General features: G+C 41.8%; 4 protein-coding genes across 5 annotated transcripts; all 4 read right to left on the bottom strand.

The window, feature by feature from the left end:
- Positions 1 to 16445: 16445 nt before the first annotated feature.
- Positions 16446 to 36697, bottom strand: LOC122557498 (protein eva-1 homolog C). The gene is made up of 7 exons (XM_043705246.2): positions 36527 to 36697; positions 30881 to 31080; positions 26800 to 26923; positions 25963 to 26115; positions 24277 to 24420; positions 23773 to 23844; positions 16446 to 20448 (listed from the first exon to the last, which is right to left on the bottom strand). Exons 1-7 carry the CDS (start codon positions 36627 to 36629, stop codon positions 20075 to 20077), a joined length of 1170 nt encoding a protein of 389 aa, XP_043561181.1. The 5' UTR covers positions 36630 to 36697; the 3' UTR covers positions 16446 to 20074.
- A 13422-nt stretch (positions 36698 to 50119) lies between these two features.
- On the bottom strand, positions 50120 to 69521 carry rab33a (RAB33A, member RAS oncogene family). The gene is made up of 2 exons (XM_043705247.2): positions 66955 to 69521; positions 50120 to 51975 (listed from the first exon to the last, which is right to left on the bottom strand). The coding sequence occupies exons 1-2, from the start codon at positions 67207 to 67209 to the stop codon at positions 51535 to 51537; spliced, it is 696 nt and encodes a 231-aa protein (XP_043561182.1). The 5' UTR covers positions 67210 to 69521; the 3' UTR covers positions 50120 to 51534.
- A 12492-nt stretch (positions 69522 to 82013) lies between these two features.
- Positions 82014 to 87955, bottom strand: LOC122557226 (methionine--tRNA ligase, mitochondrial). The gene is made up of 3 exons (XM_043704680.2): positions 87609 to 87955; positions 83850 to 84184; positions 82014 to 83343 (listed from the first exon to the last, which is right to left on the bottom strand). Exons 1-3 carry the CDS (start codon positions 87922 to 87924, stop codon positions 82141 to 82143), a joined length of 1854 nt encoding a protein of 617 aa, XP_043560615.2. The 5' UTR covers positions 87925 to 87955; the 3' UTR covers positions 82014 to 82140.
- Positions 87956 to 93635: 5680 nt separating this feature from the next.
- Positions 93636 to 119416, bottom strand: ccnb3 (cyclin B3). 2 transcript variants are annotated; one of them, XM_043704681.2, is made up of 13 exons: positions 119239 to 119416; positions 118790 to 118926; positions 115826 to 115909; positions 115548 to 115666; positions 114649 to 114766; positions 113986 to 114057; positions 111880 to 111978; positions 111096 to 111188; positions 108722 to 108859; positions 103825 to 103980; positions 100457 to 100606; positions 99860 to 99990; positions 93636 to 95006 (listed from the first exon to the last, which is right to left on the bottom strand). In XM_043704681.2, exons 2-13 carry the CDS (start codon positions 118859 to 118861, stop codon positions 94931 to 94933), a joined length of 1308 nt encoding a protein of 435 aa, XP_043560616.1. In that variant the 5' UTR covers positions 118862 to 118926; positions 119239 to 119416; the 3' UTR covers positions 93636 to 94930. The 2 variants fall into 2 exon arrangements, with proteins under 2 accessions (XP_043560616.1, XP_043560618.1); XM_043704683.2 differs by lacking the exon at positions 113986 to 114057.
- Between the last annotated feature and the right edge of the window lie 18955 nt (positions 119417 to 138371).

Genomic DNA, 138371 nt, shown 5'->3' with positions numbered 1-138371 from the left:
CACAAATGTATATTTATGTAGGACTTTGAGCAAGAATTATACATTAATTCCAAGTTTAAAATAAAGATGTTCCATCGCATTATTATTCAGACTCTTCATACAAATTTTAAAAACTTCAATTTGATGACCAGAATTGCTCAAAACTGTATACTTATGTTCCACATTGCAACAGTATTATGAATCCTGGCCTATCATTATAGTTTCTCAATGAAAGAGCTACTAGGATATCCTTCTGAAATTTTTAGTTGTTTTATGCTGATGCTAGATGAATAAGTGTTGGGATGGTTGCATCTGAGTATCCATGGGCAATGAGTCTGTCTAAGGCTGCCACAACTGTATGGAATGTACTCCAGCTAAATGGTTTTGAGCAAGATGGCCTTTCTGCTGTTACAAGATAGAAACACTAAAAAATAAGGAAATGGAATTTAGTGTATCAATTATACCAGAGTGCAGTCACATATCAGGGGCAATATCTGTTTAATGGCATAGTGGGCTTGAGAGGAAAATGTTTGTGTCCAATGTACTTATTGTAGGTGAAGTGTAGGTGCTATATGGCAGTTTAGTAAGCTCTGTTTCTATCTGACAGCTATTGAGTAACTAAGAAAAAAGGGATATTATATCCAGAATTACTGATGAAGCTCTGGAGTAAGACTGTTCAAGGGGAAGAAACACCACAATATTCAAGAAGCTTGATGCAGTCAAGAACTAAGTTGTTTGCTTGACTGTCATTTCATCGATCACCTCAATCACTTCCACCAATAATGAATTGTGGCTCCAGTGAGTGACTTATGCGAATGCAGTGCAGTAACTCACCAAGGCTTATTTGACAGCACCTTTCAAATCTGCAACTTCTATTACCCAGAAGAAGAGTAATAGATGTGTGAAAAAAAACACCTTCTTGGTTCCTGAGAGTGTAGGTGCTATGTGGCAGTTTAGTACTCTCCTGACTTGGAAATACATAACCTATTCCTTAATTTTAGCTGCACAAAAGTTCTGGCACTTTCTGACTAACAGTATTGCGATGTATCCTTACAGTATGCACTTCTGCAGAAAGTGAGGACTGCAGATGCTGGAGATCTTGATGAAGGGCTTCTATCCGAAATATCGATTCTCCTGCTCCTCGAATGCTACCTGACCTGCTGTGCTTTTCCAGCATCGCATTCTCGACCCTGCATGCACTTTAGTCATTCAGAGAAACTAGATTACAGAAAGGTTCGCTGGCAACTAGGAATGAATAATAAATGCCTTTTGGTACATTCTGTCCATATAGATGGATAATTCTGCTGAAAATGACACCTTTACATTAATAGTAGTGGTTATAATTGCTCTCATTCAGTACTAGGTGCAAAGCACTGCAGGACAGTTATCACCTACAGTTATTTCAGTCTTCACTCTAGAAAGGTCTCGGAAATATGCATGTTTTGTAAATGTTCACCAAAACAAAACTTGAGAATTTTAGGAAAAGGCACTTTAGTAGTTCAGGTAACTCTGCTAATAAGTCAAACATACAGCATATTCTTTCAATTCCTCGCTGATCATAGTTCATCTTTAAACAAAAGGGAAGATAAGCAAAGGAAATGCACAACAATGCAGCAGTTGATGAAATACATGCACCTGGGAGACTGTATACTTAACATAATGAGCACAATTGTAATTGTACTTTTTGACTGATTAACAAAAATAACAAGGTTTTTTGCTGCGGAAATAATTTGCAGCATCTCAGTTCTGTGATGGATAGGAGGATTGTATTGTCTATATAAATAGATTTAAATGCATTTAGAGCCCAGCAAAGAAGGACTAAAAAAAATGAATGCAAGCTAGTGAGAAACATTAAAGGTAGTCCAAACGTTGCTTTATGTATGTGAAAAGGAATAGATTCCCAAAAACACGTGTGTCCATTAGAGATAAAAACAAGTGCATTTATAATGGAAAATAGGAAAAGTGAAAAAAAAATAAGTAATTGCTTTGTTTATGTCTCACAGAGGAAGGTAGAGAAAATCTTCCTGTAAAGTTATTCTTCAGCTGCTACATAACTAAGAAATGTAGTTAATTATTTGTAAGTATTTTTAAGATGATTGATAAGAAGCAGTAGTTTAAAATGATGCATTAGTCAAGTAAACAGGAAATATATACAATCCATGACAGATGAGGTTAGTTCACTGTTACCAGAGGACAGTTGGAACAGTGTGTGTTGATCTCAATAGCTTGGAAGACAGAATCCCACAGTCTAGCCATCAAAAAGCTCTTCCCTTGGAATTCCTCCATGCGTGCAGAACGAGAGAGCTTAGGTTTAGGGTTTGAGCAGAAAAAATTTAAGAGATCTAAAGGGCAAATTTATCCTGCAGAGTATGCTGTGTATATGGAATGAGTTGCCACAGGAAGTGATGGAGGCTCGTACAATTGCAACATTTAAAAAGTATCTGGATGTGTATATGAATTGGAAGGGTTTAGGGGGATATGGGCCAAGTACTGGCAAATGACACTAGATTAGGTTTGGGATATATGGTCAGTATGGATGAGTTGAACTGAAGGGTCTGTTTCCATGCTGTCCATCCCTATGACTCTATGACATCTTCCCTCAAGAGAAAGCAACTGTTCGATGCTGCCAATCCCACCTGCAAACATATAATCAAGCCCATGTGACCTCTGCCAAAGTAACTTAACTGGTCCCATCCACTGCTCATTCACCATAAGCACACAAATATTTTGACTACCAACTGACATTCAACATCATTGACGAATAGTCATTGGAGGAAGGCCAGTGGCCCTGGCAAGCACACCCAAATCCTTCCCGTTGCAATTCTATGGTGACAGGTTGAGCAAGCAGCTAGCTTCCAGGCTGCTGACATGAACTTCCTTGGCTAACCATCCTGATGATTTCATCCCTGTTGTTTCTCCTATGTTCCCCCGCTTTGGAAAACAACTGGTGTATTTGCCTCTGCAGGACTGTTTTCTTGTACTGAAGCAGCAATGCTTATGCTGTCTTCCAGAACAAAATCATTTATAAGACCATAAGACATAGGTACAGAATTTTGTCCATTTATCCCATCAAGTCTGCTCCGCCATTCAATCATGGCTGATAAGTTTCTCATCCCCATTCTCTTGCTATCTCCCAGTAACCCATGATCCCCTCACTACTCAAGAACATATCTATCTTAATCTTAAATATACACAATGACCTGACCTCCATGGCCTTCTGTGGCAAGGAATTCCATCGATTCATCACTCTCTGGCTGAAGAGGTTTCTCCTTATCTCTGTTCCAAATGGTCTTCCCTTTACTCGAAGATAGTCTCTCCTACCAATGGAAACATCTTCCCCACATCTACTATGTCCAGGCCATTCAGTGTTCTGTATGTTTCAATTGCATCCCCCTCATCCTTCTAAACTCCATCAATTATAGACCCAGAGTCCTCAAATATTCCTCAAATGTAAAGCTTTTCATTCCTGGTATCATCGCATGAACACACTCCAGGGCCACTCCTTCCTGAGATATGGGGTTTAAAACTGTGCACAATACTCCAAATGTGGTCTGACTAGAACCTCAGAGTACCTCTTTGCTTTTATATTCAAGTCCTCTCAAAATAAGTGCCATCATTGCATTTGCCTTCCTAACTAATGACTCAACCTGCAAGTTTATTTTGAGAGAATCCTAGACTAGGCGTCCCAAGTCCCTTTGCACTTCAGACTTATGAATTTTCTCCCATTTAGAAAATAGTCCATGCCTCAATTCTTCCTACCAGGTGCATGACCTCACACTTTCCCACATTGTACTTCATCTGCCACTTCTTTGACTCTCCCAACCTGTTCAAATCTTTCTGCAGCCTCCCCTTCTCCTCAATGCTACTTGTCCCTCTACCTATCTTTGTATCATCTGCAAACTTAGCCAGAATGCCCTTGGTTCCTTCATCTAGATCGTTAATGTATAAAGTGAAACGTTATGTTCCCAACACTGAGTCTTGCAGAACACCACTTGTCACTGGCTGTCATCCTGAGAAGACCCCTTTTATCCCCACTCTCTGCTTTCTGCCAGAATGCCAAGTTTCTATCCATGATAGCACCTTGCCTCAAACACTATAGACCCTTATCTTACTCAAGTAAAAACAAGGGCTGCAGATTCTGGAAACCAAATTCGAGATTAGAGTGGTGCTGGAAAAGCACAGCAGCTCAGGCAGCATCTGAGGAGCAGGAAAATCGATGTTTCGGGCAAAAGCCCTTCATCAGAAATAGAGGCAGAGTGCCTGCAGGGTGGAGAGATAAATGAGAGAAGGGTGGGGGTGGGGAGAAAGTGGCATAGAGTACAATAGGTGAATGGGGTGGGGAGGAGGTGATAGATCAGAGAGGAGGGTGGAGTGGATTGGTGGAAAGGAAGATAGGCAGGTAGGGCAAATCATGGGTACAGTGCTGACCTGGAAGTTTGGAGCTGGAGTGAGGTGGGGGAAGGGGAAATGAGGAAACTGGTGAAGTCCACATTGATGCCCTGGGGTTGAAGTGTTCTGAGGCGGAAGATGAGGCGTTCTTCCTCCAGATGTCAGGTGGTGAGGGAGCAGTGGTGAAGGAGGCCCAGGACCTCCATGTCCTCGGCAGAGTGGGAGGAGGAGTTGAAATGTTGGGCCACAGTGCGGTGTGGTTGATTGGTGCAGGTGTCCCAGAGATGTTCCCTAAATTGGTCTGTTAGGAGGCGTCCATTTTCACCAATGTAGAGGAGACCACATCGGGAGCAACGGATACAATAAATGATATTGGTGGATGTGCAGGTAAAACTTTGATGATGTGGAAGGCTCCTTTGGGGCCTTGGATGGAGGTGAGGGAGGAGGTGTGGGTGCAGGTTTTGCAATTCCTGCAGTGGCAGGGGAGGGTGCCAGGATGGGAGGGTGGGTTGTTGGTGGGGGGGGGGGGGGGGGGGGGGGGTGGGGGGGCGGTGTGGACCTGACCAGGTAGTCATGGAGGAAATGGTCTTTGCGGAAGGTGGAAAGAGGTGGGGAGGGAAATGTATATCTCTGGTGGTGAGGTCCGTTTGGAGGTGGCGGAAATGTCATCGACGATTTGGTTTATGCGAAGGTTGGTAGGGTGGAAGGTGAGCACCGGGGAGTTTTGTCCTTGTTATGGTTGGAGGGATGGGGTCTGAGGGCAGAGGTGCGGGATGTGGATGAGATGCGTTGGAGGGCATCTTTAACCAGGTGGGAAGGGAAATTGCGGTCTCTAAAGAAGGAGGCCATCTGGTGTGTTCTGTGGTGGAACTAGTCCTCCTGGGAGCAGATACTGCAGAGGCGGAGGAATTGGGAATACGGGATGGCATTTTTGCAGGAGGTAGGGTGGGAAGAGGTGTAATCCAGGTAGCTGTGGGAGTCGGTGGGTTTGTAAAAAATGCCGGTTCAAATTGGTCGTCATTAATGAAGATGGGGAGGTCCAGGAAGGGGAGGGAGGTGTCAGAGATGGTCCAGGTAAATCTAAGGTCAGGGTGGAATGTGTTGGTGAAGTTGATGAATTGCTCAACCTCCTCACGGGAGCACGAGGTGGCGCCAATGCTGTCATCAATGTAGCGGAGGAAGAGGTGGGGAGGGGTGCCAGTGTAATTACGGAAGATCAACTGTTCTACATAGCCATCAAAGAGACAGGCATAGCTGGGGCCCATACGTGTGCCCATGGCTACCCCTTTGGTCTGGAGGAAGTGGGAGGATTCAAAGGAGAAGTTGTTGAGGGTGAGAACCAGTTCAGCCAAACAAATGAGAGTGTCAGTGGAAGGATACTGTTGGGGACGTTGGGAGAGGAAGAAACGGAGAGCTTGGAGGCCCTGGTCATGGCGGATGGAGGTGTAGAGGGATTGGATATCATGGTGAAGATGAGGCGTTGGGGGCCGGGGAAACGGAAGTCTTGGAGGAGGTGGAGGGCATGGGTGGTGTTTGGAACGTATGTGGGGAGTTCCTGGACTAGGGGGGATAGGACAGTGTTGAGGTAGGTAGAGATGAGTTCAGTGGGGCAGGTGCATGCTGAGACAATGGGTCGGCCAGGGTGGTCAGGCTTGTGGATCTTGGGAAGGAGATAGAACCAGGCAGTGCAGGGTTCCTGGACTATGAGGTTAGAAGCTGTAGGTGGGAGATCTCCTGAGGTGATGAGGTTCTGTATAGTCTGGGAGATGATAGCTTGGTGATGGGGATGGGGTCATGGTCGAGGGGACAGTAGGAGGAGGTGTCTTCGAGTTGGCGTCTGGCTTCAGCGGTTTAGAGGTCAGTTCACTAGACCACCACTGCACCCCCTTTGTCCGCTGGCTTGATGGTGAGGTCGGGATTGGAGCAGAGGGAGTAGAGGGCTGTGCGTTGTGAGGGTGAGAGGTTGGAGTGGGGGAGGGGTGTAGACAGGTTGAGGCGGTTAATGTCCCGGCGGCAGTTGGAAATGAAGAGTTTGAGAGTGGGTAATAGGCCAGCACAGGGTGACCAGGTAGATGGAGTGTGTTGGAGGCGAGCAAGGGGTCCTCGGAAGCTGGGCGGGAGTCCTGATTGTAATGTGACATTGTAATGTGTAATATAAAGCCTCCTAGCAGAGTGCTTTAGGGAATATCTCTGGGACATCCGCACCAATTAACCACACTACCCTATGGCCCAACATTTCAACTCCTCCTCCCACTCAGCTGAGGACATGGAGGTCCTGGGCCTCCTTCACTGCCGCTCCCTCACCACCTGATGCCTGGAGGAAGAACGCTCATCTTCCGCCTCGGAACACTTCAACCCCAGGGCATCAATGTGGACTTCACCAGTTTCCTCATTTCCCCTTCCCCCAGCTCCAAATTTCCAGCTCAGCACTGTTCCCATGACTTGTCCTACCTGCCCATCTTCCTTTCCACCTATCCACTCCGCCCTCCTCTCTGACCTATCACCTTCATCCTCACCCCCATTCACCGATTGTACTCTTTGCTACTTTCTCCCCACCCCCACCCTCCTCTCATTTATCTCTCCAACCTGCAGGCACTCTGCCTCTATTCCCGATGAAGGGCTTTCGCCTAAATCATCGATTTTCCTGCTCCTCGGATGCTGCCTGAACTGCTGTGCTTTTCCAGCGCCACTCTAACCTTATCTTATTCAGTAACCTCCTGTGTGGTATCTTGTGAAAGACCTTCTTGAAGTCCAGGTAGATAACATCCATTGACTGTCCTTGATCTAACCTGCTTGTCACTTCCTCAAAGAATTCCAGCAGGTTTGTCAGGCGCCTTCCCTTGATGAAACCAGGCTGACTTTGAACTATTTTACCATACACTTCCAAGAATTCAGAAATTTCATCCTTCACATTGGATTCCTGGATCTTACCCATGACCAAGGTTAGGCTAATTGGTCTGTAATTTTCAATCTTTTGCCTTTCTCCTTTTTTAAATCAGGGTATTAGGTTAACGAATTTCCGGTTCTCTGGGACCCTCCCTGATTTTAGCAATTCCTGAAAGATCACCACTAACACCTTCACTATCTCTTTAGTTATCTCCCTTAGAGATCCCTTAGTCCGTCTGGTCCAGGTGACTTATCCGTCTTGACTTCTCCATCGCCAGACCATAGCAACATGATGGCTGGAGGAAGAGCACCTCATCTTCCGCCTAGGAACCCTCCAACCACAAGGGATGAACTCAGACTTCTCCAGTTTCCTCATTTCCCCTCCCCCCACCTTGTCTCAGTCCCAACCCCAGAACTCAGCACCACCTTCCTAACCTGCAATCTTCTTCCTGACCTCTCCGCACCCACCCCACTCCGGCCTATCACCCTCACCTTATCACCCTCACCTTAACCTCCTTCCACCTATCGCATTTCCAATGCCCCTCCCCCAAGTCCCTCCTCCCTACCTTTTATCTTAGCCTGCTTGGCACCCTTTCCTCATTCCTGAAGAAGGGCTCATGCCCGAAACGTCGATTCTCCTTCTTCTTGGATGCTGCCTGACCTGCTACGCTTTTCCAGCAACACATTTTCAGCTTATCCGTCTTGACGCCAGTTTATCACCTTCTCCTTGGTGGTGGTCACTTTACTCAGCTCTGCACTCTCATTCTTGAATTTTTGGGATATAACTCATGTCTTCTATTGTGAAGACTGATGCAAAGTAATTATTCAGTTTCTCAGCTATTTCCTTGTTCCCCACTACTACCTCTCCAGCATCATTTTCCAGTGATACCCAATGTCCATTTTTGCCTCTCCTTTGCCCTTTATATATCTAAAGAAACTTTGACAATCTTCCTTTATATTACTGGCTAGCTTACCCTCATATTTAATCTTCTCCCTCCTTATTTCTTTTTCTGTTGCCTTCTGTTGGTCTTTGTAAGCTTTGGAATTGTTTGTTTTTTTCACTGCCCTTTGCCACATTATATGCTTTCTATTTTGCTTTTACTATCCCTGACTTCCCTAGTCAGCCATGGGTTGTATCATCCTCCCTGTACCATGGTTCTTTTTCCTCAGGATGAATCTCTGTTGTGTCTCCTGTATTACTCCCAGAAACTCCTGCCATTGCTGTTCCACTGTCTTTCCTGCTCGGCTTCTCTCCCAGTCAATTCTACCCAGCTCCTCCCTTATGCGCCTGTAGTTGCCTTTATTCAGCTGTGACATCATTACCTCTGATTCTGCCTTCTCCCTCTCAAATGGCAGAGTAAAGTCAACCATTTTATGATCACTGCCTCCTAAGGGTTCCTTCACCTTAAGCTTCCTTATCAAGTCTGCTCATTGCACAACACTAAATCCAGCATTGCCTGTTCCCCTTGTGGGCTCCACCACCACAAGCTGCTCCAAAAAGCCATCTTATAGACATTCCACAAATTCTTTTTCTTGCAATCCACTACCAACATGATTTTCCCAGCCCACTTGCAAATTGAAATCCATCATGATCATTGTAACTTTGACTTTCCTACATACCTTTTCTATCTCCTGGTCTATCTTGTGCCCCAGCTCCTGACTACTATTTAGAGACCTGTACACAACTTCAAATATGTTTTTTTCACCTTTGCAGATCCTCAATTCTTAATAGATTCTACACCATTTGACCCTACTTCATTTCTTACTTTTGATTTAATTTCATTTCTTGCTAATAAGGCTGTCCCACTCCCTCTGCCCACCTGCCTATCTTTTTGATTGTGGTATTGAAGAATTCTACACATGTTTGCTATAACTAATGATTATGTACAGATATTACATTCCTCAGATACAGAAGTGTCTGGGCTAATATTAAGCTTTTCACTTACAACAGGGAAGCATATTTGCAGTAGCATGTCATGTTTCACATCATCCGAGGTAAGTTGGAGTATATGATATTTATGATACAGTGAAACCAAATGCATGTCTTTCTTAAACATACTGACTGTGAAACATTATACAGCATAACCTATACTCAAAAGTTAAAAATTATCCTGACAGATAGACATGTATTTTACACAGTCTTGTGCTGTCAATTTGCTAATTTTGCAAACAGATAAAACACAGTTTCCAAGACTAACATTTCAAACTTAAGTATAAAGCTTTAGAAGTTTTCCAGTTGATCATCTGGTGATCATTATCCATGTGGAGTGGTATGTGTTGTTATCTGCACTTTTTTACAACTCTGTTATCTTGCTATTGGTTGCTGTGCCTCACATTACCATACAATCGTCATTATTATTGGCGTATTCCCTCAATCTTTTGATACCTAATTTGGTGTACCATGCAATGCTTGACCGAGGTTGTATTCCTTTGCAATGTCGCACTATGGTCAGTAATGGTTTCATTTAATTTGGACTAGTTGCATATTCTAGAAACATTTGCTTGCATCCACATCCTAGTATTTGGGTTTCTCAAACACATTCTGCCTAGTGTGCAGTTTTGGTAATTGTTAACCTGCTTGCCCACCCTGTCTCTCTATATTCTCCTCTCTCTTTGAAGAAGAATGCCTCAGAATTGTTAAACAATTACATTGTTGGGTTCAGTTGTTCATACTTGCCTTCCAAGCATAAGCTGTCCTGGGGAGAGTAATCACTTCCCCATCGGTGTTGCAGGAAAATGTAGCAATGCAATGCAAAATTTCTATTGACGCTCTTATGTTCATTAATTTGATAGCGTGTACCATTCTTTCTGCTACGTCCTTTGAACATGGATAGTGGCTGATAATTTGGTCACTCCCCACTTAGTATAAATGTCTTAATATGATTTGATACTGTAATGCAATCATTGTCAGACACTATCTGATCCAGGACATCAAATAAACTGGTAATAGCTGTCATTACATCAGCAATGATTGTGCTGCTAAGAATTCAAACAATGGAAAATTTAGAGAAGTAATCAGTCACAAGGTTGTAATCTTCCCTGTGAACCGGCAATAAGTCTGTTGGCACATTCATCCAAGGAATGGAACATTGTGTAGGTGTGGGAGCTTCCTCCACTGCTGGGATTGATGTGTTTATCAGGCCTCACATGCATTCATGAATTATTGAACATTCTTATTATCCCTGGCACATTCACAGACTCACATTCTTGCTGTATTGTGTGATTAATACCCTGGCATCCCTTGTGTAGCATTCACATAAGTGCAATGCATTTAGTATTAGGATTTGTTTGCCCTTAAAAATGATTTATTATTGAAAAGATTTTTTTTCTAAATTCTCTATTTTGTGGAAATTTAAGGAGATATTTCAGAATATGTAGTCCTTATTATAACGAAAATTTTCAAGATAATGACTCAACATTATGGTATGACTAAAGAAATTAAGAAAAGCACTTACTTAAAGAAAGTGTATAAAATTGGACAAAGGTGAGTGGCAAACCAGATGATTTGTCATAATATAAAGAATGGCATCAAATGATGGAAGGGGTAATCAGGAGGAAGAAATTAGATCATGAAAGGATGCTGGTTAGAAATGTACAATTAGATAGCAAAGATTCTGGCAAGTATCTAAAAAGGAAAGTGTAAATAAATTGAATGTTGGTCCTCTAGAGACCAAAAATGGACATTAATGCAAGAGAATGGCCAAGGAAATGAACAAATAACTTAATTCAGTCTTCACTATACAAGACAAACAAAATCCCAGATATAGCAGTTATCAAGAGGTGGAAGGAAGAAAGGAACTTGATGAAATTGCAATTGTCAGGAATGCAGCACTAAGCAATCTGATGGAACTGGGGGGATGATAATCTCCCAGATTCTGATGGACTTCATCCTAAAGAGATAGCTGATGATACAGTATTGCATTAGTTCTCCAAAATGCTTTAAATTCTGGGAAAGTTGCACCAGACTGGAAAGTAGCAAATATGCCCCCTCTATTCTTAAAAAGCAGGTGGCAGAAGACAAACTATTGGCCCGTTAATTTGATGTCAGACATGGGAAAGATGTTAGATAATTATTCATCAAGGAGGTTAAAGCTGACCATTTAGAAAATTCTCAAGGTAATCAGGGAGAGCACAGTTTTGTGAAAGGGAAATCCAATTTAACCAGTTTATTAAAGTTCTTTTAAGGAGTAGCGTGTACTGCAGATAATGGGGTAGTAAATTAAAATTGTACTTGGGTTTCCAGAAAGCATTTGACAAGGTGCCAAATAAGAGGTTATTGCACAATATGCATATGGTGTAGAGGTAGCACACTCATATGGGTAGCTAATTAGCTGGCAGAAAAGTGTGTGCATATTTAGGTCCTGTCTATTGGCAAATTTTGAGGAGTGGTCTGCTTTATCAATAGGTGAAGGGAGAAAACATATGGTAATTAAATTTGCAGGTGGCACAAAGATAGGTACAAAAGTATGTTGTGTGAAAAACATAATGAGGTAGCATCTCAACGTAGACAGGTTGAACATATCGGCAAAATTCTGGCCAATTGAGTATAATGTGGGAAAATGTGAAATTGTTTTTTGTATTCTTCCTGCCAAAGAGAATGGTGTATTATAAAAACATGGAATGACTGTAGAATTTGAGGTGCAGAGGGAGCTAGGAGTTCTATTCCATGCAACACAAAGTTTGGTATGTAGGTACAGCAAGTAATTAAGAAAGCTATGGAATGCTAGTCTTTATTATGAGATCAAATTAAAAATCACACAACACCAGGTTATAGTCCAACAGGTCAACATAAATGGAATGAAGTTATGCATCAGGTATTCAGGATGTTCTTGAGATCACATCTCGAAAAAAGTGTGCCGGTTGGTCTCCTTATTTATGGAAGGATGTAAATGTGTTGGAGGCAGTTCAAAGAAGGTTTATCAGGTTGATACAAACGCAACATGCTGGAGAAACTCAGCAGGTGTGGCAGCATCTGTGGAGATAGAAACAGAGAAGAACATTTCTGAAAATGAATCATGTCAGACTCAACACACCAATTCTGTTTCCCACTCTACAGATGCTGCCACACCTGCTGAGTTTCTCTAGCATTCTCTGTGTTTGTTTCAGATTTCCAGCATCTGCAGTTTTTTATTTTTGCTTACTAGATTGGTACCTGGAATGAGTGGGTTGTCTTATGAAAATAAATTGGACAAACTGGGCTTGTTTTCATTGGAGGTTAGAGGAAAGGGAGGTGCTTTGATTGAAATGCATAAGATAGTGAGTTATTTAGATAATGTAGATGTCGAAAGGTTTCTTGTGAGTCATTCCAAAACTAGAGGGCACTGTTTAAAATTAGGAGCTACCCTTAAGAACACTGATGAAGCAGACATTTTCTTTAAAGTTTCTGTGACTTTGGAACTTTTGGCCTCAATATTTTTAAGGCAGAAGTAAATTTTTGTTAGGCAATCATATTAAACGTTTTTAGGAGTAGGTCAGAATATGGAATTCAGTACACAGAGATCAGCCTTAATCTTATTGATTGGCAGAGTTGATTTGAAAGGGTAAATAGCCTACTTAGAGTCATAGAGATGTACAGTACGCAAACAGATCCTTTGGTCCAACCCGTTCATCCCAACCAGATATCCTAGCCCAATCTAGTCTCACCTGTCAGCATCCAGCCCATATCCCTCCAAACCCTTCCTTTACATATACCCATTCAGATGCCTTTTAAATGTTGTAAGTATACTAGCCTCCATCACTTCCTTTGGCAGCTCATTCCATACATGTACCACCCACGACGTGAAGACGATGCCCCTTAGGTCTCTTTTATATCATTGCCCTCTCACTCTAAACATATGTCCTCTAGTTCTGGACTGTCACACCCCAGGGAAAAGACTTTGTCTATTTATCCTATCCATGCCCCTCATAGTTTTATAAACCTCTATAAGCTCACCCCTCAGCCTCCAGTGCTCCAGGGAAAACAGCCCCAGCCTATTCAACCTCCCCCTACAGCTCAAACCCTCCAATCCTGGCAACATCTTTGTCAATCTTTTCTGAACCCTTTCAGGTTTCACAACAGGGGCGGCACGGTGGCACAGTGGTTAGCACTGCTGCCTCACAGCGCAAGAGACCTGGTTCAATTCCCGCCTCAGGCGACTGACTGCGTGGAGTTTGCACGTTCTCCCCGTGTCTGCGTGGGTTTCCTCCGGGTGCTCCGGTTTCCTCCCATAGTCCAAAGACGTGCAGGTTAGGTGAATTGGCCATGCTAAATTGCCTGTAGTGTTAGGTAAGGGGTAAATGTAGGGGTATAGGTGGGTTGCACTTCGGCGGGTCGGTGTGGAATTGTTGGGCCGAAGGGCCTGTTTCCACACTGTAATGTAATCTAATCTAATCCTTCCGACAGGAAGGAGACCAGAATTGCATGCAATATTCCAAAAGTGACTGAGCCAATGTACTGTACAGCTGCAACATGACCTCCCAACTCCTGTACTCAATACTCTGACCAATAAAAGAAAGCGTACCAAATGCCTCCTTCACTATCCTATCTACCTACGACTCCACCTTCAAGGAGCTATGAACCTGCATTCCAAGGTCTCTTTGTTTAGCAACATTCCCTAGGATCTTACTATTAAGTGTATAAGTCCTGCTAAGATTTAATTTATCTAAATTTATCTAAATTAAACTTGCATTTATCTGAATGAAACTCCATCTGCCACTCCTCAGCCCATTGGCCCATCTGATCAAGATCCCATCGTAATCTGAGGTAACCTTCTTTGCTGTCCACTCACTAACTATACCTCTTATGCTCACACCCAAATCATTTATATGAATGATGAAAAGTAGTGGACCCAGCACTGATCCTTGTTGCACTCCACAGGTCACAAGCCTCCAGTCTGAAAAACAACCCTCCACCACCCTCTGTCTTCTACCTTTGAACCAGTTCTGTATCCAAATGGCTAGTTCTTCCTGTATTCTGTGAGATCTAACTTTGCAAACCAGTCTTCCATGGGGAACCTTGTTGAACGCCTTACTGAACTCCAGATCACGTCTGCCACTCTGCCCTCATCAATCCTCTTTGTTACTTCTTCAAAAAACTCAATCAAATTTGTGGGACCTGATTTCCCACGCACAAAACCATGTTGACTATCCCTAATCAGTCCTTGCCTTTCCAAATACATGTACATCCTGTATCCTCAGGATTTCCTCCAACAACATGCCCACCACTGACATTGGGCTCACTGGTCTATAGTTCTCTGACTTGTCCAAAACCTCAATTTCTATAGTCATCCAGCATTCCCTAAACCTCCCAGCCTTTCCTTTCATCCTAACAGGAATATACAGTTTATAGACTCTTGTTATCTCATTGCTGAAGATTTCCCATTTTCCAGCCGTCCCCTTACCTGAAAACATCTGCGCCCAATCAGCTTCTGAAAGTTCTTGCCTACTACCATCAAAGTTATCCCTCCTCCAATTTAGAACTTCAACTTTTAGATTTGATCTTCCTTTTGCATCACTATTTTAAAACAAATAGAATTATGGTCGCTGGCACCAAAGTGCTCCCCCACTGACACTTCAGTCACCTGCCCTGCCTTATTTCCTAAGAGTAGGTCAAGTTTTGCACCTTCTCTCCTAGGTACATCCACATACTGAATCAGAAAATTTTCTTGTACACGCTTAACAAATTCCTCTTCATCTAAATCCTTAACACAGTGGCTGTCCCAGTCTGTTTGGAAAGTTAAAATCCCCTGTCATAACCACCCTATTATTCTTACAGATAACTGAAATCTTCTTACAAATCTGTTTCTCAATTTCCCGCTGACTATTGGGGGGTCTACAATACAGACTCTATAAGGTGATCATTCCTTTCTTATTTTTAGTTTCACCCAAATAACTTCCCTGGATGTACTTCTGAAAATATCCTCCCCCAGTACAACCATGATGCTATCTCTTATCAAAAATGCCTCCCAACCACCCCCCCCCCCCCCCCCCCCCCCCCCCCACCCCACCTCTCTTGCTTCCCTTTCTGTCCTTCTCCCTTTCTGTCCTTCCTGTAGCATTTGTATCCTGGAACATTAAACTGCCGGTCCTGCCCATCCCTGAGCCATGTTTCTGTAATTGCTATAATATTGCAGTCCCATGTTCCTAACCATGCCCTGGGTTCATCTGCTTTCCCTGTTCTGCCTCTACTTCTGCTACCAATTCATATGTATATATGTTTGTTTGTCTGTTACCTCTCTAAAGCTTTCTCATTTTTCCTAAAATGTGGTAAATCAATGGACACAATGTGCCAGTGTATTATAACTTCCTTATTTTGTGCTCTATTTATAAAGCTAGGGATTATATTTGTCTTTTTAACCACCTTTTCAATCAGCCATATCATGATGATTTGTGCCTATCCACTATCAGGTCTCTTTGCTCTTACCCACCACCTCCTCCCCCTTGAGATTTGCACATATAGTTTATATTGGCTCCCTCATTTTTCCTGCTAACACTTATCACTCTGTACTTCTCTGTTACACTTCACATGTAACTTTCCTATCTCTAGCCTCCTAACAGTTCATTATGCTTCATTATGTGTCATTTGCTAAATTTTGAAGTTGTACCTTGTACTGTACATACAAAGTTAAGTCAATTACCAATATTAATAAAAACAGTTATCCTAATGCTGCTCCTGCCGCATCACTATCTACTTTCTTCGAGTTTACAAAACAATTGTTCATCACAACTCTATCACCTATCAGTCAGCTAATTTCATATCTTCGCTTATTCCATGGACTTCAAAACGCTTTGTGGAAATTTATGTCCACCACACCAACCGCATTATGTCTGTTGTTTCACTTTGTCAGCAGCAAACTCAGACAAGTTAAACACAGAAATCTAGCATCCAGATAACTTTATGTACCAGCTGCAGTATTGCATGCCTTTAACTTGAGCCTGTTTAAACAAAATCACGAGTTTCATAGTAATAATACAAAAAAGAGAAATTGCTCCATTCCACCAGGAGGAGCAAATATACTCATTCATTGATATATCTGGAAGCTTTTAACATTTAAGAAATTAGAACATTCATCTAAATTTTTCTTTTAAGAGGCAAAAATATGTTTATTTTAGCCAGGTTAGCAACACAATTAAATTGGCAGGGAGGTGTTCTTCAGACAAATGCATGAAATTGCACATTACTTTCCAATTATATTTATTCGATCCATACTCAGAATAGCACCTTTAAACTGATTTATGCCAATAATTGTTTTATTGTAATAACAAAGATCACATGGTTTCAGCTATTATTTCCTGTTACATTGCACACTTTGCTAAAATAGATTACAACTTTGCTGAATAGATAAAATCTGGCATTTTTACAAACAGTCTGCTTAATTACAATCAAGAATTCCTTGTTTTAATGTTGGACATTTTGTTTTGCTGCAAAGGATTTTAAAGCTGCATGGCACCACACAACCACACCTGCAGTGCTTTTCATTTTTCAGTCATTTAAAATTTTGCCCATTTGAAGAATGCAATATGAAAAATAGTAGCTTCTCGCACATTTGCGTAGTGTTACATGTATATGTTTGTTTTGTTATTAGTGATTGGATATTCAAATGTAAGAAGTGAAATGCAAGGCGTTATTCCTGTGAGAATATAACCTGAGTAACCTACGCATTTTAATTCAATTTATCACACATTCCTCCCAATTTCAAATTTCTGGGTTCCTACCTTCCTTCTCACAAAGTTGGACACCACTGACAAGCCAACTGTTTCTTCAGTGTCTGAGAATGAAGCTCTAAAGATTTACAGGAGAGGTGAATAGCAGGAAAGCTCAAGTTGATATTGGGATGCTATAGAGATTCTAATTTTGGAAGAAACTTCTATGAACTCTAATTATTTTGAGTATGAGGATGGTGGAATAAGTGTTATATAATGCAGATAACCTGAAGTTTTTTATTCTTTGATAAGATATGGATGTTGATGACGAGGTTAGCATTTATTGCCCATCCTTAATTGCTCATCAAGTGAGTGGTTTATTTAATCATCTCAGAGGGTAGTTAAGAATCAATTAAACTTTTGTGGGACTGGAGCCATAGACAGGAAAAGATGGCAGATTTCCTTCTCTAAAGGACATTAGTGAACTAGATGAGTTTTTAATGGCACTCTGCAATGATTTCAACATTACTGAAGGTAGCTTTGAATTCTAGATTTTATTAAATAAATTTAAATCCACCAGTTATTATGGTGGAATTTGAGTTCATGGCTCCAGGGAATGAGCCTGGGCTTCAGAATCACCTGCCCAGTGACACTGCCACTAAGCTGCCATCTCCCCTGACATTAGTCAAAGAAGTTGGTTTTAAGGAGCAACTTAAAAAAAAAGGAAGTCAGATAGAGGCGGATGAGGTTTATGGAGGGAATTGGGACCAAGGTAGCTGAATGTACAGCCATCAATTGTGAATGAATTAACATTTGAGGCTGTTCAAGAGGTCAGAATTAAATGAATGCCTGATCATTTCAGACAGTGGTGGGTATAGCGAGAGGCAATTTCAAAATGAGGATTAAATTTTAACCTTCAAGAAGTTGCTGAAACCAGAAACCAATGTAGAGCAGCAAGCACAGGGGTGAGTTAGCATGTGGGCACCAGCTTTTTGGCTGAGCTTCAGTTATTAAATAATGGAAAATGGGAGGACGTCAAAGAGGATCTTAGAAAACCAACTCCAGAGGCAACAAAGGCATGGCTGAAGGTTCCAGCAGCTGATGAGCTAAAACAGGGACGAGTTGAACCAATTTATGGGAGTAGATGTAGGCTGAGTGGATACTGATATATGGTGTGACGTTTATCTTGGACATTGGTTTTTAAAGCTTGGTTCAACTTCAGACAGGTGTCAGGGAGTTTTTATGCTCCATTTTCTTTAATAACAGAATTACCATGAATAGAATTAGAAGAAAATTTGCAATGGGGTAGACAGTTGGATTTGGGAGATTGTATAATATTACCTTTAAGGAAACATCTCACCAGTGTTGACAACTCTCACGCAAGAGGAGCAAGGTGAGAAATAGAGGCAAGCATGTAAATTAATCTACATCTACATTGCAGAATACTAAATAGTGGATGCATTCGTTGTCATCTTCCAAACTTTTGTACTTCTGGAACAGTTAAGGATGGTAAATCTAACTGTACTGTTTAAAAAAGGAGGGAGGGAGAAAAGCAGGGATTATATACTAGTTAGCCTATGTCAGTGTTAGATAAAGTGCTGGAGTTAATTATACAGGATGTAAAGTCAGGACACTTTTCAAAAACAAAATTCAAAGTATTACACAAAGTTAACATGAATTTATGAAAGGGAAATAGTGATTGGCAATTGGTATTGTTAAGGACATGATTAGCAGAAGAGATGAAGGTGAATCAGTGGATATGGTGTATTTAGATTTTCAGTATGTTTTTAATGAAAACTTAAGATGTTATTGTGCAGAAGTACAGGACATGAGATCAGTGTTAACATACTGGCATTTATTGAAAATTGGTTAGCAGGCAGGAAGCTGTAGGAATAAATGGGTCATGTTCAGAGGATGGTGATACGTGGGGAACTGCAGGGTTCAGTTCTTGGGGCCCCAGCTATTCACAATATGTAATCAATGATTTAGATCAGGGAATTGAGTGTAAACATTTCAAATTTTATAACAACAAAAAAACTAGGTAGGAGTATGAGTGATGAAGAGGATGTAAGGAGACTTCAGTGCCATTTAGACACATTGAGTGGGCAAATAGATGGCAGATGCAGTATAAAATGGTTAACTGTAAATGTGTTGTGAACTGGTAGAGTAAATTGGAAGTACAAAATGATTTAAATAGGGATAGATTGGAAAATGTTGACATTCAAAGGTACATGAGTGTCTTTTTACTCTGGTCATTGGAAGCAGGCATGCAGATAAAACAAGCAGTAAGGAAGGCAAATAGTATGTTAACCTTCATTGCAAACAGATTTGAGTACAGGAGCAAGGAAGTCTTAAATATAGATTTAAGGATCTTGATGAGACTGCAATTACAATATTGTGTGCAATTTTAGTCTCCTTACTGTAGAAAAGATATACTTTCCATTGAAGGAGTGCAGGAACGTTCACTAGTCTCATTCCTGGCACGGCAGATTTGTTGTTTCAGAAGTGATTGGGACAGTGTTCAGTGGAGTTTAGAAGAATGAGTGGGGATCACATTGAAATGTGTTAAAGTTCTGACAGACCTGGACAATCTGACGTCCAGAATGAGGAGTCAGCCTCAGGATAACAGTAGCCTTTTTCAACTGAGATGAGGAGAATTTTCTTTGTTCAGTGAATAGTGTTCTAGTGGACAGGGGTGAAATTCTCTGCTGCAGAAGGCTGTAGTGACAAACATTTTGAACATAAATAAGATATTAAAGATATATTTCCAAAAACTAAATATGTAAAGGAGTATGGGGAGAGAGAGAGGGATTATGATATAGAGAGAGAGGATGAGCAATGATCGTGTTGATTGGTGGAGTAAGCTCAGTGAACCAAATGGCCTATTGCTGCTCCTATTTTTGAAGGTCCTTTAACCACAGAATAAAGGATACAGTTTAAAGGAAAATAAGAAAATCATGAAAAAACATTCAAGTCAAGAAAGCAAAGGAAGTGATAAAACAGAAAAGAGTGACCCAGTGGTCAGTACTATGAAAGTTGTATCCTGGTTTCTATAATTTTTCTCGCACTAGATTCAAATATTTGTCTTCTTCAAATATCATCACTACTCAATCAAGTCTATTTCATAAAATTCTCAAACTTTAATCATCAAGTTTACATCATCTTTATCTTTCAGTATAATTCCTCCCAGCTCTTATTTTCAGCTTGGATGCTGATTCAGGTTCTGAATTGCATAGGGACTGGATTCTTTATTCAGCCACATTTCCTCATCCCGTTGTTCTTTCTGTTCAACTCTGTCTACCATTACAGCTGCTACCTCAGGGCTGAAGATATTGTCTGAGGTCCTGTACTGTCTGGTCAACCGTCTAAATGAGACATCAGAGGAAGCATCATCATCGTCGTCATCTGAAATCTTGGTGTGTCCATTTTCACACTCCTGGTTGTCTTCTGGCTCTCTGAGGAGTTTCCTAAGATCATGTCTCACCAACATATGAAATCCAATAGCACAGAGGATGAATACTAAGCCAGAACAAACGCCTGACACAAAGTATAGTGCTGCCTTCTCTGGGAGACCTGAGTTGAAACAGATTTGGCAAAAATCAAATCTTGTTATGCAGACTGTAAACTAAGTTATCAGCCATCTAGCTTTTGAAATGCCTTTCTGGGAATTCCTGAAATGTATACCAGAAATCAACGAGAGAATTTTAACCACACCCCCGGGTGGTGTTTTAAAATGTTAAAAATCTTAAACATGGACCCAACCTGCCTTGACCTTGGTCGTCTTCAATTTAAGTTGAGGCAATCAGGAAACAACTAAACTGTTTCATGAGGCAGGTTGGTCATTTAATATTTAATAAGGGTGCATATATCTCATTTTACATCCATTTTAAATTTAAACTGGTCTTCTGGGTTTCTTGGACCACAGGAAACCTGGCAATGGAATGGACACAACAATAGTTGGATCTGGGAGATTAGCATCTCTCCAGCACTGCTGGTGGGCCAGGAGAAATACTGGGACTTCTTCCTGACATACTAAGCTAACTTCCCGCAACCACTCTCTGCCTGATTATTCCCCAGCTCCCATTTCACACACTTCCACTAAATTCTAGTCTCAAATCTCTTTTCCCACCAGCCTTTCTTATCCCTTTCTTTCTCCACTCTATTCCCCAAATGTAGCCAGGTGCTGTAGACCTAAGACTCAGCAGCCAGCCAGCATCTCAAATTGACTAGCTGTGGCTGGGGAGCAAAGAGCAACTAAAATGTAACCTATACTAAGGTCCTGCATTAAATATTTTTTAAAATTCTGAGAGAGGATTCTTCTTCCAAGATCCTTGAATGTAAGATGAACACTCAACCCTTGCTTCCCTGTTAAAAATCAAGCCCAAAGGTCTGTAGATTTTCCCACATATAATGTAACGAGATTAGTTATTAATGTTTTCAATGAATTTACCTCCATGACAAGCAGCAAGAGTCAAGCCAGAATCTCATCAACTGTCCCACTTTATCCTGTTCTTGCTTTACATTGAATTGGTCAAACATGCACTGGACAGGGTGCCCATTTAAACTGTAAATTTCTGCCATTATTAACACACCTCTGAGTTGTTAGTGAGATCTTGGGAGTGGAAATTCAAATAATAGATTGTCTCGGATCTATGAAGGAAAAAGGCTGATCCATTCAAGTTTAGTCAAGTTAGTTGGTTCAACTATTTTCATTTATATAACTGGGAAGACAATAGCTCAAAATATGAGTGAAAGTAAAAGGAAGGTTAGCAAGTGAGCTGATAACAACCAATCTCAAATCACTAACACTGTAAATTATATTATTATCAAATGTATTTAGTCTTCTTAATTTTAAAGCGTTGTTAGTCACATCAGCCGCACAAAGAAACATACCCCTAAGGTGGGCAAAAGTGGCCAGAGAACTGCTAACAATCACGACATCTTTGGCATAAAGCATAGATATTCTTGGGCCTTTATACCAACCACCTGTAGTAAATAAGTACAAACTATCTGAGAGTGCTTTCATAACTGACTATCTGTACTGTGTAGAATTTTGCTGAAAAAGGATTCTGTGGCGAATGGGTCTCAACCAATACTAAGCTGAAAATGATAAAAATAATGTGCATGGATTTGGAATTATGCTATGCAAATGTCAAGTATCACATTTGTACCCAGTGTAAAATGTGTTAAAATAATTGTTATCTTTTCTCTTTAAAATAACAGATGCATTGCTTATGCATATTGGATGTGTGCCCGACTGTTCACACAGAATAATTTTGAAAGCAAAGGTTTTATAGAATTGAGTCATCATTTCCAATTTCTGCAGTTTGTCAATATATATTTCCATTTGTTGTAGCAAACACATTTTCATAATTTCCTCAGGAGTTGCACATATATTTATAACCAAGATTCTTTTTTTAATCTTTAATAGAATGTGGGCATCTCTGGAAAGGCCAGTATTTGTTGCTGATCTCTAATTGTCCTTGAATTGAGTGACTTGCCGCATCATTCCAGAGGGCAGTTAGTCAATCACATGCAGACCAGATTCAGTCAGGGTGACATAATTTCTTCCATAAAGGACGTCAGTGAACCAGGTGGGTTTCTACAACAACTGACAGTGGTCCCATTGTCATCATGACTGGGACAGGCTTTATTTTCCAGATTTGTTAAATGGATTTAAATTTCACTTGTTTCTGTTGATTACTAGATCAGTGAAATTTCCACACACCACTATTTATGTATTTTTTAGATTTGTTCTCATGGTTATTCTAACTCATAGAATGTCTATTTTGGTCATTTATGGTCTTTATTTTTATTCTCTCTGAAGTCTGCTGCTTCCCAAGATGCAACTTAATATTGCACCTGACGATCTCACCAAGTATGCATTCTTCAATAGATGTCAGCAGGCTCTGAGAATGCCATCGCTGAAATGATCTGTACATGAGTTTCTTGACATGATTTTTAAAAATTTGTTTCTAATTCTCTCCATTTCTCTTCTGAAGGCATTGGCTCCTCATGAAACACAAACAATAGCCTCCTTAAAATGCTTTGTTCAAGAATCCTATTTTGATCATCTCCTAGTCAGCGAGTACTCTAGACTGGGCAAAAGTGAGGACTACAGATGCTGGAGATCAGAGTCTAGATTAGAGTGGTACTGGAAAAGCACAGCAGGTCAGGCAGCCTCCGAGGAGTAGAAAATTCGTCATTTTGGGCAAAAGCCCTTCATCAGGAATGAGGCCATTCTAGAGTACTCTAGACTGTACAACTTTCAACAGAAGATATTATGGCTGATCTCACCCATTATCTATACATGCATACTTTGCAGTGATTCTCTCTGGGAGGCCTGACCAAACTTTCCTCTCCCAGGTACAGGCTTGCTTGCAGAGGTCAATTGTAGTACCTTATTTTTGACTTGACTGAGATCAATTAATTATGTAGTCTAATCTGGAACCTTTATTCTTGTTTTTGGAATATTTTGGAAAAGAAAAATTGAATCAGGTGTGAAAAGGATGGTCCATTTGCTATCGTACTGGCACAATAAGTTAAAATGACTTCCCTGTGTTTTTTAAAATTTATTCACTACAAGATGAAGGCATTGCTTGGAGGAGAACTGATTCAATCATACAGTATTCTGGTAGAAAACTGTATGGCTCAATTTTAAGTGTTTTTGGCAATTACCAGTTATATTTCTTAGTTTACTGTGCTTTGGAGGTGGCTAATATTTTACAAAAAGAGCCATTTGTTGTTGGTTCAAATAGTTCTTTAGTTTTCAAAGTGTAACAACACCACTGAAAAATAAATACGATAATGTAGAAGTGTTTTTTTCAGTAACTGGTTTACTTGCAAAGTATATCTTTTACTCAATTCCATGAAACAGACAAATATTTGAATTTGTACCATGAGTGTAATCCGATATTAGGAATGGCTTCACTGCTCCTTGACCAGTTTCTTCAAACAGCTTTTTTGGAACTGTAATTTGAAAATACAGATAATTAAAGTAATATTTTTAATTTATCTAGAATCATAGAGATGTACAGCATGGAAACAGACCCTTTGGTCCAACTCATCCACACCGACCAGATATCCTAAATTAATCTAGCCCCATTTGCTAATGTTTGACCCACATCCTCCAAACCCTTCCTATTCAGGGTTGCCCATCCATATTCCCATCCAGTTGCCTTTTAAGTGTTGCAATATTACCCGCCTCCACCATTTCATCAAGCAGCTTGTTCTAACATGCAAACCCTTGTGTGACCTTTAGGTCCCTTTTAAGTCTTTCGCATCTCACTTAAACCTCTGCACTCCAGTTTTAGACTCCCTTACCCTGGGAAAAAGACCCTATCTATGCCCTGCATAATATCTCTTGTATGAGTAATACATCTAAGTCTTTGATTTTCTTACCGCATGTGTATGATACTTGCAGTTGTTTGCGGACTCCAGGGAAACAGGGATCACCAAAACTCAGAACACTGGCAATGATGGAACAATTCGGTTTGCCATGACACCTTGATGACACTTGTTTCAGAGCTATAGGTGACAAGCACTCTAAAAAGAACAAAAATTATTCAAACAATTGTACCATCTAATTTTCTTCAAATACATGGCCCCCATTCGTGACAGGATTCAAGTACAGGAGTAAGGGTGTCTTACTGTGTAATTGTACAGGGCCATGATGAGGCTACACTTAGAGAATTGTGTGTAGTTTTGGGCTCCTTTAACTGAGGAAGGCTGTTGTGGCTATGGAGGGAGTGCAATGAAGGTTTACCAAACTGATCCTTGGGATGGCAGGACTCATATATGAAGGCATCAAAGGGTAGGGGGAGACTGCGGGAATAGGGTACAAAGTTGGATGGTGACCCATGATTGCATTGAAAGTGGAACAGGTCAACAGATGAATGGCTTACTCCTGCTGCTATTTTCTATGTTTCTGTGTTTGCATTTTAATTCCTATCTCTACAAGTGCTTATGTGTTTTCTGGATGGTTGGAGTGAATGGCCTCCTTTCTCTACTTTGATCTTAGGATCTAAAATTAACTATTGTACTGGCAATGCGAATTCAAAACGTTCTCTCATTTTCACCGAATATTCTCCTCTCTCACGTTTGCCAAGCCTTTATACTTCTAAAATGATAGCAACACTTAATTATTTGTCAATGAAAATACATCCATTTAATTTAACATTTATTTCCTCACCTCATTGATGAACAATGGCTGTGACAAAATAATAAGGAATAAAAAGCAGTGTAATTAATGTTACACTTAAAAACATTTTTTAAAATTCTTAAGTAGGATATGGAATTTGCCTGCAAGGCCAGCATTTGTTTGCTCGTCCCTAATTGCCCTTGAACAAATTGGCTTTGTAGGTTATTTCAGAGCTGTTAAGAGTCAACCCTAATCCAGTGGGTCTGGAGTCACATGTAGGCCAGGCCAGGCAAAGAGGGCAGTTTCCTTCCCTGAAGTATATTAGTGAACCAAATTATTTTTTTAAGAACAATTGATGATGGTTACATGTTTGCCATTAAACTAGTATTTTTATCTTAATTCCAGATGATAGTTAATAAATTAATAATGAGCTCTCAGATCATTAAATGATTAATGCTGTCACTTGGGTTATCATTAAATACAGAAACCAAAAGGATTTCAGATCTCAGTTCCCAGAATATGCTGAGTTAGCTGATCTGGGGACTAACAGGACTATGGAGATTGGGCTAATAAACATAGATGAACTCATGGTTCTTGCATTTGGTGGTCAGTTATATTTGCTGGAAAGTGTCTTGTGATAGCTGAACAAAAATAAGAACTAAAATGCTGCCGATACTGGAAATCTGAAACAAAAGCAGGAAGTTCCCTCCCACTGTCCAAGGATGTGCGGATTAGGTAAATTGGCCATCTCGATTGCCCGTAGTGATCAGAGATGTGTAGGCTAGGTGCATTAGTCAGGAGAAATGTAGGGTTATAGGGTAGGGGAAATACCCTTTGGGGGGTCGGTGTGGACTTGTTGGGCCAAGTGGCCTGTTTCCACACTATAGGGATTCTATGAAAGTGCTAGAAATATTCAACAAATTGGGAACACCTGCCAATGTGCTCACCAATATCTGGCGTTGTACTATTCACAGAGGGGCATTCCATATTCCCATGGAGGACTCGTCCAAAACTTGCAGCATATAGGACAAGGATGGTTTGGTTCTTACACTGGAGTTGTAATTCTTCGTTTTCACATGCAAGCTTGCTTTTGTGTCCATCTGTAACATAAAAGAAGAAAAACTGGATGAAGCTGGAAAACAGGGATGGGGTTTGGACCAAGTATTGAATCTGTGCCCATTTGTTGTGATCTAAACTCCATGCTGTGGCTAATTTAAATGAAGGACATTATGGCTCACCGAAGACTTCAAGTTAACCAAGCAGTGTGGTAGACAGAGAGAGGGTTGCAAGGATGGGGGACCAGTTAAAATGGGTATCACATGTGCCAATGGAAATTTGATCCTTGCCTCCAAATGCTGGGCTGAAGCATGCAGCTGGTGAAGAGGAAGAGATCAAAAGCAGGTCTGTGTGAGACTCTGGAAACATTTTTTACTGGATAAAAAAACACATTGAGGTAGAATTTCCATTGAAGTCATTTCTCCAGGGTTTCCAATGATTTTCTGCTGAAGTTATTGTGATTGGTAATTGGAATACACCTTGTGGAAATTTCAGGCTGATTTGTACGCAATTAAACTGTGAGGAATATCCCTAGGGAATAGGTATGGTCATGTTTGAAATCAGGTTTCTTTGATATTCATATTATGATTTTCTTATGTGTAAACCCCAAGCAATATGCTTGTTAATATTTCACAACAGTAGTGTTGTAAACATCCTTCTCCATCCGCACACTAATTGTGGTACCATTATGTGCCTTGCTAAAACACGTTATCTGGTTTTGTACTTACCAGGCTTACATTTATATGAAACAATCAGATATTTGTTGGTCCCAGGACAGGGATCAAGTCCAAAAACCCGACTGTTAACTGAAAACTGGCAGGAGCGTAGGTCTTGACACTCATCATACACTTTCTGCAAGAAGGACAAATACTGTTTACTCTCCGTGGTACATGGAGACACAAAGTGATCATGATGCAATGAACTGCCCACTGGATAAATAACATTTTCTCATCTTTTTTTCAAGGAAGATTCCACTTGAAGTGAGCCACAATAGAGAAACCCATGTTTCTATGTGTTTCCCAGTTACATTATGTGCCAGAATCCTCAGTAGCATTCTGCATATGTTGTGATTTCTCAGCAAGTTGATGCGGTTGAGCTAATTCATAACAAGTGTTTTAAATACGATACCCCTGACAGCAAAAACTCGCATTGCATCAGAAATATCATTTTTAAGTATTGTTTAAAGATTGCTGAAACAATATCATTAAAATTTCATTAATTCCTATAGTGAAGGGCACCATGCAAACTATCATGCATATTTTTATCCAAGTGCATAGATATGTGTGATCGCGTGGCCTTGATGGGAGGGCATTAATAATATATTTATTTATAATATAATAATTATTATATAAATAATATAAATATATACTATAAATAATATAATATACAATAATTAATAATATAATATAATTAATAATAAGATAAGGACTTAATAGAGAAAAGGACAAAAGTGATTTTGTGCACATATGTGGAAAGAGTGTGTTCTTTAAAAATGCTGTTGATTGGTTCCATCCCAGGCTGAACCTTCTCAGCTTCCATTGCCTTCCCTGCTGCTTCATTGCATCTCGTCACTACCACTGCATTTTCAGGAAGGCATCTGAATTTGTCAGGCAGTGAATCTCAGCCTAGTAGGTGTGGATGATCATTTCATTAGCTGCCACAAATTTTGGGCATAGCTCCTATCAACAAATAAATCTTATCCTTTCAAGAAAGGAATATTGCAAACTAAAATCTCCTCTACTGCATAAATAGCAACTTTACATTATTTCAGTTTAATTAATAGAAACTGTGAGAGTAAAATTGCACTTTGGTATTTTGTTTTGCATGGAATTATATAGGTTAAGTAAGATAGATGGCAAAGCAACATGTCATTCAACTATCATTGAAGCTGTCCAAGCCATTGTTTGTGGCCCACACAAGTCATAGAAACATACAGCACAGAAACAGGTCCTTTGTCCCAACTCATCCATGCTGAGCAGGTTTTCTAAACTGAACTAGAATCCCATTTGCCTGTGTTTGGCCCATATCCCTCTAAACCTTTCCTATCCTTGTAACTATTCAAATATCTTTCAAATGCTGTGCTCTCCATCTTTCCTCAACTAACTCTGTCACAAACTTTTAAATGCTTGTTGGCTACCATGGCAACACTGGCATGTAATCTGCTGACTCTGATACTGTGGATTTAGCTGTTGTGGCCTGGAACTCACTAAAATCCTTTGGACTTCCCCTGCCAGCACAAGAAAAAGAAATCCTTTCAGAACTCCGTTTGACCTGAAATGTTAACTCTGATTTCTCTCCAAAGATACTGCCAGATCTGCTGAGCTTTTCCAGAAACTTCGTTTTTTTGTTTCTGATTTACATGAATTCTTTCTGCCTTTGAAGGAATTCCTTTGTAATTTGTAACTATCTCTTCCAGCCATTTCCATGGCCTTGGCCACATCATTGGTTTTCTGCCGTGTCAGATTATTGACTTTTCTCAAAAGCATGGCCTAGTTTATTGTTCTTTATGACTCCAATGAACATGTCTGTAAGTTTGGTTTCTAACTCTGGACTATACCTGCCATTACGAGCAAATTTATTTAATTCAAGAGTGCAATTTACCTAAATCTGATTTAGCAAATGCCTCTTCTCTTGGAATTCAATTCTTAATGTAATCACATTCTTTCTGCCAGACTGACAGTCCAAAATTTCATCAATTTCAGCGTATTCCTTTGAACTGGGGTCTCACAACAACACTCATTATAAACTACATCAAAAACATCCAACACTATCATTGTGAAGAAAGTGTTTAGTTTTTCCTCATATCCTATTTTAATCATTTTCAGCCAAATGTGTTTTTTTTAATGACACCAATCTTCTTTGTTAAAGTTGAATTCCCACATTGTCCTGAAATATGTATTCAGTGCTATTTTCATCAATTAGGTAATATGTTGACTCACTGCATACCTGAATATGATGTACAAACATGAGAATATCAAATTGCTGAAAGCTCCTCAAACTCAACTTTTGAACTTTCAAAGAATGTGTCAGAAATCTTTTAGTCTTAATTTCTGAAATGCAGTGTAAACAAGAATTCTACTCTGTCCTAGTCATTCTTTTTGTATTGCACCGAGAAAAGATTAACAGGTCCATTCGTAGCAGATGGCCATTAATAAACTGACATTACTTACAGTTTCCCAATGGAGACAGCAATATCACAAAATGGTCAGATCTTAAATTTTATGACAAAACTCAAGTATTTGCCCAGGTATGTTTATTTAGTTTCCTCTTAACTTTATTATACTATTCACCTCAATTTTCACATTATCATCCGTCTCTAGCTAAAGATGTAACTTCTGAATTCCCCCTTTAATTTTTTTTTTGGTAACTATATTCTAGATCTTGTTTTGCTTTTTCCAGAAGAGGAAACATTCTCTCACTCCATCTACTAGATCAAGATCTTTCATGGTTTCAAAGTTATTTAATTAAGTCAATCCTCAGCTTCTACAAGAAGACCAAAACCATTGGTTGTTTTATGATAGTTATAACCTCATTCTCCTAAATCTTTTTTACACCTTCTTCAGTTCCTTTATATGTTTTCCACAAAATGACAAGCAGAATTGTACACAATACTGCAAGTATATTTAACCAAGGTTCATTACTTTGTTATGATCCCAGGGGATGCTACTGTTGGAGAAGTTAGATCTCAAAATAAAATCTGTGTGATATAGTTAACATGGTGCTCATTCACTGCTTTCATAAGTTTCTTTAATAGTTTATTACACATAAACAAAAAGAAACAACCTTTAGAACACAAAAGAATAATATCTGAAAACACCCTGCAGAACAACATCTCCATCTATCCCAATATTACCATTTAACAGCAATTCAAATTCAGAGAAATTGCACCTTTGTTTCAAATCTATAAGTTTGGATATGTGATTTTGCCCAGTTTCTTCCTGTGAGCTGTGAAGTCTTTTCCCATTAATGCTCTCACAGCTGTGAGCCCAGACTTTCTCAGCTTCATATGTCCTGTAAATTTCTAACCAAATGCTCCCAGTCTGGAAGCTTTACAAGCTAAATTTCTACACCGAAGTAACTAGAGTTACTTCTAACTCTAGTTGACTTTCCACTGAACTACCCAAAACATTTAATCTTGGGGTTTTATAGGCCAAAATCAATGCTTGGTTATCCTGAACCAAAAACAAGCCAATGGTCTTCAACGTTTAAACTCCCTGTCACAAGCCAGCACAGTAAAATAATCTTCCATTAACATTCCAAGTGTTCCTGTTCTCTGATACTTACTGGATTTAGTCACTGTTCCAGAAAGAATATCTGATCTTGTTTTTCTTTGGAATACTTATAAAAGTACCAATCCCCATATGCCACTATTCTAAGGTTCAAACTCTTTAAATTATTAAAGTCTATAGATAAAATGTAGACACTTTTCACCTCACATATGTATCACATCTTAGATAATTGTCAATTCCTTTCCTCTAGAAGTAAGCCCCAGTGTTTTGTTTGTTTTCTTCTATTTGCAGTGAGTTGCATGCTCGTATTCCTGTACTCCTGGATTTCTTTGCCCCATTTAGATTCTTACTTCCTAAATAAAATGTGATCTCCTTATTTATCTTGTCAAACCGCAATACCCCCTACACTTTGCTATGTTGAAATTCATTTGCCAATGTTATTCTCATTCTGCAAGAATTAACTTCCCCTTGTAAATTTGATTTTGAAAACCTCAAATTTGATGAGATCTGCAAATTTAGAAACAGTATTTATAAGTGATTAATTTGCATTTTCAACCTGGATTAAATTTACATAACCCACCGGTATAGCAGTGAGGGCAGCACAATTGGTGCTTTCAGCAGAAGAGTTCGTTTTACCGGGACACAGATATTCACTGGGAACACGGCGACCATAGAAAGCAGACAGAATGCTAATAGATGTCTGAGGTGGGCAGCTTACTGACAGGCGATCTCCATCACACGCATGAGCTGTGTGGTTCTGTAGAATTTTTAGAAGGTACCCTAGAGAATGAAAATTGATTACTGACAGACTGAGAGGTAGACCTATCATTAAAGTTGTGAATTACGCACGTCATTTAAACTAATATTTTATACAATCAGCCGGTATTTTAAATTACACATTCCTGTCACATTGTGCCTCTCCTACCACACCTGCTCTTGGGATCTTAGGTACATTGTTAAAACAATCTCTGCACCGTCATTTTGTAAATTGACATAACAAATATTTTCAATTTCACCAACATTCTATCTCCAATAAAAGGTTCACATTTTGGTTTTCAAATCCCAACATTAGTCTTACTCCAGCTCAGTGGAGGTGTTTTTTAAACTAAGCTTTCCAGATCACTCCCACTGTTGCTCTGAATCCAGGTTACTGTTTGATTCCTATCAGAGGCTCATGTTTCAGCCGCTACACTTGTTGCAGTTGAAATATTTTCCCTCCTTTAAAGGGGTTAACACTATTTTACTTCAGGAGGAGTGTGCACTTTCAGGATGGTGATCAGAAACCAGTAGAATACCACAAGGATCAGTGCTGGGACCACAATTCTTTACAGTAGATTTAAATGACTTGGTTGAAGAAAGTGAATGTACTATTGCAAGCTTTGCAATGTGACAAAAATATGTGGGAAGGCAAGTGGTGAGGATGACACAGAGTCTGCAGAGGGATGTAGACAGTAAAGCAAAATCTTGACAGATGGAATGTTGTGTGGGAAAATGTGAGTTTATGAATTTTGGCAGGAAAATAGAAGAACTGAATATTAGTTAGCAGTAGAGTAGCAGCTGGGTGAGAGGTAGGGTGAGAAGTAATGTGGCAAGTGATTGGTGGGTAGATTGCCAGATTGGTGAGGAAGTGAGTGGCAGGTAGATGAGGGTAAGAGCATAACACCTTAAGAAATAGGAACAGGAGTCAACCCCTCAAGCCTGCTCCACATTTCAAGAAAAGAATGACTGATCCAATATTCCTCACGTCTGCTTTCCTGTATTTTAGTCATAGCCCTTGATTCCCGTATTGATCAAGAATCTATCTATCTCAGCCTTAACCATACACAACGACTCTGCCCCCACAATTCTTTGTGGCAAAGACTTCCAGAGACACTCAATCCTTTGATAGAGGAAATTCCTCCTCATCTCAGATTTGAATTGGTATCCTTTTATTCTGAGACTATGTCATCTGGTCCTAAACTCTCCCATGAGGGGAGACATCATCTCAGCATTTACTTTGTCAAGACCCTAATGAATCTGATATATTACAAATTGATCATCTCTCATTTTTCTATCTTCTAAATTCCAGTGAGTAGAGTTTAGCCTTTGTTCATAAGGCAATCCCCCCCATAACAGGAATCATCCAAGTGAATCTTTTCTCAACTGCCTCCAAGGAAACAATATCTTCCCTTAAATAAGGGTAACAAAACTCTACATAGTACTCCAGATTCGTCTCACCAGCACATTGTACATTTGCACTAAGACTTCCCTAATCTCATACTCTAACTGATTTCAAATAAGGGACAACATACCATTAGCTTTCCTGATTATCTGCTGCACCTATGTGCTAACTTTCTGGGTTTCATGTACAAGTACACCCCCTCCCCCCTCTCCAAGTCCCTTTGTCTTACAGCTTTCTGGAGCTTTTCTTCATTTAAGTAATATTCTGTTCTCTTGTTCTCCCTTCCAAAGTGAACAACATTGCATTTTCCTACATTATACACCATTTGTCAACTTTTTGCCCATTTACTCAACCTATCAACATCTCTCTGTAAGCTGTTGGTATCCCTCTTGCAACCTGCCTTTCCACCCATTTTGTGTTGACCGCAAATTCGGCTACATTCACTTCCTTCCTCCAAGTCGTTAATATGCATTGTAAACAGTTGTGGTGCCAGCATTAATCCCTATGGAATTAGTGTACCAGGTGGAGGGCAGTATTTGATATTGGTGGATAGGATGAGTGAGGGGTAGAGAGGCAGGTGGGTGGCAAATTGGAGTGCCAGGGTGAGGGACTAGGATGGCAGATACTTGAGGTAGGGTGGCAGGTGGGTGATTAGTTAGAATGCCAGATGGGTGAAAGGGTAGATTTGCAAATGGGTGAGGAATAGATGTGCCATATGGGTGAGGAACTAGGTAGGTAGGGTTTAAGGTGTGTGGGATGCAGGGTGCCAGGCATGTGAGGGGTTTGGGTGGTGAATTGACGGTGTATAGGGTGGTCAACAGGGAAGGGGTAGGTGATTGGCCCTGATGTCCATACTGCTGTAATGACTATCTTCCTCTCAGATGATCTGGGGCACACAATGTGTACTTAACCAGTGTTGCATCTCAAATTTCCTCTCCCTCAACCCTGAATAATTTTGGTTACATGTAAAATAAAGTGGCGATATTTTTGTTTTAGCAGGGTGTGCAAATCTCAGATGGGTGCAAAATACATTCATCATGTTTCCATGGAAACTAGCAGTCCACTGGAGAACATTTTCATCATACTTCCCCACAACAACGGGTGTCTTTCATTTCCCCAGCAGCTGCAGCTGGCATGTGTTCCTCCCAAATAAACTCATACTGCTGTACCAGCCACCTGGATACAATGGACAGTTGTGCTCTGATCTGTCTCCTGACCATTCCCATGATGGGCAGGTAAGATCAATCTTGGACTTGCCCAGGCCATCTAGTTCCTTTCTGATTTCCACCTATCTTTTCCCTCTCTTGAGGAGAACATCCAACCAGCCCTTGTATCAGAGCTATCTACTGGCTCTTCCCTCTCATGCCTTCATATTTTTCATAAATATGATGATTAAATTAGTTTCACATGCAGTGATGTATTCTATGTTCTAATCATTGGTTGCATTAGAAATTCCTTCTTAACTTTTTATGCTCTACTTTTAATGGTAAGTTATGTTTTTAATCAGATATACCAGCCAAACTTTATTATTTACTGTTTCATCAATTCTGTTAAGTACCTTGAATGACTTCAGCTCCACTTGATGCAGCTCTAGTTTTATGTTAAATCAATCTGTTCAGAAATGTTATGACACACCCCTGGTGCAAGTCAGATTTGAACCACAGTGTTCTATCCCAGAGGTAAGGGCAGTAGTGTTGTATCAAAAGACCTTGTAGCATTTAATTATCCCATCATAACAATAACCTCTTCTATTCTCCTGCTAATACAGAACTTGATTATTGGTGAAAAAAGAAACATAATGTGAAGCTTTTATCCTTGCATCTACCAGGACAGACTCATGAATAACATATTGCAAAGAAAATAACAATTTATAACAGGTGAGAAATGAGTACTGATTAGTTGATGACAGGACTCTAATTGGTCAAGCTATTGCCTTGAGGCAGACATCAAGGAGTAATTACCGTCTGATTTTTATTTTGTATTGCAAAAAAGATAAGTAAACTCTGATTTTTCAAAGCATTGTGATGAGCCTACCAGTGAAAAGTTGCCCCAGTGCTTTTGTTCATTAAAAAAAGTATTCTCTCGACTTGCAGAGGACAAGACCCTATGTAATAATATACAGGTACATAGCTTCTATTGAGTGTGATGCGCCCTTGCATTGGAAGTCTAACTGATAATTTTAAATTGTCTTTCACTGTTTTACTTAGCACATCTAGGATTATACAATAAGGGCTATCCAATCACAGAATCAAATGTAATATTGGACTTTGTGTTCTGTGTTTTGCAAATATGGGCTAGTTGAATACAGTTATAACTTCACCTGTTGTGATTGTGTTTGTTTTGATTCACCAATCATTAGAATGTATAGCCTGTAGCACACCAACACAGAATTTCATATATCGCCTGATTAACTTATATAATAGACAGAACTTCTTTTTGGTTTGATAGTAGTGTCCTATTTATGTAGAGTGCCACACATGTTGCAAATGTCTAACAACTATTCACTTCACTTGTTGCTTAAAAGTTTGAGTCATTTTATCTTTCCAATGAAATCTAACATAGACTGTGCACTTTTCAATACCTTAATCTTAATGTCATTCCAGTGAACCAGTATTGAATGTTTTCCACACTCCCTTATTTATAATGGAGTGCACAAAATAGCCACACACACCCCACTCTCAATATTGTAGCCACAGTAATAAGAATGGTCCAACACATCTCCTTGGACACTTAATTAATTTTATCAATTTGAGAAACATTAATTTACTGTTTGCTTTCTATAGCTAGTTATTTCTTTATAATTCTATTTCATAACCTTTACTACCAAGAACTTCCTTCTGCAATTTTCTCCTTAATAAGCATTTTATTGGAGCTTGCTTGACAGCTGAAGTACAGTTCATTAGTAGTTGTCTGTCATCCACTTTATGGTTAAAAGGCCAACCTTTAAGTATGAGCTGTCAATTAGTGTGAGCATACTATTCAATCATTGAAAACATCAACATTGTTAAACCCAATTTTGCCTTTGTTTAATATGCATAACTCTTTTGAACAAAACTAAAGATGTTTAATCTAATTGATTTGACAGCCACTTCAATAGAAACCTATCACATGAAATAGAACTGTTAGGGCATAACAGTACCAGCTCCTGCAGTAACCACTTGTTGTAGAATGCTTCAAACAAAATGGTAATTGCCGTATGTTCCTTTCCAAGGACACTCTGGTGCGGTTGTAATTGGAAAAGAAAGGCATAGTTGGGTCACACAAATCTATTAACTGCCTGCTGTCTGGACCTGTTAATGACTATCTTGACCAAAAATGCTATTGTGCTTGGTATTCTCAGGGGATCAATTAACCAAGTATTAACCTAGTCTCATTCTGCTTAGTTTTTGAGATAATACAAGATCAAGAGATTCCAGACCAATATGAACATTTGCCAAATATTTCTGTCTGGTTTCAACCTTCCTGGTGTGAGACAAATGTAATTCTCATTACACTACAGATACTAGAAGTAAACTTTACTGCACCTGCTATCCCCAGGCAGTCTACCATCCAAATATTAACTAGCCATGTTTCATAGTTTTCAAAATCAGACAAAATCAATTTTCTCAGTCTCATATGGCTGTGGCCTTTAATGTGACTTTTGAATATAAGCTAAAATCCTGACTAAAATTTCCTTTCCTCTCTAGGAACTTTGAGAAAAATTGTATACTCTGCTGCAGCCAGCAACAGTGTTTGGTCTAGAAATTAGCTCCAGAATCTTCTCGTAGTTCTTTCTTTGCACATCTCCAAAAGCATTTACCTACTAACCAATCCGATCCTGTAAGAAAGCAGGTTTAAGATAAAGTTAATTAAAGATTCATACATGTCTCAAGGATTCTAGGCAGTAATCCTAAACACTTCCTTCTCAAACGTGAACTGGTCTGACATTTTTTGAAAGTATTGGATTAAACCTCGTTATTGACCTCAATAACTCTGAGGCATCTCATTTTGAGGTGGAAGTTTGCAAAAAGAATTCTGTGCAAAAAAACATGATTTTGCTATCTATACATCAAAGCAATCACTTACCCGAGAAATCCGGAGTAGCTTCAGATTGAGCATAGAGATAAAACCAAAACATTGTTACAAATGAGAATCTCACTTGACATCTATTTTTTTTCAATGTGCACATACTGAAGAATTGATAAAACTTCTGAACGGTTATGTATTTTCATTCTAGTGAGTGAATAATCATTTCAGTTCTTTAAATCACATTTGGTGTCAGGCTCCCAGCAGCTGTGATGCTTTCACTGGTGAACTGATGAATTGACAGCTTTCTTTAACGAAGACTGGTGGCGCACAAAACTAGATACCAACGAATTGTCATAAATTAGATAATGGGAGCTGTTTGTAAACACTGTCACAAGACAATGCTCCATATTCAATATCACCCTTTGCTGAAAGCTCTGCTTCTCCCTGAGATACTTTCAAAGGGCAAAGGCAGTCCTCAAGTACTTTGCATGAGCAGCCATTCTGAACATAACAGTGAATGTTGTAGGATTAAATAACCAGCATGAAAGTAAAAGCTGAGTTCTATTGCTTCCTCACAGTCATCTGCACATATACATTTGCCAGCAGACAGAATAGTATAACTACAAAAAGCAGGAAGCCTAACTGATTCCTTCACAGAGAAAGTAAGGATGTAAAATATGGAGTGTCTCCTAATGGAAGGTCATTGACCTGAATACTAGATTAAGATTTCCAGTAGACCTGGAAGTTGTGATATTTAGTGAGATTCTGCTGCTTGCCTGTGAGGTTAACGTGTCCTCTGCACAACCTTCCAAGAGAACATCATCTAATGTGTTGCTTCAAAGTGTGTTCTGCTGTTAAGGATGGTTCCTAAGGCTGGAGACCCAATCAGAGGAGCTGCAGCACAACAGACAATCTGGGGCATTGCCATCTGATTATGGAGCATTAATATTTAAAGAGAAATCCAAAACTCTTGTTTTAACAAAATAAGCTATGTCACAAGATTTCATTTTCTTTTAAACAAAACCATTTTAGTGTTGTAAATAGAATAATTAAATAAAACAATAATTATTAACGTTTCGTCCCCTGTCAAGGTGACATCCTCAGTGCTTGGGAGTCTCCTGAGAAGCGCTTCTGTGTTGTTTCCTCCGACATTTATAGTGGCCTGTCCCTGCCGCTTCCGATTGTCAGTTTCAGCTGTCCGCTGTAGTGGCCGGTATATTGGGTCCAGGTCAATGTGTATGTTGATGGAGTTTTTGGATGAGTGCCATGCTTCTAGGAATTCCCTGGCTGTTCTTTGTTTGGCTTGCCCTATAATGGTAGTGTTGTCCCAGTCGAATTCATGTTGCTTGTTGTCTGCGTGTGTGGCTACTAAGGATAGCTGGTCGTGGCGTTTCATGGCTAGTTGATGTTCATGGATGCGGATCGTTAGCTGTCTTCCTGTTTGTCCTATATAGTGTTTTGTGCAGTCCTTGCATGGGATTTTGTACACTACATTAGTTTTGCACATGCTGGGTATCGGGTCCTTCGTTCTGGTGAGTTGTTGTTTGAGGGTGGCCGTTGGTTTGTGTGTAGTTATAAGTCCTAGTGGTCGCAGTAGTCTGGCTGTCAGTTCTGAAATGCTCCTGATGGACCCAATATACCGGCCACTACAGCGGACAGCTGAAACTGACAACCCGAAGCGGCAGGGACAGGCCACTATAAATGCCGGAGGAAACACCACAGAAGCACTTCACAGGAGGCTCCCAAGCAATGAGGATGTCACCTAGACAGGGGACGAAACGTTTGCAACAAAAATTTCCAGCTCGGCGAACAGAACCACAACAACGAGCACCCGAGCTACAAATCTTCGCCCAAACTTTGAATAATTATTAATATAACAGAATGGTTTATAACTACAGTATATATGTTGCATACTCAGATTACTTCCTACTTCCTACTTGCCCCAACAATTTATTTCTAAGAAACATTAATCTCGACATTCTTTAATTCTGTAGAGATCACTGATAAGAGTGGATGGGGTAATCCACCTCTTTAGTCTGACTAGTAAATATCTCAAGAGTTGTGTAAAGTTAACAATAAGAAGTTTGTTGCATTGCTGTAAACTGTACAGGTTAGCTGAGTACTTCCAAGAATGTGGCTGTTCATGGTAGAAGTCTTCCAAGACTAGCCATTGATGTCTCAAGTTTTCCAACTATAGCGACTTCCTTGAAAGAGGTAAGAAGAGCTCTCAACTACATCCTCAGTGAATTCAGGCACTAAACAAAGATTCTTAGCAAATCAAAACTCAAAGTGACAATCAAAGAACATAGGATCAGACTATTTGTCCCTTGAAGTCTGCTTTGCCACTCGACAAGGTCAGGGTTGATCTGCCCGAAGCCTTAATGTTCTTTTGGGTCAGCGCATCATAACCATCAACTCCCCAGTATTACAAAAATCTATTTGTCTGCCGTTTAAATATTTTCAGTGACAAGTCTCCATAAACTCTGAGGTAGCAAATTCCAGATATACTCTACCCTCTTGAGAGAATAAATTCCTCCTAATGCCAATTTATCCTTTCTTAATTATGGGAACCAAAACAGCAGCCCAGTTACAGCCTAATCAACACATTTTATAGTTGTAACAAGATCTTCCTATTTTTAAACTTCATACCACAAACATAAAGGCTAAAATTCCACTTGCTTTCTTAACTACTTACAAGCACATGAGACTTTTTTGTTTCATGTACCAGAACACCCAGGTCCACCTGCATTGTACGTTTTTAGAGTCTGTCTTTATTTAGATAAAAATCTGCCTTTTGATTTTTCCTACCAAACTGCATTACCTCACACTTTCTAACATTAAAATCCATTTGCCACGTTTTTTGTCCAGTCACTCAATCTTATATATTTCCTAGCATATTCCATATGTACTTATCACAACATGCCCTCACATATTTTTGTATGATCAAAAATCTGGACACATTACACTCTTGCTCCTCCTACAAGTCCTTAGTATGGATGGTAAATATCTGAGGCTCCAGGACTGATTCTTGTGGCACTCTGCTAATAAAGCCTTTCCAAAGAGTAGGAAACCCATTAATCCAGCTCTCTGCCTTCTCAATCCATGCTAATAGATTACCCCAAATACCATGAACTCCTGTTTTGTGCAATAATTTTTATATTGAACTTTATTGAATGCCTTCTGGAAATCCAAATATATTACACCTACTGGTTCCTTGCTGTCAACTCTGGTTGTTATATCCTCAAAGAACTCCAGCAAATTTGATTGTGTTAAGCTTTTCTAAATGTCCTGCTGTTACATGATAAATAATGAACTTTAGCATTTTTCTAATGGCGCATGTTAGGCTTATAGTTATCTGCCCTCTGTCTCCCTTCATTCTTGAACAAGAATGTGACATTCTTTTTGCAATCCACTGGAACCCTCGCGGAAGACAACAAGTTGTGAATATCTCAACCAATGTCTCCACTTCCTTTAAAATACTTTGATGCAGGCCATCAGGTCCTGGTGACATGTCCGCCTTTAGTCGTATGGGCTTCTCAAATACTTTGTTACTCATGATAGAGTTGGCTTCAAAACCTTCCTCCTATTAGCATCTTGCTCATCAGGTACCTTTGGGATGTTTATAGTATCCTCCATCATGGAAACCAGTGCAAGATTGTTTTTAATGTGCCTTTTTCCTGTTCTCCATTATTGACTCTGCAATTGTATCCTTCAAGAGTTCCACACTTACTTAATTTATTCGTTTACACAACTGTGGATTTCTTGTTTTATTCTTTATGTTTCTTGCCAATTTAATTCCATATTCAATTTTCTAACTCTTTATTAGTTTGTTAGTTATCTGCTGCTAGTTTTTAAAGATTTCCAATATTCTTACCAAGCATTAACTTTCACTATTTTATATGCCTTGATTTTTGATTGGATATTCACTTTAATTGCCTTTGTTAACAACAGATGTTCATCAATTCCATACTGTCCTTCTTTTTGACCAAATACATTGTTGCTTAGTGTTATGAAATATTTTCTTAAATATCTGCTATTGCTCATTCATTAACTTCCTCCTTAGTCTATTTTCCCAGCCAGCACTTGACAACTCTTTCTTCGTTGCCCTTATTTGAAATTCTACCATGTTGTGATTGATAATATTAGAAGATCCTGAACTATGAGAGCTCTTATTAATCCTACATCATTGCATGTTATTAAATCTAAACTACAGGACGACCACTGTATCCACAGACTCGGTTTCCACTGTTTTGGTTTCTCACGGTTTACCGCAGCCTGAACATATTACATGGACTGGGGGCTGCCGGGAAGGTAAACTTCACATTTAAATGAGTGGTTTCGGGTTTCCATGGTAGATCTTGGAATGTATCCCCTGCAGGTATCCCTACTTTAGCCTGTTCCGAGGTACATTCTGCGATGTATTGCTCTAAGAAACAATCCCTCATGCACTCTACAGATTTGTGTTCCAAATTAACCTTTCCCAGTTGGTTTATTCAGCCAATATGCCAGTTAAAAGCACCCACTAAAATTGTAGTGCCCTTCTTACACACCTCCATTATTTCCCAATCTATACATTGTCCGACAGTGCGGTGACTCTTTGGCGGCATATGAACAACTTCCACTCAAGTCTTCTTTTCCATGTTATTCCTTATTTCCACTCGAACTGATTCCACATCATTAGCACTTATATCACTACTCCCCACTACACTGATGCCTTCCATTTTAACAAAATTAACCAACTCCATTTCCTTTTTCCCTCAGCACACCATCTCAATTATTTTCTCATCTTTCACCCAAGGTTATCTTCAGCTAGGTCATACTGTCTATCTCTTTACACTCTGTACCTCTTTCCTGATCACTTTCCTCTCTTCCTAACTTCTCAGTGGAGTTCAAGTTCCAATTTTTTTTATTATTCGTTTTTGTTGTCTTTTTCTTCTTTTTAAAGCTGCTTTATCTGCAACTGAATTCTATTTCAAATACTGCACTGTTGCCTGAAATAATTGCTTTTTTTATTCAGAGAAGTCCCCTGCTTTGAACTCCAACTCAACTTTTCGTATGCTCTTACCTTAACTTTGTTTATTTGTTGCAATACACTCATGGATTAATCTCCACTCTCCAGACATGTTTTAAATGATTGAAAATGGCATAACTTCTTAAAAATGTACAGTAAAAGTTCACTATGCAACTCTTAGTTTAAATTTTAGCCAAATTTCTGATATGCCTTATGTTTATTCAAGGGTTCAACATCCCATCAATTTTGTTACAATCCAATTATGGATCATGAACATTTAAAGCTAAATCCATCCACTTTGTTTTAACTAATAGAACTAAGAAACAAAATGTAACTTTAAAATAAAATAAATGTTATTGTATATAAAATAAATAAATGTATAGAAATCAAATAAATGATATTATCATCATGGATTGTACTATAAGCAGCACATAGCCAACAGTACCCTGATGGTTGGAGTCATACCTAGCACAAAGGAAAATGTTTACAGTTGGTCAGTTCTCTCGGCTCCAGGGCATCACTGCAAGAGTTCCTCAGGCTAATGTTCTAGACTGAAGCCCATTCATCTGCTTCAACAAAACCTTTCTTCTGTCATAAGGTCAGAAGTGAACATGTTTGTTGATGATTACATTATGTTCAGCATCAGTGGGAAGAAAATAGAACAATAACTTCAAAAAAGAATGAGACAAATACTTGACAGGGAAAACATTATTGAGTTATGACAAAAAGGCAAGAGAATGGGACTAATTTGACACTTTACAAAGAGCTAACCAGAGTTTGTGATTTTTGAAAAGATTTGTAGCACAGTTGAGTTTAAGGTTGTAAGTTTGCTCGCTGAGCTGACTGATTTGTTCTCAGACATTTTGTCATCATGCTAGGTGACATCATCAGTGAGCTTCTTTTGAAGTACTGGTGTTCTGTCCCACTTTCTATTTATGTGTCTTGGCCTGTTGTGGCGGGTGATATCATTTCCAATTCTTTTTCTCAGAGGTTGGTAAATGGTAAAATGAGAAAAAGAACCGGAAATGATAACACCCACCTTAACAGACCAAGACATAATAATAGAAAGCCAGACAGAACACCAGCACTTCACAGGAGGCTCACTGATGTTGTTACCTAGCATGGTGATGAAACGTCTGACAACAAACCAACTAGCTCAGTGAGCAAACTTACAACCTGAGCTAGCTAACCAGAGTATAACAGGAAGAATGACTATCTTTTGAGCTATTGCATTCCTTGATTGAATGATTCTACCATTGATGGGCAAAAATTATAACATATTCAGAGATCATGTTGTGTTACTAAATTTGAGAGGAGATGATTGCCTAGTGGTTCTTATTGCTAAACTATTAATCTAGTAATCAACATAATGATCTGGATACCTTGCTTCAAATCCCATCATGACAATGGAGAAAATTAAATTGAAATAAAAATCTGGAATTAAGAGTTTAATGATGACCATGAAATCATTGTTAGAAAGATCCATCTGGTTCACTAATGTTCTTTCGCGAAAGAAATAGGTCATCCTTATCTGGTCTGGCCTACATCTGACTCCAAGACCCACAGCAATTTGACTTTTAACCACCCTATTGGCAATTAGAGATGGATGATAAGTGTTGGTTTAGCCAGTGATGCCCAAATCCCATGAATGAATAAAAATATACTTGAGCCATTGATCTGGTGACAATCCACTTCTTGGAGTACTGCAACTCAATGCCCCAGTGAGTGATCAAACAGGTCTGGCTCTATATCGAGTTTCTCATTTTAATTGTGAGCAGCTCCAGTGAAAGCCAGACTCTTTTCCACATTATTTTTTAAAAAATGTGATTTAGAACATGTTCAATGTTAGCCCCTAAATTTGTTGCACGGAAATGATTTTGTCTTGGCTCCTTTGTCCTTTGTCATGCGGCAAAAAGGGTAAGTGCAGCATTGGTTCCTAGTTCAGTCAACTTTCACTATTCGTGGCAAAATCTTAGTAAAGATAGAGTATACAGTTTGCAGTTTTGATTGTGCACTCAAGGAAACACAAGGTATTAGAGATACAGTTCAGAAGACACATTAAAGATATATTTGAATAATATCAGTTCTGAGAAACCACATGCTAAACAGGGTTGTCTTTGATAGAAAAGCAGATGTTATCGGTCATGTTTTCAACATATTGTCTCGCTAACACCAATTGTTACAGTTAACCTGAGACTGCACACTTTTTTAAAAAAGTTTTGTGATTTTCACATAAAAGAAGTGAAACTATCATGGTATTCGAACAAATGAAAGATTCAACAAACAATCAAGATATTTTTCAATGTACAATTTCAGTTACATCACACTGTAAATCTTTGCTATAAATTCTGTGCCTTACAATTGTGTCCTCCACAATCACCTGATGAAGGAGGGGCGCTTCGAAAGCTAGTGCTTCCAATTAAACCTGTTGGACTTTAACCTGGTGTTGTGTGATTTTTAACGATATTATGGGTGATTTGATCAAAGTATTTAAAATTATGAAGGAATGGCCCAGGGTACATAAAGCAGACTATTTCCTGTCTAGGATTCAATCATATAGAAAGAAGATTAAACTCAAGATTTAAAACACATCTGTCTGAATGTTTGGAAGTAAGTTATTACTTATGCACAGACCATGAAAACATTCAAGAATAGATGAGATAGTAATTTGAAGAGAAAAGCAATACAAGTGACACATTGTCGTGCTTTGGTTTCGATATAATTCTAAATAAGTAGACAGGTTATAAATGGGAAATAAGAAACTCAAAGCAGCAAAACACATGAGAGCCATAGTGCCATAACATGCAAATGTTAACATGGGGCGATGTCAAAGATGTAACTGCAAGGTAACTGCAAAGGTTTAGCTATTTAAAACTAAGTCATGCAACTAAGACTGCAGATAGTGTAACATAAGTTTTTTGTTGTAATAAATTGACTCATTGGGTATCTTGGAGGTGGTGGATATTGCAGTTCTGAGGCTGCTTTATATGACATGTCCAACTAGACTACCTCCTGCACCAAAAATGCTGCTAAACCATTTTTGAATTGATTACACTTTATATTTTATTTTTACTTATCACTTTTTTTCAAGTTAGAAACAAGTTACAGTGCATTAAAATACAAGTGAATATGCACAGCTGCCAGAGTGCATATCAGTTATACAGAATTTACACTAACTACAGTACAATACTTCCTTCACTACAATGGCCTTAATGTACTTTAGATTCAGTTCCAATGCCACCATAAATCCACGGAGTTCCGATGTGGACAGTCTTACAATTTATTACATCTGCTCAATACATTTCCAGATATGGGTCCAAAAGTACTGAAAATATATTTAATGTACATCAGTAAAAGTAGTTTGCACATATGGGGCAGGGAAGCTAAAGAAAATAATTTCAACTTTGTTACTTTAAATCCACTGTTTAATGAATTATATTACAATGTAGACTTAAGTGTTTTCTTTTCCCCTTATTTTCAGAGATTTAGTTGTTTAATCATGAAACAAATGTAATCTCTGAACTAAAGCAAGAACCATTTGTACTGGATTAAAGTGGTTCACAAAGCAAAACATCTTAAGATTTTCATTGGAATATAATTTTGTTCCTTTTCTCTCTGACACATTGCCAGTTTTCAGTAACTATTTAATTTCTCAAAGCAAATAGGAGAATGTTGCTAAGAAAGTCAAACCTTTTGGTCTTGTACTGACCAAGACTGACACAGAAGAATCCAAACTTGGAAAAAGAACACCAATTTATTCAGCTGAGAAGAGGCTGTTGGTAAATTGGACTATAGTTAGTGTAGATATGCAGTGCGATCTGTTAATTGTCAATATTACCTAGCTGTTAAAACTCAGAACAAGTTAAGTAGACTGTGACTCATCAGGGTTTTCCACTGTAGAGTGCACCAGGGATTGGCAGACTCATCCTCTTTTCTCTGAAACTATGTAAAACCAAATAGATGGTGCTGCCATAGGGCCCCTCTAGATCAAGCTCTTGCTAACATGTTGATTGCCATCAGAAGTATGTCTTTGATGGAGTGACCACCAAACTCTCACCTCTTGAATACTTCTTGAACGTAGATGACCCATTTGCAGTCTGAGAATCTACAGCTGCAAAGAATGTACTTACACTGCTTAATAAACTCTATCCACACTCAAAATTAATATTGAAATGAAGCAATCAAATGAGCTCCGAGTCTTCAATATAGTCATTGAGAAATCTACCAATAGGTTCCCTAGTACTATCTACTGAAAAATTACATTCGCTTTTCAATGTACAATTCCACGTACAGCAAAATGAACTTTATTTGTGAAAAAGAATCCAGCCTTCTGCTCATTATTGAGAGAAGGCATATCAAAACAATGCCAATGGCTACTCTGATCAAATCACATTGTTGCATTTTGTGCAATCTCAGTGCCCATGATGGTTGCCACTTCTGCATCTGAATGGAGTCCATTGACCTTGATTATCCTAAAAGATGAAAGTATCTCAAAAATTTGAACAGATGAATATGTCATATTGCCCATTTGCAATAAACACACAAATGGTTTACTCTTCCAACAGAATACTTCCATTAAGCCAAGCAGACATTTTTTGTCTACCACACAAATTTGAAAAATGATAAGAGTTTCAATGGCAATATAATGCCAGGTATGCAGGCTTTATTGCCCAGTAATCCATGGATCGTATCAAACAACACACTCCTTTGACTGTTTACAGAAGGCAGTATCCTGATTATGCTCAATTAGTTCTGCATTTGCAAACCTCAGAACACTACATCCAAAATGGATGTGATTCTGCTACTGGGCATTGTTAGTTCTGACTGTGCTAAGAAGTGACTTAAGATTGTTAGTTGGGTTTATAGTGTGAAGCACTTGCACCAGCTAAGCTGCATATACTAATATGCTTTGTAACCAAAAAGACTTTTTCCATGCATTGCAACTTTGACTCTATGACTGCATGAGTCATAAAGGCTAGCAACATCTGCTACATCCACATGGTAATAGCCCAACCAAGCAGGGTCCACCTGCCTGATCTGAGCTTTCTCAGCCACAATTGATAACTATCAGCTCCTGAATAACTCTGAATCAACACCCTCTTCTCATGCTGTATAAATTGGTATGCCCTGTTAAGTATGTTTTATTGTATGTTAGTCAGGATAATGCAAGATGACAAATTTCAACATAGAACATAGAACAATACAGCACAGAACAGGCCCTTTGGCCCACGATGTTGTGCCGAACATTTGTCCTAGCTTAAGCACCCATCCATGTACCTATCCAATTTCCGCTTCAAGGTCGCCAATGATTCTGACTCCGCCACTCCCACAGGCAGCGCATTCCATGCCCCCACCACTCTCTGGGTAAAGAACCTACCCCTGACATCCCCCCTATACCTTCCATCCATCACCTTAAATTTATGTCCCCTTGTAACACTCTGTTGTACCCGGGGAAAAAGTCTCTGACTGTCTACTCTATCTATTCCTCTGATCATCTTATAACCTCTATCAAGTCACCCCTCATCCTTCGCCGTTCCAATGAGAAAAGACCTAGCACTCTCAATCTATCCTCGTAAGACCTATTCTCCATTCCAGGCAACATCCTGGTAAATCTTCTCTGCACCCTCTCCAAAGCTTCCACATCCTTCCTAAAGTGAGGCGACCAGAATTGCACATAGTACTCCAAATGTGGCCTTACCAATGTCCTATACAGCTGCAACATCACCTCACGACTCTTGAATTCAATCCCTCTGCTAATGAACGCTAATACACCATAGGCCTTCTTACAAGCTCTATCCGCCTGAGTGGCAACTTTCAAAGATCTATGAACATAGACCCCAAGACCCCTCTGCTCCTCCACCTTACTAAGAACCCTACCGTTAACCCTGTATTCCGCATTCTTATTTGTCCTTCCAAAATGGACAACCTCACATTTGACAGGGTTGAACTCCATCTGCCACTCCTCAGCCCAGCTCTGCATCATATCTAAGTCTCTTTGCAGCCAACAACAGCCCTCCTCACTATCCACAACTCCACCAATCTTCGTATCATCTGCAAATTTACTGACCCACCCTTCGACTCCCTCTTCCAAGTTATTAATAAAAATTACAAACAGCAGAGGACCCAGAACTGATCCCTGCGGAACTCCACTTGTAACTGGGCTCCAGGCTGAATATTTACCATCTACCACCACTCTCTGACTTCGACCGGTTAGCCAGTTTTCTATCCAACTGGCCAAATTTCCCTCTATCCTATGCCTCCTGACTTTCCGCATAAGCCTACCATGGGGAACCTTATCAAATGCCTTACTAAAATCCATGTACACTACATCCACTGCTCTACCCTCATCCACATGCTTGGTCACCTCCTCAAAGAATTCAATAAGACTTGTAAGGCAAGACCTACCCTTCACAAATCCGTGCTGTCCCTAATCAAGCAATGTCTTTACAGATACTCATAAATCCTATCCCTCAGTACCCTTTCCATTACTTTGCCTACCACCAAAGTAAGACTAATTGGCCTGTAATTCCCGGGGTTATCCCTATTCCCTTTTTCGATCAGGGGCACAACATTCTTCACTCTCCAGTCCCCTCGTACCACCCCCGTTGACAGTGAAGACGAAAAGATCATTGCCAATGGCTCTGCAACTTCTTCTCTTGCTTCCCATATAATCCTAGGATATATCCCGTCAGGCCCGGGGGACTTGTCTATCCTCAAGTTGTTCAAAATGCCCAACACATCTTCCTTCCTAACAAGTATCTCTTCTAGCTTACCAGTCTGTTTCACACTCTCCTCTTCAACAATACGGTCCCTCTCATTTGTAAATACTGAAGAAAAGTACTCATTCAAGACCTCTCCTATCTCTTCCGACTCAATACACAGTCTCCCACTACTGTCCTTGATTGGACCTACCCTCGTTCTCGTCATTCTCATGTTTCTCACATACGCATAAAAGGCCTTGGGGTTATCCTTGATCTTATCCGCCAAAGAATTTTCATGCCCTCTCTTAGCTCTCCTAATCCCGTTCTTCAGCTCCCTTCTGGCTATCCTGTATCCCTCCAACGCTCTGTCTGAACCTTGTTTCCTCAACCTTATGTAAGCCTCCTTCTTCCTCTTTACAAGACATTCAACCTCCCTCGTCAACCAAGGTTCCCTCACACGACCATCTCTTTCCTGCCTGACAGGTACATACATATCAAGGACACGTCGTATCTGTTCCTTGAAAAAGTTCCACATTTCCACGACATCCTTCCCTGACAGCCTATGCTCCCAACTTATGCTCCTCAAATCCTGTCTTACAGCATCGTATTTACCCTTCCCCCAATTGTAAAACCTACCCTGTTGCACGCATCTATCTCTCTCCATAACCAAGGTGAAAGTCACAGAATTGTGGTCACCATCACCAAATTGTTCACCCACTAACAAGCCCATCACTTGTCCCGGTTTGTTACCAAGTACCAAATCCAATATGGCCTCCCCTCTGGTCGGACAATCTACATTCTGAGTTAGAAAAGCTTCCTGGACACACTGCACAAACACCGCCCCATCCAATCTACTTGATCTAAAGAGCTTCCAATCAATATTTGGGAAGTTGAAATCGCCGATGACTACTACCCTGTGGCTTCTGCACCTTTCCAAAATCTGTTTCCCAATCTGTTTCTCCACATCTCTGCTGCTATTGGGGGGCCTATAGTAAACACCCAACAAGGTGACTGCACCTTTCCTATTTCTGACTTCAGTCCATACTACCTCCAAAGGCAGATCCCCCTCGAACTGCCTTTCCACAGCTGTTATACCATTTCTAATTAGAAACGCCACACCCCCTCCTTTTTTACCACCATCCCTAATCTTACTGAAACACCTGTAACCAGGAACCTCCAACAACCATTCCTGTCCCTCTTCTATCCACGTTTCCGTGATGGCCACAACATCGTAGTCCCAGGTACCGATCCACGCCTTAAGTTCACCCACCTTATTTCTGATACTCCTTGCGTTGAAGTATACACACTTGAACCCATCTCTGTGTTCGCAAGTATTCCCTATCAGTGCTACCTTCTCCACAGCCTCCCTACACTCTTGGACATCCTGACAAACAGCTAGCCTACTTGCTGAACTACAAGTCCGGATCCCATCCCCCTGCCAAATTAGTTTAAACCCCCCCCAGAGAGTGCTAGCAAACCTACTTCCCAGGATATTGGTGCCCTTCTGATTCAGGTGCAACCCGTCCTGCTTGTACAGGTCCCACCTTCCCCAGAATGCAGTCCAATTGTCCAAATACCTGAAGCCCTCCCTCCTACACCATCCTTTCAGCCACGTGTTCAACTGCACTCTCTCCCTATTCCTTGCCTCACTGTCACGTGGCACCGGCAACAACCCAGAGATGACGACTCTGTCCGTCCTAGCTTTTAGCTTCCAGCCTAACTCCCTGAGCTCCTGAATGATCGCCCCACCCCTCTTCCTACCTATGTCGTTGGTGCCAACGTGCACCACGACGTCTGGCTGCACACCCTCCCCCTTAAGGATTCTGAAGACACGGTCCAAGATGTCACGGACCCTGGCACCCGGGAGGCAACAAACCATCCGAGAGTCTCGCCCATGTCCACAGAACTGCCTGTCCGTCCCTCTAACTATAGAGTCTCCTATAACTAGCACTCTCCAGTTCTTCCCCTTTCCCTTCTGAGCCTCAGAGCCGGACCTCGTGCCAGAGACCCGGTCACTGCAGCTTACCCCTGCTAGGCCGTCCCCCCCAACAGTATCCAAAGCGGTATACTTATTGTTGAGGGGAGCGACCACAGGGGATCCCTGCACTGCCTGCTTCCTCCCCTTCCCACCTCTAACTGTTACCTAGCTACCTCTGTTCTCTGGCGTAACTATGTCCCTGTAGCTTCTATCCATCACCCTAACATTATGTCTCTTTTTTGCAATATTTAAGTTCAGTGCAACCAAACAATTGAAAATTGACTTCTAAAGGGTTACCAGCAAAGTTTAAAAGAAATGAACTATTCTTCAGTTAATTCTTATTAGATCACAGCTTAAAATCTTATTACCTATTCTGATCACCTTAACTTTGGGTCAAATATAAAAAACTAAAAATGGTTTGAGGTCTCTATTCTGATCATAGTTGGTTGATCTGATTAAAAATGATATTTTTGTTTTACAAATTCAAAATATGAAGCATTTGAAGCTATCCCATCATTTACACAATTCATGGTGGTTTTCTTCAGCAAATTCTTCTTTATTCAAAGTTTGTCAAAAATCTATAATGCAACAGGACCAGGTGTCTGCCGAATCAGTAGTAAAGGCTTAAACTGAAATGCTGATTAGGACCCAGAGTCTGAAATCCCAGTGAGGACTCCATCAGATACTACCATCATAAGATTTTCACTGATCACATTCCCATAAAATTGTATTTATCCTTTGCTGAAAATATTTTGATATATTTTAACATTTACCCTTTCACAAATATTGCCACTAAATATACGCTGATTTTTGGCTTTTCAGAGGAGTGGAAGCTTTCAAAAATCATAATTCTGAGAACAACATGCTCCAAAACTCAAAACATTGGTTACAAAGGAAATACAGAGTTCCTGTAATTCAACAATGTTGTGCACACATCTTGCAGGAGAACAGATTGAAAAATCAGGGATATATTGCAATTGCTTAATATCTGATCTGGATTCACTTGCAACATAGTTTTCTACCGAAAGTGCAAGATTGTGGGAATAGCCCTTTTATTTCATGCACCCTAAACATTAACAACAAAATTGGCAATGGACATCTCATCATCTTATTATGTTGTACATTGTTCTATATTTATAAATTTGGCAGTTTGTCAAAAGATGGCAACATTTATCTTAAAATTAATTTAGATTGCTGAAAGGGTTACAGACTTATCATAAAAGAATTGTAATTGAGGTTTTTGGTTTTAGGAACCCTAAAAGTTCACTGATTTTTCTCAGATATCGGACACATTGAAGAACAGGCAGTTTTAGCAAACTGACATGGGCACAGTCTCACAAGCTTCAGTCTCACTCAACTCCTCAGCCTAAGTGACTCAACATGGACATGTACTCTTAGCATTAGACTGTACATGAACTTTTCCATCTCTTTTCTCCATCTGTTGAAATGTCAACGTTTTTTGTGCCTTCAGCTTGCATGCCAGAGACATGAAAATGGATTCCACGTGGTCGCTTTCTTTTGGATCCTTTGCTGAGGTCTCAAACAAAAGCATATTGTTGGCATCTGCAAACCGGAGTGCTATGTTGGAAGATACTTGTATCTCATTAGTGAGATCACATTTGTTTCCGACCAGGACCCTTGGCACACTGGGTGAAACTGAGTGGCTGTTGCATTCTTGAATCCACGCTTTGAGATTTTCAAAGGAGGCCAGTTTTGTTACATCATATACAAAGACCACAGCATGTACATTTCTGTAGTAATGTTGTACCATACTTTTTCTGAATCGTTCTTGGCCAGCAGTATCCCAGACCTGAATCTGAAAAAGAGAAAGAAATTGTGAATAATTTTCTCTAAATGATCCCCACGTCTAAATTTGAAAGATGTTGCTCATGATGAAACATGAGATACCAGCAACCTTCTAATAGTCAATCTCTAACCATGTGACTGCTTTTATGCGTGACATAATTAAAATATCTGATCTGGATATAATAATAGCGCAATCACATTTCCTTATTTTCAACTTATTGCTTAGAAGAGAGACCAAATTTAGCACCCCCCGTTGTACCAACAGATAGGGAAAGGAAAAGAAAGTCATATATGTAACATGTTAAAATCACATCTTCAAAGAACTTCAAAAGGCAAAAATATTTGGATGCAGTAGAGTTATAGAGACTAACATGGCAGGAATTTTACACTTAGCAAAGATCCAAAATCAACAAAATTGATATAAAAATGAGAATGAAGCACACAGTGGATCTGACAGCATTGGTGGAGAGAAAAACAAAGCTAACATTTCAGATCAATGAACCATCAGTAAAATTGGAAAATGTCAAGTTATGAATAGATTTTAAACAAGTGTTGTGCCAGGGAATGAGATGATCACCCAATTTATTTTAAGTTTCTTTTGGGTGGTACAATAAAACTTCAGCGAGGTTAATACTGTATCTCGCTGCTCTTTGAACATTGCCAAGAAATTACTAACATCATCGCAACACAGCAGAGAATAAGAATTGAACCCATCATCTTCCCCTGCTGATATAAAGTCACCTCACATGGCTATAAAAGAAGTAATTCTCCTTTATGTAGATCTTCCCAAAACATATGAAACCCCTAGCCAAGAGGTGAGATGGCCTTTTCTTCAACTCCCATCTTTACACCTTCAAAATCAAGAATTGGGACAAAGAAACCAAAGTCAGAATTCCTTCCCTATTAATATAGACATCTTGTCACTAGCAAGGTAGTGTTTCCACAATGTTGTGGCATATACTTAAGAAAATGTAAGCTGGTTCTAGCATTTCATGTGTTTCAGCCATTCAACTTCAGTAAACACGTTCTCAAATTCCTGGCATTGAATTGAATAGCCTGTCAACATTCACAGTTTGATTCAAAAACAAAGAATTGTCACTAAGTTGAAACCAGCTGGAATCAGGAATGTAGCACTGGTTGGGAACTGATGTGAAATTCTGTCACAGCATTTTTCTGTATCACCTACCATGTGATTAAAACAAATTCAGGTCACCACTCCTGCAAACATGCCAGTTATTTAAGGATGTCAGACAAGAAAAATACTTTTCTCAATTTCCATATTTTGCAAATTATACTATGGGACATTGGAAAGTAGCCAACATAAAATTGTTCAATTGATGAAGAAGACTAAACCACAGGACTGTACATCTATTAGTTCATACCTAGCTAAGGGCAAAATTAGAAAACATGATACTTCTAAATAAAATTAGTAACCCTTTGGTAATGTGTGAGTTAATTGTAATCTAATTTAAAGAAATTATGAACTTTCAAAACTCATTTGATAAAATTGTTTCATGAGAGGTTTGTTAGAAAGATCTATAGCCAAAACAAATGCAAAAGCGTGCATGGAAAGTTGGTTGATTGTTCATGTATGAGTTATGGTAAATGGGTCTTGCTCAGTTTAAAAATGGCACGCCACAAAAATCCAATTTTGTTTGAGGTATCTGTAGAAAATTTAGACTTGATGGCAAAACACAAAAGCATAAAACTTGCTAAATACACAAAAATGGGAGTTTTGGCAAATAGAGGGGAGTATTAAAAAATACTCCATGAAGTCATAGACTGAATGCATCAGCCATGTTTTCCAAATTTTAGGTGGATCAGTGAAAAGAAATGTGTCTTAGGAGAAATACAATGGAATGGTAAAACAAACTCAACTGATAGAATCGAAGATGCAGATGAGCCTTAAAGAGTTCAAATGTACAATTTGGTGGAAAAGGTAATGCAAGGAGTTAAAATCATCAAAAGTCTGAATTAGATTTTGATAGTGAAGACAGTGAAGACATAATGCTGGATTTATCTAAAACATTCACTGAGTCATAGACATACAGCACGGAAACAGACCCTTCGGTCCAACTCATCTAGATTAGATTAGATTAGATTCCCTACATTAAGGAAACAAGCTCTTCAGCCCATCAAATCCACACTGACCCTCCGAAAAGTAACCTCCCCAGATCCTTTCCCCTACCCTATATTTAACCATAACTAATGCACCTAGCACTATGGACAATTTAGCTTGGCCAATTCACCTGACCTACATATTTTTGGACTGTGGGGCAAAATCAGAGCACCTGGAGAAAACCCACACAGATACGGGGAAAACGTACAAACACCACACAGACAGCAAGGTGGGAATCAAACCTGGGTCCCTGGTGCTGTGAGGCAGCAGTGCTAACCACTGAGCCACCATGCCACCCCAGACATCATCTGAGCCGACCAGACATCTCAATCTGACCAAGTCCCACTTGCCAGCCTTTGGCCCAAATCCCTCTAAATGTTTCCTATCATGTGCCCATCCAGGTGCCTTTTAAATGTTGTAATTGTACCAGCCTCCACCACTTCCTCTGGCAAATCTCATTCCATACATGCATCACCCTCTACATAAAAAAATCACTTCTCGGGTCCTTTTAAAATCTTTCCCCTCTCAGGTTAAACCTATGCCCTTCAGTTTTGGACCATCCCAGCCTAGGAAAAAGATCTTGGCTATTCATCTGATCCATATTCCTCATGATTTTATAAACTTATATAAGGTCACCCCTTAGTCTCTGACACTCAGAGGGGAAAGAAGCCCCAGCCTATTCAGCCTCTCCCTATAGCTCAAGCCCTCCAGTCCCAACAACACCCTTGTAAATGTTTTCTGTGCCCTCTCAAGTTTAACAACATCCTTTCTATAGAAAACCGACCAAAATTGTACGCAGTATTCTAAAAGTGGCCTCGCCAATGTCTTGTATAGCCACGATGCGCTACACTTAGAATAAAATATACAGATTTTGATCTTCGCTAAAGAAAGGAAATTGAAATCATTTAGTACAAGTAGAGATTCAAAAGGTAGGGAAATTTTAGCTATGAGAAATACTGGGTTTGTTTCCACTACAGCAAAAAAAAAGATTTAACAAAGACATATTTAAAAAGTTGTGATTGGGCCAGTGAAGTGTTGCTCTTACTTCTGTTTGAGATATTAATGATGAGAGATCATATTTAAAGTTATACTGTAAAAGTGATCAGGAAAAAGTTATTTTTCCAAATCCAGGGCTGAACACTTCAACTCCCCCTCCCACTCTGCCGAGGACATGCAGGTCTTGGGCCTCCTCCATTGCCACTCCATTACCACCCGACACCTGGAGGAAGAACACCTCATCTTCAGCCTCGGGACCCTCCAACCCCAGGGCATCAATGTGGATTTCACCAGTTTCCTCATTTCCCCTCCCCCCACCTTACCCCAGTTCCAACCTTCCAGCTCAGCACCATCCTCATGACCTGTCCCATCTGTCCATCTTCCTTCTCACCTATCTGCACCACCCTCCCCTCCCACCTACCACCTTTACCCCCACCTCCATCCCCCAATGCACTCTCGGCTACCTTCCCCCCAGGCCCAATCCCAAACACCCCCACCCCCTGAGGCACCCAGCCTCATTCATGATGAAGGGCTTTTGTCCGAAACGTCAATTTTGCTGCTCCTCAGATGCTGCCTGATCTGCTGTGCTTTTCCAGCACAACACACCTGACTCTAATCTCCAGCATCTGCAGTCCTCACTTTTGCCTAATAAAATAATTATCTAGGGGCTTGCTTGAAGCAGAAACTACAGCAGCCTTGTGGAACCAAAGAGTTTTTTTTTCAGATTACCCTCAAACCTCGGAGTCAGATGCCAAAGTCATCAATGAGATTAATGAAGGTTGAACTCTTAGTACGGTCACTGGACATCTTAAATTTAATGCAGTCACTTTATTTATGCACTGAGTACGAGGAATTACTCTTTAGGCCACATGTCGCAAAACTGCTACAAAAAGGACAATTAACAACTCATTTATACTTCATTTATAAGGTTTGAACTACACAAAAGCTTCATAATGTTCTTTGTGCATATCCTATTGATAAATTGAAGGTATGCTCAAAGGTATTGATTTAACTAATCACTTAGCTTTTGTTCCAACCCAGTAACTAACATTTTGTTTACCAAGTTACAAAGTCTCGACTGAAGCTATCACTGTCACCCTGTCCATCTGCTCACCAGGTTACTGAAAACTAGAATTTGCTAATGATCAAGAGACTAGGAAGGTAATCCAAGCTAAAGCAAAACACCAGCAGTACTCAGTGGATCAGTGTCCAAGTAGATGTCAGTCAATATTTCAAATGTTAAGGTATTTCCTTGGGACTCAGCATCTGTAAAATTTCAATTTATGTTTAAACTATAAATAACATTAGGCCCCAAATCATGTTACCAAGCTGCTGGTTTTCCTAGAATATTAACTGTCAGATCTAATGTTCCTTGTGCCATGGAAAATAGACCTCGTAAATGGAGGTGGGCAACCAACCAAAAGGTGGCATCAGTAGAAGACTGCAGGAGTGCATGGGTCTGCTGTGTGACCCATTTACAGCATTCTACTAACAGCAGCTCTGCCAGTAATGTTCAGTAAATAAGAAGACATCAAAACATCTAAAGTTCTCAGAGGAAATCTGAAGTGTTGGGCTGTTGCTACATATACATAGGCAACATTTATTTTATTCCTTCATGCGGTATGGCCATTGCTGACTAGGCCAGCATTTATCTGCATCCTGAAATGCTGCGAAATGTTGGTAGTAAGCTACCATCTCGAAGCTATATCTATATATTGCTCATCCCTAGGAGAATGTTCAGTGTTCCCATGTATCTGCTGCTCTTGTTCATCTAGATGGTCAAAGTCAAAAATCACATGACACCGGGTTATAGGCTAACAGGTTTATTTGATACCACAAGCTTTCAGAGTCCCACTCCTTCTTCAGTTAGCTAGTGAGCGAGTGTCATGTGATTTTTGACTTTGACCATCTAGATGAACAAGAGCAGCAGATACATGGGAACACTGAACATTCTCCTAGGGATGAGCAATATATAGATATATATGCAATAAGATATAATAGCAATCCTGACATTCCATGAGGCAATAATAATAAATAAATAGGTAGATAAATACTGCCATCGGATCAGACTATTGTAGAAAGGCTAAGGCATTGATCTGTTGCTATAAACTAGCACTGATACATTTGTGAAGACTCCAAATATTGTTGTTTGCTGCTCCAAGTTTTAAAAATGACTAATTTTACAGCTCAAAAGCCAAGTATACTACAACTGCACCTTGAAACAATTTCCAAATATGTATTGGCCATTAGTCAATTATCTCAACTTGACAAAAACAGTTCAAGTGGATGGATTTGGAAACTTCAAGTTCTTCTCCTTCTTCACTGATGATTCTTTTTAAAATATTTCACACTGTATAAAATATTTGGGAGATACTGTTGAGATCTGACAACACTACTGCAGAGTGGAGAGCAGACATGACCAGTTATCAAAAGGCAGTCATTTTACTACACACATACCACGTAGTGAATAAATAGAAACATTTGTCAAAAGAATTCATGCAACTACCAGCAGAACAATGCTCTGACAAACAGACCAAAATCAAGTCCATCCTAGTCCATCATCGAAACCTCAACAAGAAAAAGATTCACACAACTGCACACTTCTCTATCCTTTCCAGCCAACATTAGGAAAGCAGCATTTACTAAATGTACAGTGAGACCAGAGAAACCTGTTCATAATTCAAACCTAATAAGGCCCCAGTCTTCGATTAGATTGCACAAACTGAGGAGGGTTTATGTGGTGCAGTGGTGGTGCAGCTTTTGAGTCAAAAGGTCCAGGTTCAAGTCCCACCATCACACATGATTAGATTAGATTCCCTATAGTGTGGAAACAGGCCCTTCAGCCCAATCAGTCCACACCGATCCTCTGAAGAGTAACCCACCCAGATCCATTTCCCTCTGACTCATGCACCTAGAACTGTGAGCAATTTAGCATGGCCAATTCACCTGACCTCCACATCTTTGGACTGTGGGAGGAACCTGAGCACCTGGAGGAAACCCACGCAGACATGGAGAGAATGTACAAACTTCACACAGACAGTCACCCAAGGCTGGAATCAAACCTGGGACCCTGGTGCTGTGAGGCAGCAGTGCTAACCACTGAGCCACCAGGCACCCCATCTGATTAAAACTATAGATACTCAATGAGGAATCATCTTGTATTAGTTGGTGATTATCCAGACTAACTGAAAAACACCTTTTTTTGTGTGTTTATTTACAGGGTGAAGGTATTGCTGGCTCAGTTATCCCAGAGGGTAGTTGACAGTCAACCACATTGCAGTGATCTGAAGTCACATGTAGTTCAAAACAGGTAAAGATGGCGGTTTCCTTCTTTAAAGGACATCAGTAAATCAGAAGGGGTTTTCCCCCAATATTCGACAATGGATTCATCAACATCATGAGACTCTTAATTCCAGATTTTTATTGATTTCAAATTCCACCATCTGCAATGACGGTATTTGAATGCAGGTCTCCAGAATATTACCTGTGACACTGGATTAACATACTAGCAATCACGCCCATACCTCATCCACTTCCTTCCTGCCTCCTACTAAAAAAAACCAACAGGAATGTCATGCTAGGATAAATAACCTCTTACTGACCATCAGCTACATGGTAGGTAGCTACATGGCTACACCTAGGACATATTGGTTATACCATTAGCCACATTTCTTATTATCTTGAGTAGAATTTGTCTGAACTGGGTAAATCAGGGCCAGTGGTTTCTGCTCCACCAGCACTGCCTCAGACAACAGTTAAACCACATAAACAAGCTTAACACTGAGTGATTTTGTTGCTCCTGGTGCTTCTGCATTCAATAACTTTCACCTTGTACATTATCAATACCCCACACTGAGTCCAGAGTAAAACAGAACTCTCATAAGTGTAATATTGAATCTCTCCTTCAGAGTAACCCTGTTCAGTAAATGCAATTAGGTCAATTAACATAAAGCAGTTCCAACTCATCTGCCAGGGCAGCATGTTGATAAGAGAATAAAGAAATAAATTATATTGAACTTGAAGTAAATATAAATCAATATCTAAAAGAGTAGCAAGATGTTTTAACAATAGCTAGACCTCCACATTAAATAATTGTTTGGCCAAAGGGCACTGTGAAGCTTCACACAGGATTGAAAGGTCTGTATTTAAAATTTAATTATCCTGCTCAAGTCCACTTACTTTCCTCTTTCTGGAATCTAGTCACACTATACACATAAGCTTTTAGACATTTGCAAAAGTCAAGTCAGAGAGATCTACTGATGAATTTTCTTCTTGATTAAATAACCTCTTACTGACCATCAGCTACATGGTAGGTAGCTACATGGCTGCACCTAGGACATATTGGCTATACCATTAGCCACATTTCTTATTATCTTGAGTAGAATTTGTCTGAACTGGGTAAATCAGGGCCATTGGTTTCTGCTCCACCAGCACTGCCTCAGACAACAGTTAAACCACATAAACTTTCCTCTTTCTGGAATCTAGTCACACTATACACATAAGCTTTTAGACATTTGCAAAAGTCAAGTCAGAGAGATCTACTGATGAATTTTCTTCTTGATTCCTCAGACAACTGGATTTCTGCTTAGGGTACTGCAGATACAAATTGGAAATTTACCATACAATAACAAAACATCTTAACACAAAACCATGCCTCTGGAAAAAAATGGGTTATTAAACAAAAACAGATTCACTCGCCACAATTATGTAGATTTGGCAAATTCAGCAAAGAAATATGCTGGTGACTAGACTATTGACATTGGCTAATACCTAACTGGTATTATCTTTGAACATCCCTTTCCATCAGAACAATTAATTATTACTTGTCAGTCTGAAACTTTTACTTAACATATGAGGCAATCATGTTTCAGTAAGAAAAGAGCAAGTTCAACTTATCCAAGTGCTTGGTGATGGAATGCCTTACTGATGTAGCAGCAACACATTTACATCAGCAAGGTTATTGGTTCATTCTTGATCTGCATTGAGTAAATAGCTCCCATGGAAATGGTATGGCTGCTCCAACTCCCTACCATGTAGATGCACTATTTACGTATTGGCAGGAGGGAGCATTAAAGCCAAGTCAAAAGCAAAACAATCTCCACAATGGCGTGCTTTCCAAGATAGGTCACTAGATGGTGGTCAGGAACTCAGAATCAGAGATGATAGTTTTCTTTTTACGTAGTTTACCTATTGTTTGTCCCATCATGCAGTTGACATTAACTGAGAATCTCAACACAAAAATAAAACAGCAAGCTTTCCTATGGTACGTGAATAGAGTGGAAAGGAAAAAGAAATTTAACCATTCAGCACAAAGTACAGTCTCTTCCCAGAGTTTACACAATTTTGACTTTTAAAGATGTATCAGTTACAGTGAAAATATGACTGGGGAAAAGAGTAATTTGCTATATGAACAGTGCAATGGATAGAACAGAGTACAGTGACAAATAATAATAGATCCAAAAACATAAATTGCTGGAGAGATTTAGCAGGTCTGGCAGCACTGTGGGAAGAAAGCAGAGTTAATATTTCAAGTCCAGTGACTCTTTATCAGAACTGTTAGTAGTTAGGAAAATATAATATTTGTGCTGAAGTTGAGGTTGGGAGAGTGTGTAGGAGTGAGAGTTAAATGAATAGGTGGAGATGGACCCCAGAGACAGAGAGTATGGTAGAACAGGTTAAAGAAGATAATTATGGTTAGGAAGCCAGGACAGAAAAAATGCTGAATAAGTTATAATAAGACCAAAGAATAGGAGAAAAATGGGTGAACTGTACTGAATGCAACCCATATAATATCTCAAACCATATAGAGTCATAGAGTCATAGAGATGTACAGCATGGAAGCAGACCATTCGGTCCAACTCGTCCATGCCAACCAGATATCCCAACCCAATCTAGTCCCACCTGCCAGCACCCGACCAATATCCCTCCAAACCCTTCCTATTCATATATCCATCCAAATGCCTTTTAAATGTTGCAATTGTACCAGCTTCCACCACTTCCTCTGGTCGCTCATTCCATACACATACCTTCCTCTGCGTGAAAAAGTTGCCCCTTAGGTCTCTTTTATATCTTTCCCCTCTCAGACCTCGGTGTAGGTGAGAATGGGTAACTGTGGTAAAAGCAACCAGTGTCATAACAGTGGGGTGGGTGTGGGGGTGGATAAAAATATGGAAGGAAGAAATCATGCTCTGAAGTTATTGAACTTGACGTTGAGTCCTAGAGGTTGCAAGGTCTACAAGTCAAAAGTTAGATGTTCTTCAACTTTGCACTGAGGCTGGCTGGAACACTGCAACAGGTCTGTGACAGAAATGGGAACATGGTGGTGTGGTAAAGTGACAGGCAACTGGAAGCTCAGGGTCACTTTAGTGGACAGACTGTAGGTGTACTACAAAGTGGGGTCACCCACTCTATATTTCATCTCCCTGACGTAGAGACCACATTGTAACAGTGAATGCAGTAGACTGGATTGACTGAGTACTTTGCCTGCTTCTCCTAAAAGGTGTGTCTGGGACCTTGGATGGTGAGGAGGTAAACAGGCAGGTATTACACCTTCTGTGATTGCGTGGGAGGGTGCAGTGGGAGCGTGTGGAGTTGCAGGGGATGGAGGAGGAGTGTACCAGAATGACCGGAAGAGAACAGACCCTACAAAATGCTGACAAAGGAGGGGAGGGAATAGTATGTCTAGTTGTGGCATCCTGTTGGAGTTGATGGAAATGGTGGCTTATAGTCCTTTGCATGTAGAGGCTGGTGGGGTAATAAGTGATAAACAGGAGAACCTTAACATTGTTACGGGAGTGAGGGGAAAGGGTGAGGGCAGAGCTGGGGGAGATGGGTCAAACACAGCTAAGAGTCCTGTCTTGACCACAGTAGCAGGGAATCCTCAGTTGAGGAAAAAGGTGGGCATTTTTGAGGACCCCTGCAAAAGGTGGCATTATCAGACAAGATGCGATGGAGATAGAGAAACTAGGAGAATTGGATGGAATCCTTACAGGAAGCAGGGTGTGAGAATGTTAAGAGGTCAACCACCTGAGCTCCAGCACCTATCTGCAGGAATTCCTCAGCATAGAATCTTCAGTCCAATCATCTTTGGTTGACATATCCCTCCATCATAAGTTCAGCAGTGGGCATGTTTGTTGATGATTACACACTGTTCAACACCATTCGCAGCCCACACCCCAGGAATATATTTTTTAAAAATCTACAGGTACATGTTAAACAAAAGCTGGTAGACCATATGCTAACAAGGCCTGGTGTGTGTGGTAGCAGACTTGGACATGGGGAGTTCAGATCCTAAAACTGTTGAACTTGATATTGAGTCCGGAGGGCTGAGGGTTCCCCAAGCTGAAACTGAGGTGCTGTTCTTCCAGCTTGTGCTGAGCTTTGCGGAACACTGCAGCAAGCCTGAGACAGAGATGTTGGCCAGGGAACAGGGTGGGGTGTTAAAGTGGTTTCATCTGGAAGTTCAAGGTTTTTTTTGTGGAATGTAGATGTTCTGTGAAGTGGTCACCCAGTCTACACTTCGTTTCCCCAGTGTAGAGGAGACCACATTGTGAGCAGCGAATACAGTAGACTAGATTGTGAAAAGTGCAAGTGAAATGCTACTTCACCTGGTAGGTATGTTTGGGCCTTTAGATACTGAGGAGGAGGGAGGTAAATGGGCAGGTGTTACACTTTCAGCTGTTGCAAGGAAAGATGCCGTGTGGCTGTCGGGGAGGGGGGTAGTGGAGTTTGTTGGGAGTGAAGGAAGAGTGGACCAGGGTGTCCTGGAGGGAAAAACCTCTGCAGAAATTCCACAATTCCCTTCTTACACCTCTTCACTATTGGTCATTCAAGCAGCCAACACATTAATTCTTTGGACCATGTCACATTTCAGGAAGAAAAGGGAGGCTTGTTATCATAGATGTGATGAATATCTCACCTAGCCGCAGGGTAAAAACAAATGATATCACCTTAGCTAGTTGTCCTTTAATTAGAGTTTACAGTAGAATTTCTCCCCTCCTGCGCACACCCATCATTCTTGTACTAATCATCTTGGATGCAGCTACACATTGGAGCAGGTCATAAGCATCCAAGGATGGCCCAATATCTCAGAACCAATCTGCAGTGCATTGAGTTGGTGGCATGCATGTTCAATGAACTACCAACTTATAGAAATATCATATTACAGCTTCTTTAGTCACTCAAGTAATCAACCAGAAATGTCCTAAGTAATTTGTGATCTTAGTTTATTTATAAGAGAATACTAATGGAACAATAATTGGCCTCAATTTCCTGAACCGAAAGAATGAAAACTTCAGCATTCCCATTTCTGCTCATTATCCAGCAACCCTTGATCAGAGAGCATTTATAATCATGCATCAGAAGGAAAGCAGGTTTGGGTATCTCAGGAAGGCTCCTCGCGATCATAACACTAGCACTTGCTGCAAAGCCCTACACATGAATAACAATCACTGGGCTAATGGAACCGTAAGCCAATATCTGTGGAAGAGAAACAGAGCTGACAAGGTGACTGACGAACAGAAAGTGATTGTTGAAAAGCATAGAATAAATGCTGTGGTCAATTATAGATCTGTGGTCTAAGTCAATGCCTCACTCCAACACTTATGAAACAAGCATTGTGGAAATGTAGCTGAGCATGTTCAATCGAAAGATAGCAGGATCCCAACAGAACAAAGCAAAGGAGTCCAAATAGCAGATGAAAGTTAGAATGTAGAGTGCGAGGTGGTGCATTTCAGCAAAAGCAATTATTTGGAGTAATCTAGACATAATGTTTGGGCTATAAAGAGTGTTCCAGGACAGGCAGACCCACACATTGAGTTTTAAAGACAAGGCATTTGAAAAAATTGTTAATAAAGCATATGGGATCTTCATAAATCTTCATAATTAGGGACATTGAGTATAAAAGTGGAAAATTATGCAGAATCTTTATAAAGCTCTGGTTAGGCCACAGTGCTGGTCACCACACTTCAAAGGATGTGAGACCCCTCAGGGGTTGAAGAGAATATTCACTAGAATGGATCTGGGTGTAAGATAGTTTTAGTTACAAATATCCCTGGCTTGCCTGGATCTTTCAGAAGAACAGGCAGGGAAATTTACTTAGATGGGAAGCAAAATGACAGTTTTCTGAGGACAGGTGAAAGCTTTGTTATTAAGTTCTTAGAAATGCTCAGGCAGTTCTGCGTTTCCAACCTTGATGGTCAGAAATCCTTTCCATATTCATTAGCATGTTATTCCTGTTGATTAAAGCCCCAAAGCGCTGGAATTGTATTCCTGGACACAACTTTGTAAGCCAAAAATAGTCAACAAGTGAGGCTATAAACCTGACAGTATTTACTCGATGTGAACCAGCTTCCTCAAAGCTCCCATGCTGTAACACTTGGCTCCTTCAAGGAGATTTTTGGTGCAAGCACTTGTGTGAAGTCTCACCATGGTGTATAGCTTCTAAAAGTGCAGTTGGAGCACTCAGGCATACACAATTTAGCACATCACAGTGCTAGAGGTGAAAGCAGAAAGACCAGGTGTACTAGCCTGCCCAATCACACAGTCACAGTAGCTCTCTCTAGCAAACTTGAGCAAGGCAGGCAAGCATGTCTGAATTCAAAAGGAAGATCAACTTAAAAGGGGCAACAAATTGAGGTATAACATAAAAGAGGGGCAAATAGAAAAAGTTGACACAATGGTGGGACAGCTATGAAGGAATGGAAAGTAATTTAACTTCATGGCCTGATCATGGGGAATAGAGGGAGCAAACTAGGAGGAAGAGCGAGATGAAGGCAATGAGGACAACCAGGAATGGGAGCTGGATATTTTGGGATAAGTTGGTGAAGTGGGAAGGGAGAAAAGGGCGAGGTTGAGTGCTGATATGTGAGTGGGAGCTGGATTAGGGAGAAGGACTGTCCAGGGAGATTATAAATGAGCTGCTATTAATGGGAGGTGTTTGAAGCAGGAAAGACAGGGAAGGGAGAGGAATCAAGAAGGTCATGGAAAGAAATATGGTTAAGGGTACAGAAGTGATTTGAAAGAGGGGTATCGGGGGGAAGAATAAAATGAAAAGTTTACAGCAAGCATTCTGTTACCTCATCTTCTCTAAATAAGTAATCATGGCATGGTATTTATCATGTGCATGGAAAACAATGTTAAGATAAAGTGCACAAATATCTTGCACATACCAGTAACTGGAAAGGGGAAAAGAAATCTTGGATGGTGGAGGATGCACTTCTCCACGTCCAGGAAGCTGCAGAGCTTTCACACATGGCAGCAGCCGCCTGATACAGGGACTAAAGGGTAGGCTGACCGAGTAAAAAAGAAATCACATAGAAAGCAAACATTTCAGCCTGAGTATTTCTTCATAGATGAGGATTTCTGTACCAATTATTGGAATCACTGAACCAGCAGCAAGCTCAGCATAGTTAAGAGTGAAAAAACAAAGAAGGCAAAGGACAAGAAGAGGTGAAGAGCAATGATAGGAAGATCAGAATGGGGCTGAAGGTGACAGCAACATTTAGCTTCCGGGCCACAAGTTCCTTTCAAATTTCGATTACGGACGTGTAAGGGATCACCCGACTGTCAGCCTACAAGTTTAATCATGAAGTTACTAATGCTCTATCCTGGAAAGTAATTCAGTTTAACCCTGTTCACCATGGCCCCAGGCAGCCTAGCTGCCCAAGCAGTTTATTTTTCCATTCATTGTCATGCTCCCCCCTCCACCAGATAGAAGGGGCCATCACCAGCCCACATGTGGCACTCAGTGCTCCCTGGCAGCCAGTCAGATTTCTGAGCAGGAAACAATTTCACTCCCTCAATGTCCAGCCTTTTGTGATAACAGACAACAATTCCTGCAGATGTGTATTTGCTATATTCAGGAAGCAGTTACAATATTTACATTCTCTGTAACTCCCAGTTTCCTGGAATGTTCCCTCCCCCAATACTTCAAACACCAACTCCAGGGCTTACTCATAGATGATCAACCATATCTCCTGAAAACATAACTGATGATCTGACTGGAAGTCCCTTGAACTAATGGTGAGCAGCAATACGATGCTGTCTATGCATTCACTAAGGCCATCAGTGCACAAACAATTGATCTTCTCAAGATATACTCAGCTGGAATATTCCAGTCCTTCCTGGACAGAGTCTCCAGATTAGTGAACGTTTGTAGCATAATGCACAACCAAGCTCAATGATACTGAGAGTTTAGAAAAGGAGGAAATGGAGAACCACCTGACTCCTCAGATGAGGAAAACTGGAATCTGACAGAGATGTTGAGGGAGACAGGGTAGACAGACCAACAAGAACCATTGTACATTGTTTGTTCCCTTTGTACCAATAAATTTCGGTTCAGTTGGATGTGCTATGAGAATTGTGTTTTGTGGGTTCCTAGGAAGACCATGCTTGTATCACCCAACCTTCATTTGCAAGGAATATTCATCTAGCACAGGGACAGAGGGGCTACGCTATGCTGTTTAACTCAAAATATAACGGTGTGCCTTACTTACTACTTACCCAGAGCGTTTCCTCCTCCCAGATCTGAACTGGATGCTACTCGAACAGCACCAACTGAGCTGGTGGAAACCTGCAATGTTATGTTTCCATCTAATCTTCTGGAACTGTTAACCATCTCTACATCATCGGCAAGTTGGGAAATGAGTCTTCCTTCCTCATGGGGAGGTTTGAAATGAAGACATGACCATAGCGCGCTAGTGGCCCTCATTCTCACAGTGATCTGAAGGCTGGCATAGTCATGAAAACAAGTTTCACTGGGTTAGACAATATTTCGTCAGTGGAGAAGGGAAATAGAATTATCACAATGGATGTGCGTTGGTTGATCATGTGAGAACCGAACATGGATAATGCAGTTATCCTAGCGTTTCTTACCTTGATTGTTTCCCCTTCTATATTCACCGGTTTCTCGCGAAAATCTACTCCAATGGTGGCTTCTGTCTTGTCGGGAAACGTTCCCCCACAAAACCTGAAGGTCAGACATGTCTTGCCAACATTGGAGTCCCCGATTACAATAATTTTAAATATCCGCGCTTGCACAGACAGTTCCAAAGACGAATCGTAATCGGTGGAGACCTTCTTCGATCCGAAACCCCTGGAGTCGCCATTCGCCGTCAATTGATTTGCCATAGTGGAACCCGCTTTGTATTACTGACGAAAGTGAAAGAGAAATCTTCACACAAAAACAAAGTCTTCTCACGCTCCAAGAGGAATGAAGAGCCCTTGGCTAGCGGTGAAACCACAACCGGCTGTCAGAAAGATTGAAGATCAAACATTAAATATACAACACTCGGGTCAGGGCTGGGATTGTCAGAATGCAGGGCGAAGCTTGTTGTGTTCAGTTTGATTGGGAAGGATCGGGTTGATGATAAACCTGGTGATGTTATGAGGCAGCTCCCCTGGACATTCCCTCTCGCTGTGAGCGCTGTTGGTTTTTGTGTGTGTGTTGTTTGGTGCTGATTAATGGGGCCACGCAGTAATTGATCAGGTGAAATTGACGCAGTGATGGAGGCAGAGCGCTTACAGCAGGACAAAGCACTGCTCTCAGCACAGGGCATCCGTCACTTAAAGGGCCGGCGGCGTCACGTCAATATAACGTCTCCTTCTTACATGCAAAGCATTCTAAATTAGTGCTCTTCTTCCGTGCAAATAATGTTTTTATTTACCAAAATGTCGTAACTAGTACTGATTCGCTTTCTTCATTTTTCCCATCATGGTGGAGTTCCATACTCGTCCTATGGTGGTCCAGCTAGGTTTCTGTAAATCGTGAAACTGAACTGCGATTGCCACAGGACCTCATTCCACTAAAGCGAGGATTATATGTGCTATGTTCATATCTGAGGTCACTATATCGCCCACCAGTTGATTTTCCAGCCCCCCTTTATTAATCGGGACTTCCAAGGTTATTTGTTGGAATTTCAAAAGGTGCCCCCCGATGGGAGCCCAGATCCAGACGAGGGATTAAATAATTTTCTTCCAGCAGCAAGCAGCTTACATTTGAATATCGCGTTGCATATGGACAATTTACCCAGCCACCGCAGGGGGGCGGGGAGGGAAATGTACACAAAGCCAAAGATGGAGGAGAGATTTTGAGGGACCAAAAGCATGTGTAGGTGGGATGAATTTTCAGGAGGACGTTAAAGGGTAATAAATGACAAGAGGTGTGATCACTTCAGGCAACAAATACATTGAGCTATTTCCTGTTGCTTTAGCTCACTCCTTCATTTTTTAAAGTATTAATATTCCTATAATGACAATCCGTTCAGATAACGTCTGTACAGAGGGAAAATTAGGAATGATATTCCTAGCATTTAGCACTGGATATATTGCCTCATAGCCGAGCACTGGATATATTGCCTCATAGCCATTGGTGTTGCAGAACCATAACATATGGAGTGCACCCAATAACATGGTTCTTCTAATGTTCTCTCCTTCAAAATGGTGCTGTGGCTGACAAGACAGAAATTCTCAATAATAGCCACATGTTTATATTAATGGAGAAATACCAGATGGATCAATTCAGGCCTAATAATATACAAAAGTGAAACCAGTTAACTACAATGATATAACAGCAAAATACTAGAACAAAAGAGTAAGTTATGTGAGTGATAACGGCTGCAAACCATAGGGAGATTCCGAGCCAATATTTCCTTACCATTGGCGCTGGATCTACCTACTGTCAGTGAACGTGGGTCTGCTGATGTGCAACAATATTCTCACGTTAAAAGATATCCCATACCAGGCATCTATCTAGACGCTCCTGAAGGCTTCCTTCGAGAAATGCAACATAGAGGTTAACACATTGAAGACTGTTGTGCAAGAAAAAGTGACTTGAAGGAAAGTCCTGTATGAAGGGACACAACTCTTTGAGAACACCCATCGGCAAGAAGAAATACGAACAGGAACCTGAGAAAGGAATGCTAGCAATTTGAAGGACTAGCTCCACTTCCGGGAAACACCTGCCATTTGTCTGGTTGGGGATGCTGCGGTGGGATTGGATTCATCAGCCACACACGGACCCACAGAAACCCATGCCCAGTGACACGGAATTCCCGAGGTGGACAACCCATACTCGCTAGCTAGTGATTACTGTCGACAGTGAGAAAAACACAAGCTGAAGTATTCAGCAGGGCAAGCTGCATTTGTGAAGGGGAAATGATTACTCAGAGTCAATAGAGAACAATAACATTTCCTTCTTTGTGGATATTGCTTGTTCTGCTAAGTATTTCCAGCATTTTATTAAATGAAACGATATTTGGATGTGTGCATTCAAGTAGGGCCAAGGAGGAGCTTATGCTCGGCAAAGACTACACTGCACCGGCTACTATCACTGCCAACTCCTATCCTAAAAAAACCTTTATTCGGGCAAGGTATTGAAATGTATTTTAAGTGTCAAGATTACCCACTTTTTAAAAAAACCCCAGTATGAAATCATTGCTCGGGTTGAGCTGGGAATATTAAAGTACGATTGCAAAGAAAAAAATGATTGTTGGACTGGATTTCCTTCCGTCAGGCAGTATTTGCTGTTTTGCATTATTTTTTAAGGGAGGAAGAAGACAGTTTCGGGATAGCGACCATGTGGCAAGTTCAGAGACTGAATACCTGCATAAAGCTCGGTGATTGGCCTTTTTTATGAAGCAACTAACGAGTGTGTCTTCACAACGGTCAGACTGAGAAAGTGAGCAAGTTTCAGCCGTGCAGTTTCATAATGGATGTGGGTGGTCTGAAAGTCAGCATTAGGTGCAGCTGTAGAGATATCAACGGTTTGTAAGAAAACAATCACTGCCTAAAACTACGGGGGAAGAGTTTTTGGTTTTGCGCCTGATCAGCTAAGCGTTTTAAGACTCCTAAAACTTCGAAATCTTAATCTGATTTTTATAAGTTTATAAAAGTCATTAAGGTGAAGGCATTTTAAAAATTATAGTTAGTGAAAACAAACCCAGTATATCCAACCTTTATTTAGATTAGATTAGGTTACATTACATTCTTCATACCTAAAATCCCCCATACAAGGCAACATCCTAATAAACCTTTTCTCCAAAGCATCCACATCCTTCCGAAAGTGTGGTGACCTGATCTGTATGTAATATCCCAAGTGTGGCTAACTAAAGCTATATATAGCTGCACTATAACTTGTCTATCCTTACAGTCAATGCCTCTTCCAATGAAGGCAAGCATGCCATTGGCCTTTTTTACTACCTTATTTACCTGCACTGCCACCTTCAGTGACCTATGAACTTACATACCCAGATCCCTCTACATATCAATACCCCTAAGGGTTCTGCCATTCACTGTATAATTTCCAACTTGACCTTCCAAAAAGCGTCACCTCATATTTGTCCAAATTAAACTCCATCTGCCATTTTTCTGCCCAAGCATCCAACTGATCTATATTCTGCTGTATTCTCTGATAATCCTCCTCACAATCCACAACTTCACCAATCTTGATATCATCCACAAACTTACTAATTAGACCAGTTATGTTTTCTTTCAAATTATTTACGTAGACCATCATTATCCACAATCTCCATTCTGAAAAGCATCCTTCCACCAGTACCCTCTGTCTCCTATGATTAAGCCAGTTCTGTATCCATCTTGCCAGATCATGTGACTTCACCTTCACCAGTCTGCTAGGAGGGTCCTTGTCAAAGGCTTTACTGAAGACAAGGTGGACAACATTAACCACTTTTCCCTCATCAATTATCTTTGTCACCTCCTCAAAAAACTTGATCGTTATTGAGGCACAATTTCCCCTGTACAAAACCATGCTGTCTATCACTAATAATTTGCTTCTAAATGTGTATAGACCTTGCTCCTCAGAATTTCATCCAGTAATTTCCTTACAATTTCCCTCGGGTGGGGGAGTCCAGAACTAGAGGGTATAGGTTTAGGTTGAGAGGGAAAAGATATAAAGGAGACCTAAGGGGCAACTTTTTCGTGCAGAGGATGGTACATGTATGGAATGAGCTCCCAGAGGAAGTGGTGGAGGCTGGTAGAATTACGTTTAAAAGGCATTTGGATGGGTATATGAATAGGAAGGTTTTGGAGAGATATGGGCTGGGTGCTGGCAGGTGGGACTAGATTGGGTTGGGATATCTGGTCGGCATGGACGAGTTGGACCGAAGTGTCTGCTTCCGTGCAGTACATCTCTATGACTCTATGACCAAAATGAGACTCTCAGGCCTGTAATTTCCTGGATTATCCCTGCTACCCTTCTTAAACAATGGGACAAAATGGGCTATTCTTCAGTCCTCTGGGATCTCATCTGTGACCAACACCTCTTCCTGTTTAGGAGCAACTTAGCTTAGAAACTCGACATTCTCTTCCCTGAGATCATCCTCCACCAATTCCCCCTCTTTGGTGAATACTGACACAAAGTATTCATTTAAGACCTCGCCTACCTCTTCTGGCTCCACACATAGATTTCCACCTTTGTCCTTGAGTGGGCCAACCCTTTCCCTGGCTACCCTCTTGCTTTTATATATGTATAAAAAGCCTTGGGATTCTCCTTAATCCATTTTTCATGGCCTCTTTAGCCCTTCTAATTCAAGGTCATAACATCCCTGGTCATCCAAGGTTCATGTAACTTGCCCTACCTGTCCTTCATTCTAACAGGAACATGCTGCTGCTGTACTGTCATTTATATTACTCCCACATGTCCGATGTAGATTTACCCTCAAACAGCCACCTCCAATCAAAATTCTTCAGTTAGAACATAGAACATAGAAGAATACAGCGCAGTACAGGCCCTTTGGCCCTCGATGTTGCGCCGATCCAAGCCCACCTAACCTATACTAACCCACTATCCTCCATATACCTATCCAATGCCCACTTAAATGCCCATAAAGAGGGAGAGTCCACCACTGCTACTGGCAGGGCATTCCATGAACTTACGACTCGCTGAGTAAAGAACCTACCCCTAACTTCAGTCCTATATCTACCCCCCCTTAATTTAAAGCTATGCCCCCTTGTAATACCCGACTCCATACGCGGGAAAAGGTTCACACTGTCAACCCTATCTAACCCCCTAATCATCTTGTACACCTCAATCAAGTCACCCCTTAACCTTCTTTTCTCTAATGAAAACAGCCCCAAGTGTCTCAGTCTTTCCTCATACGATCTTCCTTCCATACCAGGCAACATCCTGGTAAACCTCCTCTGCACCTGTTCCAGTGCCTCCACATCCTTCCTATAGTATGGCGACCAAAACTGCACACAATATTCCAGATGCGGCCGCACCAGAGTCTTATACAACTGCATCATGACCTCAGGACTCCGGAACTCAATTCCTCTACCAATAAAAGCCAGTACGCCATATGCCTTCCTCACCGCACTATTTACCTGGGTGGCAACTTTCAGAGATCTGTGTACATGGACACCAAGATCCCTCTGCTCATCCACACTACCAAGTATCCGACCATTAGCCCAGTACCCCATCTTTTTGTTATTCTTCCCAAAATGAATCACCTCACACTTAGCTACATTGAATTCCATTTGCCACCTTTCTGCCCAGCTCTGCAGCTTCTCTATATCCTGCTGTAACCTGCCACATCCTTCCTCACTGTCAACAACTCCTCCGACTTTCGTATCATCCGCAAACTTGCTCACCCAACCTTCTAACCCCTCCTCCAGGTCATTTATAAAAATGACAAACAGCAATGGTCCCAAAACAGATCCTTGCGGAACACCGCTAGTGACGGGACTCCATGAAGAAACTTTGCCATCAACTACTACCCTCTGTCTTCTTCCATCCAGCCAATTCCTAATCCAAACCTGCCTAATGTTGTTTTAGTTTGCTATTCCCCCAATTTAACACCTTCACCCAAGGACCCCTGTTATCTCGATCCATGAGTATCTTAAAACTCACAGTATTATGTTCACTACTCCTGAAATGCTCCCTCCCTGAAACTTCACTCACCTGGCCAGACTAATTTCCCAAAACCAGGTCCAGTACAACCCCTTCCCTTTGGACTATGTAGATATTGTGTCAAGAATCCCTCCTGAATGGTCCTTACAAATTCTGCCCCATCCAAACTCCTAGCACGTAGTGAGTTCCAGTCAATATAGGGAAAGTTAAATCATCCACAACACCCCTGAAATTTTTACACCTTTCCAAAATCAATCTACGTATTCTCTCCTCCATGTCCTGCTGACTGTTGAGAGGCCTGTAGTATACCCCCAGCATTGTGATTTTATCTTTCCTATAACTGAGTTCTCCCAGTATTGCCTCATTGCATAAGTCCTCTGATGTATCCTCTCTCAGTACAGCTGAGACACACACTTTTTCCAGTAATGCAACTCCCCCACCCTTTTCCATCCCTTTCTATCACACCTGAAACATCCAAATCCTGGGACATTCAGCAGCCAGTCCTACCCCTCTTTCAGCCAAGTCTCTGTAATTGCAATAATGTCATAGCTCCAAGTACTAACCAATGCTCCGAATTCATCTACCATGCCTATTATACTTCTCGCATTTCTCTTTTCAGCAGCCTTTCCCTACCTGTTCTTGATCTTAATGTTTACTTTGATTTCTAACTCTCCCTCAATTTCTACATGTACTACCCTACTCCTCTGGTTTCCATCCCCCACCACATTAGGTTAAACCCTCTACCAAGTATCCGCCCTCCAAGAACATCCATACCATTTGTTACAGGTCCCATCTCCCCCAGAACGAGTTCAAATGCCCCACGAATCTGAAACCTTCCCCCCTCACCATCTTTTCAGCATGTGTTCATCCTATACATCCTCCTGTTTCGACTCTGACTAGCTCATAGTACTGGTAGTAATCCTGAGATAACTACTTTGAGGTCCTACAGTTCAAACTCCTTCCTAATTCCCTATATTCTGCTTTTAAGATCTTACCTTTTTTTTAAACCTATGTCATTAATCTCAACATGTACCATGACCGCTGGCTATTCACCCTCCCGCTCAAGCATGTCCTGCAACTAATCCGAGACATCCAGAACCCGAGCATCAGGAGTCTCATTTGCAGCCACTGAAACGCCTACCTGTCCGCTTACAATTGAATCCTCTATAACTGTAGCATTTCTATGCCTATCTCTCCCTCCCTCTGCAGCAGACCCAACCATTGTGCCACGAATTTGGCTGCTGCTATTATCCCTGGAGAGGCCATTCCCCTCAACAGTATCCAAAATGGTATATCTGTTTTGCAGGGGAGTAGCTACAGGAGATTCCTGCACCGCCTGATAAGCCCTCCTGCTCGTGTGGATGAGTGGACTGAAAAGTCTGTTTCTGCAGTGTATGACTCTATTTCACCTTGGCAGAATATTGACCTTTGAATGTTCTCCATCAAATTTACTAATGAGAGCTTAAGATTCTCTTTAAATATCACCTTTGTCACCTTCTGTGGAATTTTTGCTGTATCTATTTTACTGTATCTCTATGGACCTTGATAAGTGTAGGCCCTTCTGGTACTGTGCATCTCATATAAACATCCTTCTCTTCACAGATACTGATTGACCAACTGAGTGTCTCCAGCACTTTATTTTTACTTTACTTTCTCTATATTGGTGCTATGTCGCTGGTGATAAGAAAGCCATAGCTTATATCCAACAACATAATTTCACAGCACTCAAGCACATTTTGAAGTGATGTACATTATGTCACCAACCACTGTTGTATGAAATGTTTACATAGCTAAACATCTATCCACACAAAAAGCAGAGTTGCAGAAAGTCTGGGGGAAGTTATTGAATATTTTCATTTATTTTACAGTGAATATGAAACATATATGCCAACCATGGACAGTTTATGTGGATATTCAATGTAAATTTATGTCAGCTTGTCATATGAAAACACAATTGTCAGTAGTATCACACTTATTTTTCATACTCTGAATTAGGAAAGTAATCAGACCTATAAATGTAGTTATTCCATTTGCGTATGCTATTCCTGAACACCTATTCTACCCCATCTCATGGGAGAGACAAAAGTTAACACTGAGGCACAGGCAATTCAAGGAACATCAACAACAAAACAAAAATCCTCTCTGACCCTTCAAATGCAATTGGAAAATCCCAAAAAGGTTCTAAACTACTGTCTATTGCCACAGATTATACCCTCCTTCTACTATGATTTCCAAAAATAGTTTAACATCTTTTTAAGGACTGTAACGTGGCTGTACTATCAATCAGGTTATGTTAAGGTGAGGCTGAGGCTATCAGAACAATTTTTAACAGGAGGATGACATAAATGGGGAGCTGGTGGAATCGAAGACTGTCAGACTCAAGCAGAGCCTTTCAAGTGTGGGTCGTGGAAAATTGCTCGAGACAGTCTATTTTGTTGGAGACAAGACCGAGATCTAGAAGAACAAATTAGATAATATTTCCTCCTGCTGCCGTTCTTAAACTAATAAGGCAGATTGTTGTTTTGTTAACCAAGCTGTTAATTTCTGAGTCAGTTATGGCAGTTTGCACATTTAGTGCATACCTCCAAGGGAACTTATGAAATAAAATCTAAACTACCTAAAACTACCTAAAATCATGGAAATACTCAGCAGGTCTGGCAGCACTTGCATACAGAGAAACAATTAACATTTCGAGTCAATAATCTTTCATCAGCACACAAAAGTGTTAGAAATGTATCAGAAAACAGCTTGAAAAGACAAGGGAACAAAACTGAATTTCTGTTATAGTGTAATGATGTACTGAACCATTTTACTTGGAACAAATAAATGAAAGTATCCAATAACTTCCCCAAACTTTCTGCAAAGTGCAATTTTTGCGTGGATAGAGGTTTAACTGTGTAAACATTTCTTACAACAGTGGTTGATGATGTAATGTACAACTCAAAAACAATAAGGATCTGATACTCCATTACGGACAGTATAAGCCAATATTTCCCTCTGTTACACTTTTATAATCCAATTAGTTTTCAAACCAGGTACTGATTCAAGCCATGTGAAGGTGCAGGATATATGATAGTTTTCCATTATTATCCTAAGCTTACATTTGCTATTTTAATCTCTTACTACAATCTGTGTTGATCCATTTAGCTTGAACATAGGTACAAAAAATAACTGTCCACTACAGCACATAAAATGATTTTTTATGCACAGATGATCTTTATTTGTGTGAAGCAAAAATAGATTAAGGGTAGTCATAATTTACACTGCATTCAAGGATAATAATTTTCAGAATTCCAGCCATTGATTTATGAACTACTGCCATCTAGTGCAGTAAAATTAATCTAAAACATCCAAAAGTATGGGTATTGATTCCTGAAAAGCAAAAAAAAACCATAGAACAAGCTTGATAATAAACAAAGTCTATTTGAATTCTGAAAGAGAACTCAAATACATCAGGTGCAGTTCTATTCCTCCAATGTTTTGATCAAAAACTTGAATCCGCTCACTAATAATTACAAATTATCACAACACAGGACAACATACACTCTTCATTTAGGTCCATTACATGCATGGCATGAAAGGTGAATGAGCCCATTGCACAAAATGGAGGGTCGGTGTGGACTTGTTGGGCCAAAGGGCCCGTTTCCACACTGTAGGGAATCTAATCCAAAAAAAAATGTTGATTGTTAAGTTCACTAGTTCAGCTTTAGTAGTTTACATAAGCATATAAGAACATAAAAATTAGGAAAAGGAGTAGGTGATCTGGCCCTTCGAGCCTGCTCCGCCATTTAACAAGTTCATGGCTGATCTTTTCGTAGACTCAGATCCATTTAGAGTCATAGAGATGTACAGCAAGAAAACAGACCCTTCGGTCCAACCCGTCCAGATATCTCAACCCAATCTAGTCCCACCTGCCAGCACCCGGCCCATATCCCTCCAAAACCTTCCTATTCATATACTCATCTAAATGCCTCTTAAATGCCTCCACCACATCCTCTGGCAGCTCATTCCATACACGCACCATACTCTGTGTGAAAACATTGCCCCTTAGGTCTCTTTTATATCTTTCCCCTTTCACCCTAAACCTATGCCCTCTAGTTCTGGACTCCCCAACCCCAGGAAAAAGACTTTGTCTATTTATCCTATCCATGCCCCTCATAATTTTGTAAACCTCTATAAGGTCACCCCTCAGCCTCTGACGCTCCAGGGAAAACAGCCCCAGCTTGTACAGACACTTCCTGTAGCTCAGATCCTCCAACCCTGGCAACATCCTTGTAAATCTTTTCTGAACCCTTTCAAGTTTCACAACATCTTTCCGATAGGAAGACCAGAATTGCACGCAATATTCCAACAGTGGCCTAACCAACGTCTGGTACAGCCGCAACATGACCTCCCAACTCCTGTACTCAATACTCTGACCAATAAAGGAAAGCATACCAAATGTCATCTTCACTATCCTATCTACCTGCGACTCCGCTTTCAAGGAGCTATGAATCTGCACTCCAAGATCTCTTTGTTCAGCAACACTCCCTAGGACCTTACCATTAAGTGCATAAGTCCTGCTAAGATTTGCTTTCCCAAAATGCAGCACCTTGCATTTATCGGAATTAAACTCCATCTGCCACTTCTCAGTCCATTGGCCCATCTGGTCCAGATCCTCCCACCATATCCCTTAATTCCTTTATTGTTCAATAAAAATATATCTTAGCTCTAAAATTGTTGACTGAAGTAGTGACAACTACTTCACTGGGTAAGGAATTCCATAGATTTACAATCTTCTGGGGTTGTACATGCTGAATTAGATAATTAAGGGATATGAGAATAGTGCAAGAAGGTGGAGTGAGGTAGAAGTTCAGCCATTTCTCACCAGCTCGGGTTCTATAAGGGTAGTTTGTACATCATGTATCAGTGTAAATAATGATTAATTGTTGATTTTGATTCAATTTGCTTAATGTGACAAGCTAAGCTTCTGCTATTAATGACTATATTAGGGTATCACCACAGTTAAGATTCTGTGATGGGGGGAGAATTCAGGTTTGATCCTAGCATTCAGTTGGTTTCCAAATTTGCGTGGTAAAAGAGAGGGAGAAACAGCTCACTCTAAACAATGCTTTGCAATCCTCAGATAAAGCCCAAGGACAACAGAAGAAAAATAAAGAGTACAACGAGCCCTTTTCTGTATGAAAGAATTGGTGGACTGACACATCCACACACCAGAACAACAAATACAATAACTTACCTTGACAAACTTAAAAACTATCTGGAAATTAAAAGCCAAGTTAATGAAGTTGACTTTATATACAGGGAATGTAAATTTATATTATCATAAACACAAAAGGTAGAGTCTCATAATTAACTATACATACATCGTAGAAAGGACTGTATTGCATTGACATCAAAATAGCTTCTACAATTGCAAAGTTATGTCAACACAAGCCTATTCATTCACCTCACAAAGGTTTAGGATCAGTGAACCTACTATAAATAAAGTGACAACAGTCTAAGAAAAGCAGCTGATAGATGAGTAGTTGGTATTTCATGTTTTAATAAATAAATTATTTCTGTTAAAACATTCAATAGGCATGACAAGGCATCGGGGTTCATGTAGTGTTCATTTTTTGATCGATTTGGGAACTCCAGTATGTTTCTCTTACCCCAAATATGTCTCAGTGCAGAAAATGTTGTCAGCTTGAACAGCTCTTATACCACGTTTCCAAACTTGAGTGGCAGCTGAAATTGTGCTCAATTGCATATCTGAGGCATAAAGCACAATAGCTGACAACAGTGTGGTAAGTCTACAAGGCTGAGTTCTTCATGCATACCATGTATCTTGATGTGTTCACATAATTCCTTCAGTTATATGGGTAAGACTGGGAATAGATGATCACAAAGGCAATCAAAGAACACAACAGGCAGTAAAGTCCAGAGCACATTTCAATCTAACCAGTATTTATTTCATAGTAGTGAGTGATGATTCCTTTGAGGAATCTAACTAGGGACAACTCCACAGATGTCTCAGCTGTTTAGCGGCAGAAGAAAATTTGGGAAAACAATACTGTTACGGGATTCTATAGTTGGAGGACAAATATTTGATCTAAGATAGCATGTTGCCTCCTAAATGCCAGAATTAATTAAGTCACTGAGCAGCTGCAAAACAACTTGTCAAATGATGTAAATCTAGAGGTTATTTCAGAGGAAAAACACATTGCACATAGAACTGGCCAAGACAGATGACAATATAGTTAAGCAATAGCGTGGAATTAAGTGAAGTCAGAGGGATTGGAGGAAGATCGAATTTAGATTTGTATTTTCTAATCAACTTGTTCACAGATGGTATGACAACTCTGGGGCAGGTGGGACTGGAACCCTTGTCTTCTAGCTCAGAGTTAGGTGCACTACCACATTGCCACAAGTACCCTTCTAAATTAGTTTATGTTTGTGAATATACAGAGTGTGGTAAACAGGCTTGCTGAGCTGCAGTCTCAGGTTGCCACTGTGACTGCAATATTATGACAATAATGGAGAACTGCCTCAAAAATAGACAGTCATTAAACTCTGGTGCTGGAAAAAGCACGCAGGTCAGACAACATCTGAGGAGAAGCGCAGTCGACGTTGCGTGGAGGATCTTCACCAGCACGGAGGAAGAGTCCTCCCGAAACATTGACTCTCCTCCTCAGATGTTGCCTGATCTGCTGTGCTTTTTCCAGTGCCATACTTTATTGACTCAAAAATAGACAGAACTGGGATTAAATACTCCCAGACACAAAGTGTTCAAAAATAATGATGAAAATATGCAAGAGGGATGGCTGTATTTAGAAAAAACAAGTGTACAGGATAGTGAGAGGATACCTTGGAGTTATTGAGGACAATTAATTTGGGTAGAACTGAGCAATAACAGATCTCTAAACTGCAGGCAGTTCTCCTATAACAATAGTTGCATTCCTGTGCTATGTCATGTTATAGAAAATTGTACAATAGAAGTAATGAGGCCTGAGGGAAATACTGAGTTAGGGACTCCAGTTTAATGAGCCTGCCCATTTCTGGTCTGTTACAGAAATACAAAGTTGTTATAAGCGAAATTTCCTGATGTATTGTTATATTTCCAGCTCCTAGTGGACTGGAGTTTATCCAGAATCCAGCTCTCTACCATTAAACTTTGTGAAACATTCGTAAGTTTTTTTTGGCATGAGTAAAATCTTCTTTTTGAAGGGATGACTAAAGGGGTGGGATTGTCTGAACGGCTGGAGGTTTGGGTCTCTGGTTTCAGAGAGAATGAAGGGCTGAGACCCTCAGTTTCACCCCCCTTTCAAATTGAGACTGGGTGAGCTTGGATGAGGCATAACTTGGTGATGGGTGAGGTAGGGAGAGAAGAGGGGGGCCCAATGGTCTGCCCATTGTATCATACCACCCCTCTCCAAATACATACACTCTCTTGTAATGTCACTGCGTCTTGAAGCTTCAGATAGCCAGCAATTGAGCCACTGCTTAACAAAAGGCCCTATTTACTCTCAACAATCGCTGGACATCACTGCATTTGCACCTTCTTTTGCTCCTTATCTCTCTCTCCTCATTCCTTGGCAACCCGCCAACTCCATGCATGATTCATGTAAGCATTCCAGCAAAATATTCCAATGGACACTTCCCCGATCTTAGTTGTAGTTAGAAGCAAAAAAAATACACACACACGACAACCTGTTGCACTAGATCAGACATACAGAATAAGGTGAGGCTAATACTATTGATTAGTCATAGACATCCAATTGATTAGAAGGGACAATAGTAAAGTGGATATATTGCTGCCTGACTGTCAGGTATAGACAGCCATGGATTTTTTTTTGTATGGGTGGTAAGCACAGAGGGAGGCTCCTCACCCATGGGATCAGTACAGGGGTGGCACAGTGATTAGCACTGCTGCCTCACAGCACCAGGGACCCGGGTTCGATTCCAGCGTCGGGCTACTGTCTGTGTGGAGTGTGCACATTCTCCTGTGTTTGCGTGGGTTTCCTCCCACAGTCCAAAAGATGTGCAGGTCAGGTGAATTGGCCATGCTAAATTGCCCATAGTGATAGATGCATTAGGTGGGAGTAGGTGAATGGGTCTGGGTGGGTTACTCTTCAGAGAGTCAGTGTGGACTTGTTGGGCCGAAGGGCCTGTTTCCATACTGTAGGGAATCTAATCCTCAAATAAGTCCTCACCCACAGGGTACAATTTCAAAATTTGCAATTAACAAAACACTTGGCAGTACAGTGATCTCAGTAATAAAAGTAGACCAATTGGTTAGAAGGCAGACAGGTTTAATACAGAGGCAGATTTTGTCAACAAGAATAAGATACAAGAGCTACACGAGCAAAGGAACCTGGGAATGTATGAAAAAAAATGCCAAAGATGGCAGGTTGAGAAAGCGATTAATAAGGCAATGAAAATCCTGGGTTTTGAGTAGAGGCACAGATGTAAAATCAAGTTTTAATAAACTTCTATAAAACACAGATTTGGCTTCAAGTGAAGTAATTTGTTTAATTCTGGCCACTACACTCTAGGAAAAACAAAATGGCATCACAGAAAGTGCAGGAAAGACTTATGAAAATTATTCCAGGATAAGGAACTTCAATAATGTGGTTAGAGTGGAGAAGCTATCCTCAAAGTTGTGGTGAGATCTGATGGGGGTGTCCAAAATCATAAGTTGTCTGGATAAAGTAAGCAGGGAGAAAGTGCTGTCATCAGAAGAAGCACAAGAACAAGAGCACACCAACGTAAAGAGAACAGCATAAGTTCTATAGGCAACACAAGGAAAAATCCTTCTAAAGCACAATATAGTGAGCATTTAAAGTCTGGAATGTGTAGCCTGAAAGTATAGTGGAGGCAAATTCTACCCTGGCTTTCTAAATGGCAATTATTTGAAGAGAAAAAGGTCTGCAGTGCTATAAGTAAAAGGCAGGAAAGTGAGACTAACCGAATTGCTCTTGTAGAGTGCTGATGTTGGCACCATAAGCCAAATGGTTGCCTTCTAGGCTGTAAAGGTTCTATAAAAGCTAGTTATTTTATAAATCTATAAGAATTGAGAAACACATTTGTCATTGAGTGCAAAAGTATTTTATATCAACATTATTATAATATTGAAAGCACTGTCACTGCCAACAAATCTGCAATATGTTGAGGACATCAGAAACATGTGGTTGAAATTTAGTAGTTCAAATTCATTTTAGAATATGTTGCACTTTCTTCATTTTATAATTGTCTTGATCTTTGCTTTGTGCTTTATTAATCCTTTCTAACCTGTTGAACAGAAGTCCTGGATCAGGCCCCAGTTTTCTTCCTTCAAAAAGACATACATTATTATGATATTTGGCCAAGAAGTTCAATTGTCTCCAACTTCGTTCCTGTAGTCCAACAGCCAACCGCGAAAGCAATCTGTCAGCAATTGTTGGGATCACTGGCTGTAAAAGGGTTCCATAAATGCGTAAGCACTCCAAAGTCACATGAAGTATTGTATCCAACCAGCAACAATCTTCAATGCTTTTTCGGTCAAGTTTCCAGGGAGCATGCCGTTGGAAAAAGCCATTGGTTAACCGAATGCAAAAACTGATAGCTTCCAGAGCTTTATAAATTTGAAACTTTTCAAAGTAATGCTCAACTTCTAAAGGAAGTTGCTCAACCAACTGGATCATTTTGTAATCCTCAGTTGTTGCTCTGCTTGAATGACCCATGCAGGATATTTTAGGAAAACACTGGTTTGAAAAATATGAGTAGATTTGGTCAGGATTCATGCGTGTGCCTGTACACCGGTTAAGGAGGCCTCCCAATGCATCTGCAAGCTCTGCATTTAGAACTTTAAGCACTTTATCATCATAATAGTCACAGTCTGTTTCTGGCACACCTTGCCATAGCAAAAAATATCTGAAGCCATCAGCAGTGTACACAGAAAATTGTTGCAGGGGATCAATAACATTTCCAAGGCTTTTGGACATCTTCTGGCCATTGACTGTCCAATGTGAATGTACACAGATTTGCTTTGGTAATTGCAGACCAGCTGCCATCAGGAAAGCAGGCCAATATACAGCATGGAACTTAAGAATATCTTTTCCAACAACGTGATTTACTCTAGGCCACAAATGACTGTGATCCTTTGGGTAACCTGCTACAGTAAGGTAATTAACTAAGGCATCGAGCCATACATAAATTGTTTGCGTTGAATCTCCAGGAACTGGGATACCCCACTTCAAACGATTCCTCTGTCGTGACACTGATAAATCTGGAATTTCTTCCTGAAGCCAATGGACAACAATGTGATGGAATTTTTCAGGATATATCGCATGTGGATTCTCCTTTAACCACTCTAACAACATAGGCCTGAACTTAGACAGCCTGAACACGTAATTGTTTTCTTTAGTCCATTCTACCTGTAGATCAGAAACACAGTTTAGAACAATTTATTTCAAAAGATAAAAGCAGCTTCAATTTTCCCCAAGGTAATGATTGCACGCTTTTGATTAGATAGGGTAAATGCTCCTTGTGGACAGACTAAATTTTATTTATATAAATGTAAAAAGTCACCTCTATTAAACGTGCCTAGCACACAGCTCACAAAGATCACAAATGATGCAGCAGCATGATCTTTCAAGATTAGACAAAGACATTTTTAAAACAATGCAGAGGAAGGTTTATTCATTAGCAACCTCATTTATGGCAATTAAAGCATTACAGAAGTAAAAAAAAAGAAATAAAAAGACTAAAAATACTGATTCTGCACATAGCAACATACTGAATAGCCAAATATGTTGTGCCGTTCCATTAACATCTACCCCAGTGTACAGATCTCAAATAATGCTCCTAACAGAGAGTACTGATTAGATCTGAACATTGATCATAGTACTGAACATCCTAACAATATCATATATAGGTTTACCTTATGTCCACTTTCCAAAGACACTTTAATAATATTCCCATCTGAGTCTTTTCTTTCCACAACTTGCGAATCAGACAGGAATGTCTCATCTGGAACAGAATACCATCCCTCATATGTCCCTTGGTAGAGGTACCCTTTCTCACGCAAGACACACCAAAAATGTTGGACAGCATTTTTGTGGCGCTCTTCTGTGGTTCGAATGTAATCTGTGTACGAAACTAGGGATTGTTGGAATAACATCCTGAAATCTTTGGACACTCTGGAACAAAATTCCAATGGGTCTTCAGCTGTAGCATCTGCAGCTTGTTGAATCTTCAGGCCATGCTCATCTGTCCCTGAAATAATTTGCAAAGTGATGTTACATACCTAGTACTGTAGGTACTACAGTAGTAGTGCTACTTAGTGTAGCTATCAACATCAGAATACACATCTGCCCAGAGTTTGCCCTCAGTGATAAAATAATTGGTTTAGCTGGTCACTTTCTTCACAACTTCCAGCAGACTTTTTGCAGGCTTTTCAGCAGCATTTCCAATTTGCCTTTAGATATCCCAACCCAATCTAGTCCCACCTGTCAGCACCCGGCCCATATACCTTTGTTTCAGTGCAGCACCCTCGACAGAGGATCAGTAATGGAGCAAGCAAAAGGGACACCCAATGAGATCAAAGCATCTTCACTAAAACAATGCCCAAAACCAACAAAATAGATAAAATAAATTACATTTAAGTCCTGTAAAATGTAAAGAAAACAAATAGTTTGGAAATATAGATGCGATCAAGGGAGAGATAAGAGCTATCGGAAAAAGTAAACGTGGGATAGAGGAACAGTTGGATCTGAGAGGACTAATAACATCAATCACTAAAAGGGACAACACATATTGGCAAAGGTCACAAGCAAATCAAGCATGAGGTTTTGCTTCAAGAGGACAGAGCTAAAAAGTATGGAAGTTATGCTAAACCTCCATCAAATCCCTGTTAGACCACATCTAAAAAGGGTACTGCATGCAGTTCTGGTCCCCATACTGTACAGAGGATTTGGTGACATTGGTGAGGGTGCAAAGAATATTTACCAGGGTGATACCAGTAATGCATGGAAATACATATCTGGAAAGTATTAACGAGCTTGGTCTCTTTTTTCATGCGATAAGAGGTTAAGGGTAGGCCTGGTAGTGGTCATTAAAAAAAAGAAAGGTTTTGATGCAATAGATGGAAAGAAAGCATCCTCTTTTGGGAGGGATCACCAATATAAGATAGGCAGCAAGAAATCAAAAAGAATTCAGGAAAAAACAAACTTCACCCAAAGAATGGCAACATTGTGGACCACACTGCCACTGAGTGAGAGACTAGTTTACATTCAAAGAGAAACTAGACAACAATAAAAAAAAGAGAGAGAAAGGAATAGCTGGGTACAATAGTAGGCTCAGTTGAGAAATGATGGGAGGTGGTTTGAGCCCAGCATAAATACCAACACAGCTGCTTTTCGCCATTGTTTTTTTTAATCCTTTGCCAGTTAATGAGATTCCACATGTAAAATTAATTCTTTAGGCCCAGCTCAATAATTTTCATTAATTACACATCAAGAACTTTTTCCTGATGCCAACGTTTACAATGATCTTCAGTGCAGAGCTAGCTGAAGTGATTTCAGCATTGAGTTCACTGAAATGTACACCCTAAGGGGAACAGGGTATTGCTGACAGCAAATTAGAGTCATAGAGTCATAGAAACAGACCCTTTGATCAACTCGTTCATGCCCATCAGATATCCCAACCCAATCTAGTCCCATCTGTCAGCACCCGGCCCATATACCTCCAAACCCCGCCTATTCGTATACCCATTCAGACCCTTTTAAATGTTGCAATTGAACCACTTCCTCTGGCAGTTCATTCCATATACGTACCACCCTGTGCATGAAAAAGTTGCCCCTTAGGTCTCTTTTATATCTTTCCCCTCTCACCCTAAACCTATGCCCTCTAGTTCTGGACTCCCACACCCCAAGGAAAAGACTTGGTCTATTTATCCTATCCATGCCCCTCATAATTTTGTAAACCTCTACAAGGTCACCCCTCAGCCTGACACTCCAGGGAAAACAGCCCTAGCCTATTCAACCTCTCCCTATAACTCAAATCCTCCAACCCTGGCAACATCCTTGTAAATCTTCTCTGAACCCTTTCAAGTTTCACATCTTTCCGATAGAAAGGAGACCAGAACTGCACGCAATATTCCAACAGTGGCCTAACCAATATCCTGTACAGCTGCAACACGACCTCCCAACTCAATAGGAGGGCTTATGCCCGAAACGTCGATTCTCCTATTCCCTGGATGCTGCCTGACCTGCTGCGCTTTTCCAGCAACACATTTTCAGCTCCTATACTCAATACTCTGACCAATAAAGGAAAGCATTCTTCACTTTCAAGGAGCTATGAACCTCCACTCCAAGGTCTCTTTGTTCAGCAACACTCTCAAGAACCTTATCATTAAGTGTATAAGTCATTTTAAGATTTGCTTTCTCAAAATGCAGCACCTCACATTTATCTAAATTAAACCCCATCCACTGCTTCTCAGTTCATTGACCCACCTGATCAAGATCCTGTTGTAATCTGAGATAACTTTCTTTGTTGTCCACTACACTTCCAATTTTGGCATCATTTGCAAACTTACTAACTATGCCTCTTATGCTCACACCCAAATAATTTATATAAATGATGAAAAGTAGTGGATCCAGCACCGATCTTTGTGGCACTCCACTGGTCACAGGCCTCCAGTCTGAAAAACAACCCTCCACTACCACCCTCTGTCTTCTACCGTTGAGCCAGTTCTGTACCCAAATGGCTAGTTCTCCCTGTATTCCATGAGATCTAACCTTTACATTAATTTGACAACACCCTCCAAACCAATGGCATCTAACTTCTAATACAAGAGCAGTGGACACATGTAAATATGTCCACCTGCTAATTCAGTTCCAAGCCATACACCACCGTGACTTGGAACTATATCACCATCCCTTAGCCACCACTGGATTCAAATTCTGCAACTCACTGCCTACATATGGACTGCAGCAAATTAAATCAACAGCTCACCATACCTGCTCAAGGTTAATTATGGATGGGCAACAAATGCTAGCCTAAGCAGCAAATGCTTACACCCTACGAATGAATTTTTAAAATCTGAATTGGTATTTTAAAGCACGATTAATTATGCAGCCATCATATGGGCTCAGCACTGTTTCTAGGCATACTCAATCAAAAAGAGAGTTCATCATACAGTGCAATTTTGTGAAGTATCTTTTGGTGTAAAATACTTCCTAGTACCTGAATTTTCACACGCACAAGCATATATCTGACGCAACAGCACATTAGGAAATTATCCTAATAGAACAAGACTCAATGTGAACCTGACTGCAAAAAGTAGCAGATGTCATCGGCTGCCGAATGCCATTCTCTCTGCAACTAAATCATCTGGGAATATTGGAAGAAAACGCGATCGATCCTCGTTAAGATTTTTCAGCACTGCAAGGGAAACCTCCCATTTGTTGAAATCATTGGGTAACACAGAAAAAAGTTACGTTTTGGTGTCAACCCCGCAATAAGCTCAGTGACAGTTCACACATAAACTTAATTGCTGCAAAACTTATGGGAAACTTTCACGCAATATAAGCGTAACCCTTAAACCACTGAATATAAAATTGTGCCAGCTCCCACCGTTCAATAACCTGGATGTTTGAGGCTCAGTGCCCTGGCTTAACTGGCTGCTGCTTCCCCGTACCTGTTGTAAACTTGACTTCATGCCCGCGTAAAACCTTGGAGCGGTACAAGGCGTCCGCCAGCACCGCCGAGTACAGGTGCCCGATGTGGGGACTCGCATTCACATAGAAGATGGGCGTGGTGATGAGGGAGGGGCCGCCACAGGCCGCACAGCCTGAACAACGGCTGCAGGGAACACGGACAGGCCGAGGAGTAAGCGCAGGACGCTCCGGGCATGCCAGGTGGCCGAGTACCCGCGTGTTGCCAGGGGGCGACCAGGGCCGCCATAAGCCGAGAGGCGACAGGAACACGAGCTGCCGGGATACAAGGCCCCTCATCCCGGGAGACGGGGGTAAGGCCGCTTACTGCCTACCACGCATGCGTACTAACCGGGCTTTAACACGCATGCCCGTCAAGCCGAGCCGTTCCCTTTTACGCATGCCCATTTGTAACCAATCAGCACTTAGGTCTTGGCAGCCAATCAGAATTCAAATCTCGACAAAATGAGGACCTATGGATGTTGTAAATCTGAAAGGTGTTGGTGAGACCCCACTTGTGCACAGTTTAAATCCCCTTATTTGAGGAGAAATATAGTGGCATTGGAGGTAGTGCAGAGAAGATTCACGATTCGGAGATGCCGGTGTTGGACAGGGGTGTACAAAGTTAAAAATCACACAACACCAGGTTATAGTCCAACAGGTTTAATTGGAAGCACTAGCTTTCGGAGCGACGCTCCAAAACAATCACCTACTGAAGGAGAGGGCACTCCGAATGCTAGTGTGCTTCCAATTAAACATGTTGGACTATAACCTGGCATGGTGAGATTTGTAACAGAGAAGATTCACGAGATTGAACCCGGAGATGACGGGTTTGTTGTATGAAGACAGATTGAACAGTTTAGGCTTATGCCCTCTGGAATTTAGAAGAATGAGGGAATTTCAAATTGAGGTATTCAAGATGATAAAAGGAGTGGATGAAATAAACGTGGATGGATGCTTCCTCTTGAGTGACATACTTGGACCATAAGTCATAGTCTTAGGAGAGGGGGTAGCAAATTTAAAAGAGCATTGAGGAGAAAGTGCTTGTGAATCTGTGGAATTCACTACCCCAAAGTGTGATGGATGGGAGGGCAGTGAGTAAAGTTGAGGAGGAGTTAGGCAGATTTTTAATTAATAATGGGTTGAAGGGATGTGGACAGAAGGCAGGAAAATGGATTTGAGGAGCATATCAACCATGATTGAATAGTGGAGCAGACTCAAACAGCCAAATGGCCTAATTCTGCTCCTATAATTTAAGTAGTTATGAAACCAAAACAGAAATTCCTGGAGAAACCTATCACCCCAGCAGGTCTGGTAGCATCCGTACAGAAAAAGCAGTGTTAATGTTTCAGGTCGGGATATGAACAATCACTGGACTCGAAACATTAACTCTTTTCTCTCTACAGATCCTGCCAGATCTTCAGAGTTTCTCCAGCAATTTCTGTTTTAGAATTTAAATCGCATTTGACTTCCAGATACTGCTTGAGCCCATCCTCCACATACAGTGCTGAAGCACAGGGATAGACCACACTCTGCTGTTCTCCCCGAATCCTGCAGCACTGAAAGGTACCAGCTCTTCCCAATAAGCAGACATTTCCCCCAAAATCCTGAAGCAAAGTGAGATATTAGATCCTGATACTGGACTTCAGGGGTCATGTTATGAGGAACGATTATACAAATTAGGCCTTTATTGTTTAGAATTTAGAAGGCTAAAGAGTGATCTGATTTGAAGCCTTCAAGATATTTATAGGAAAAGTCAATGTAAAGTTAAACTTTTTCTACTGTTGAAGATTTGACAACTAGGGTACCTTACCTAAAAATTAGGGCCAGACCATTTCAGAAAAGATGTTCAAAGTTTGGGTGAAGATTTGTAGCTCCGGTGCTCGTTGTTGTGGTTCTGTTCGCCCAGCTGGCAATTTTTGTTGCAAACGTTTCGTCCCCGGTCTAGGTGACATCCTCAGTGCTTGGGAGCCTCCTGTGAAGCGCTTCTGTGATCTTTCCTCCGGCATTTATAGTGGGCTGTCCCTGCTGCTTCCGGTTGTCAGCTGTCTAACCCCCATGCTCTCAAACTGACTAGACACTCATTGAAAAACCTCAATCTTTAAAAATGTACATGTATATAGCAGCTACTATTGTAAACAAGGTATATCTTCCTTTCATCTGTCTTGTTTGACGCTTGATAATCTTGCCTTGGAGCCTGCATTAATCCATTTTAAAGGCTTAGACGGAGAGGAATTTGTTAAGTGTGTACAAGACAATTTTCTGATTCAGTATGTGGATGTACCTACTAGAGAAGGTGCAAAACTTGACCTACTCTTGGGAAATAAGGCAGGGCAGGTGACTAAGGTATCAGTGGGGGAGCACTTTGGGGCCAGCGGCCATAATTCTATTAGTTTTAAAATAGTGACGGAAAAGGATAGACCAGATCTAAAAGTTGAAGTTCTAAATTGGAGAAAGGCCAATCTTGACAGTATTAGGCAAAAACGTTCGAAAGCCAATTGGAGGCAGATGTTCACAGGTAAAGGGACGGCTGGAAAATGGGAAGCCTTCAGAAATGAGATAACAAGAATCCAGAGAAAGTATATTCCTGTCAGGGTGAAATGGAAGGCTAGTAGGTATAGGGGATGCTGGATGACTAAAGAAATTGAGGGTTTAAGAAAAAGAAGGAAGCATATGTGAGGTATAGACAGGATAGATTGAGTGAATCCTTAGAAGAGTATAAAGAAAGTAGGAGTATACTTAACAGGGACATGAGATAGCTTTGGCAAATAGAATTAAGGAGAATGCAAGGGGTTTTTACAAATATATTAAGGACAAAAGGGTAACTAGGGAGAGAATAGGGCCCCTCAAAGATCAGCAAGGCGGCCTTTGTGTGGAGCCACAAAAAAATGGGGGAGATACTAAATGAATACTTTGCATCAGTATTTACTGTGGAAAAGGATATGGAAGATACAGACTGAAGGGAAATAGATGGTGACATCTTGCAAAATATCCAGATTACAGAGGAGGAAGTGCTGGATGTCTTGAAATGGTTAAAGGTGGATAAATCTCCAGGACCTGATCAGGTGTACCTGAGAACTCTGTGGGAAGCTAGAGAAATGATTGCTGAGCCTCTTGCTGAGATATTTGTATCATCGATAATCACAGGTGAGGTGCTGGAAGACCGGAGGTTGGCAAGCATGGTGCCACTGTTTAAGAAGGGCAGTAAAGACAAGCCAGGGAACTATAGAGCAGTGAGCCTGACCTCAGTGGTGGGCAAGTTGCTAGAGGGAATCCTGAGGGACAGGATGTACATGTATTTGGAAAGGCAAGGACTGATTTGGGATAGTCAACATGGCTTTGCGCGTGGGAAATCATGTCTCACAAACTTGATTGAGTTTTTTGAAGTAGTAACAAAGATGATTGATGAGGGCAGAGCAGTAGATGTGATCTATATGGACTTCAGTAAGGCGTTCAATGAGGTTCCCCATGGGAGACTGATTAGCAAGGTTAGATCTCATGGAATACAGGGAGAACTAGCCATTTGGATACAGAACTGGCTCAAAGGTAGAAGACAGACGGTGGTGGAGGAAGGTTGTTTTTCAGACTGGAGGCCTGTGACCAGTGGAGTGCCACAAGGATCGGTGCTGGGTCCTCTACTGTTTCACGCAGAGGGTGGTACGTGTATGGAATGAGCTGCCAGAGGATATGGTGGAGGCTGGTACAATTGCAACATTTAAAGAGGCATTTGGATGGGTATATGAATAGGAAGGGTTTGGAGGATATGGGTCGGGTGCTGGCAGGTGGGACTAGATTGGGTTGGGATATCTGGTCGGCGTGGATGGGTTGGACCGAAGGGTCTGTTTCCAGGCTGTACATCTCTATTACTTGAAGTCTTGACTAAAAGTGCAAGTATAGTCAGAGCATAAAAAAATGCATCAAATGGAAGATATGGATCATAATATTTTTCCCATATTCAACATTTGTTGTTTAACAGATTCAATGGATTGGTAAGACTGGACTTTTTTTCCATGCTTCTGTAAGAAATTGGCTGACTTCTATTGCTTTCAGCTCCTTAAGCTTGCACCACCATTCAATAGGAGCATTGCTGATCCAGTATTCTTCCCATTCACATTCCTGACCTTTCCTCATATCAGTCAGAAAATCACATGCTCAAGAATCTCAGCTTTCATTTATACACTAGTACTCAACTCAAACCAGAGAGGAAATTCCTCATCTCAGTCTTTAATTCACACCCCTTTATTCAGAAACTATGCCCACTGGTCCTAGATTCTCTTTGTTTTGGAGCTTATTGCATTTTTGTTGTTCTTTAGTTCCTCCTTCCAAAGTGAACAACTTCATTCTCCTAAACTATACTCCATATGCTAACTGTTTGCTCACTCAACCTATCAATTTCTCCATAAACTATTCACTTCCGTTGAAGTCATTAATATATACATCATGAACAGTTGATTTCCAGCACTAATCTCTGTAGAACCTCACTGGTCACAGGTCACCATCTTGAACTCCTGCCAATGAGCCAATTCTCTATCCATGCCAAAATACTGTCTAAAAGACAATGGACTGAGTTACTGACAACCTTGAGATACTTTGGCAAGTGCCTTCAGGTAGTCTAAATACAACACACATCCAGCTGTTCCCCTCTAACCACACTGGTTGAGGCTTCATTTAAAAAAAAAACTAGTCAGCAATTATTTCCCTTTCATGAAGCCATGCTGTCACTACTTGATTATGTTTTTCTAAATGTTCTGTTATCATCTTAATAATTGATTCTAATACTTTCCAACAATTGATAGTTACCCACTTTTTGAACAGAGTTGTCACATTAACAGCTTTCCAATCCTCTGGCACTTCTTCAGAATTCAATGATTTTGGAAAATTACTGATGACTACAAAAGGCTAAGCTGTACTATTAGAATTGTTTGAGATTATGGAATCAAAACAGCAGAAAAAAGGTACAGTTTGGCCCATCATGATTGCAGTGGACTTAAGATGCTTAGGGCTAAGGACACAAAAGTAGATCAATACCAAATCATAATTTACATAGCATTGTAATAGCAATTTGTGCCAGACTGTGGCCCCACAGCACATTAGCAGTGCACTTCCACACAAACTAGCAAAATTTAGAAAGAAGATAAAGGAACAATTATAATACAGAGGCAGCAACATGCTAGGAGTCTATCAACATGGGAACAGTAATCGTTGGAGGATTGATCAGCAAGTTCACAGATGATAAAAATTGATGACATGGTCAATAGCAAAAGAAAAAACCCTTAGACTACAGGTTTAGGCAGGCTGGGCAGAACAATGACAAATGGAATTTTAAACCCAAAAGTGAGAGGATATATTTTGAGAGGACTAATGAGGTATGGGAGGGGGGAGGGGGGGTGAATCTACATCAAATTGATCTTCTGGAAATTTTACTAAAAGATGTTCTGGAGCTCAATGGCAACAATTTTTAAGTATTGATAAGTTGATAACATTCAAGCTAGTGACTATGGTCTTCAACAACCAATTCTGCTCAGAGCTCTAATTACATTTAGTACCAAAATAGGACTTTGATCCAGTCACTCATGTTAAGTGCATCAAATGATGCATGTTTGTTCAATCTGAACCCTGCATCCAGAAGATAACTCTGCATTTAGTGCAAATATTTACTGAGGGAATTTTTTTTTTTGGAAAAATAAGATAGAGGGAAGTTTATACCTGGTCTGAAAATCCTGCGTGGTAACTGCAGGTATCAAAGACTTGATGCTGTTTGATTAACACTAATGTCCCTTGCAAAACAGGAACAAAAACCCACACAAATTTCAAATCTGAAAGGAAAGATCAAACATATTGGCCAAAGTATCTATTTTCATATTTGGTTCAAAAATACTTAGATTGAGATCAAGGAACCCATTTTTGATTGTGAGACTTAGCAATCATTAAACAGTGACAGAAAGATCACTAAAAAAAGGCAGACAACATATACAGCACATTAAAATAATGCATCTTGGGCATTCTTGTAGGAATGAATTATGGCTCTTATTTAATAAGAAATGCTGAAAGCAGAATCAGAAGTATCCAAACATATACATATTTATATACTTTTTTCACATGTAACAAACTATTTGCTGAAAAAGCAAAACAAAATACAATATAAAATGACAGAGCTTCCAAAGCATAGCTTAAATAGTTTCAAAGTTAATATTAACAGGTTAAACATCACAAATGGTACTATTAACAGAAACACATTGAAATACTTTGCACTTGAAAATAATTTACAATGTGACCCCTGAAACAAGCCAAAAAATGGTTTATAATTAAAGAGAAAACTTTAAATTTTACTATTTACCAGTAACATTAGAGATCCAAAGTTAACAAACATTATTTCTTCTGAGCAAGTGTATTACATTCTTCTCAGCTAAGCTAGATAATTTTAATATTGTGCACTAATTTTCAAATAGTTTGGTTGCAAACATAGTTGGCTGCATGCATTTTTTTTTCCCCCCCCAAGATCTTTCTACAACAGGGTGGAATAGGTGGATCAAATCAAGCAACAATAAAGACACTTAGTCAACTGCAAGGTGAAGGGGAAAAAGATGTGAAGAGTTTACAAGTTAATCATTAAAGCGGTGTCATTCTGCAGCACTTGTAGTTTCAAAGGGCTAGAGAGTAGATGGTGTAGTTGTCCTTGCATCTTTCCCCTCTTTTCCCAATCTACAGGAACTTCTGACAAAATGTAGAAATAGGGAGGGGTGAAAATTTACTTACATTCAGTTCAAAAGAAAGGAACAATTTCACTAACAGTGATAGAACATCATGTGGGAGGACACTCAGTACCCTAATTCTTTCAACAAGATTTTTTTTAAAAATCTACAATGTTAAGAATTGTTACTTTTTTAAAAACTTGAAGTTTAAGATATCAAAACATCTAATATATTCAGTGGTTATTTATTAACAACATTCTTGTGGCAAATAAAAAGAAACAAGCTGTAGCATGTATTCCACAGGCCAATAGCTCATTGTCACTTACACCATATTCAAAGTTTTAGATTGAAGAGGGAAAAAACAATTGTTGAATTTCGTGTTTTGAACAGATCAGCCTCTTCTCACCTCTTTAGTTATTTTGTTATTCAATTGAATTTGAATGTTACATAATAAAAGTAACAATTATGATTAATTACACAATTGCTTCTGCTTAGCAGAGGTATAGTAAAGCAATATTACACAAGTATTTACACAATATATATACACATGTAATCAGCTTTATGACTATGGGTGATACAGCACCACTTCCCCAGACTGTCTGGATTTGATCGGATCAAGTGTCCACCTTAAGCTGGTCTTCTAACTTCAGAACATCAATGGGTGGGATTTTTGCTACTTCAAAGAATACCCTAAAACAAAAGACAAGTAAAATTCTCAAGGACAAGAGTAAATATAAGGAAGGGAATATAGGAGGAGTACTAAGTTAGGAGTACTTTCAGCTGCAGATTAGGACACTTGCTTTTTCACAGGTTTCAAGCTCACACTTAACCAGATCTAATGTATTGTACACCAAAACTCACCAGCTGTGTCAGATGTGGATTAGTGTAAAAGTTATCTGCTGCTGCAACCAAGTGGCCATTCTTAAATTGTAAGAAATAAAAACAACAAAGATGCAGGGATTTAAATTCGTCAAATGGTGAGAAACGAGAAACTGTCAAAAGAAAAAGAGGATTAACAGCTCATGGACAGATGGAAAATAGCAATCTAAAAGAGCTTATGGTGTGTTGGCCTGTCTTAAGGGGGCTATAATTCAAAAATGAGGAAGTTTCTGCTGATGAGTAAATCTAAAACTTGGGAGGTACTCTCTCAAGATAAAGAGATGATCTTTGATGAGAGAAATTGTTTCACTCAAAGAACTAAGAATCTTTAGAATTCAAAGAAGTGTAGACACTCCATCAAATGGTATTTAAGGCTGAGATAGACAGATTATTGGTCTCAGAATCAAGGCTTTATTGGAAATGGGTAGAAAAATGATGTTTAAAGCCCAAGATCAGCCAGCAATTGCATTAATGGTGGAGCAGACTGGACAGACTTCACTCCTACTCATGTTCTACACACAGTCTCAAGTCAAACCCTATGTGGAATACTGTAATCATAAGACAATATAGAAGTATAGCCATGCAGCCTTAAGTCTGCAACAACATTTCAATCATGACTGACTTTTCTCAAACCCATTCTTTTGTTTTGCCCTCCCTCATAACTTTTAATCCCCTTACTAATCAAAGACCTTCAAATGACTTGGCCTGCAGTTTTCTGTGGCAATGAGTTCCACAATCATTATGGCATTACAGCAGCTCAGAAAGAATGTTCACCTGATTGACAATTAGGAATGAGCAACAATGCTGGACATGCCTGCCACATATCCCCAGAAAGATGGTATAGAACACAACAATACAGCACAGAACAGGCCCTTCGGCCCACGATGTTGTGCCGAACATTTGTCCTAGCTTAACCACCCATCCAATTGCCGCTTAAAGGTCACCAATGATTCTGACTCTGCCACTCCCACAGGCAGCACATTCCATGCCCCCACCACTCTCTGGGTAAAGAACCTATCCCTGACATTCCCCCCTATACATTCCACCCTTCACCTTAAATTTATGTCCCCTTGTAACACTGTTGTACCCAGGGAAAAAGTTTCTGACTGTCTACTCTATCTATTCCCCTCATCATCTTATAAACCTCTATCAAGTCACCCCCTCATCCTTCGCCGTTCCAATGAGAAAAGGCCTAACTCTCAACCTATCCTCGTACGACCTATTCTCCATTCCAGGCAAAATCCTGGTAAATCTCCTCCGCACCCGCTCCAAAGCTTCCACATCTTTCCGAAAGTGAAGCGACCAGAACTGCACACAGTACTCCAAATGTGGCCTAACCAAGGTCCTGTACAGCTGCAACATCACTTCACGACTCTTGAATTCAATCCCTCCGCTAATGAACGCTAATACACCATAGGCCTTCTTACAAGCTCTATCCACCAGAATGGCAACTTTCAAAGATGAACATAGACCCCAAGATCCCTCTGCTCCTTATCAAATGCCTTACTAAAATCCATGTACACTACATCCACTGCTCTACCCTCATCCACATGCTTGGTCACCTCCTCAAAGAATTCAATAAGACTTGTAAGGCAAGACCTACCCCTCAAATCCATGCTGGCTGTCCCTAATCAAGCAGTGTATTTCTAGATACTCATAAATCCTATCCCTCAGTACCCTTTCCATTACTTTGCCTACCACCGAAGTAAGACTAACTGGCCTGTAATTCCTGGGGTTATCCCTATTCCCTTTTTGAACAGGGGCACAACATTCGCCACTCTCCAGTCCCCTGCTACCACCCCCATTGACAGTGAAGACGAAAAGATCATTGCCAACGGCTCTGCAATTTCCTCTCTTGCTTCCCACATAATCCTAGGATATATCCCGTCAGGCCCGGGGAACTTGTCTATCATCAAGTTTTTCAAAATGCCCAACACATCTTCCTTCCCAACATGTATCTCCTCTAGCTTACCAGTCCGTTTCACACTCTCCTCTTCAACAATACGGTTCCTCTCATTCGTAAATACTGAAGAAAAGTACTCATTCAAGACCTCTCCTATCTCTTCCGACTCAATACACAGTCTCCCACTACTGTCCTTGATCGGACCTACCCTCGTTCTCGTCATTCTCATGTTTCTCACATACGCATAAAAGGCATTGGGGTTATCCTTGATCCTACCCGCCAAAGATTTTTCATGCCCTCTCTTAGCTCTCCTAATCCCTTTCTTCAGCTCCCTCCTGGCTATCCTGTACCCCTCCAACACTCTGTCTGAACCTTGTTTCCTCAACTTTATGTAAGCCCCCTTCTTCCTCTTTACAAGACATTCAACCTCCCTCGTCAACCAAGGTTCCCTCACACGACCATCTCTTTCCTGCCTGACAGGTACATACATATCAAGGACACATCGTATCTATTCCTTGAAAAAGTTCCACATTTCCACGACATCCTTCCCTGACAGCCTATGTTCCCAACTTATGCTCCTCAGATCTTGTCTTACAGCATTGTATTTACCCTTCTCCCAATTGTAAAACCTACCCTGTTGCACACACCTCTCTCTCTCTCCAGTAGTCACCAGAATTATCCTGGGGAATTAATAGGCTAAGTTAAGGTCAATATTCATAAACTTGCATCTTCCCTTGACTGCAAAGTAGGGAGGCATTATTTAATTCCAAATAAAAGTAGTAATTCAGTGAAATTTATTTTATTGATAATGTTCAATGGGGTACACAGAAGGACACCATTCAGGAGCTAAATCAGGAAGCAGAGATATGGAGGCCACAAACATTTACAATATCCACGAATAACTTGGATGAGGAAAGTGAACATATCATAGCCAAGTTTGTAGATGACAAAAATAGTTTGGAAGACAAGTGTCAAAGCAGACAGAGTTTGCAGAGATATACAGTTCCAGTGAGTGGGCAAAAACTTGGCAGAAGGAATATAATGTGGGAAAACATGAGGTCATGCACTTTGGCAGGAAGGTAAGAGGAGTAATGATTATCTAAAATAGAGAAAGGCTGCAGCAAGTTAAATTAGGGGGGGGGGGGGGGGGGGGGGGGGGGAGATTTGGGAAACCTAGTGCTTATATCACAAAAGGACAAATGGCAAACAGGGCAGTTCAGTGGTTAGCACTGCTGCCTCACAGCACTAGGGACCCAGGTTCGATTCCAGCCTCTGGCGACTGTCTGTCTAGAGTTTGCACATTCTCCTTTTGACTGCATGGGTTTTCTCCAGGTGCTCTGGTTTCTTCCCACAATCCAAAGATGTGCAGGTTAGGTGAATTGGCCATGCTAAACTGCCCGTTGTGTTCAGGGATGTGTAGGTTAGGTGCATTAGTCAGGGGTAAGAGTAGAGTGGTAGGGGAATGGGCAGATTACTCTGAGGGTCGGTGTACTTGTTGTGTCAAAAGGACCTGTTTCCACACTAGAAATTCTATGAAATGTTGGCCTACACTTCAAAGAGGTTGGAGTACAGAAATAACAGTCTTGCTAAGATTAAATAAGGCAGTAGTTACACCACGGCTAGAATATTGAACAGTTTTTGTCTCCTGATCCAAGGAAAGATGCACATTGGAGACAGTCCAGAGAGGATTCACTCGGTCGATCCCAGGTATAGAGGGATTGTCTTATGACAGGAGTTTGAGTAGATTGGGCCTGTACTCGGATTTAAGGAAAATGAAAGGCAACTGAAACATACAAGATTCTTAGAGGAATGAACAAAACTGCAGATTGTGCAAAGACTAATCAGGTTGGGATTCTACTGACTGGAGATAAGAAGAATGAGAGGTGATCACATTGAAATACACAGTTGTGAAGGGGGCTTTTTAGGGCAAATGCTGACAGGATTTTTCACCTCATAGGAGTCTAGAACCAGATCATTATCTCCAAGTAAGGGATCACCTAGTTCAGATGGAGATGAGAATTTTCTTCAGAGGGTCACAAATCAGTGGTATTCTTCACCATACTGGCTGTGGAGACTGAGTTAAGTGTACTCAAGGCTAAGAAACTCATTTTTGATCAGTAGGAAGAGAGAGCAGGGATGTTGAGGATTATCAGATGATCTAACTGAATGATAGAGCAGACCAATGGGATGAAAAGCCTACTCCTTCTCAAGTCACTTCCCAGGAGCGTGTGGAGAGCTGGGACCAAATGAAGTGTCAAGGGAGGTGGTGTATAGATTCTTATGGATTACAGTTCAAACAAAAGGAAAAAATAGGTGGTACATCAGCCATGATCTAACTGAATGGTGAAATAGGCTCAAGAGATTAACTAGAGTAGAGTAGAGTGTGGGGTGCTGGAAAAGCACAGCAGGTCAGACAGCATCCGAGGAGCAGGAAAATCAATGTTTTGTGCAAAAGCCTTTCATCATTCCTGAAGAAGGGCTTTGGTCCAAAACATCGATTCTCCTTCTCCTTGGATACTGCCTGACCTGCTGCGCTTTTGTCAACACCACATTCTCTATTCTAATCTCCAGCATCTACAGTCCTCACTTTCACCTAGAGATAACTAGCTCACTTGCTCCCATGAAATTTCAAATCAAATGCCACAGCACTTCCTAGGGTATTCACAGCACGTTCTCAGACCATAACTAACTTAAGTGTGCCATGTCCACTGTCTCGCTTAAATAGTTTAAAATGTTACCAGATACACAGTTAACTTCTTACTTGTGAGCATACTTGTACCGAACAGCCTTCAGCTTTTCATCTGGCTTACTGTAAAGCAAAAGATTTAGTCTCCTCAGCAGCGAGTGCAAGTCAGTGACATGATATCCAGTGTAATGTTCCAGAGTCGGAGTCTAAAATACAAGAGAACCTGGTGAGCTGGATTGCCTATTTCATGGCGATTTCAAATTAATATAGGTCCACCGAAATATGTTAAATAAACTAATCGTATTCTCAGGTTAGGATTTCATAATTACTTAAACAGCAGGGACAGCACAAAGGAGCACAGCATACTGGAGTACTAATACATCATGTCACTAGTGGCACAATGTCAACTACTCCACCACTCCTTCCCTGACCCAGCACTCAGCCACACTATTTCTGGGGAAATAGAGCAGATTTAATATTCTGTTTCAGTTTCCCACTTTTCCCTTTTGGGAACTGGAATCTACTGCACAATTCTCACATCCCAGTAGCTGGTTCAGAGCAGAGTCGATAAGCAGAAAACTTGGTAGAACCACATTGTAAAACCACAGGGAAATAAAAAGGACAGGGGTGCAGAAGACAGTCTCTGAATATGCCAACTCAGGTTATGCTCACCCATCCTCCAAGCTCTTTCATCTTGAGGGCTAGTAGCAGGCAGGATGCTGCTAATTTAGAAGCACTCTCCCAGATAAACTCATATTCCTGCAGGGTCAACTCACAGATATAACGTGCAAGCGTCAATGTCTCAAGGTTGGCTCTAGCACACTGTAAATATTCAGATGGAGATAGATTCAGACGATTAATCTCAGACTGCTCAAAATTAAAGCAATATTTCCAAGTAATGTGACAAAATAATTCATGAACCGCACTAACAAAATGCTGACATGATAGTCAGATAACTTCCCCTTCTAACACTCAGTGCTTCAATCCATTTTTCCTCCCCATAACAAATGCATTTTAGTTACGTTACAAACCGTAAACAAGTGCCCAAGTAATCCTTCACAACACTAAAAATGCGTCAAAATCTCTTTCAGCAATGTCTGTGTTGAATCCCTACATCACGGATAGAGGCCATTTGGCCTGTCAATGCTTCACCAACTGTCCAAAAGATCATCCCACCCAGAAGAACATAGAAGAATACAGCGCAGTACAGGCCCTTCGGCCCTCGATGTTGCGCCGATCCAAGCCCACCTAACCTACACTAGCCCACTATCCTCCATATGCCTATCCAATGCCCGCTTAAATGCCCATAATGAGGAAGAGTCCACCACTGCTACTGGCAGGGCATTCCATGAACTCACGACTCGCTGAGTAAAGAACCTACCCCTAACATCTGTCCTATACCTACCCCCCCTCAATTTAAAGCTATGCCCCCTTGTAATAGCTGACTCCATACGTGGAAAAAGATTCTCACTGTCGACCCTATCTAAACCCCTAATCATCTTATACACCTCTATCAAGTCACCCCTAAACCTTCTTTTCTCCAATGAAAACAACCCCAAGTGCCTCAGCCTTTCCTCATACGATCTTTCTACCATACCAGGCAACATCCTGGTAAACCTCCTCTGCACCCGTTCCAGTGCCTCCACATCCTTCCTATAGTATGGCGACCAAAACTGCACACAATACTCCAGATGTGGCCGCACCAGAGTCTTATACAACTGCAACATGACCTCAGTACTCCAGAACTCAATTCCTCTACCAATAAAAGCCAGTACGCCATATGCCTTCTTCACCGCACTATTTACCTGGGTGGCAACTTTCAAAGATTTGTGTACATGGACACCAAGATCCCTCTGCTCATCCACACTACCAAGTATCCGACCGTTAGCCCAGTACCCCATCTTTTTATTACTCTTACCAAAGTGAATCACCTCACACTTAGCTACATTGAACTCCATTTGCTACCTTTCTGCCCAGTTCTGCAGCTTATCTATATCCCGCTGTAACCTGCCACATCCTTCCTCACTGTCAACAACTCCTCCGACTTTCGTATCATCCGCAAACTTGCTCACCCAACCTTCTAACCCCTCCTCCAGGTCATTTATAAAAATGACAAACAGCAATGGTCCCAAAACAGATCCTTGCGGAACACCGCTAGTGACGGCACTCCAAGGTGAACCTTTGCCATCAACTACTACCCTCTGTCTTCTTCCAGCCAGCCAACTCCTAATCCAAACTTCCAACTCACCCTCAATGCCATACCTCCGTATTTTTTGCAGTAGTCTACCATGGGGAACCTTATCAAACGCCTTACTAAAATCCATATACACCACATCTACTGCTTTCCCCTCGTCCACCTCCTTAGTCACCTTCTCAAAGAATTCAATAAGGTTTGTGAGGCATGACCTGCCCTTCACAAAACCATGCTGACTATCCTTGATCACATTATTCCTATCCAGATGTTCATAAATCCTATCCCTTACAATTCTCTAAGACTTTGCCCACAACAGAAGTGAGACTCACCGGCCTATAGTTGCTAGGGTTATCCCTACTCCCCTTCTTGAAGAAGGCAACCACATTTGCTAGCCTCCAATCTTCTGGCACTACTCCTGTAGACAACGAGGACATAAAAATCAAGGCCAATGGCTCTGCAATCTCCTCCCTTGCTTCCCAGAGAATCCTAGGATAAATGCCATCAGGCCCAGAGGACTTATCTATTTTCACCCTTTCCAGAATTTCCAACACCTTTTCTCTACATACCTCAAAGCCATCCATTCTACTTAATTGTGACTCAGTACTCACATTGAATACTGACGAAAAGTATTCATTCAGTGTCTCCCCAATCTCTTCAGCCTCCACACGCAACTTCCCACTACTATCCTTGACTGGACCTATTCCTACCCTAGTCATATTCTTTTATTCCTGACATACCTATAGAAAGCCTTAGGGTTTTCCCTAATCCTACCAACTAAGGACCTTTCATGTCCCCTCCTTGCTGCTCTTAGCTCTCTCTTCAGATCTTTCCTGGTTACCTTATAACTCTCAATCGCCCCAATTGAACCTTCACGCCTCATCTTCACATAGGCGCCCTCTTCCATTTAACAAGGGATTCCAATTCCTTATTAAACCACGGCTCCCTCACACGACCCTTTCCTCCCTGCCCGACGGGCACATACTTATCAAGGACACTCAATAGTTGCTCCTTGAACAAGCTCCACATATCAATTACACCCTTGCCTTGAAGCTTACTTTTCCAGGCCACACATCCTAAGTCATGCCTCACAGCATCATAATTTCCCTGCCCCCATCTATAACTCTTGCCCTGTAGTGCACACTTATCCCTCTCCATCACTAGAGTAAAAGTCACCAAATTGTGGTCACTGTCCCCAAAGTGCTCACCTACCTCTAATTCTAACACCTGACCTGGTTCATTACCCAGAACCAAATCCAGTATGGCCTCACCTCTTGTTGGCCTATCTACATATTGTGTCAGGAAACCCTCCTGCACACATTGGACAAACACTGACCCATCTAACAAACTTGAGCTATAGCTTTCCCAATTAATATCAGGAAAGTTAAAGACCCCCATAACAACCACCCTATTACTTTCACTCTTCTCTTGAATCATCCTCGCAATCCTTTCTACGTTTCTAGGACTATTAGGCGGCCTGTAAAAAACTCCTAACAGGGTGAGCTCACCTTTCCTATTCCTAACTTCAGCCCAAACTACCTCAGATGGCGAGTCTTCATCCATCGTCCTTTCCACAGCTGTAATACTATCTTTGACAAGCAATGCCACACCTCCCCCTCTTTTACCCCCACCTCTGACCCTACTAAAACATTTAAACCCTGGAACCTGCAACAGCCAATCCTGTCCCTGTTCTACCCATGTCTCCGTAATAGCCACAACATCGAAGTCCCAGGTACCAACCCACGCTGCAAGTTCATAACAAAACTGTTTGGGGTCAAATTAGTATGTTCCCTCACTAGTACACTAAACAACAGGAAAAATTCAAATTATACAAAACAAAGTGACCAACCTTTGCATATCTTCTCAAGAATCGATAGGCCACAGGAATATTGATATCAAACTTCATGGTTCGGAGAATGTTAACCTCCATTGAGAGCAGTTCCTCCCTTTGGTATGCATCATCACAGATGTACAAGAAATCATCCACACAGGGAGGACACCGCTCCTGGAAATGATAAATGTGCATCAACCCAATCCACACTGAAGGCAGCTTACCATCTAAACAATGGCTCCTGCTCCAGCAGCGACTCAGACTTAACTCATGATCCAGTAGATAAAAGTTTTTTTCTTTGTCAAAATACCCATGTTGACAGTGTCCAGAGTTATTCAGTAAATATTGTTATAATGGCCTCATTTGCAATGAGACTGCAGCCAAGATCAGCTAACCCTTTCTTCATTCCAATACTATTCATTAAAGCACAAGCAAATGACTGGAGGAGCGTGGAGCAGGTTGGGAGAGGGGACCTACTCAATAAGGGCAGCAGGAGCTAAAACCTAGTGAGACAGAGCTCCTTCAACTTATTTTAGACGAGTCTGAACTCAAGTGTGACACCACTGGAAACCAGGTAGGCGATTGTTAAATATTTCTTTCGTATTTCATTAGATTGGCCAAGTGGTTTTAAAAAAAAAAATCAAACGATGATATTAAGGCTTAAAAGTAGTTAGAAAATTTACTTTTAAAATAAGCAAAACCCAAAACTCAGGAAAGAGACTCAATGTCGGCAAGGACTTTATTTGAACCATGCTGGGATCAGTGTCCTGGGTGAATTGTATAACAAGGGCAGTGAATAGCAATTTCCAATAATTAGTGGCAGAGTGGGGAGGAAATTGAACTCTATTGAAGGGAAGTTTAAAAATACTTATTAAAAAAAACCAAGAGTACAGAATTGCAAGATAGTAAAAAAGTGATAATCAGAATGTGAAAGGAAGGGATAGCAATTAAGCAAAAGCATACAAAAATTGCAAAGTAATATGATTAAAAAGTCAAAAGCTTAAAGTCCTTTCTCTGAATGCATGCAGCATTTGTAACAACATTGACAAGTTAATGGTGCAAATATAAATGAATACAACTTGATAGCTATCATTGACATGGTTGCAGGGGGACCATGTCTGGGAAGTCAGCGTTCAAAAGGTATTCAAATATTCTGGACGAATAGGCAAAGGGGAAAGATGGGTAACTTTGTTTAAAAAAAAGGGATAGTATCATTGTGGTGTTGAGTGGTTATATGGGTCCAGTGGATTGTGATGCAAGTATCAGTTTGGATGTAAATAAGGAATAGAAATGGAAAGAAGTTATGGGTGAGATGGGAGAGGAGAGTCATCTACAAGGTTGCAAAAAGTGTTGCCTCATTGTAGGCCATAGTGTAATTTTTAAAAAAAGTTAGTGCAAGAAAGGCACCGCAATTGTCGAGTGATTTCAATCTACACATTAACTGGACAAATCAGTTGGCCAAAGGGAACATGAAATACAAGTTTGCAGAGTGCATCAGGATTAGTCTTAGAGCAATATGTTGCACAACTTAACCAGCTACAGGATACTTTAGCTCTATAAAGGTGCAATGAATGAGTTAATAAGGTAGCTAATCATTAAAGATCCTTCAATCACAATATGTAAGAAGTTCTAGTGAGAGATAGCAAACCAATATCTTCAATTTAAATAGGGGCAATTACAGAAGGATGACTAAAGTTATCTAAAGCACTATATTGAAAGGTCAATAGATGGACAGTGGCAGACATAAAAGCTGTTTTTATAAATGCTCAGCAAAAGAAATTCTTGTCAAAAAGGAATCAGAAGGGCAAACCACCACTGGTAAATAAAGACATAGTCAAAAAATAGTTCCCAATCAGAAATTAAGCCATATAAAGTGGCAAAAAAGTTGCAGCACTTTAAAGAATGGAAGCAGGAGTAGTTGATTAAAAAGCAGAGAAAATTGGAAGTAAAATGGGCAAGAAAAATACAAAAAACAGCAAAACCTCTACAGTTGTGTTTTAAAAAAAAGTAGCTAAAATGAGTGTGGGACTGGTGTTGAGAGGAGGAATAATGTTTGACAAATTTGCTAAAGTTCTTAGAGCATATAATGAACAGAAATGATGAGGTGAACCAGTAGGTATAGTATTTGGATTTCTAAAAAGCATTTAAATAAGGTGCCACAAAAAAAAAGTTATTGCACAAGACAGGAGCTCAGGGAATTGGGGATAACATTAGCATGGATTGAGGATTGAGGTTTACACAATGTTTGGAGAGATATAACTAGTGGAATGCCACAAGGATCAGACTTCAATTGCTTACCATCTTTATTAAGAACAACTTGGAGGAGAGGGTAGAGTGCAACATATCCACATTTACTGATGATAAAAGATAGGTGGGGGGGTATGTTGTGACAAGGACATACCCCCCCACTTAAGAAAGTTGAGGTCATGTACTTATGTAGGGGAATAAAGAAAAATCAAAAAGCAAGCCATTATCTAAGTGGGAAGGGACTCAAATAACAAAAAACTGTAGTTCAGATATTTGGCTGCCTTTTGCATGAAAGAAAAAAAAGGTTCACATGCCAGTGCAGCAAATAATTAGAGACAAACAAATTTTGACTCGTATTGCTAGGGGGCTGAAGTTTCAAAACAGATGACTTGTTACAGCTGCACAGGGTGTTGGTGAGGCTACACTTGGAGTAGTGTGTAGTTTTTGGTTCTCGCATTGAAAGTATTTACTGAAAATGGAAGCAGTTTAAAAGTGATTCATTTGGCCGATTCCTGGAAATGTAAGGATTAGACATTTATTCTTTGTAATTAAAGAGAATGAGGCATGATCTTGTTTCAAGAAGATTGGAGACAGCTTAACAGATTAGATGCTGATATGTTGTTTTCACTAGTGGGAGAATCTCAAACTAGTGGATGTAGTTAACATAAGAGGATGTAATACATATCCATTTCTTCAGTCAAAAGGATAGAGTGTGTCTGGAATTTTCAACCTCACTTATGGGAGCTGGATAACAAAGTTTTTAGAGGAACTAGTAGATTTTTGGAGTTGAGGACTGGGAGGAATTGGCACAAAAAAGTGGAGGCCTTTAAAAGAAGATTAGCAATCATCATCTAAATAGCATAAAAGGCTTGAGGGGATGAATATCCTACCCCTGTTTTTAGTTTCTTATCCAAGATTCTCAATGTAGCATTTATATCAATTCATAGGAGCATGACTAGAAAAATTGACAGTTAAATAAACTGACATTAGCAGTTAAAATATCAGAAAGAGTATGCAAGAAAATAAAGGGGAATTGCAATTCTTAAGACCTAAAACAGTTGAAGGTATAGGTAACAAACAGCAGGGTGAAGAAAATGAAGCATGTATAAAAGCCAGTGTTGGAGGATAGTAAAACATTGTCAAGCTGGACAAGTTAAAATAGCGGGGTAGGGGGACATGGAATGGTGACGTACAAGAAGGACTTGATAGAAGTCAGGATACAGGCAGAATTTAGATAAGCTCAGCTTTATATGAGCAAAGTTATGAGAAGTAGCCTACTTAGTCCCCTGAACCTGCTATACTATTCAAGAACTATTTACTTCACCTTCTCACCTATCCCTCAGACTGATGAGCAAAGGGTGAAAAGTTATCTACTGAACGTTAAGACTCCACTTCCACCATACTTTGATGAAGGGAGTTTCAAAGACTCATGAACCCACCAGAAGAATATAGTCTGAGTTAATTAGATAGCTCTTGGTTCTAGATTTTTCCCCCAGAGAAGGGAACGTTTTTCCATTTCCACCTTGTCAAGACCCATCAGGTATATTTCAATCAAGCCCTTTCTCATGTGGCTGAATTCCAGTTTCTACATAGTTAGCCTGTCCAACAGGTTATTTAAAAAAAAAACATTTATTCCAAGTAGCAGACTGGTATGCCATCTCTGAACGCATTCACATTAGTCTCTTTAAAAAGGACCAAATACTGTATACAATACTCGATGGCCTCACCAGTGTTCTATATAACTGAAACATAACCTCTCCATTTTTGTACTCAATCCCCTCACAATAAACATTCTATTACTTTCTTAATTACTTGCTGTACCTGAATCTTAACCTTCTGTAGTCCCTTCACCATTTAGATATGTTTTCATTCTTCTTGCAAAAAAAAAAAAAAGGGCTAATTTCATAATTGACCTAAAATATACTCCATTACCAGATCACTACCCCACTCATTGGACTGATCTATTTCCCTTCGGTAGTTTTATGCCACTTCACAACTTACTCTCCTATCCATCTTTGTGCCAACAGCAAATTTAGTTAGCTATTATACATTCAGTCCTTTATCCAAGAAATTAAATGTAAATAGTGAATGCTGGAGCTCCAGCACACCATTCATCACATCTCAACTGGAGAATGGCTACAACACCCAACAATCTTTTATCCATACTAAAAATCCATACTACCTGCACCAGGAGCTTTCATATTCCACAATAACTTTTGATGTGACACTTCAAATGCCTTCTAGAAATTTAAGCACTGTACATCCACCAGTTTGTCCTTATCCATAGTACAAGTTATTTTCTCAAAGAACACAAGCGAATTGGTTAAACAAAACTTCCCTTTCACAATGTTGACTCTGCCTGATTAATTAAGTGCACCGGTACAGCATCTTTATTAATGGCTTCTAAAATTATCCCAGAGTAGATGTTAATCTAGCTGCCTGTAGTTTCTTGCTTTCTGTCAAACATTTTTGAAGAGAAGGATTTCACCTAATTTTCTTAATCTAATGGAATTTCTCCATGATAAAGAGGAGATTATGGAAAATTAAAACCAATACATCAACAATCTTATTTGTTACTTATTTTAAGAAACTAGGATGAAGTTCATCAGGACCCATTAAAGGGTGTGAGGAAAGAGTTTTAAAAAAAAGTCGGATAAAAGTTGCTTACATCAAATTTTGCAGCAATGAGGATTGCAGTAGAACCCAGAAGTTGCAGTGTTTCCCTCATACACACCGTCAGTGCCAGGTAATGATCCACTAGCTTCACTGCTAGATACAGAGTCTCATGATTCAGTTCAAAATTTTCCTTTTGAAATTAAAAAAATAAATTATTGGATTTGGAACTTTGCATGAAATTAATCACAGCGTAATGCAAAAAGCTATGAACAATATGTCCAATGGATCTATGATATGTATGCTAACCAAATGCTTTGAGGACACTGGAGGATACCAAATGAATGTTACTGTTAGAACTAGTGGACAATTATACAACACCAAACTGAAGGTATAGTTGTACAGCACCATTAAACAAATATGCAAAGGTGCTTCAATAAAATTCAACATTAAGCCAGAGATATTAGAACATATTTTCAAAAGCTGCAAAAGGTTTAAGAAATAGAATGAGGTAGCTTTTAGGGTGCAATTCCAGTGATTAATGGATAGGTAGCTGAAGGCACAGCCAATGGTGAAATCATTTTTAAAAAATACAGGAGAAACAAGATCACCAGGCTTGATGAGGTTATGGAGGACTTGAAGAGAGATTAAAATATACAAATCAGACTTATTAAATAGCATAATAGCTTTGAAGGTTTGAAATGGTCCACTGCTTTTAACATTATTGGCTTTTCTTTAGAAAATCTGAAGGGAAAATAGTGAATAGGCAGCTAGTGATGGAAATCTATAGATTGGAAGATACCTAAATCTTCAGGTAAAACAACATGTTTCAAAATTACTCACCCTGCTATTAGTCTCATCTTTGCTTCCATTGTAAATGTCCCCACTTATGGGTAGAGTACTTTTTCCACAACCTTCTGCTGGATAGCTAACTGGAAAACTCTCTACACTTACCAAGATCAGACATATATTGGAAGGATTTACAAGCTGATAGTAAGATTGGTTTGGCCAATTACAGAAGCAAATTCTGAAGTCAACAAGTCCTGGCACGGGACTCAAACCCAGAGGTAGGGATGCTACCACTGCACTACTTAATTAGCAGATTAACTTCACTGACAGGCAAATGCATTTTTTGTAATGTGCTGCCTGGATGTAATAGATAACCAAATTCCATTTACGTGAAGATCTCTGGTGGGTTTATTGAAAGCTAAACTAGTAATCACTAAACACAGCCTGGGTCTAGGGAGCTAACGTGCAGAATGGCGGCAGCAGCATCTGGACAGGTAATTACATTCAGGTGCCTGGCCTACTTGCATGTCAAGCTCCTTAAAAAGGGACATTATGCAAAGTGATAATTAACAGGCTCATTAATATGAACATTTCGTATTGTTGAAGCAAACTAATTGATTGTGTGTTTCCAGACTCCACTTAAACTTCAAATATTTCCGAGTGTGCCTCCACGTTTAATATACAAGTCAATAGTATAGTTGCTACCTACAACTTGCAATTCAATCCTTGTGAATTGTACAAATTAAAAAGTAACCTGAAGGAAGTGTTAGAACCTTTGTTTCACCAACGCAATCAATTTCAAACTTTTATCCTGCATAACAATCTCAGAAGTATTGAGAAACATTCATTCCTACAAGCTAATGAGAGTTTGGGTTGAGTGGTGATTTGGTGAAGAAAAACTGAAAAATCACTCCGACTTTACTCAAATCCACTCTCCTACCTTGTGGAGTTATGGGCACAACCCTGAAGGCCCTCTTGGCCACGAATGGCACATATTACAGGATCCAGTGTGTGCAGGATAGAACCAAAGATGCAAGGTTTGTAGCTCAGGTTGAGGTTTAAGGGTGTAGGTTTGGTATCCAGACGTTTCGTTACCTAGCCAGGTAATGAAACATCTGGATACATCAGTGGCGATCTCCAAGTGAAGTTGTTGTCTCTTGCTTACTATTTATATGTTTGTCCTGGATGGGGTTCCTGGGGTTTGTGGTGATGTCATTTCCTGTTTGTTTTCTGAAAGGTTGATAGATGGTATCTAGATCTGTGTGTTTGTTTATGGCGTTGTGGTTGGAGTGCTAAGCAAAGACATGCCAGAGAATTCCTAGAGGCCTGGCACTCCAATCACAACGCCATAAACAAACACAGATCTAGATACCATCTATCAATCCCTCAGAAATGAACAGGAAATGACATCACCACAAACCCCAGGAACCCCATCCAGGACAAACATTAAATAGAAAGCAGGAGACAACAGCTTCGCTTCACTTGGAGGTCGCCACTGATGTTACCTAGCCAGGTAATGAAACGTCTGGATATCAAGCCTACAACTCAGCGAGCAAACCTACACCCCAGAACCAAAAATTACAAAACAAGCTAAAATGAAAAATCAGTCCAAAGTGTCTAAAAGGTGACTGTTTACTCACCTGCACCTCGACCATCCAGTCGACTAAAATTCCCCTCATCTCAATGTTCAGGTCAGGTTGCTTTTCCATATAGCCTTTTAGAACAAATTGTTTCTGCCAAACACAAACACATGGTTCTAGAATGAATCTATTTATTTTAATGTTAATTCATTACTAATTGCACAAAGTCCATTCAAACCACAAAAACATTAGAAAATTTCAGCTTCCAGCTGTTCCCAATTTCTACCTATTGCTCCATTTTATGAATAAACCTGGAACCCGAGAGGTTGGCTATGGATTCTCAGTTGCAAAGTTTGACTATATGGAACCTCAAAACTAGACTTTGTAAAATTTACTCTATCACAGAATCCATCAGACATCAAAGTCCTGAAGTAATACACCAACTCCAGAATATTTAGTTCTCACGTTGAATTTGACTCCCTATTTCTAGAATCTAGAAAAGTACAGAAACTAAATTGTACAGAGTAAAAAGTCAAAATATTTATCCAAATATTTTTGAAAGATCTATGCTTTGATCAAGTTCATTAGCATAGTTAGCAAACCTGCAGGTGGCATCAGTACTTTTGTATAACTGCTATCCAATTTCTAGACAACTCCTCAAATGTTAGACAGCAAATGCAGAGCACTGGGTATAAAAATATGGAATGACAAGACAATGCAGAGAATTAAAATACAGACTAACTGTAACAATCTGCCAATCCCATCTACTTTGTTTCAAAGAATACAAGACCAATGATGCTTTTAGGGAAAAAGCAGGTAAGTTACAAGATAATAGTTTGCTTACCTCCCTCTCCTTCATATAGTTGAATATATCATTCACATAGATTGCATTCAAGAATGGATCTTTCAAATTCTCTTCATCAACTTCATCATAGTCAGGCAACTAAAACCATGAGAAATTCTCCAATTAGAGTCATAGAGTGATAGAGATGTACAGTATGGAAACAGACCCTTCGGTCCAACCAGTCAATGCCGGCCAGATATCCCAATTCAATCTAGTCCCACCTGCCAGCACCTGGCCCATAGCCCTCCAAACCCTTCCTATTCATATACCCAAATTCCTCTTAAATGTTGCAATTGTACCAGCCTCCCCCACTTCCTCCGACAGCTCATTCCATACACGTGCCACCCTCTGCATAAAAAAGTTGCCCCGTAGGTCTCTTTTATATCTTTCTCCTCTCACCCTAACTTACGCCCTCTAGTTCTGGACTCCCCCACCTCAGGAAAAAGACCTTGTTTATTTATCCTATCCATGCCCCTCAATTTTGTAAACCTCTATAAGGTCACCCCGCAGCCTCCAACGCTCCAGGGAAAACAGCCCCAGCCTGTTCAGTCTCTCCCTAGAGCTCAGATCCTCCAATACTGGCAATATCCGTGTAAACCTTTTCTAAACCCTTTCAAGTTTCACAACATCTTTGATAGGAAGGAGACTAGAATTGCATGTAATATTCCAACAGTGGCCTAACCAATGTCCTGTACAGCTGCAACATGACCTCCTAACCCCTGTACTCAATACTCTGACCAATAAAAGCAAGCATGCCAAACACCTTCCTCACTATCCTATTTACCTGCGACTCCACTTTCAAGGAGCTATGAACCTGCATTCCAAGGTCTTTGTTCAGCAACACTCCCTAGGATCTTACCATTAAGTGTACAAGTCTTGCTAAGAATTGCTTTCCCAAAATGCAGCACCTCGCATTTATCAGAATTAAACTCCGACTGCCACTTCCCGGCCCATTGGCCCAGATCCTGTTGTAATCTGGAGGTAACCTTCTTCGCTGTCCATTACACCTCCAATTTTGGTGTCATCTGCAAACTTACTAACTGTACCTCTTACGCTCGCATCCAAATCATTTATGTAAATGACAAAAAGTAGGAGGACCCAGCACCGATCCACTAGCTACTCTGAAAAGCTATTAAGTAGCATGGTCTATACAGTTTTAGTTCAACAACACCAGAATGAAATACAGAGACCTAGTGAGGACCTTTGCATAACAGATGGCAATAGTGCATGGAATCTGATGAACCTAAGCCTAGGTTGATACAAAATAGTTTTACAAGAATATTTACAAGTGATAATAAATTAGTGGACAAGGATACACTTCCCCAAATCAGGGGGTCTCAGTCTTAATTGTTTTCAGGCCTTAAAAACATTAGAACAAAGCTGCTGACCAAATAATCCTGTCAGGTATCTTTTATCTCAACACCTTTTTGAAATTAGAGAAAAGAAAACTTTTCTTGAATAGAATTTGAAGGCAGACTTCTTCAAAATTCATTCCTTGGAAAAAGTGATAAAAAAATCTTGCATCCACAAATATTTTACAAACTGGCTATGAACCATTTTGAATTTTTGGTAGAGAGTGGGAAAAGCAGATGGCTGGCCTGTCTTTGGTAAGTAATCATGAGTCGAGTATATCATTAGCAAGGCCAGTTTGGTCACCCATTCTGAACTGACCGAGAGAAGGTGGTAGTAAGCAACGTTTTTGAACTTCCACACAGCAGTCGCACATCCAAAGTTGCGAGGAAGCAAATCTGTACAGAGAGAAACTTGCAGGAGGTACTTTCAGGTATCTGCTGTCCTTATCCTTTTATGTGGTAGGCATCAAGAATTTGGAAGTTGCTGTCTAAGGAGGCTTGATAAGTTTTGGTTGCTCTTTAAAAAAAAAATCCCTCAACTACTAACAGTTTTAAGTAGGTTACTTTGTCCTAGATGACATCAAGCTGAATTCTTGTTGGAACCAAATACACCTAAACAAGCTAACTTTTCAGACTTGCAGGCTCATGTACATAGCAGTAACAGAGTAGAGTTGCTATCCCAAGTACACGTTGTTCTGCTGTAACACACATTTCATTAACAAAAATTCACTAAAGTGATTGATGAAGCACAAACCTTTAAAATGTCTGTTTGCTGTAACGCGATTAAATTACCAACACTAAATGCTGTTTCTAAAGCGCGATTTTTCTGTAAATCAGAATTGTACAAGAACACAAACATTGCATTAAAAAAACTACTTGTATAGCTCAACAAATCGAACAGAGAAAGGTGCTGTGGAACTTTGATTTCTTTTCTTTCTTTGGGAAAGGGACGATTGGTGTGCTGGTGGCATGAGAATCACAGCAGCCTATGCCAGTGTCTGCTGAAACCAAAAAGGTGGGTTGGTCAGGAGGGCCTGCCACACTGCACTGACTGACATATTGTCAAGTTAAATGAAACAAACAAATTTGCCCTTCAGTCCTTATCTACCCATCGACTCATGGCACTTCATCTTCAAGAGGAGGAACGTTGTCTTACTCAGCCCCATGGTACATTGATCAAGAACCCACTCACTGCACTTTGCCAGCCTGGCCATTAACATTCCAATATGCCATTTCATTTTCAAATTACTCACTGATTTGAGACTGCTGGTACAGAATAAATGTTGTGTAGTTGTCTACATGGCCAGCACAAGTTTAGCTTTAATCATAAAAGTACTTTTAGATGGAGTAGTGGAGTCTGTTGCTAGATTATCAAATCCAGCAGCAGACCCCACTGCTCCACCTAAAGTTTGTTTACCTTGGGGTCTACTGATTTATCTACATCAGCTGCTTTTTCCTCAGTTGGTACCAGTCTCTTGGGTTTCTTGTGTACTGCTGCATTATCCTGATGCTCCAGAGGAGCTTTAGGTTCTGTACTGAAGGAAGAAATTAGAAGAATGGAATTCTTTAGTAATATCTGCATCATTCATTGTGTAATTAATAAGTCTGTCACTAGCATCACAAGTCAATTTCAATATCTTTAGAAGAGTACCCAAGAAGTTTCTCTACAAGATTCCTCAATCTCAGCAGTATCCTGATTATTCCAAACTTTATTAAAATCAGTAATTCAAATGTTAACAAAGCTGGACACATTTTACACAGTTAAAGTTTAGCTATGGAATTGAAGAACTAAAAATGTTGTATAGAATCCAAATTAAACTTTCATGCAGTAAAGTGAATGAAAATTAATGTAATTTACAGAAGAATGATATATAGATGGGCATGATACAATAATACTTTTTGTAAGTGAGTATGTGTGTACAAACAGATGAAAGGTAACTGTATAGTTATGAACATTTACATTTAGATACAAAAACTTGAGATAGTGTCCTTCTACCTTTTTTTGGGTCTGGAACAGTTTGCAATTATACCAAAATTACTACCATTCCAAGATATTCAGTTTGAGATGTTAAAGAAGAATTCCAGCTGTATTCAAATGTAGCAGTTGGGAGATTACCAAGAAATTGTCCCAGCTAAACATTCAGCCCTCAACCACCAGAGAAACAAAATAACTCCTCTCATCTCAAATTTTGTTTGAGGGATGCTCCTGCCACTTGCCTTAGTTACTACAGTTAAAGCAACTTGAAAAATACAGAAATTGCAATATTGACATACACTCAGAACTCAAAACATGGAACCCAGAAAGAGAACATTCACCTTTTTAAATTATTCTCTTCATTTTTCAATGTTTCTTGTGCAATGACACTTTTTTGACTTTTCTTACCCACCACCTTCCCAGTTTTTTTCTTTGAAACCGGATCTTGACCTTGTTTGGCCTATTAGCGGTGAAAAAAAGTTAGGGTAAGATATTAGTTAAACAACACACTTTCTCTAGTCAAGTTTTTTTTTTTAAAAAAAAGGTATAAAACCCATTTATTTTGGACAGAAGGTGGTTTCACCCATATTAAAGAAAGCAATCCAGTCACGGAACTTACATTTGTGAGATCTTCAAAAGCTGATCTCTTCTTGGGCCCACCTTGGGGCGATGAAGGGGAACGTTTGATATGAAGGCAATCATCCTGAATGAAGATGTAGGAATTAGTATGCAATTGAAATCAAAGCATTGGCCATTAAAATCTATGCAACTTTCTAACAGATACACAGTGCTAGAAAAGAATATTTATTACGGATTGTGGACAATACAGAAAGAGGCCCTTCAGCTAACTCATCCACGGAGACCAGGTTTCCTAACTGAAAATCCTATTTGCCAGCATTTGGCACATATCCCCCTGAATATATCATATCCATATACTTGTTCAGATGTCTTACGTGTGGTAATTGTACCTGCCTCTACCAATTCCTCTGGCAACGTTTTCCACATGCTTACCACCCTCAGAAAAAGTTTATTTTCTCCTTCACATTAATTTGCTTCTCAACAATCCTGCCACTTCCTCAGGCAGAGACAGTAAATAAGCTACATGAATCCTGACTTCCGCTGATACTGTTCAGGGTAACAAATGCAAGGAACCACCTTGGCTAAGAATCTAAAAAGGGAATTAATATGCTAAACCACGAAGAGTTGTTTGTTAGCTGCTTTAATAAATTAATGAAGACAAACTAAAATAGATAATCTTACATTACAAATTTTGAATTATAAAACATTCAAGAAAAACAAACATTTGTTTGTGAAGGACTTGTATAATGCCAGGATTGCAAAGTCAAAACTGAATTGTATTTCGAAAGTACACTTGGACCAATCCCATTAAGAAGAATGGGGCTGATTTTAACAGTCTTAAAATATATCACTTTAGCAGAATTAGCTTTCCCCTTCCAATCTGATGTTAACAGCATTCTAAAGGCCTGAGAAAATTGAATTTTGTTCATTATTGGAATGTTCATCCCCAATTGTCTTTTAACAGAATGGCTTGTTTCAGAGGGCAATTCAAAGTCAAACATTACTGTGGATCTCGAGTCACTTGTTTAGCCAGATCAGAGGATAGCAGATTTCCTTTCCTAAAAGGAAACATTCGGGAACAAGATGGGTATGTACACCATCAGGCTAACTTTTTGATTGCAGATTTTACCGTACTCAGAATTTGACCATTTGCCATAGTTGGATTTAAAGCCAGGTATCCTGAATATTAACCCGGATCTCTAGATTAGGAGAAAGTGAGGGCTGCAGATGCTGGAGATCAGTCTAGATTAGTCTACTGATATTACTGTCATGCCACTGCCTCCCCCAAAGTAAAATGACGAGCAAGTGTTTCTGGAAAGGTTATTTGAAACCTCCTTGCATCTGAAGTGAAGTATGTAACAATTATGCTAAATACTTCTTGTTTAGGAGATTAATATCAACACATCTTCAGAGCCAATTTGTCCACGTTGAAGAATATGAGGGCATCATTCCAACAATCTAAAATGCGACCATCTTTTGAAGTAATAATATTGTTACACATTTCCAACATTGTATGTTCTTACTCAATGCTGTCTTGGTCAGCATCAAACCTGTCCTCAAGAACAAGTGGAGTTAGTTGCAATGGATTCTAAATTCTTCAGTGAAGCATTAGAGTTTCCAAAAACTACAAGAGCAACCTCTGCCAGCAAAACCAATTTGCTAAAAGCTATTTTCACAGTGAAGTCCAGATGTGTCCAAAAAGTATAACACCATAACTCATACTCCAAGGAGGAGGTCAAGAAGCCACGGATGATAAACAGCTACAATTCAATCTTACAGGACTTGTTTTGTTTGAAAATAATACATTAAAATTTGCCAACATGCTGAACAATGCAACAGTGATGTAAGACAAACTTGTAAACATCGAAAAGGAGGAAATCATCGCCAACATACCATCAACGTTAAATACACAACTTAGGACCAATTTTTGCTGCAAAACAATGGACAAACTACTCCAATTTGAGGAAGGCAAACATCTAGAATTTGAAAGAGGATGCAATTGTCCAAATGCAAGTATATTTAATACAATGTTCAGCAAAATGTCACAAGCTACAGTGCATATTTAAAAAAAGGATGTATTACACATCTCTGAAGCAGGTGGGACTAGAACCCAGGCCTTCCCCCTCTGAACAAGGAGACCTGGGTTCCAGTCCCACCTACTCCAGACATCTGTAACAACATCTCTGGAAGGAGGAGATTAGAAAATATCTACCTTGGAAACAATCAGTGGAAACAGGTGTTTGGGCTGTGCAACAGCTGCTATTCTGCTAGAACAATTAAAAAATTTAAGCATGTGACCAGATTTAATTGCAAATTTTGCCATAATTAACCATAGGTCTTTATAACCGATGAACCTTTGAAGTTTAACAATGAGAAACAATCCATATGCAAGGAATTTAAATCTCACTTTTAGATATAGGAGTACAATTTAGGTCAAGTTCTACTTTAAAATATAGGAAGTTATGTTGACATTCATCCAACTTCAGACTCAAACTAAGATACTCAAAATTTTAAAAAACAGAAAATGGTGGAAACAATTAGCGTTTCAATTTTTGCAGGGAGGGAAGCTAAATTAACCTTTCTTATAGTTGACAGTTCATTAGAACACTAACCAGAAACGTTAAATTTGTTCCTCTGTTGTTGCATGGAATCGAGTATGTCCAGCAATCTATGATCTTTCATATTTACAGTTTAGGAGATATCCTGCTGTTGTTAGCCAAGATTCAGTTAGATCAACAGATCGAAAGTAGACTTTCAAGTATAAACATATACCACACGACTGATTTCCTTCCGTTTAAAACCAAACAAACATTCTACCTACAGAAAATACCTGTTGCGACATTATCTAACGTATTAAATATTGTGCATTAAGCAATAGCATCAATCGGGAAAGCTTGCTGAAGGCTTTTTAAACGACCCTGATCTATCTCTCTCTCTCTCACTCACTCACACACACAACCTCTCAGATTTTTTTTTGAAATGGCATTTAAGTTAATGCTCTTACCTTCTCCGTTATAGAAGGTTCCTTCCCAAATGATCTACATTGAGGGATATTTGCTTCCGAGGCTTGCGGCATTGCTCCGGCAAGCCTGAAGGAGGGTGGGGAAAGAGGGAAGGTAGGGAAGAAAAGGACCAGATAACCTAAGGAGAAAAAAATGAGAAGTTAACATTTGGTTAGCGGGAGTAGAAGACCTGGAGTTCTATTATTTGCCGTAATATCATACTATAACAAAACGACACTCATTTAGCAAATACATATGGCCGCATCCCACATGCTATTGACTCTCCAATCGAAGTGCAGTCCTCTTGGGATTTGTGCGTGCGTGGGAGAAGGGGAAGGTGGGGAAAGAGGAAAAGGGAATAGTAAATCCACACACAGTAAGAAATTTGCAACAAATGCATCATTGCTAATGCAACCAAACTGAATGAAACGAGCGGCAGCAATTCACTAACCTGCTGAAACTCCAACTTTGTGAGAGCGATGCTGATTGAAAACACCAGACTGGGTAAGAGACTCTAAATGCAGAGAGTTGAGGAAGGAGCGTTGCTGCAAGTGCTCTATTGAAGGTGTAAGTTAGTGGGTAACAAACAGTGAAAAACTCCTGACTCCACACACACCGCTCACTGTCCCTGTCCCACACACCTTTTTTTTTTGAAAAGTGCGGCATAGCCACTAGTTTTCCACTATTGGCTGCAGGCTATCCAGAGATGGCCAATCAGAACGCCACCAGGATGCGTTGCTAGTTCGCAGTTGCTAAGGGAGGAGCCTTTTTCAAAATGGAACGCGCCTGACCAATGAGGGGAGAGGGGCGGGGCTCTGAGCCGCACATCTTCGTGAGTTGGTGGCAAAGGGAACTTGTCTCTTTAAAGGCAGAGCAAGCCAGCAAGAGAAGGCAACTGGAATGTTTTCCGCTCTGGTGGTGTTTGTGGAGCGAGAGAAAGGAAAACAAACTAATCCAGCAAAAAAGAAACAGAGTTCATATTTCGCGTCTAGTATGATTCTTTATCAGAACATTACCTTGTTGCTGCCTCCCGCTGAGTCTGTCCAACATTTCCTGTTTTCCTGGTATCTAAAGTATTCCACATTTATTTAACAATGAAAACATCGGGGAAGGGAGGCATATGTTAAATAAACGAATGAGAGGGCGGCAGTTCCAAATGATGTTTCTTAATGGCATATTATTTCATTATATTTGCATTTGATATATCATAGTAAAATATATTATGAACACATTAGCATTCACTTAATACAATTTATAACCTTTGTTTTGCTCCCTGATTGATTCCAGTCTAGTTATTATTTACTTTTTCCAGAGCTGTTTGTTGGTTCAATGAAAACTCCAATGTGAATTCTAGTCTATAGTTGAACAGAATCCTGCATATGCATTAACTATAATTGCTTCCGTCAAAAACGTTTCCTTGATGTGAATTGCGGATTCATAGCAGGTAAATTTACATACTTTGAGGAAATGGTGCATTATTGATTTTTTTTAGCCTTACAGTTGCTTGATTTGAAGTAAAAAGAATTGCGGATACTGTAAATCAGAAGCAAAAACAGAAATTGCTGGAAAAGCTCAGCGGGTCTGACAGCACCTGTGCAGAGAAATCAGTGTTAAAGTTTTGGATAGAGTACCATTCTTCTGAATCTGATTTCATGTATTTTGTTTGGTGTTTTGTATCCTTAATTATCACATAGTGACAATTGATACTTACTAGGGCATAATGGTATGGAGGTGCCAGTGTTGGACTGGGGTGTATAAGGTCAGAAGTCACGTAGCACCAGGTTATAGTCCAACAGTTTTGTTTGACATCACAAGCTTCTGGAGTGCTGCTCCTTCATCACGTGAAGTGATGGAAGGCATACAGGCACAGAATTTATATACAGAGAGATCAAGTGATCATACAATGTCAAATAATAAGTATCTGCAGAGGATCAAAAGTGTCAGACGTGTGAGTAAAGTGTCAATAGCTGAATAATTAGTAAAATGGATGACGTATAATCCAATTAATTGAGGTAGCGACATAATTACAAAAAATTAAAAATAAAGTACTGTTGGAGACAAACCAAATGGCTAGAATTACATTCTTACCAGATTGCTATTCACTAAGGATTGGCTCAGCATTGGCTGGTGTCAGCAGCAATGGCTATATGATTAATAACAGGTCATCTTCAAACTGAGACTCTGGGCTTTTTTTATACTATGCTGTTTTTATACTATGGAGATTTTCGTTCAACACTTTGGTTTCTGCACTTCTGTTGTATGTTGATTGTGTTTCTTCCTCAAACCAGTTCAATGGCCCTCTTTTGCCTCAGTAGTTTTGGAAATAGTTTCTCTGGCTGTAGCAGACTCTTCAGGTGGGTAAAAGGATCCCCCTTCATAAACTCAGGAGGACAACTGTTTCAATTTTTTTAGTTTGAACAGAATATTGAATTTTCTCTATGTAGTCATTCCAGTTCTCTGTATTTCCATCATACAGTTTGATGGAACCAAACTTTCCCACCATTTCTTTTTAAATTGGGAAGGCCTGCATAGCATAACATATCACAAAAGAAAGCATTACTTTGCTGCTCCTTATTTAAAACAAAGTATTCCTATATCTTTCCAAGTGTCAACTCATGTCATTTCCCTTCATATAGAATATTCCTTATTCATGGCATTTATTAATAGTGGAGCATATGCCGAGCTTCTTTCACACTGTTCACCTCTTCTCTGGGGTGAACTTTTTTTTTGTACTGCTTCAGTATGGAGATGGAGTCTTCTAATTTATTTTCTTTTTATCAAAGTGCCTCCAAGATCTTCTATTTTTGATAAATCAGTTGATTGACCCTGTGAATCGCAAAGCAATTTTCATTCTTGTTGTCAGTTTACTTCTTGTTTCATATATCAGGAAAGACCAGGAGGCTGAAACGATGTACAGCAGGAGATTTGTTATGGAGATGTTTACTCTACAAGCAACAGATTAAACTGAACTGTTTCCTGTCCAAAATAGCCGATGACATTGTGGTATTAAAGATTTCAGGACTTTAATAACTGTTCATGGATTAAATGAATCAACAAGGATAAACTTACACATGGAAAGCAGCAATAATTCTGCCTGGACTAAGCTGTTAACGAACAAAGACAGGTGATTGCATAGACACTGAAAACAATTAGCCATGTCTTGGGAAGGGAGTCAAGATTACATAAACAAAACTGCTTTGATACTTGTTTGATAAACTTGATGCTTTATTGCCACAGAGGACAAGGATTGCTTTGCAGAAGAATTTAAGGAGTTAATCACTGGAAAACTGTGTCTTCAAACAGACAGTTAAGACCAAATGTAAAATGTAACAAAAAAGTTACTTCTCATAAGGAAACAAGTTGCAGTCTCAAGGACTCTAGGAGATTAATCAATATCTTGAATGAAAAGACTAAAAGTAATTGCACAGACGCTAGTGGGGAGATTCCGAATCTCCACTTTTTAAAAATTTTATTAAACAGTACAAAATACAGTGAACAATAAACAGAAAGCAGCAGTTCACAAAAAAAACGACTATGTACAGGGCAAAGGGCAGCAAAGCCAAGCCCGGCCGTTCAACCAGTTTTCAGGGAAATGAGGACAAACCTCAAATCCCACTTCCGTTCATCACAAAGATAACAGTAACAAACACAGTCAAGACAGTGCAATCAAATGAGAAACAGTGCATAGAACACAGACCCAATATAGCTATAAAAAAGACATCTGACACCTGTCTACAAAACATACTGATCAGACCATCCTTGGCTAGCCTTCCTGCAGGACAATGCTCAGCCTTCCCATCTCTGGCCGCCCTGCATACTGAACCTCCTGTCTATTTGTTTTTTTTCTTCTTTATTTCACTTTTTTTTTCCCTTTTTCTTCCATTTTTTTCCTTTTTTTTCCCCTTACACTACCACCTAATAGTGTTTATTTCTCCCCAGCATCCATGTCATGTATATGCAGGTATTGGACACAGTGAAAAACAACAAGTGTGTAAATCTTTATTTATATTCCACCACCAGGAAGAAAGGAAACACGCTTCTCAAAGGGCAATGCTGCATGATCAAACAGTGGAGGAGAGGGCAGGGATTAAATCAAAATAGAGTTGGAGGGGGAAATAATACACTCCACTCCCTGCAGTGCCCACCTTTCCCTGAAAATCTCAGGGGTGTTGGTGGACACCACGTGCTCCTTCTCCATGGATACCCAGGCTCTGAAATAACTAAAAGTAGGCAATCGGCCCTAACGACCCCCTCCATGGCACACTGCCTGGACCTGTTTATGGCCAGTTTGGCCACACACAGGAGCAGACCTATGGGGTGTCCTTTGACCTACCCTCACCCCTCCACACCAGGTGCCCTAGAGCAGGAGCGTGGGACTGAAGTGCAACCAAACACAGAGGAGAAGGTTTATTGAGAAAATCAAAAAGAGAGTGCAAGCGCCCATACCCAATATATATGCATGGGTATTTTTCTATTACTCCCACACTACCGCTTAATTGTGGTAGTGCTTAATTTTTCCCCAGCACCCATGTTGTGTATGTGCAAGTGTGAGACACAGTGAAAGACACAAGGTGCACAAATCTTTATTCAGTTTCCACCACCAGGAAGCAAAGAAACACCCAAGTGGCCAGTGACAAGCAGTGTCCTTTTCATCAAAGTGCAATGCTGTGTGATCAAACAGTGAAGGGGAGGGCGGGGATTAAATCAAAATAGAGTTGGAGGGGGAAATAATACACTCCACTCCTGCGGCGCCCACCTCTCCCTGAACAACCCAAGGGAGTTGGTAGACACCGCGTGTTCCTTCTCCAGAGACACCCGGGCTCTGCCTGCGGAAGAGTGGCAGGCAGTCGGCCCTAAGGACCCCCTCCACGGCCCGCTGCCTGGACCTGTTTATGGCCAGTTTGGCCAGGCCCAGGAGTAGACCCACGAGGAGGTCTTCAGACCTGCCCTCCCCTTCCGTACTGGGTGCCCAAAGATCAGGAGTGTGGGACTGAAGTGCAACCAAAAGCAGAGGAGGAGGTTTTTAAGAAAATCAAAAAGGGAGTGCAAATGTCCACACCCAATATACACGTGGTCCACGGACTCCACAGCGCCACAGAACAAGCAGTTAGGCTGGGAGTCCGTGAACCACCACAATCTGCGGTTGCAGGGGACTGCTGTGTTCAACACCCTCCACTCCAGATCGCCGAGCGAAAAGGGGAGGACTACCATGTAGAGAGACCTCTTGTTTATTTTTTTCCCTTTTTTCTTTAAACCCCCACACTACCGCCTAACTGCGGTAGTGCTTATTTTTTCCCCAGCACCCATAGTGTATGTGTGCAGGTGAGAGACACAGTGAGAGACACAAGGTACAAATCTTTATTCAATTTCCACCACCAGGAAGATAGGAAAACACCCGAGTGGCCAGTGACAAGCAGTGCCCTTCACATCAAAGGGCAGTGCTGTGTGATCAAACAGTGAAGGGGAGGGTAGGGACTAAATCAAAATAGAGTTGGAGGGAGAAATAATGCACTCCACTCCCTGCAGCGCCCAGCTCTCCCTGAACAACTCCAGGGTGTTGGTGGACACCCGGGCCCTAACGTAACCGCGGAAGAGGGGCAGGCAGTCGGCCCTAACGACCCCCTCCACGGCCCGCTGCCTGGACCTGTTGATGGCCAGGCCCAGGAGCAGACCCACGAGGAGGTCTTCAGACCTGCCCTCCCTCCTCCACACCGGGTGCCCAAAGATCAGGAGTGTGGGACTGAAGTGCAACCAAAAGCAGAGGAGGAGGTTTGAGAAAATCAAAAAGGGAGTGCAAACGCCCACACCCAATATATACATGGTCCACGGACTCCACAGCGCCACAGAACAAGCAGTTGGGCTGGGAGTCCGTGAACCACCGCAATCTGCAGTTGCAGGGGACCGTTGCGTGCAGCACCCTCCACCCCAGATCCCCGAGAGAAAGGGGGAGGACTCCTGCGTAGAGAGCCCTCCACTGGGGGTCCCCACCGCCCAGTGGCAAATGGGCACGCCAAGGCGTGTCCGGACGGTGGATGAGGGAGAAGAGGCGGACGGTGTGCAGCAGCAGTCTATATAGGGCCCTCCTTTTTACCCCCTGGAAGGGAACAAAATGAAAATTCTGGAGGCGGCTCAGGTTGTGGGGCACAGGCTCCCGCGGGAAGTACGGGACCTTGGGGCCAATGTGAAATTCCGTCCGGGCTGGGGTGAGCGCGGACGGGATCCCACCGCACACCTGAGCGTCCTCCAACTGGTGCACTACGTCAGGTCCGAGCACCACCGTTTTAAGGCGTTGGATGGCGGTACCAGACGTCTACCGCTGCCCTGCTCGCTATGTCCTACGGCAGCGTTCAGCCCAGGCCCCCGGCACCCAGCACGTCCCGACCCTGGTCACCCTCGCCACCACGGCCCTCCCCTCCGACAGCCACTTGAACCCACGCGTACGGAGGTGCGGATTCCTGAGCAACGGCTCCCTGACGACAGCCGCTACTCCACCCGGAGGGTAGGCGCGATGCGATTCGACCATGTTCCAGATAGTGATCAGGTCCTGGTAAAGACCTGGCAGCGTCTTGAGGGCGACCTCCAAACCATCACGGTCGACGAACAGGAGCTGCGTGTCGTACTGGAGGTTACGCACCTGGCAGAAAAAAAATACATCGGGACATTAACCGCCTCAACCTGTCGACCCCCCTCCCCCACTCCAACCTCTCACCCTCAACGCGCAGCCCTCCAATCCCTCTGCTCCAATCCTGACCTCACCATCAAGCCAGCGGACAAAGGGGGCGCAGTGGTAGTCTGGCGCACTGACCTCTACATCGCTGAAGCCAAACGCCAACTCGAGGACACCTCTTCCTACCGCTCCCTTGACCATGACCCCACCCCCCATCACCAAACCATCTCCCAGACCATACACAACCTCATCACCTCAGGAGATCTCCCACCCACAGCTTCCAACCTCAGTCCGGGAACCCCGCACTGCCCGGTTCTACCTCCTTCCCAAGATCCACAAGCCTGACCACCCTGGCCGACCCATTGTCTCAGCATGCTCCTGCCCCACTGAACTCATCTCTACCTACCTCGACACTGTCCTATCCCCCCTAGTCCAGGAACTCCCCACATACGTTCGAGACACCACCCACGCCCTCCACCTCCTCCAAGACTTCCGTTTCCCCGGCCCCCAACGCCTCATCTTCACCATGGATATCCAATCCCTCTACACCTCCATCCGCCATGACCAGGGCCTCCAAGCCCTCCGTTTTTTCCTCTCCAGACGTCCCCAACAGTACCCCTCCACCGACACTCATTCGTTTGGCCGAACTGGTCCTCACCCTTAACAATTTCTCCTTTGAATCCTCTCACTTCCTCCAGACCAAAGGGGTAGCCATGGGCACCCATATGGGCCCCAGCTATGCCTGTCTCTTTGTTGGCTATGTACAGCAGTTGATCTTCCATAATTATACCGGCACCACTCCCCACCTCTTCCTCCGCTACATTGATGACTGCATTGGTGCCACCTTGTGCTCTCGCGAGGAGGTTGAGCAATTCATCAACTTCACCAACACATTCCACCCTGACCTTAGATTTACCTGGACCATCTCTGACACCTCCCTCCCCTTCCTGGACCTCTCTATCTCCATCAGTGACGACCGACTTGTCACTGACATTTTCTACAAACCCACCGACTCCCACAGCTACCTGGATTACACCTCTTCCCACCCTACCTCTTGCAAAAATGCCGTCCCGTATTCCCAATTCCTCCGCCTCCGCCGTATCTGCTCTCAGGAGGACCAGTTCCACCATAGAACACACCAGATGGCCTCCTTCTTTAGAGACCGCAATTTCCCTTCCCACGTGGTTAAAGATGCCCTCCAACGCATCTCGTCCACATCCCGCACCTCCGCCCTCAGACCCAACCCCTCCAACCGCAACAAGGACAGAACGCCCCTGGTGCTCACCTTCCACCCTACCAACCTTCGCATAAACCAAATCATCCGCCAACATTTCCGCCACCTCCAGGGATATATTTCCCTCCCCACCCCTCCCCGCCTTCCGCAAAGACTGTTCCCTCCGTGACTACCTGGTCAGGTCCACGCCCCCCTACGACCCACCCTCCCATCCTGGCACTTTCCCCTGCCACCGCAGGAACGGTAAAACCTGTGCCCATACCTCCCTCACCTCCATCCAAGGCCCTAAAGGAGCCTTCCACATGCAAAGTTTTACCTGCACATCCACTCATCATTTATTGTATCAGTTGCTCCCGATGCGGTCTCCTCTACATTGGGGAGACTGGGCGCCTCCTAGCAGAGCGCTTTAGGGAACATCTCCGAGACACCCGCACCAATCAACCAAACCGCCCCGTGGTTCAACATTTCAACTCCCCCTCCCACTCTGCAGAGGATATGGAGGTGCTGGGCCTCCTCTACCGCCGCTCCCTCACCACCAGACGCATGGAAGAAGAACGCCTCATCTTCCGCCTCGGAACACTTCAACCACAGGGCATCAATGTGGATTTCAACAGTTTCCTCATTTCCCCTTCCCCCACCTCATCCTAGTTTCTAACCTCCAGCAAAACGATCCCCTTGACTTGTCCGGACTTGTCCGACCTGCCCAGCTCCTTTTCCACCTATCCACTTCACCCTCTCCTCCCTGACCTATCACCTTCATCTCCTCCCCCACTGACCTATTGTACTCTATGCTACTCTATCCCCACCCCCACCCTCCTCTAGCTTATCTCTCCACGCTTCAGGCTCACTGCCTTTATTCCTGATGAAGGACTTTTGCCCGAAACGTCGATTTCGAAGCTTTTCGGATGCTGCCTGAATTGCTGTGCTCTTCCAGCACCACTGATCCAGAAAAAGTACATCGCCAGGGCGCACCACATAGGAGGAGGCGCGATGTAAAGGTATCGCTGCAAGGTCTGAAGGCGGAATGTCGCGACCTGGGTGCAGACACACACGAAGCGACTGACCGCCCTCCTCAATAGGGAGACTCAGAACCTGCACAACGACCCAGTGCATCTTTTTGACCCAGAAGAAGTCGACCAACATTCTCTGGATGTCAGCGACAAAGCCAGGAGGAGGGACCAAAGTGATCAGCCGGTACCACAGCAAGGCGGCCACCAGCTGGTTTGTGACCAGCACTCGACTCCTGTAAGATAGCACTCGGAGCAGTCTTGTCCAGCGGCCTAGGCGAGCCGAGACTTTAGCCTCCAGCTCCTGCCAGTTGGCCGGCCAGGATTCCTCAGCCGGGCTGAGGTAGACCCCCAGGTAGAGGAGATGGGTGGTACTCCAGCTGAACCCCCGTAACTCCTCCGGCAGAGAGTCCACCCACCACAGACCGACCAGTAATCTGGAACATTTGGCCCAGTTGATCCTGGCGGAAGACGCTGCCAAGTACACGGCCTGGCACTCGCGCATCCTCCCCAGGTCAGCCGGGTCGGTGAAAGTGAGGAGCTCGTCGTCGGCGTAGGCAGAGAGGACCACCCCCATGCCCGCGCCACCCAGAACCAGCCCCGACAACCTCCTCCGCAAGAGGCGCAGGAAAGGCTCCACGCACAGGGAATACAGCTGGCCAGACAGGGGGCAGCCTTGACGCACTTCTCTCCCAAAGCAAAGGGGCGCCATCAGGGACCCGTTAACTTTAACCAGACACTCTGCGGCGGCGTACAAAAGTCGGATCCGGGCAACGAACTGCATCCCAAACCCAAATGCCCGCAGAGTCCTGAGCAGGTACTCGTGATCGACCCTGTCGAACGCCTTCTCCTGGTCGAGAGACAGGAAGGCGCTCGGCAGACCAGCCCGTCGACAGAAATGGATCAGGTCCCGGACCAGGTGGACGTTGTTGTGTATCCTCCGGCCCGGGACCGTGTAGGACTGGTCCAGGTGAATCATGTGGGCCAGCATAGAGGCCAGGCGAGAAGACAACACCCTGGCGAAGATTTTGTAGTCCGTGCTGAGGAGGGAGACCGGACGCCAGTTCTTCAAAGAACGAAGGTCCCCCTTCTTTGGCAGCAGGACAATGACTGCCCTGCGCCAAGAAAGGGGCAGCTCTCCGGCATTTAGACACTCCCCCAGGAGGCCCCAGAACGCCCTGAAGAACTCCACAGTCAGCCCGTCCAGCCCCAGGGTTTTGCTCCTCGAGAGCTGGTCGAGGGCGCCAGTCAGCTCCTCTAAAGTGACGAGTGTATCGAGCCTTCCGGCATCCTCCGGGCTGAGCTGCGGCAGGTCCTCCCACAGAACTCTGCGAGCATCCTCGCTGGACAGATCTGGAGAGAACAGAGCCGTATAAGAGTTTCGGACGTGGGCCCTGATACCCTCCGGATCCAAGACGAGGGACCCGTCGTCGGCCAGCAGCACAAGGAGCTGCTGACGGGTGCCACGCCTTTTTTCCAGCGAGTAGAAGGGGGAGCCGCGGTCCAGGTCCTGGAGGAGCTGGATCCGCAACCTCACGTACGCGCCCCGAGCCCCGACGAGCTGCAGGTCCCACAGCGCGGCCTTCTTCTCTTCGTATGCCCCACGCAGGGCCGGGTCCACATCGGGCTGACTGAGGCGTGACTCCAGGTCAAGCGTCTTCCTCTCCAACTCCCCGATCCTGGATTTCCGACTCTTCATCGACCCCCTCGCGTACTCCTGACAGAAGACGCGGACGTGAGCCTTGCCCACATCCCACCATAGCCTCAGGGAGGGGAAGATGCTTCCTTCTCCAGCCGGCCCAGAAACGACGAAACAAGTCCTGGAACCGCTCATCCTCCAGCAGCAGGTTGTTAAAGTGCCAGTACGCGGAGCAGAGCCTGGCATCAAATGGAAGGAGTTCCGCTCACACCAGGTGATGGTCCGTGCACGACACCTGCCGCATGGAGGCCTTCGGAAAACAGGAAGCGTACACCCGCGAAACGTACAGGCGGTCGATTCTAGATGCTCCGATCCCAGGCCTCACGAAGGTGAAGGCGATCGAGTCGGGATGGAGATTCCGCCAGACGTCCACCAGGTCGAAGGATTTGACCAAGTCCCCCAATCTCCTCCCCGACGCCCAACCCATGCGGGCACCGCTGTGGTCCCTGCCCTCGAGGACGCAGTTAAAATCTCCCCTGAGGACGGCGCACTGGTTCTCGTCGATGGAGGCGAGATAAGCGGACACTTCTCCGAATAAGCTCGCTTGCCTCGGCCCGGCCAGGGGAGCGTAGACGTTCACCAAGTGAAGCACCACGCCCTCCAGCCGAACAGTCAGGTGAAGCAAACGGCCTGACCCCCTGACCCCCAAGATCTCGGGCTGAAAGTGTGGGGCCAACAAGATAGCCACCCCGCCAGATCTGCGGGTGAGGTGACTCATGTAGACCCCCCCCCCCCGCCACTCCAGGAGCCAGGTGGCTTCGTCTCCCCGGGGTAGTGTGGGTTTCTTGCAGGAAGCACACCGCATACCTCCCGTCCCGAAGGACCGAGAGGATCTGGAATCTGCGCTGCGACTCCCTGCTGCCGTTGATGTTGAGGCTGGCTATAGTTGTGTCTCCATGTCGGAAGCGTTGTGCAACCACCACCAGTACAGTTAAAAGCCTATATACATATTTACAGGGAGGACAGGGGAGGGGCACAGAAGTCCCTCACCCTCACCAGGCGTGCCCCCAGGAAGTTCCTGACTCGCTTTCGCTCATTCACGTCGAGCCCAGGCGCCTGTCGGCTCACCAGGCGGGGGCGCCCGAGCCCAGGCGCCTGGTGAGCCGACCAGTAAACTCTCTCGAATGAGGTCCAGTGGTCGAGCGCCAGTTGGGCTCTATCCCAGCGACTCAGAGTTTCCTCGACAAATTCCCAGAGTTCCTCGAGGGGGATGAGGGGGAGATCGATGGGGTCACCTGGGACTCGAAAGTGTCACTGCAGAGTCCCCGGTGTCCGCCACCGATCCCACCTCCAGGAGGTCGCCCTCAGTCACCGACCCCTCCCCCACAGAGAGGATGGGGGCTGGTCCGGCACCGCCAACTGGCCTCAAACCCCCGGCAACCCCACCCCCAGGGTCACCAGCAGTACCTTCCTCGGCACACCACTTCCCGGAACGCCCCGAGTTCGGGTCATCAGGCGGCAGAGGCTCAAGGCCCCGCTCCCCTCCCGACACCAGGACGCCCAGCTCCTCGGGGAAAATGTCCTCCTCCAGGGCCAAGGCCCCCAGAAAAACACAGTCTGGGAGGGAGGAGCGAGGATAACACCTTCCTCCCCTCCACCACTCGACGACCCAGCAGAGGGTCCTCCGTTGTCGCCCGCACCACAGCCTGCATGGTTATTAAAGTCCTCCCCAGGGGCCAGAGGAGTTGAGGCAGCAGGAGGCCCTGCTGTAGCCCCTGGGGGTTTGGGTAGGTTGGGCGATGGTGTGGGACAGTTAAGAGGTACCATTGGCTCATCCCCTGGAGAGGGGCACGCCACCAGCGCACTGCTGGCATGTCACTCCCTTCCAAAGGCCAGTGCCTCTTCCCCAGAGAGACCGGGGGGAATTTATGGGTCTTCCCCTCCCCGCCCGCCTTGGTGGTCATGGGGCCCGAGGTCCCCCCCCCCCCCAGCCTTTCTCGGAATACGATAGGCTGGGGGAAGACAGAGGGGTGTGGCCAGGGTGGGGTGGGTCAGACGTGTCACTTCCTGTCCCACCCCTGGTTTATCAGGTGACGGCAGGTAAGGGCCCAGTTCCCATTCCGGGGCCCAGAGGCATGATCACTGCAGGAGGTAGGGCAGCGGTGGTTTCCCCCCCAGGTTAGTGCCAGGGTGTGGTCGGGCTCGGGCGCCCCCGGGCCAGGTGTTGCAGCACCAGGGGCAGGCGTTGAAGCCCCAGAGGTTTCTCTATCGGGGTGGGGGGTGGATGTGGGGGCAGTGGGGCCAGGATCAGGGTTCCTGCGCTGGGGCGATGCTGGCACGGCCGCAGGGGCATTGTCGTGCTGGGGCGGGGCAAGTCGTGGGCTAGGTGACGGGGAAGGGGATTGTGTGGTCTCCCCGTGGGCAGGCCTGACGCGTCACGTCTTCTTGAGCGCCTTCTGGCCGGCCGGACGCTCACCCCCCTCCCCGCCAGAGGCTGGAGCATTGGAAGCCTCCGGCTTAGCCTCCGGTTCCGGGGCTTGCGATGTTGACTTCGGGGGAGTGGGTGCGGCGGTACCACCATCAGCCATTGGCATGGGCTGGGCAGTCTTCTGTGTGGGGCAGTTTTTTCTAATGTGCCCCACCTTGTGGCACAGGTGGCACTGCACGCTGTCCGCCGTCCAGAAGGCATCGTAGGCCACGCCCTTGTGTAGGAGGGTGAAAGAGCCCTCTGTGACCTCCTCCCGGGCCAGGTAAATGAACACCTGGCGTCGGAAGGAGTATATTGTCGGAGGGCGGGGTCCTTAAGACCGAGCAGGAGCAGTTGGACACCCAACCGGATCTCCCCCAGGGTGGTGAGGTGGGGGAGAAGGAGCTTGCTGGCAATGAAGGGCGAGACGTTGGAGATCACGACCTTCTGGGCCGTAACCTCCAGCGGGTCGACGGGCAAATGTGTCCCGCCCACAGTGAGCCCCCTCTCCACGGCCAGGTGGACCGCCTGCTCGGTCTTTAGGAAAAAGACAGCCTTCCCGTACATCCGGGCTGCAGCGACAATGGCGAGTGGGCCGACCACACTGGCCATGGCCTTATTGCAGGCCTCGACGGACATGTTGGGGTGGGGATAGGCCTTTACCCCCAGGCGTTTAGTCAGGTGCCTGAAGGGGGTCGTGGTTGCAGCCAGGGTTGGGACAGCCGAGCCTAAGGCAGTGGTTACCCCGGTGTAGGTGCGGCTGGGCCCCGTGACCTTCGGGCTTGCCATTCTCTGCTGCTAGATGTTAATAGGCCTCAGGCAGCAGCGGTGGAGGTGGGCCTCCGGCAGCAGCAGTGGCGGAAGTCCTGGGGATGTGCCCAAGGCCAGTCACCCGAGGCGAGTCCCAGGTAGCGACGGTGGAGACCGGCCTCAGGCAACAGCAGCAGTGGAGGCAAGCCTCTGGCAAGTCCTAGGCAGGCCCTTGGTCGCAGCGGTGGGGGCAGGCCTGTTGGGGAGAGTCCCCAAGGCAAGTCCCAGGCAGTCCCAAAATTGAGTCCCAGGTAGTAGCAGTGGAGGTGGGCCTCTAACAACAGCAGCAGTAGTGGAGGTCCTGGGATGGGCCCCAAGGCAAGTCCCAGGCAGCAGCAGTGAGGCAGGCCCAGGTGGGGTCCCAGAGACCAGCAGTAGGAGTGGGCCCCAGGTCAGCAGCAACACCCCCTTGACCTGGGTGAGGCCCAGGCTGCAGCTCCAAAAGTAGGCCCCAGACTCAAAAGCTCTCACCTCCTTCTGCTTCTGCCTCCTCCTCTTCTTCCTTCTTCTTCTTCTTTCTTCTTTCCTTCCTCTCTCTCGATGTGGGGCAGCTAGTCCAGGGACAGTCCCCTTCAAGGAGGAGAGTCCTTGCACGTGTGCACTCACACTGATCCAACTCTCAAAGGGGAAAACACCCAAGTGGCCAGTGACAAGCGGTGCCCTTCACAAAAAAGGGCAATGCTGTGTGATCAAACAGTGAAGGAGAGGGCAGGGACTAAATCAAAATAGAGTTGGAGGGGGAAATAATGCACTCCACTCCATGCGGCACCCACATCTCCCTGAACAATTCCAGGGTGTTGGTGGACACCGCGTGCTCCTTCTCCAAGGACACGCGGGCTCTAACGTAACCGTGGAAGAGGGGCAGGCAGTCGGCCCTAAAACCCCCTCCACGGCCCACTGCCTGGACCTGTTGATGGCCAGTTTGGCCAGGGCCAGGAGCAGACCCACAAGGAGGTCTTCAGACCTGCCCTCCCTCCTCCGTATCAGGTGTCCGAAGATCAGGAGCGTGGGACTGAAGTGCAACCAAAAGCAGAGGAGGAGGTTTTTAAGAAAATCAAAAAGGAAGTGCAAACGCCCACACTCAATATACATGTGGTCCACGGACTCCACAGTGCCACAGAACAAGCAGTTGGGCTGGGAGTCCGTGAACCACCGCAATCTGCGGTTGCAGGGGACTGCTGCGTGCAACACCCTCCACTCCAGATCCCCGAGCGAAAAGGGGAGGACTACCACGTAGAGAGACCTCTTGTTATTTTTTTTCCTTTTTTTCCCTCTTTTTTTTTAACCAGACCTCTTGTTTATATCTATCGGCCAGCGCGCCCAGGTTAACAACTCCAATCAATAATCTCATAGTCAATAAGATCCACTTGGTTCCAATCAATACAGGACTCAAAAGAAGCATAAATATATCCCCTCATGAAAGATGAAAATTTGTATAAGAATTGAAGACCAGAACTCTCTCTTTAGCAGAACTCTGGAGAACAACTTTGCATAAGGATGGAACTCTGGTTGTTTTCTGTTGGAGGGATTGTGGCCAAGTTCCACCATTAATCAGGTAAAAGCCAAGTTGAGTTGCGAGGCTTGACTTGCTTACTTGAGGGGTCTGATTTTTATTGCCACATGCAATAAAGTTTAAATCATTGTTTCAGTATTTGTTTGGCTGTCAGATATTTTAATAATTAGGCTGAATTAAAGGTAACTTGTGGTGATTTACCTGCAACACCATCATCATTACATCAAGGAATTGGACTCTTAAAATGACAGTCCACCATACTTGCAACCATACACAACAAAGGTGTTCAGATAGATTGAGAGGCTGAGCCTGTGACTCACTCCATGAATAAGATTGATGTTGCCTTTTACCCTCATTCACATCACATGCGTAATGAAAATGGCTGCCATCACACCCAGAATGGTGGAATGTTTCATTCGGTGAGGGAAGGGTTGGGATCAATGTTTGTGAGATTGAGCCCCTTCAACATGCCAAAGCATTAAACAGCCACCCTCTCAGTACAGATGAATGACATCTGTTATCACAAAATGCTGCATGTGAATCTCAAGCTTTGACCTACTGTGTCCAGAAAAAAAATCTTAGCTGAAAATAATCTAGACTACATCATTCAACATTACCTATAAATCTTAATACAGTGAGGCCAGGCAACTGTAGTGGGCTGGAAAGATTTGCACTGGTTCCCACAGTCGCAATAACCTTCCAAGGATCTCTAGCCTGCACAAGCTACAGAACACCTTAGTTAGTAAAATATTCACATCATTATCCTATCTGCAATGTTGCATTTCTTAGGAAGTATAGGTTTGGGGGTAGAGGAAGAGATCCTCATTATTGGTGCCATAAGTATAACCTGCTGCTGTATGCCCCAAAATGCTTGAGAGGGCAACAATGGTACAACATCCACGTAGAGGCATCCACTCATCTTGTCAGGGGCCACCCAAAGTTTGTTTAAGTGCAATTTGTATGTGCTTTAATTACTGAATGATCACATTACTGAGGAGCTGGTCTGTGTGTGACTTAGCACACAAAGGCTAATTGAAATTGGCCAAATGGATTCAGGCACATAAACACTGGTTGTCTCTATGGCCACTGCACTAAGGGCTGATACACAAGTAATAAAGACACAAGTGTCCACCAGCCTAGGACCTGCATCAACCTACAGTGAATGTGGTGCCAATTCCTACTATGCAGCCTGCAGTCATAGATGTGCTTGTGATGCAGCAAAGTTTAGGGAAGCAACAGTTGTTCATGTTCCATGGAATACCAGCAGACGAAAGAGGGTCAGTGGCACTACACTCTGTTTAGAAGTGGCAGTCAGATTGTCATGTCATGCATATCTGGAAGGCAACGCTTTATACACCAAGGCCTCTGAGGGACGTAGAATCATCACTCACATCAGATTTCAATGCAGGTCACATCTTGGACTCAGATAGGGGTCAACTTCGCTCCATACAACTGGAAGATACATTAATGCTATGGATGAATGATGGGGATTGTGAGAGTTACAGCATTGTGCTAAGTAAAACACGACGATGTTCTTTGGACAGAGAAGCACCTTCACTTTTCTACAATGCAGCAGCATTGAGCACTGTTCTATGAAGTTATCTTTCACTGATTGTAAATGTTTAATGTTGCTGAGGCCAGAATCACATCTGTAATTCCAACTGCAAGTGCAGATAAACATTTTGATCTTTCTGCGCAGTTTATGTTTTTAATAAAAGTTAAAGTTACAAATGAATGGAAACCTTCACAACATCTGATGCTCCCCCATTCAATCATTGCAAAGTTTCATGCTAATATGTGTGATAAGTCTTTTTGCCCAAGCAGGGTTAGAATATTGTGTGGCACTTAGGGTGGCTAACTCTCTATCTTTATTTTTGTACTTGCAGCTAAAATGACATTTGCTCATTCAACAAGGATAAAAAGTGAACATATATTAATAAATGTGAGGATATATTTGCAATGAAGGGTCACATGTGCCCTCAGAAGGTCACAGTCATAGAGTCATAGTGTCTTACAGCACAGGAATTAGATCCTTCAGTCCAACTTGTCCATGTCAACCATCATTCCAAACTAAACTAGTCCCACTGCCTGCGCTTGGACCATATCCTTCCAAACATTTCGTATTCATGTATTTATTTAAATGTCTTTTAAACGTTGGAACTGTACTCTCATCCATCACTTCCTGTGGAAGTTCATTCAACACATGAACCACTCTCAACACAAGAAACTGTCCCTCATGTCTTTTCTAAATCTTTCTCCTCTCACCTTAAAACTATGTCCCCTTTTCTTGAAATTGCCCACCCTAGGGAAAAGACACCTGCCACTCACCTTATCTATACTGCTCATGATTTTATAAAATTCTATAAGGTCACCCCTAAACCCCTTTGTTTTCCTCTGACTATGTCTTGTCTAGCTGCAGTCTACAGAACTGGGTGCAGAGAACATAAGCTTTAGTGAAATTTGTTTGCCTTGGAGTTTTGGGCATGTAGGCTTGGGGATATTTGTGCCTAGGTAACCCAGACATGCAGTCGTTGCAAGACCCTCCCCAGGTTGAACTCTCAGCGTTGAGGGTAGAAGGCATGGGCACTTAGAGTCATGGAGTCATAGAGCTGTACGGCATGGAAACAGACCCTTCAATCAAACTCATCCATGCCGACTAGATACCCTAAATTAATCTAGTCCCATTTGCCAGCGGTTGGGCCATTTTCCTCTAAACCCTTCCTATTCATAGACCCATGCAGATGTCTTTTAAATGTTATAGTTGTACCAGCCTCCACCACTTCCTCTGGCAGCTCATTCCATTGAAAAACCACCCTCTGCGTGATAATATTGCCCCTCAGGTCTCTTTTACATCTTTCCCTTCTCACCCTAAACCTATGCCCTTTAGTTCTGCACTTCCCCAACCCAGGGAAAAGGGCTTGCCTATTTATCCTATCCATGCGCCTCACCTTAGAAGAGTATAAAGAAAGTAGGAGTATACTTAAGAGGGAAATCAGGAGGGCAAAATGGGAACATGAGATAGCTTTGGCAAATAGAATTAAGGAAAATCCAAAGGGTTTTTACAAATATATTAAGGACAAAAGGGTAACTAAGGAGAGAATAGGGCTCCTCAAAGATCAGCAAGGTGGCCTTTGTGTGGAGCCACAGAAAATGGGGGAGATACTAAATGAATATTTTGCATCAGTAGTTACTGTGGAAAAGGATATGGAAGAAATAGACTGTAGGGAAATAGATGGTGACATCTTGCAAAATATCCAGATTACAGAAGAGGAAGTGCTGGATGTCTTGAAACGGTTAAAAGTGGATAAATCTCCAGGACCTGATCAGGTGTACTCGAGAACTCTGTGGGAAGCTAGAGAAATGATTGCTGGGACTCTTGCTGAGATATTTGTATCATCGATAGTCACAGGTGAGGTGCCGGAAGACTGGAGGTTGGCTAATGTGGTGCCACTGTTTAAGATCGGCGGTAAAGTCAAGTCAGGGAACTATAGACCGGTGAGCCTGACCTCAGTGGTGGGCAAGTTGTTGGAGGGATTCCTGAGGGACAGGGTGTACATGTATTTGGAAAGGCAAAGACTGATTTGGGATAGTCAACATGGCTTTGTGCGTGGGAAATCAGGTCTCACAAACTTGATTGAGCTTTTAGAAGAAGTAATAAAGAAGATTGATGAGGGCAGAGCAGTAGATGTGATCTATATGGACTTCAGTAAGGCGTTTGACAAGGTTCCCCATGGGAGATTGATTAGCAAGGTTAGATCTCATGGAATACAGGGAGAACTAGCCATTTGGATACAGAACTGGCTCAAAGGTAGAAGACAGAGGGTGGTGGTGGAGGGTTGTTTTTCGGACTGGAGGCCTGTGACCAGTGGAGTGCCACAAGGATCAGTGCTGGGCCCTCTACGTTTTGTCATTTACATAAATGATTTGGATGCGAGCATAAGAGGTACAGTTAGTCAGTTTGCAGGTGACACCAAAATTTGAGGTGTAGTGGACAGCGAAGTGGGTTACCTCAGATTACAACAGATTCTGGACCAGATGGGCCAATGGGCTGAGAAGTGGCAGATGGAGTTTAATTCCGATAAATGCAAGGGGCTACATTTTGGGAAAGCAAATCTTAGTAGGACTTATACACTTAATAGAAAGGTCCTAGGGAGCGTTGCTGAACAAAGAGACCTTGGAGTGCAGGTTCATAGCTCCTTGAAAGTGGAGTCGTAGGTAGATAGGATAGTGAAGAAGGCGTTTGGTAT

The sequence above is a fragment of the Chiloscyllium plagiosum genome, unplaced genomic scaffold, assembly GCF_037043375.1.
Source record: "Chiloscyllium plagiosum isolate Xiang-an unplaced genomic scaffold, Cpla_swu_hap1 HiC_scaffold_11, whole genome shotgun sequence".
In the NCBI taxonomy this organism is placed as follows: Eukaryota; Metazoa; Chordata; class Chondrichthyes; order Orectolobiformes; family Hemiscylliidae; genus Chiloscyllium; species Chiloscyllium plagiosum.
This window is presented reverse-complemented; position numbering and strand designations above follow the sequence as displayed.

Coding starts and splice junctions, on each gene's coding strand:
- LOC122557498 (XM_043705246.2), bottom strand. CDS start 36,629: ATGTGCACATTGAAAAAAAATAGATGTCAAGTGAGATTCTCATTTGTA. Junction 31,081..36,526: donor AGCTACTCCGGATTTCTCGG/GTAAGTGATTGC, acceptor TTCATTCTCTAG/GGTACCTTCTAAAAATTCTA. Junction 20,449..23,772: donor AATATCGGATTACACTCATG/GTACAAATTCAA, acceptor GTTTCAACTCAG/GTCTCCCAGAGAAGGCAGCA.
- rab33a (XM_043705247.2), bottom strand. CDS start 67,209: ATGGCAAATCAATTGACGGCGAATGGCGACTCCAGGGGTTTCGGATCG. Junction 51,976..66,954: donor TAGAAGGGGAAACAATCAAG/GTAAGAAACGCT, acceptor TCTCTTTTTCAG/ATTCAGGTCTGGGATACTGC.
- LOC122557226 (XM_043704680.2), bottom strand. CDS start 87,924: ATGAGGGGCCTTGTATCCCGGCAGCTCGTGTTCCTGTCGCCTCTCGGC. Junction 84,185..87,608: donor TGAAGTCAAGTTTACAACAG/GTACGGGGAAGC, acceptor AAATTATTTCAG/GGACAGATGAGCATGGCCTG. Junction 83,344..83,849: donor CTTTGGAAAGTGGACATAAG/GTAAACCTATAT, acceptor TCTGATCTACAG/GTAGAATGGACTAAAGAAAA.
- ccnb3 (XM_043704681.2), bottom strand. CDS start 118,861: ATGCCGCAAGCCTCGGAAGCAAATATCCCTCAATGTAGATCATTTGGG. Junction 111,979..113,985: donor AGCAAACAGACATTTTAAAG/GTTTGTGCTTCA, acceptor TCATGGTTTTAG/TTGCCTGACTATGATGAAGT. Junction 100,607..103,824: donor TCTTGAGAAGATATGCAAAG/GTTGGTCACTTT, acceptor GAATATTTACAG/TGTGCTAGAGCCAACCTTGA.